Source organism: Ursus maritimus, unplaced genomic scaffold (assembly GCF_017311325.1).
Source record: "Ursus maritimus isolate PB19 unplaced genomic scaffold, ASM1731132v1 scaffold_22, whole genome shotgun sequence".
Taxonomy (NCBI): domain Eukaryota; kingdom Metazoa; phylum Chordata; class Mammalia; order Carnivora; family Ursidae; genus Ursus; species Ursus maritimus.
In genome coordinates this window covers 4,764,760-4,908,938 of record NW_024424675.1, presented here as the reverse complement: position 1 = coordinate 4,908,938, position 144,179 = coordinate 4,764,760, and the positions used below count along the sequence as shown (strand labels likewise).

At 44.0% G+C, this 144,179-nt stretch overlaps 1 protein-coding gene across 3 annotated transcripts; it reads left to right on the top strand.

The window, feature by feature from the left end:
• Positions 1-25,838: 25,838 nt before the first annotated feature.
• Positions 25,839-137,506, top strand: RIN2 (Ras and Rab interactor 2). Of its 3 annotated transcripts, XM_040637937.1 has the most exons (12): positions 25,839-25,939; positions 75,294-75,394; positions 94,741-94,933; positions 98,810-98,921; positions 102,794-102,866; positions 108,175-108,266; positions 111,678-112,817; positions 125,925-126,230; positions 128,048-128,179; positions 132,373-132,536; positions 135,020-135,134; positions 135,669-135,921. In XM_040637937.1, the coding sequence occupies exons 1-12, from the start codon at positions 25,883-25,885 to the stop codon at positions 135,773-135,775; spliced, it is 2,592 nt and encodes an 863-aa protein (XP_040493871.1). In that variant the 5' UTR covers positions 25,839-25,882; the 3' UTR covers positions 135,776-135,921. The 3 variants fall into 3 exon arrangements, with proteins under 3 accessions (XP_040493871.1, XP_040493870.1, XP_040493872.1); XM_040637936.1 differs by lacking the exon at positions 135,020-135,134 and having other exon boundaries at positions 25,844-25,939; positions 135,669-137,506; XM_040637938.1 differs by lacking the exons at positions 25,839-25,939; positions 135,020-135,134 and having other exon boundaries at positions 75,152-75,796; positions 135,669-137,506.
• Positions 137,507-144,179: the final 6,673 nt, after the last annotated feature.

The window sequence follows — 144,179 nt, the reverse complement described above, 5'->3', positions numbered from 1 at the left end:
GGTGTGAGTAGAGAGAGGGGTAAAGAACTGCAGGTGAATTACATGATCAAATCAATTTTTTTCCAGCTCGTGTACTTTTTTTTTTAAGACTTTATTTTTAAGTAATCTCTCCACCCAGCGTGGGGTTTGAACTCATGACCCTGAGATCAAGAGTCACACACTCTGCCAACTGAGCCAACCAGGCACCATCACTGCTCAGGATGGATTCCGTGAACTAAACTCACACAGCTTGTGATTAAGTCAGAATGCCAATTTATTGATTTGTGATGAGAAACCTAAATATGCTGTGGACTAAGTAACTCCTGTCATCCACTCAGTGTACTCTTCTTGTAGGAAAGCTACTTAGAGCATTAAATCATACTCCAGTTTTGCTTATAAACATGGAAACAGAGCAAGGGGCATTGGTTGGGGAGCTTAATGTCTTGAGTTATCCAGGTCTGCTCTCCAGTGGAGACCTCCATCTCCACAACAGGAAGATTCCTGCCAAAGGGGTACTTGGGCAGGTCACCCCCCTTTAGATGGAGATGTGCCAACTTACTTTTTTGCACTACTTTTTCTAACCTCTTCTCTGATCATTAATAACCTACATTCTTTCTTAGGTACAACGTAACTGACTCAACCATAGCTTTAGAGATAATAATGAAATTATTCGTCAGTGACTATCAGCTGATACCACATTGAGAATTAGGGCATTCGTCAAGACTCCCCAGCCACCCAAGCACTGATTATTGCTTAGGACAAGGTGCTTTACATATTCATTAATAACTCTGAAATTGCAATGGGCATCTTAGCATCTTTGTTGGCCACATGGTCGTGAGAGAGTTCTCATTTCCTGTGTGTGTAACTTGCTTGTTATTCTCGGGGGCCTCACTGGATAGTGGTGGCCTCAACATTTCAGTCAACAAAGTATTTAAGGACCACTTGAGGAAAAAATAAGAGTCTAGGTTGTCATCTAAAAATCTTCCATTGACCCCTATGCAAGATCAAGGAAATACCAGTATTAGACTTGCACATTTGATGTGGGAGAAACTAGAGAGAAAATCCAAGATACAGTAACAGAGCACTCTTAAGAGATTGTGCACAAAAATGCTCTTGAGAGATTAGGCTCTGAATACGAAGTAGTTTTAGGATGATATTAATCAACCTATCTGCTTATTTTTTCTTTTTAATTTATGCAGAAAATGACATATGATAGCACTGTGTGCCTAAATAAGGTTTCTATCTTTTAAAGGCTCTTTCAATAAGATTAAAATAAATCCAAAAGAATTAGAAAGCATCATGTCATGGTTTAATTATCAATGTCTGTTCTATAGATGGTATGTAAAATAATCGTGGTCTTAACTCAATGGTGATTTAGATGCTGTCAAATTGGTATTTTTCCGCTGGAGTATTCTATTGACCAGCCATCAAAAATGGAACTAGAACCATGAATGGAGTAACTCCAGACCTGCAGGGTGGCTAATAATGAAGAAACAGGAAGAGAAACCACTCTTTGGCTTTTTATAGCCTTTATGTATACTGGGGTATTTTAGCACTATCCGCCCTCATTTTTTAAAATTATTTATTAGGATATAATTTTCACACAGTAAAAGTAAAATCTTAGATGTACAGCTCAGTAAACTTTTTGCAGACAGAGCTCTGTAGCATACCACCACTGTAGCTACCACTCAGATTAAGGTGTAGAGCAACTGTATCACTCTGGGTAGTTTGTCAATAACATTCCCAAATGAGAATGGCCATTTTTCAGATATTTGTCATCATAGATTCATTTTAGCTAATCTGTGACATAAAATACATACACTTTTGTGACTGGCCCCTCTTGCTCAACATGTTTTTGAGATTCACCCATCTTATGATATATATCAATATCAATAATTTGTTGCTTTTAAGTCCTACATTATATGAATGTACCACAGTTTATTTATCCATTTTCCTATTAATGGATATTTAAGTTGTTTCTAGTTTGAGCTACTATGGAATGAAGTTGCCATGAATATTCTTGTACATATGTCTTTTTGTAGACACATGCACTGACTTATGCTGAAGTAGCATTCCTGTGACAGATTGGGCATAGATATCAGTAGACATTCCAGTTTTCCAAAGTAGTTGGACCAAATTTTACTCCTACCAGCAGTGTGTGAGAGTTCCAGTTGCTCCACATCCTTGCCAACACTTGATGTAACAGTCTTTTATCTATTCAGCTGGTGACATGGGTGTATCTCATTATGGTTTTAGTTGAGATTTTCCTGATGAAAAACAATATTGAACACCTTTTTATATGCTTTAGACTTGTATTCTCTTTAGTGAAGGGCCCATTCATGTCTTTGCTCCTTTTAAAAATTTCTCTTCTTTTCCTAATTGGTTTTCAAGTTAAAAAAATATCTTTGTTAGATATATGTACTTAGAATATCTTTTTTTAAATTTTATTTATTTATTTGATATATAGAGAGAAACAGCCAGCGAGAGAGGGAACACAAGCAGGGGGAGTGGGAGAGGAAGAAGCAGGCTCCCAGCGGAGGAGCCTGATGTGGGGCTTGATCCCAGGACTCTGGGATCATGCCCTGAGCTGAAGGCAGACGCTTAATGACTGAGCCACCCAGGCGCCCCTGTACTTAGAATATCTTTTCCCATCCTATGAGTTGTCCATTCACTTTTTAATGATGTGTTTTGAGAACAGTGTTTCTAATTTTAATGAAATCTAATTTATCTTTTCTGCATTGTATATCCTTTTAAAATGTTGTTGTTATTGTTGTTGTTGAGATAGTTCTTGCTTTTTATGTCCTGGTTAAGAAATCTTTGCCTACCCCTTACTTCCCTGGTCTGATAACCTATTTCCCATGCCAGTTCAGTTGCATGCCAAAATCAATGTATTTTCTTGAGAATAGAAATCAAGTCAGGCTAAATCTGGGTGAAGCAGGAAATTCCAGAGTTCAAGTTAGGAAGGTGAAATCAGCAGATGTGCAGAATAGATTGAAGCAGAAAGAGGCCCAACACAGTTAGGTTTTTGGTCCAAGGAAAGATGAATTCTAGAGGCTTTGTGGTTGGGTGAGCAGATAATTAACTGCATTGCTGTCCAGCCCACATTGTATCTCTTTGAGTATTTTGAGTGTCTTGTCAGACTCCTTCGTAAAATTAAACTCTTCAATGTTCACAGCTTCTGATTTATTGCTTAGAAACATTAAAGGTTGACAAATTTTATGTTTTAGGGACATGATGTTAATGTCTAGTGGCCATCATTTTTCTTCTAAGTGCTCAAAACCCATTATCTTAATAATCCTTTCTTGACCATATTCAGGAAATAAAACCTCCACTTAGAATAACATTTATCCATCCCAAATCCTCTCACTCTTCCCCCATTTTTTATAAGTTTTCCTAAAAAAGATCCATGTCAATAATTCCATGATCTCATCTGTTTTCCTACAGTCCTGGGTAAATGTTTGGGTTTGCTTGTCATAATGAGACCCTGGCAGGTCCTGGACAGAACTGCCCAGGCAAAGGGGATGAGTGCCAAGTGGGAGTCAGTAGGAAGCACAGGACATGGTAGGAAGAAGGCAGGGCAGCTGTAAACTCTGTGTGGGACAGAAACTTATGTCCCAAAGCAGGGTTAAGATCAGGTAGCAGCAGCTGAGCTGAGACACCACCGCTCAGGAGATGATCTCTGGAGGCCATGGTTCTGTGAGACTTTCCTGGGAAGGGAGAGTAGCTGTGCAGTGAGAACATATCTCCCTGCCAGCCTATTCCAACAGTTTCAGCCTTAGAATGTTGGGACAACAGAAATGGAGCTGAGTTTCTTAAGTGGTAGTAATTGGCAGGAACAAGATGGGAGTGGCCACTTAACATCTAAGAAGGTGAACTGGATGAGGCTGCAGAGATGTCCTTGGCAGTCCACTCTCAAGATAGGGTAGATGAGCATGGTGTAGTAGAGAGGACTGTTGGGAGTTGAACATACCTGGTTCTAATACTGGCTCTACTACCTGTTAATTGTAGGACACTAGGCAGGATGATACTTCCATCCTAAGATTAACAAGAGGACCAAATAGGGTAGTATATATAAAATGGTAATTTTCCGGGGTGCCTGGGTGGCTCAGTTGTTAAGCATCTGCCTTTGCCTCGGGTCATGTTCCCAGCATTCTGGAATCGAGCCCTGCATCGGGCTCCCTTCTCTGCAGGAAGCCTGCTTCTCCCTCTCCCACTCCCCCTGCTTGTGTTCCCTCTCTAGCTGCCTCTCTCTCTCTGTCAAATAAATAAATAAATAAATAAATAAATAAATAAATAATTAAATCTTTACCAAAAAAATGCTAACTTCCCCAGTTTCCTCCTACTTTTTCCCTATGCTCCACCCAATGGATAGCTGTCAGTCATTATCTTTCTTGCCCACTTTGCAGCACTGGCTCAATTGAACAGTCATAACATTTTGAAATAAAACCTTCCCTTGGCTCCCAAGTAGATCCTTCTGTTCCATGATGACAGCCACCATGTTGTATACATCTTCTAGGGCTGCCATAACAAGATACCACAGATTTAGGTGGTTTAAACAACATAATTCATCTTCTCACATTTCTGGAGGCTGGAAGTCCAAGTTCAAGGTGCTCGCAGGATAGGATTCTTCTGAAGCGTCTCTCCTGAGTTTGCAAATGGCTGTCTTCTTGCTGCCTCTTCATGGTGTTTCTTCTGTGTGAGTGCATCCCTGGTGTCTCTCTGTGTATGCCTTCTTTTCTTATAAGATCAGATGGATTAGGGCCCAGCTTAAGAACTTCATTTTAACTCATTTGCCTCTTTGAAGGCCCTATCTCCAAATATAGTTACCTTCTGAGGTATGGGCTTTAGAGCCTCAATATACAAATTTTAAAAGACAAAATTTAGTCCATAGCACATATGTGTGCTGACAAATCCCACACTTGTTTTTCCAGCATGTACCCCTCTCTCTTTAAAAGCTAGATCCATTGATGTACCTGCCTCCAGATCTTTCCTCCTAGATGTCCTTCTGTCAACTCAAACCCAACAATTCCAAAATCCAATGCATTATCTTTTCCCTAAGTCCTTCCCTTTCTTGCTAATTTATGGATTCATATAGGGAGCACTTCTTATATGAGTCTTATCAATTTGTTGGATCTATTTGAATAGGAAAAACCAAGAAGACCAACATGTATGTACAAGGAGAGGGGTAGTATAAAATGCAGCATGGTTTAAGCATGTAACCTCTGGGGTCCTCACTTATCTCTACCACTTACTCCCTATTGACTTGGAGAATGTTATTTCACATTTTTATGCCCCATTTCAGGCTGATTACTATGCCAACCTCTCTTGGATGTTGTGAGAATTATATGAGTCTGTGTACCCACTCTGGTACCTTAGGCCTTATCTGTTCCATTCATACCAGCCTGACTTCTGGCTCCCAGCATTTGTATATCTCTGCCAAAAGAGAATAGGAGCAGCCCTCAACCAATGACTGATGAGTGTTGGTGTATAAATACCCCAGCTCCCTCACCCTTTCAGATGGGAATCACTCAAAGGCTTGTGTTTCATGCTGTTTGCTAGAGTTCTGTGAAATTAAACTCCAGTGAAATTGGCTTGAAAAGTATCCTCTCCTTCTGTGTCTCACTCTCCATTCACCTACAGGTATTTTCTGGGATTATCTGCTCTAGGAATTGCTTGCCCTTGAATCCCTGTCTCAGGATTTGCTTCTGAGAGATCCCAAACCATGACAGTATGCTATGGGCTGAATGTGTCCCCTCAAAAATTGTATATTTGAAATCCTGATGCCCAGGTGGTGGTATTAGGAGTTGGGGCCTTTGGAAATTGCTGAGGTCATGGGAGTGGAGCCCTCATAAATGGGATTAGTGCTCTTATAAAAGAGACCTGGTAGAGCTCCCCAACCCCTTCTTCTATGTGAGGATACAACAAGAAATTTGCAACCAGGAGAGGGCCCTCACCCAAACCATGCTGGCAGCCTGATCTAGCACTTTCAGCCTCCAGAGCTGTGAGCAATAAATTTTTGTTGTTTGTAATAACTGTGATACAGTAAGTAAAAGCTTGGCTCAGTCCCTAGCATCTAGCAAGTGCTCAGAAATGTTGTTTCTGCCATTATCTAGTTGTTGTTCATCAGTAGAAAGCAAAGATGCCCCTGGGTGGGAAAGCAATCTTCTCCATGTTGCAGAAAGAAGTCCTGTGTGGCCATCATGAGGCTGTGAGAGCCCAGCTAATAATGGCCAGTTTATAACCTGTGTTCGTTCTCAGTGGGGGCTCTACTGGCCCCACTGAGCCAAATGTTGTTTGGGGGTGGGTGGGTAACAACAACGAATCTTAGTCTTTCTATGTATAAATCACAGATACCTATGACATATAAACAAATATACAGTATATTTGTAAAATTAAAATTGAATGAGAGGGTCATTAGGAGAAAAATGTCAAAAGAAGCCCTCGAGAGGGGAGCAAGGACAATAAGGACAAGAACCCCACTGGTTTATAACAGGCAAAAAAGTTCCTACTGACGTTACCCTGGCTTTGGACCATCCTGGGTGGCACTGTTTAGTTTGCAGGGTTCATGTCCTCTTTTCTGGAGTGGGGAGTTAACAGTTGACTTGCATAAAGTTGTTTAGTTAGGTTTGCCTAGGGAGGCACCAGGCTCTTGGCAAAACGTCCATCTGTTTGTGGTTAAGATTGTCCTTGTTCTTATTACAACCAGACTTGGTTACATTTCGAGAACCATGAGGCTTGGCTCTGAGGAGCAAGACGACCGGTTCATCCAACATGGTGTGCTTTGAATCTTTCCTTCTGACTTCTCCAAAACTTCTCCTCTTGGCTGACAGCACTGAATTTGGCAAGAAGAAAAAAGGACTGAATTCCTTCGTTCCAACCCACATTACTTTTGCCAAAGTATGATTATTAAAAAGGTTTAAAAATATAGCTCTCCTACAGACATATAATGAGCCTGGCTTAAAGATTTATTTCACTCATTAGGAAGGCATCAGCAGGATGGTCAGGCTAGTTCAAAGTAGGATATAGAAGATGGATATCTATATATGATTCAGTTCAAAGCAAGACAGCTGAAATATGCTCACCTAACTTAGGTACAAAACTAACTACTGTTGTACAGGGCAATCAGACCATAATCTCTGGGGTTGTTCTCTACTAGACAAATGTAATTTGTGAATTATGTTTCCATGATTTTATCTGGACGTTTGGGGCAGTTTTTCTTAAATTACCATCCAGATTCACCTTGACATTTTCTATACCAGTCTCTATGGCCTACAAAATCTTAACAAGCTTAAGTCTTCTATTTTCCTTTTGAGTATCTGAAAGGCCACCTGAAAATCTTGAATTAACTTGTCCCTTTTACATCAAAGGCACCTGGGAGCCAAGTGCATTCAGTGGTTTGCTGTGTTTACAACGCCTTTATATGCCTAGGCATCTGCCTATTTCCATGGTGTAAATACTCCAGCCATGGGGAATTTCCATCTACAAATGTGATGACATTGAAGGCAGAGTTGAGAAGAAATGTATACAATCACTTTTGTGAACCAGTATTTTCTAGTTCCAGCACGTCACTGAGTGTGTGCTCTGACATACGTTTCATGGATTGTGGTCATGGTATTCAAATTACTTCCCAATGATGTAGCATTATGGTCACTCAGTAAGTATTTCTGAAGAGCCTGAAAGTACATCTCATCTGATGGTCCTCAAACTATAATCTCTGGAACCCTAATGATATTCCTTGGGGATGTTTCACAGGTTACACGAACTTTAATTCGAATTTTCTTTTCAAAGTTATATTTTTAAAAATACAATAAAAGGACACATGCATAGACATGTAGCAAACATATAAAGAAGTATGTGGGACTGGTGAACACCAATTGTAGAATTTTTGTAATGTCCTGAAATAGAAAAGAGAGTATGATGGTAAGGAATTCATAGGGATTGTGAGTACAGAGGTGTTGATACTATCTTTAAACATTGTCATATATCTTTTTTTTAAAGATTTATTTATTTACTTGAGAGAGAGAGAGCACACACAGGAGCCTGCGGCGGTGGGGGCAGGGAGAGGGAGTCGGGGAGAGAAACTCTGCACTGAGTATGGAGCCTGATGTGGCGCTCGATCTCACGACCCTGAGATTACAACCTGAGCTGAAACCAAGAGTCGAATGCTTAACCAACTTCATCACCCAGGCACCCCAAACTTTGTTGTCTATCTTACATACCATGTAACAAATTCACAAGACATGTACCCACAAATATATTTTATATCAAATTTCAAACCTCTAAAAAACACTGTCAAATTTGCTACCAGACTAAACTTATTTTGTACAAGTGGTGGGATAAAGCTTTCTCTTGCCTTCTCTGTTTAATTACACATTTTCAAATGTTGCCTGGGGACAGGCATGAGACTTTAAATTAAGATCTATCTATAGATAATTTTTTTTTTACTCTGACTCTTTTACTAGCTTTAATGGTCAAAACATTAAATTGTCACTGAGACTCTTGTTATATTTTATTTTGTATAAAGAGACAGTGGAATGTATTTTTAAATTTTGAAACAATTTCATACTTTTAAAAAAATATTTATTTATTTATTTATTTAAAGAGAGCGGGAGAGAGTACACATGTGCCAGGACACTGAGTCTGGGCTACTGGAGTGCCAGGAGCAGAGGGCGAGGGAGAGAATATTAAGTAGACTCTGCGCTGAGCAGGGCGCCTGATGCAGGGCTCGATCCCATGACCCCAAGATCATGACCTGAGCCGAAATCAAGAGTCGGTTGCTTAACCAACTGAATAAATGTTGGAAATAGTACAAAGAAACAAGTATGCCATTTATTTATCCAGCTTAGTAAATTGTTAACACATTACCACATTTGCTTTATCATTCTCTGTCTCTCTCCCCTACACATACACACACACACACACACACACACACACACACACACACACCTTTTTCTAAATGACTTAAGAGGAAGTTTCCTCCATCATGTCTCAATACTACTTCATACTACAGTTTTTACTTCCTAAGAACAGGGACATATTCTTATGTCACCATAGTACAGTTGTCAAATTGAGGACATTTAACACTGATGTAATACTCTTATCTAATCTATGGTCCATATTCCAGTTTCCCCAGTTATCTCAATAATGCCATTTATAGCAATTTTATCTTTTACTTTTTAGACTCAGGATCCAATCCAGGATCATGCATTGCATTTAGTTGTCATTTCTTTTTAGAGCTTTTCGATCTGAAATGGATCCTTAGCCTTTCTTTGTCTTTTTTGTTTTTTAAAGATTTTATTTCTTTGAGAGAGAGAGAGTGAGCGAGAGAGCCCAAGCAGGGAGTGCTGCAGAGGGAGAGGGAGAAGCAGGCTCCCACTGAGCAAGGAGCCCAATGCAGGGCTCCATACCAGGACCTTGAGCTCATGACCTGAGCCGAAGGCAGACACTCAACCAACTGAGCCACCCAGACGCCCTAGCGTTTCTCTGTCTTTTGCAACCTTGACATTTTTTGAGTTCAGGACTGTTGTTTTTGTCGAGTGACCCTCAGTCTGGCACATCCGCTGTTCTTCACAGGTAGATTCAGGTCATGTACTTTTGGTGGGAATGTGACGAAAGTAATGCTGCATCCTCCCCAGTGCCCGATATCAGGAGGCACATGTAGCAGGAAGCTCTGCTGGCTGGGTAAGGTGGTGTCCTCCAGGTTTCTCTTCACTGGGAGATTTTTGAGAGCCACGATTTGAGTACAAATGAGGGATGAATCCAGGGGGGCTTATTTAGACTTTCCTGGACCAGGCTCCACAGTTGCTCTGAAAATGTCAGCCAGCTGGGTGAGCCAGCCTGCTTTCTAAGCTGTGCGGCATTTTTGTGGCGCCGGGAAAGGGCAGCATCAGCAGCCTGCTGTGGCTGGGACTGCAAAAGCCGTCAGTGTCTGCATGTCTGGCTTGCGGCACCCTGGTGCTCAAAGAGCTGAACTAAGTTCCACGACAGGAGCCTACACCAAGCGGGGCCTCCAGGATGGTTGCTGAGTGTGGTTGTTCCCCTGTTTGGTGATGTCATATGTGTGCAGTGTGGCTTTTCTGAGGTTTCCCTACTTTCCCATGCACAATAAAGACGGTCTTTTCTCTGAGCCAGGGCTACTGAAGTGCCAGGCCGCAAACTGTGCATGGCCTGACCCAGGCTGGGACAGTGGCCGCTCACAGAAAAACAGGAAATTAGAACTTAGGCACTTTCCACATATTGGCTAAATTATGAGTTTCTCAGTGGTTCCATGTGGCTTGAATAACAGGGTCATTTTTTTTCACAGAGGAAAATACTCTAACTAATTAAGATGTATTTTATTGAATAACATTTTATTTTAGTGAATTATTTCGTGTCCAGCACCGTTTTAAGTTCTAGCACAGATTCACTCAGGAATTCATTCCACAGATTTTCACTGGGCCAAGGGAGCATGACGGTGTGGGCAGGGCAGACATGACGAGCTCATCCATGTTTTATAGGTATGCCCGGCACCCTCTAAATGTTAGGGAACACGCAGGGCGTGTGGGTGATAAGTAGAAACATGGAATTATAATGTCATGGGAGGCTGTTTGAGGGGCTGTGATTCCCAGAGAAGGGAAGGCATTGTGGTGGGGGCCCCAGGGAAGGTTTTCCAGAGGAGGCGATCCTTGGGCTGGGTCTTGAGAGGTAGAGAGCAGTTACCAGGTGGTGAAGGGGGCATTTTAAACAGAGAGATTTTCAGTGATTCAAAGGTGTGGCAGATGAGGGTGGCCTCATGGGAGGGGTCAGGAATGGGAATAAAGGTTTGAGTCAGGTTGGGCAAGACCCTGTGGTGTAGGCTACATCAAAGAGCTTGGACTTCGTGTCAGGGTTGGTGTCTCATCTGGATTATTAGATTTTGTGTTTCAGAGCAAGCAGGGTTTCTCAAACTTGAGGGAAGGGTTTCTGGGGAAGAAGACCCTCACTCACCCTTCTGAGGGACATGACCTCCCTCTGGATGTGTAGATGTGGGGCTGTGAAGATGGGAGCTGCTACTGTCTTGTCACCGTGGGCCACACTGAGCACTGCCAGCCCTGGCCCCAGGAAGGCAGACAGGGAGACAGAAGAAAGCCAGGGAAACAGGGCCTCGTGGAAATCGTGGAGCCACTGGACTGGCCCACACCTCAGGACACGTAGACTTCAGTACGTCCCTTAATCACTTGTACTGCTTAGTGAGTTTTAAGTTTTTATTTTGAAATGATGCCAAAGTTCCCAAAAAAGTTGTAAGAAAAGTTCAGAGAACTCCAGTTTACTATTTATGCAGATCCTCTGATCTGTACCTGTTCGCCACTTTGGCTGTACCAGTTGAGAGCAGGTTGTAGACTTCACATCCCATTACCACTTACTATGTTCCATATGCCGTTTTTAATAACAGGGGTGTTCTCTTCATCCTCCCAGTCCTATCGTCCAAGACTGAAGCTTAGTCATTGATCGGAACTACAGATACTAATTTTTAAATGTTGCCAATAACATCCTCTTTAGCATGTTTATTTCTCCAGTTAAGGATCACGTGTTTTTCAGAGGTTTGGGTCTTTTTAATCTGGAATGATTTTTCGGCCTTTCTTTGTCTTTCATGACATTGATCTTTGTGTAGAATGTGGGTTTTTAATCTAATGTCCCTCAGTCAGGGGTGTATATGCTGTTTCCTTAAGACTGGACTCAGGTTCCACACCTCCTGTTGGAATATAACTGAGGTTGTATTCTTGGGGTGTCATATCAGGAGGAATGTAGCATCTGTCCACCCTTACTGGGGATCTTAACTTTGGTCACCTGGTCGAGGTCTTATGTAGTTTCTCCGCTCTAGTTACTATCATTTCTTATGTAATTAATGAGTAGTCTGTAAGGAGACATTACTGTTTATTTTTAAGCCAATTTGAATTGGATTTTCTGTTACTGACAACATAAAAGCTCCTCGCTGATTCAAGGGCCTATTTATGTCGTGGGATTAATTGCTGATGACCATGGGGAAACAAGCAAGGGATTATGATGAGAAGAATAGGAGTTTCTTAAAAGCTTTAATTGTGGGTCAGGTGGGAACAGAGCTGGACCAAAGTGCATGAGTATTTTGTGAGGATGAATGAAAGTCTTTGAAATTATTTGGGAAAAAAAAAGATTTTGTATTGATAAAAATCACCATCCTCTGTAACAAATCTTTCAACTGTGGGAAACTGGCAACAATTTGAAAATAAGTCTTTCATTTCATTTTTTTCAATACTTTTAACTGGATGATGTTAGTAATACTCACAAAGGCTAGTGGTTATTTACAGGGACACACAAACTTTATTAAAAATGTGTGTACATATTTTTTTCTGGATTTCATATTGGCAAAAATGTTTCCATCAATTGTAAATTCAGTACCAATTGAGCAGGATTCCTGAGAGAAGAAGTGAACCGGACTCTGAAGTAAAAATTTCTGCGTAGGCCATTTCCTGGGAGGCAATCTCAGGGAATGCCAATAGAAAAGTAGGGACAGGAGTGGCAGGAAGGGAAGCAGTCATTTAATTGTGTTATTAAACAAGTGTGTGTTGTGTATATGTGCACGTGTGTGTGTGTGTTGTGTGCATGTGTGTTCAAATCCATTCATGATTGTCCGTGATTGTCTTGAAACAGACCCTGAGATAAGCTTAAATGAGTATTTTTTTGGGATTTGGAGGGGATGCTGTTGGCAAGTTTGGAAGTGAGAAGAAAAGGCAGCCACTAACTGGTTTGTTACCAAGCCAGCACCCACTGGGGCGCCTGAAGCCCAAGTTCACGAGATCCCCCTGGGAAAGAGTGTAGGGCATGCACGTTGCAGCACTCCCACCTGAGATGAGGAAGCTGGGTCAAGGTGAGCAGCAGTGCACCAGGCACGGTGTGGCTTCAGCATCTTACCCTCCCGGAATTGCCAACTTAGGCCACTTTCACCTCGCTGGTCTAGGTGGGACAGTGTGACCGGGAGTGACAGCATGCAAATGTCACCTGGAAAAATACTCAACCAGGATAGGCCGATGCTAGTCAGGAATGTTTCCTGTCTCCACGCATGTGGTATCTCAGAGATCTCTCTTATGGAGGGGACAGTGCCAATCCACACACACGTCACTGCCGAGATTAGAAAATTGGGCTGGACACAGATCAAAAAGGGACCCTGAATACCTAACCAGGGAATATGGATATTCAATTCTAAAGACTGGCTTGCGAGCAGGGAAGCAGGATGCTGGGAAAGGACGGTCCCTTTGGTGTGGAATGTTCCGGTGGCTCAGAGTGGAGCAGACGCAGACAGCGGGGGTGCACAGACATTAGGGAGCTGCTGAAACCATTAAGGTTGCTGCGGCCCAAAGTCTGAGTGGTTGTGGAGAAGGGGAAGGAAGATGGCAGCCGTTTCAAGAAGATTGCAGAACTGGGCCATGATTGATGTGCGGAGTCAAGCGAGGTTTCAAGCCTGGTGTCCTCGTTAGCAGAAGGGCGCGGGGACTTGAGAAGAACGGAATGTTAAGTGGAAAGTCAGCATTCAACATTCAGAGCTGCGTTTTGGAGAAAGAAACCAAAAATGAGTTCTTCTTTTTGTGCTTTTTTGTAGACAGGTATTTCTGAGTTCAGAAAAGCAGGTAGGAAAGCAGGAAGGGGACTCGGCCAAGACTGGGTTTTGTTTCGCTTTGCTTTCTTTCTAAATTGGAACCAGACAAAATACATAGTTGCAATATAGAAATTATGCACACGTCTGCCAACTGAATGATTTGACTTCTGTCTGCTCTCTTTGTACACCTCGATGAGCTAATACAGGCAATAGAAAATAATCAGAAACGGGGAGCAGGAAGGAGAAGGAAACACTCAAACTCTAACTGAGAAAAGAAAGCCTTTGGTTTGTGGGAAAAGCCTTGGTTAAAATAGAAGCTTCTGGTTGGGGGGGAGCCTCACGTTTGTACACAGAAGTGCCATGTAACGTGCGATGTCACAACAGGCAGGAAACGGAGATATATGGGTAAGAGCCCTTTGTAAATCAAAGTGCCATGTGCCGCTGGGTCACTGTTCCCACAGTCGTGGGCGTTAGCTCTGTTATATCCGGTCCCCACCATTTGGGTGAGGCCAGTGGAGACTGTGAGTGGGGATAGTTTGGCCGAGCATAGAAGCAGACATAAACTACCTTTCCTGGCTTTCACAAAAACACTTTCAGCCTTCTAGAGAAGAGCAAGAGGGTAAGGTCTTCAGGGAGATAAAAAGCATTAACCTCTAGTCTTCCTTTTGGCTGGAGACCTATTATAGCCACCCAAAGGGAGGGAGGTCTTGTTTTACAAAGATAATCAGCTTTGGGGTGATTCTCCGGCATGTTATTCAGTTTCCTATTATCTGCAGTAAGTCAAGGTCAGTAGAAGCTGATTGTCGAAGGTCGTAATATATCCCCAGGCCCAAACAAATGTGCCTTTGGGGGCTTGATCTCAGACACAGGGCTGAAGAATTTTTCAATGCTTACTGAGTGTGTTTTGACCGCCAAGGTGACGATGCTGGCAGGGTAGAGGCAGCTGGTTTAGGACTGAGACAGGATTGGAGGAGGACTCCATATGGTAGACCTATAGTGAGGGGCTGCAGTGTTCTAGAATAGCCAAAGGAGAGAGAGGGTGGACGAAGGAGTATCATAGCCAGGATGCTTTTAAGGAGAGAGCATGACCTCTTAAAGTGGAATTAGAGCTAGAGAGTAATTAGGAAGCCTTAGGGCCATTGAATGCAAGCCTGTCCCTCTTCCCCAAGTGCCACCAGGGTGTAACTAGGGCCATGTGGGACTTAAACTTACACTTCTGCAAACCAAGATCAGGTGAGCATGGGGGAAGATCAAACCAGTAATGGAACCTGTGTCTGTTGTGGGAATCTGTTGGGCCCTAACATGATCCAATGTGCCCTGAGACCTGAGCAAGAGAGGCCTCTGTCCTGAGCTATGCACTTTGTTTCACCAGCTTCATCACTCCCCGTGGGAGGAGAAGTCCACAGCATCAAGGCTTATGCCAGCCTGGAGCCTACATTTCCCTTCCCTTCTTGCTCCAGAGGCGCGGCACTCTGGGATCCCTGCTCACACGCTCCAAGCCTGGTGGCACAGCCTGCATGGGCTGGAAGTTTGGGGAAGCGAATTCAAGATGGACGGGAAGGCTGGGGTGTCCACAGAGCTGTCAGAAGAGAAGGATGACAAACCATGGGGTAGGTTCAGGATTGCACCTATGTTCCCACATTCAGCACAGAACCCTGAAGAGTCTGAAAATTTTAAATTGAAGCCCAACTTTCCAGGTCCTCATAAAGTTTCATTTGCCTTGGTCGGCATTTTAGTTAACAGTTTGTGATCTTGATTTATAATGTTAAAAAATTCAGACATAAAGTATGTGAGCCTCCATTTGTGTTCTTGCCCCAGGCCCTGCAAATATTCATGCCCACCTAGCATCCCCTTGGGAGGCATGAGAGCCCAGACAAGGCCAATGGCTCAGTGCCTCCACTATCCACAAAGGCCATCCATCCATGGGCTTGTTTGACCCTGCATCCTTTGCTCTTCTTTTTCCAGAAGTCTGACTCCAAGATCATCACGATGACCCAAAGCAGTCTCTCCCAGGTGTGAGTTTGTGCTCACCTTCAAATACTCCTGATGGGGCAATCCGGCTGCTCCCCCACCCCTTGGCCTCCGTCCTAACCGTGCCCACTGTAATCATGGGTCAGACACCTGCACAAAAGGATAGGATTTAGGTAAACCATAGTGAGGAAAACCCTGTGCTTTAAAGAGAACATGTAGAGCCTAGCAGAAACTACTTGGTAGTTTGGTAGTAATATGAGATTGGATTTGTGAAATGCCTCAATCATATGGATTTGTCTCTCTCAGCAAAAGACATGAATGCCATTGGTCAGCCAAGAGAGACTAAAACAGGCCTGAGCTGCCAAGGCACAATTTTAGACACAAAACCACCTCCTTGGTGATGGCAGAAGATCTCATCGAGAGCCTTACTATGAGAGCTTATGCGAGTTTCCATGACTCTTTTGTAGACACATTAAATATTATTTTGGAAAGCAGCTGTTTCTTTATGCATTATCCCTGATAATTCCTGGATTCTGCCTGTGACGTGGTATTAATCGATGGCAGTAGGGCATTTACTATGGATAGAGTGTATCGTGGTATTTTGTTATTTTGATATTGGATGACCATCCCACATGGGATCTGCAGGCTCAGAAGGAGGGTAGTCTTCAGAGGAGACTCTTCTATTCTCCAGCCCACTTGAGAGCAAGGATGGGAATTTAAGGCTCTCATCCCCATAACACATGGGTGCAGGTACACGCACAAACACACAGAGAAGTCTATTTGCTCAGCCAGTTATATTTCATCGGGAGTTTTGCATCTGTTCTGGTGGATTTTTTGTTTTGTGGTTTCCAATGAAGATGCAATGGTGTGGACACATACCTGGAGACTGCAGAATTCTGATTTGTGCACAAATGAAAGAGCCGAGAAACATGATTGGATAGGGAATTACAGAGAACAAATTGGGTCTGTATGTGATAGAAAGGAAAGGCCTCCAGATCACAGACTCTGTAGGAACAATCCAGCAACAGACAGAACACGTGGATTGCCTAAACCAAAATCCTGTGTTTCAAAGTAGTATAAAGAAGGACTTTTCCAGCATGGTATGTGGGTTGACAGCATGGTATTTGAGCTTATCTTGTAATTCTTGAAGTTATAGTTCTTCCTATCATCTTATGCTCTTCACAGAGCCATTCCTTAAAAACCCTTCCTTTCAGCCTCAATGACTTCTTCGTAAAATCTCATGCACTTTCTTATCCAAGAAACATTTATCGATCATATATATGCCAGCCACTGAGTCAAGTACTAAAGATACTACTGAATAAGGCAGATGGGATTCCCAATGTCTGCTTGGCTAAAGGAAGATCTTTTCTTCCCCTCTTGTTCAACTTATAAAGAAAGAGAACCCACTGAGTCTAAAATAAGAGACTAAACATATGGCTTCCTTCAGGTTTTGCTGATGTGATCACTCAACTTGGTTGAGATGATACGCAGACATAATTCACGTCTTGCTAGGAACAAATAATGTGGTTTCATTCCAGTCTAGAGATCTAGTTTCTTACTTTGCTCTCTTTTATTACCTCAGTGTACAAAGAATCAGATAAAAGCAACCTCTTCGGAGATCCTGGGGTTTAGAATGGGCGAGTCACTTCTCCCTGCTAGTTGTTAGATTCTCATGAATTTTGGAAGTTTGCTGATGTCCCATTGGTTGCTTGAAATTGGCCATGATGAGAGTATTTACCCCACAGAATTGGCGAATGCTAAAATTGGGGGCTTTTATTCCCCCAGAAAGCCCGTTTTTAAGCATTTTCCAGCACATCCCCTGATTAAAGGGGCAGGTAGGCATCCTAATGGTGAAGTGGAAAGTTTGGAAAGACATTAACATGTACAGGATCCAAATGAAGGAAAAAGAAGCAAATCAGTACATGAAATTCTAGGCAATATGTGCCCCAGGGGCTAGTTTAATCTATAGGGATGATGTCCTTCTTTTTGTCATTCAGAGGTGGTTGTCATGACATTTTAATGTAGGACTATTTTATTTTATGGTGGCAAGAACACTTAACATAAGACCTACTTTCTTAAAGAGAACATTTTGATGTAACCGTTTAGACTGTGTGTCTGTTCTTTACTCTTCGGTCCCCTAATGGCAGAGGCTGTTAATAAACAAAACAAATTAGAAGAATAAAGAACACTGAGTTTGGAATTACAATAGTCTATTGCTGAGCGACAGAGTATTCCACGAGTTCTTAGGAGAATTGCTTCTACTTTTCTCACTGATTATCTAAGAAATACAAAATATCTAATACTGTAGCCAATTCATAATGAAATAGGTGAAGCTGCACCTGACATCATTTGTGATAGATCCAAACCTGACTGATGAATGCATTTGTTTGGAATTTTTGAAAATGAAATAAACTTTGGTCTGAGAGATATTACATTGGTAGAAGAAAATCTTACAAGAGTTCAAACTATGCAATGCATATTTGTTATTTTCTAAAAATGTATAAATTCATTGAATAATATTGCAAAATATATATTCAAAATTTAACCCACGAAAATTGGAACTTGATAGAAAAAATGAAAACAATTACCACCACCTTACGGGGCAGGGATATTAAGTAGTAGAGTTTCATGAAGACAAAATTCTGTTTGCTCAATTGCATCTTTGATGTAAAGTTTACAAAGAAGAGAATTCAACCCTAAAAATCATTTTCCTTAAAATTAAAATTAAATGGGTATCTGTGTGGAAAAGTAAGGACTCCCACCCCCCTACCTCACACCATACACAAAAATTAATTTGAGGTGGGTCATAGATCTATGCATAAAAATTAAGACTAGAATACTTAGTAGCTTTAAATTCTTATATTAGAAAAGAAGAAAGGTACAAAATTAAAAAGAACTGAAGAAAGCTTTAAACAGTTTAACAGCACTGTGTAAGAAACTGACCAAGGCCTTAAATGCCTTAATGGAGTGTGCTCCAGAAAATATTTTCTCCGTGAAAATGATCAATATTGGTACAATTCCAATGGAAATATTTGTGCTTGTTAGCATTGAGTTAAAATTTCCTTGATGACACAAAACTGGATTAAAATAACAGGATAAAAACATCTTTACAACAATCCACAACTCAGTCTCATGATTAGAAAAGCTGAATCCATTCCATTTCCTTCAACTCAGGAACTTTAATTTAAAAAAAGAGAGAGGTAGGGGCACCTGGGTGGCTCAGTTGGTTAAGCGTCCAACTCTTGATTTCAACTCAGGTTATGATCTCAGGGTCTTGAGATCAAGCCCCACATTGGGCTCTGCTCTAGGCATGAAGCCTGCTTGAGATTCTCTCTCCCTCGGTCCCCACCCCTAAAAATAAAGAAATAGATAGGTAGGTAGGTAGGTCGGTAGGTAGGTAGATAGATAGATAAAAATAAAAATAAAAATAAAAAGAGAGGCGAAGCCTCCATTCAACTTTGGGGTATTGATATAAGAAATAGAAATGTGCCTTCTGCTTGTTCTTTTCACCCCGAAATTGAAGCATCTTCCTTAGATAGCTCAAAGGCTTCCATGTCCTGTGTTCATCTAAAATATCCCCACCAGAGGTGACACCAACAAGTTCTGCTCTGGTTTGACAGGACTTTTTCTTTATCAGGGTGTGCTTTACTTTATTCCAAGATCTTTGAATTAAATATTTGATAAGATGATAAAAAACATTTTAAAGTTATACCTGCTTCTGAGAACTCATGGTTATCTTTCTGAAAGCTATTCTGGTCAAAGCATATTTGATGGAAAGGAATATAAATCCACCCAAACTACTCAAGAAAAGGGAACATTTATTGTCAAGATACAAGATGTGTTGAACCTTGGTACTGCCAGGCCTGGTGGGACCTATAAGGCCAATGGCCTGAGGTCAAGACTCAGTTGCACATGTGCATTCTCCCTTCCTGGCCCACGGGGACCAGTAGCCCTTGTATCTGCTCACTCAGGATATATGCTCCCTATAAATTGAGCTGGCATATGGCTCCAAATCCAACTTTCAAGCATAAGCACCTACCCTGTGACTCTCGGCTCAAAATCTTGAACAGAAGATTCTACTTCATCTGAGAACAGCCAATGAAATACTAGCCTGGGTCAGTTGTAACATAGCTGGTCCGATCAGCTGAGGGAATGGAGTGAGCAGAATCACTCACATTGTTTATCAGGCAAACATGGGCAGGGCAGGTGCTCTATAAGGGGTGTGGTTGGGTCAGTCAGGGCATCTGAGTGAGGCAGGCAGAGGCACTGGTGAACCCAAAGAGCTTATATCCCATCTAAAGAGAACACTCAAGAGTCCACCAGTTGTGGCCGTGCTGGAATGACAACGTAGTGTGACCAGAAAAGCTACATATCTACATTTTATGCAAAATGTATGCAAATGTCCTGATTTTTAAAAAGTGGACAGTTGAGGCAGCCACTGCCAAGCCCTTCCCATATCCCTTGGGTACTTAACATTTCCATGCATGCTGGCCTGCTTTCCAACTGCCAACTTTGCCTAAGGGCTCTCTTTGGCCACTAGAGCCCATTCTGCCTACACTAGGGGCATGGTGGAAATGCTGGTGAATTAGAGCTTTCTGGGGGCAGCTTTCAACCAGCGACTGGGGGCAGTTGGACATTTCCTCATCTCCCTTGTCCCTCAGTTGACACTACTCTGAGGCATGGTCTATACTGGCTTGCAGAGTTCTCCAGAAGGGTTGAAGTCCAGTGGCCCAGTGGCTACGTGCTTGGTCATGCACTTTGTGTTGACCTCCCCTCCTCAATTACATGAATTGTTGATTCAGGGTCTCTGGAGTCCATTAATTCAAACTTTTTTTAAGGTGTATTACTTAGGGTGCCTGGGTGGCTCAGATGGTTAGGTGTCTGCCTTCAGTTCAGGTCATGATCTCTGGGTCTTGGGATCAAGCCCCATGCTGGGCTTGTATTATTAAAGTGTATCTGTTGTGGGGCGCCTGGGTGGCGCAGTTGTTAAGTGTCTGACTTCGGCTCAGGGCGTGATCCTGGAGTCCTGGGATCAAGCCCCACATCAGGCTCCTCCGCTGGGAGCCTGCTTCTCCCTCTCCCACTCCCCCTGCTTGTGCTCCCTCTCTCACTGGCTGTCTCTGTCTCTCTGTCAAATAAATAAAATCTTTTAAAAAAATTAAAAAATAAAGTGTATCTGTTGTATCTGCAGTGTAGACTCAGTTCAAGAGCTGCTAGGTTATAAACCTCCAATGAAGAGTAACCACCTACACAAAATTAACCACCATACAGTTCTTCCCATCATGGCCAGAGAGCCTTAGAAAAGAAAGTTCTAAAATCAGGTGCTCACAGGTTAACAGGTCAACCCTGAGGAAGACCTGGAGTATGTGGCTCCCTGTCCATGGCCTCCTTCGGGTTAAGAGCCAATGTGGCTTAGGAGGCTTCCCCATTGTATACACGAAGTCACTGCACATTTGTGGTTACCACTTACCACGTGGAGCTTTTCAAGTGAGGAGGTTGAAAAGTCACATACTTTTGAAATGCCAGAAGAAAATCACCTGGGGGTAGGCACCCCCTCTCCCTTCTCAGCCCTGTTCCCGGTGGGCAGAGTACAACAGCCTTGAGGACTGAGCTGTGCTCTAGAGAAGCACTCACTCCAGGGAGGAATAGGAATGTCTGCAGGGGTATGGAAGAGGGGGAAGCAGGAAGCTAATTCTTGAATGGTCCAAGAGATAAAAGGAGGGCATTGGGTGGGAGGTGAGAGAGGCAATTTCCCATCCAAGAGAAGAAGGAATTTCTTGCCAGTTGAGTTGCCTACCTGTTGCCCCAGGTGGCATGCATTGCCATTGGTGGAAGTGTTCCACACCTTGGCCACGTGGACACCAGCAAAGCTAATGCAGCATGGATATGGCGAGAGTCTCTGTGAGGCACCAGTTTTTCAAGGATGGAAGGGATAGGCCTCTATCGGAATTAGCCCCATTGTCAGGCCAGTCTTACAAGTGGCAGAAATGCACCTTGCTAAAAAAAAGAAAAAATTATTTTATGATCCTTGGTTACTTTTGGGAAAAATGAAGTACTGAACAGTGTTCCCAATTCTATTTAAAAACACAGCTATTAGAGGCGCCTGGGTGGTTCAGTCAGTTAAGCATCCGACTCTTGATTTTGGCTCGGGTCATGATCTCAGGGTCGTGAGATTGAGCGCCGCATCAGCCTCCACACTCAGAGGGCAGTCTGAAATTCTCTCCGTCCTTCTCCCTGTGCCTCTCCCCACCCCCCCACACTTGTGCTCTCTCTCTCAACTAAATAAATAAATCTTTTAAAAAAATGAAATCAAGAATAAAAACACAGTTATTAGTAAGAGGAATGGGAGTACAGTTTTTCGCTTCTGATTTCTTCCCACAAATTAGTTTCTCTTTTCAATGAAAAAATTTCATAATCTTAAACTGTTTTAAAAAAAAGTTTGACTATCAACTGAGGGAAAATCAGCCGGACAGTGATACAAAATGCTTAAAGAAAAACATTTTTTTAAAATTCACATAATTTGAAAAAAAATTCGCATAATTTGAATTTTCAACCCAGAGCCTGGAATAGAGTTTTTCTGTCCAGCTTGTTAAATCCCTGGTAATACAAAGATAATTATGGAAATATTCAGAGACCTTCCCTGGATCCAGACGCAGAGCCGCCCCACTGGCTTTTCCTCTTAGTAATGGGATGAAAAGCATTCAAAAGACAGACCTGCCGTCATCAGAGCCACTTAAGACTGGGCAAAAAGGTGATTGCATTTCTCGGGATTGGCCTTGACCTGACAGATGCCCAGGGGTGAGTCACTTTCTCCTTCAGTCAGTTTGGCTGTAAAGTAATTATAATAACGAGATCTTGTTTACTAAGAGCGAAGTCCACTTTGCCTCGTCTCATTCAGCTGCTAGGAAGGAGAAGAAGAAAGGTAGTGATTAGAAGGCTTTTGTGGCCAACTGTCAGAGCAGCTCGGCGTTGAGAACCCATGCCTTGAAGAGGTGAAGTCTCTTGCAAATTGGACTTGTGAGTAGCGGATGCCTGTGTAAGTGTCCCTCTGCTTCTCCTGTGGGTCTGCACTTGTGACCTGACGCAAATAAGTAGGAAGGGTAGGTTGACTAAATAAATGGAGGGGGGAGGGGAAACTAGAGGGGGGAAGGAGTCTACACCATGGACCCTCCTGTCTTGCCAAGATCTGGCCCATGACCAAGAACAGCAAAAGCTGCAAGAGTGCCAGTGGCTCAACCCAGCCTCGCTGATCAGTGAACTGGAAGCTAGGCACTCAGTGTCCCTCTCCCTGCACCTAGCCTGCAGCCAGGGTCTGGGCGGCGGTGCCTCCGTGCCTGTCCTCAGTGGTTCGCAGTAGAATGCACCGGATAGCCAGCCCAGAGCCCGCCAGACCACTCGGTGAGTCCTTTATGCTGAAAAGTCAGGACAGACCTTCACCTCAGCAGTGGCTTTTGGGGCCACATGAAAAGCCACAGCTAGGTTTACTCTCCAGTGGCAGAGGCTGGGGTATCTGGGAGAGAAGAATATTCACTTCCTGCCTTTGTCCTTTAGCTGACTGGAGTAACCCGCTTCGTTTACATTCCTTCAGTGGTGTTATTGAAAAGGCTTGGCAGCTCCAAAATATTTGCAGTGTCCCATTAGGGCTTTTTTTCCTCCTGCTATTTTTTTTTTTTTTTTTTTTTTTTTTTTTTTTTTTTTTTTTTTTGCTAGCTTTTAGCTAGCATCTGAAAAGATCCACTGGATGGAAGTGATGGGCTCATTTTTCAAGGATCCACTTTACCCTTCAGGGAATCCAGGAAAGGAGCAACCTCCCAACGTATAAATCTGGAGGGATTTTACAACCTCTCAAACTGCTGCACCTTTTTTTGTTTCTCTGTCTAGCCTGTTACTGGGGTGGTTTTCCGACCAAACTGCTGGTGTAACCCCTCGGGGTAGGGAGGGGTGAGGAACCATGAATGGAAAGAAGTTATCCTTTTAAGTTAGATTAAATTTCTGTCCATATTGAGTTTAGGTGTTAGAGGTTATGGTTTGGGAAGGAAACTATTGCTACAACAGGAAGGGCCTTAAGCCAGAACTTCTTTTGGGCCCTTAAGAACTTTAATTTTTTAAAATGAGGATAATCAATGATGTGCTGTCCACTTGGATTTTATTCAATGGGAAGGACCGCTATTGCTCTTGGCCACCTGCTCTTATCACCTGCTGTCATCTTCCTCCTGGAATAGCCTTTAGAAGAAGGAGGAGGTGACCTGCATTTTCTTGGACAAATGTGATAAGTCTGTCCGTCCCACACGCACAGAATCAAGACTGGCTGTTTCACCGAGGACCACTGGAGTTTGAAGTGCATGCATGCAATTTTCAGGCAGCTAATTAAACTGGTAAACTTCTGGAATCCAAACTGCTCCCTTGCTATAGGCAAAATTCCCTGCCTGTCATGGCTCATCAGAAGGGGTTTGTCTGTGGAAATCTTCTGAACAGAACAAAGAGACTTAGGTCTGGATGAGGAATGAAGTCTTGGCTCTCTCCAGGCAGTTCCTTAACTGCTGTACGATGTCAACTCGCTGAGAAAACGTCTGAAAGGAAAATAATTTTAGGCTTGGTTTCAAGAAACTTTTTTTTTAAATGTGTGTGCTTCTGCATTGAAACAGTTAATCATTTGCTCCCCAAGGTGACGGTGTGGCTCCCATGCCCCTCTTGGTTCTGAACGCAGCACTGTGTTTTCATTCTGGAGTTGCTCCAATCTGTGGATTTTGCTAATAAGTGATGAACTTCAAAGGCCTTGGAGCTGGGGCTCCATTCAGCTGCTGAGTCCGAGAACCCTAAGCTCTGGAGTCAGCACAATTGCAAAGGAAAGCTCACCAGTCTTCTCAGGAGGTTTTGGAGCATTGGCCTTCGGCCCAGCGGGATTGCAAGTGGAAAGAAACACAGGGAAGGCATCTCCAAGCCTTTAAAGTGACCGAGCCGTGGAGAAAGGACTAAAATAGGTGAAGTTTCCGGAAAGAGGGGTGGGTGTGCACTGCATTACTATCTTCCTAGATGGGATTCCACAGATCAGTGGAGCCCACTATGAATGTGAACACTGAAGCTAATCTTGGGGCCAAAATGAGCCCCTTTCCAAAGAGCGTTACTCGCTAATGCACATGTAGTTCTCTGCTAAGTAATTACGCTTTTCCACTTGTTGAAAAGTCCCTTTGGAGCTGCTGGCTCTCTGTCCCCCAGCTAATAATGAAACAGCTTTAGCAAACTGGCAGCAGCTACTGTGGCTTTGGTGTCTCCTCCCCCTCCCCCGCAGTTGAACCCTTTTTAATATTCCTTAATGTGGTGTGACATGTTTTCACTTTATTGTCCTTATACCGACCGTGTTGGTCATGGTCAGGACGAGCTTTATCTTGGGCAGGTTATGGTGAGTGGGAGAACAGTTTTATATTTGCTCCTGGTCCTACCTCCTTGGGTAAGGAAGGTTTGGGGATGCGCCCCCAAGTCTTCGATGCCTGCTTGCTGGGATGAGGCTGGCTGCTTGGGTGTGTATGTATTTTACTTAGAAGTGGCCACTGCAGGCTTTGTAGCTGAGAGGGAGGCTTATCGGGTTTTAATGCTCAAGTGAGGGAAATTCCAAGCTGAAATGGCCACAGTTATGATTCAGAATCATATCATGCCTTTAAATTTTTCTCTACATTCCAAAGTGCCCCGCCCCCCTCCCCTTGGGTTATCATGGAGCTGTTTCCGGGCTGTTTCTTATATAAACTAATCTCTGTAAACAGGGACACAGGATTTCATCCCTATCTTTGATTTCTAAGGAGAAAATGAAGGGATTTATTGCCAGTGCCCTTGTGTTGACCTTGCCTGGGGGAGAGGGCTAGCAGAGCTGATGATGACCTCATCCCATTCCAGCAGGATTTCCTGGGACATGCAGGGCCTCATTCTTCTGCTGTCGGTCTGTGTTCAGCCACATTAAGTCCATAAGCTTCAGGGCAGATTACGGTGACATCTAATATTGATCCCTTTAGGACTCGAGCGTGAGGTCAAGCAAACACACAAAGCAATCATTATACTTTCCGCAGTGCCAGAGTCCTTCTGCGTCAGCTGGAGGAGCCGGCGGTGGGGCAGTGAGGTGGGGCACAGACTAGGAACTGTGCTGTCTGGGGCAGGAAATCAGCCTGAAAGGGGATGGAAGGGCTTTGGTGGGAAATAAATGGCACTGTGTTGTTGACGGAAAAAGATCTTGGCAGGACCGTTGTTGTGAGTGTTCTGTGGCTTAGAAAGGAATTTCCTACAGGCTGGACTAACCATTAAAAATGTCTCTACCTTCAGGAGTCCCGGGCGTGCAGTAGAGTGTCGCCGGGGGAGATGTCAGCTTGGACCATGGGCGCCCGCGGTCTGGACAAGCGAGGAAGTTTCTTTAAGGTAAAAGGAAGCCTCGATTAGGATTGCTAATGGGCCGGCTCACTCACTTTGCCCGGCTGCGTGGGGACCTGTGGAGGGAAGGCTGCTCTGAGCCAGCTCTGGTGGGGGGGGGGGGGGGGCAGCTCGCCTGAACCCAGCTGCGAACTGTTACCGGGTTTACAGTAGGTTGGAGTTTTGGTGACTTAGTGCTTCCAAGGCAGGCTCAGGATCCAGGAGCTGTGAGATGCCACCTTGTGTAAAACAGTGGAGGCAATCTTTGTCAACTGCTCAGCTGTTCCTTTTGCAGCTGGATGGTTTTATGATAGAAGCTGGAATTTGCATTCCAGTGAATCGATGCTGTAGGCAAGTGTGTTTCACACTTTGCTTGATTGTATGAGTTACTTAAGTCCTCATTAAAAAACAGCAACAAAGAACAGTTTCCTAGGTCTCACCCTAGACTGATTGAATGTTACTTGCTGGTGTATTTATCAAATACCTAGAGGCCTCTTGTGATCAGGCAAGAGAGAACCAAAGCAGCATGATTAAAACCATACCACTTTCCTATTTGGATATTGATGTTAATGGATGAAAGTTATCTTGCAAGCTTAATAAATGATACAAGAGTCCAAATGGGTGTTTGATCTACTCCGTGTGTGTATGTTGTAAATTAAGACTTGGAGGTCATTTCAAGTTTGCACTTGGGAATTCATTTCCTCTTTATGGCTTTTACTTTGTATCCTTTCACTCACCCTCAAAATAATGCCTCCTCACTGTAGAAAATTTGGAAAACACAGAATCATGTAAGCCAGTAGAAAAACGGAGGTAAAATGTACATTTGAAATCTGTCCTAGGCAGGTGTTCAAACACCAGATCTTTTCCCCCAAAGGAAGAGTGATAATAGGGGCCTCTTAATTACCGAGGAAAACTGACAATGTTTACTAATTATCCCATCCTGATGGGCTATAAGTATGTATTAACTTACATTTATATGCTTCCCACTTGCAAAAGATAAAACCTGATTTATTGTATCAGTTTTGGATTCCAAAAAAATCCATCTGAAGAGCCTGGTGATACAGCAAAGCTAAATTCAATAAGCTGACCACGGTAAGGACAGACATCACCTGGACACAGTTCCACTGGTGTGCAGGTGGGAAGGCAAGAGTCATCTTTAATAGGTTTACAGGTCTGGGTGCTTGCCCTTTGAGCTGCATTTTTCAAGGCAGAGAATTGATCGGGTTTCAGCAGAGTATGTGACATCATAGTTCAGGGTTGCTGGATTCAGCAAGACAATGGTCTTGAATAGAATCTTGGCGAGTTAACTGTTGTTTGATAAGCAAGCTTTTCCCAGGTGAGCAAACTTTGCCAGGACAAATTGTTTTGTAGGAATTTCCTGCTGCAAACAGTAAAGTGATTTATTGGTTTAAAGCCTCAACATCCTGGGCAAGAATATCCTGGAAGAAATAGTTGTGTTGACACAGATGGTCTCCATTCTCCGTCCTCATAGTTCTGTGCTGTGGACTTAGTAGTCTCCGTTCTTTATCCGTTTACCCAAGTTTGATTCAAACCGGTACAGCATCCACCCACGAGAGCCAGACAAGGGGCTCTTCAAGTCCCCTGTAGGCCAGGCACTAAACCCGCCAGGCTCCTGACTCATCCAGTTCCTCCATCCTGTCTTAGGCAGAGATACTTATTTCATCCTGGTAGAAGGGACGAGCCCACCCCGCTCCTTAACCCAAGGCACTGCCTACATCATCCTAACTACTGGCTAGTCCGTAACTACCACCTTACACTCAGGAAGCGTGGTGGGCTTGAATCTGACATGGTAGTTGGATTTTAAAGCCAAAACAAAAGGAGAAAATCAAGTATGGTCAAAATTGCCTTTGAAATTCCCGAAGAGGGTCCATATTGGACTCACTCAATACTACCTGTTAAGTCCATGGTAGTCAGTGTGTCCTGCAGTTCTGGGGAAAATCTTTTTTTTTTTTTTTTTTTTTTTTTTTTACTGTTTTTTTCAGTTGGACGGCAGGTAAAGCAGTTAGTTTGTATTTCTGGTCTGTGTCCTATGGAAGAATCAGTCAGGCAAGAGGTGAGAGGCCTGCCTGACCCCGTTGAGGGCAAGTCCTCCTTCATCTTCCCTGAGTCAGATGCCCTTGAGGAAATTGTTGGCCAAGTAGTTTGTACTATTTAACTTGGTGTTCTTTCTTTCTTCCTTTTTTTTCCCCCAGAGCTTAAATAGTTTAAGTTACATATGTCAAGTAAATGATATAGTTACTTTATGCTTCTTTCTTTTCTCTTCTTTATAGACATTGTTATTCTTTACTATGGCTATTCCATAATTAATGATGGAATACTATTATTAGTTATTATAGTAAATCAATATTATTGATGACTTCAAAATTCAGGCATGTAGTTAGCTGTAAAGAAGAAGTCAGCTGCCCTTTGAACATTTAATGCTGACTCTTTGGGGGTTCGTCTTTAAAATGCCAAGATAGAGTTTGGTTTGCTGGGATGTTTTGTCATTTAGCACCTTCTGGGACCCATTGGCTTCTTCATGCTTTATTGCAATTCACATTTATCAAGCACGTGTGATCATCCAGGCTCTGTACTAGTCACTAGGGAGAGAAAAACCAGAAGCTATCCCTGACTCCATGGAGCTTTCAGTCTGGTGGCAAATAAATGTATTGATCAAATAATCACAATGCTAAACACATAATAATATCAAAAGAGAAAACAGTGCTTCATGTGAGAAGTAAAAGGGGCTCTGATAATGTATAACTCTGAGAATATTCCAGAGAAATCTTCCCTCAGGAAGTGTCCTTTGATTTGAGAGTTGAGGTTGACTCCATATTATCTAGGAAGGTGGGGTAAGGCACCCTTGTGTCTTGCAACTTATCTGAGTCATTTCCGTGAGCCAGGACAGATAGGAAACCACAAATCAAAGCTTGCCACCAGTGGTTAGTGATTCTGGTTTAAAAACACAAGTTGGATAGGGGAAGATAATGATGAAAAAGAGGTTTGGTGATTGTCTTTCAGTTGTCTACACTTCACACAAAATCACATGAGCCCTAATAACCAAGAAATGGACAATATGCATGTGGAATTCCACTGTGACCCCAGAATGTAACCAAGTATTCTCACGCTTCATGAAATTCTCCTGTCCGGTTATAGGGCATTACTAGTATATGTGAAGACCAGCATGGCAGGAAATAAGAGAGTCATTCCAAAATTTAGACGTACCCCACCTCTCTACGTAATATGGAATCAACGTCAGCTTGCAAATCAAAGGCCACTTTCTCAGGAAAGATTTCTCTGGAATGCCACATTGGGTTACATATTCTCAGAGTCCCGTTTACTTCTCACATGGAGCCTTGTTTTGCTTATGATTCATTATATGTTTAGTATTGGGATTATTTGACTGGCCACCAAAGATGGTCTGAGCATTCTGGGATGGTTGACAATGCCCCGTGGTTATTGTTCATGTGGAATCACATCCCAGAAGTCTGGCCACAAAAGTCCTATGCTGGACAAATACATTTTCCACAGTCCTTCCTAGTGCCATTGTGAATTTTCCTTACTCACTGGTGAGAAATTCATCTTCCTGCTCTATAAGGTGTCTGTGAAAATCTATAGGGGGAGATGGGTGATGCCCTGGACAAGGCAGCCAAAGGTATCTGCCCCTCACTATAGAAGTTGACGCCTGTTGCTATAGGAATCCCAGGGTGTGTTGCATGAACGAGGAAGTCATCATCTAGGCTGGCAAAGCTGTAGATGGTCCTGCGCTAGCAGAGACACTCATAATCAGATTTGATCTCTCCTTTTCCTGAATTCCACAGCTTCCCCTGAGCCACGCCCCCCCAGCCCATCCGGATGCCTAGTGCTGGCAGATTCCTCTCAAGTCACCCAAATCCTCACTCTCCTCCCTCTCCTACATCCACCTCCCCACTTCCCTTCTCATTCTTTCATTCCGGGGCACTATGGAGGATGCTCGTAACCTGTCTGCAGCCCCACCGAGTGTGTTTGGTTTTTTCCAAACCATTCCATTCATCCACATTGCCTGCTTGGAGACGCTGGCCCCCACTGGGCCGGACCGGGTCTGCACTCTTCACCTTGACATTCAAGATCTTCCGGTTATGCTTCCCCATTCTACCTCCACTGGTCCTGCCACGGTGCCATCCTGGGTCTGCTCCTGTTGTCCAAACATGCCGAGGCCCAGACTCCAGGCTTTGTCCATCCCTCCTCATCCTCTCTCCTTCTACCCCTCCGCCACACTCCCAACTGCCCTTCCGGACTAATGTAGACGCCCTCTATCCACTGACGAAGGAACTCAGATGGTCTGAACTGACATCTACCTTTATTTTTGTCTGAAGATAAAATTGTGGTAGAAGGCCTAGCGGTGGCCCCAGCATAGGACCAGGAAGTAAACTTCCATTCATAACTTGACCTCTGCCCTGAGCGATTTGTTCTGTCCATTTGTCACTGTGTCCCTGACCCCGATGGGGAGCCTCTACAGCAGAGACCAATTCCGGAAGAGGACCAGTGTGTATTGCCCACTCGACAGTCTGATTTCTTCCAGAAATGCCTGGGCGAGCCTGCCCTGCGTCAACTACAAGTTAGTAGAGTTCTCTGTTTCTCAGTGCCTGCTTCCCAGCCTCTCTTTGCCTCTGGGACAGGGGAACAGTTGGTCTTAATTGACCAGGAAGAAAATGTGTTTTGACAACAGGGATCCTACCGTCCTGTGCCTCCCCACTGCTCATTCTGTAGGGAGATTCCCTGAGCCTGGGCTTGCAAACCAGCTGCGGGGTGTGAGGGCCCACCTCAGCAGTGGGGGTGAAGTCTGAGAAATCCTCTTTTGGTCATTTGGAAGGGTTTGGATAACAGGTGCATCATGTGTGTCTTTCAGATGGTCCAGAGAAGCCTCTGGCACCATAAAGAATAGAGTGTGACTAGTTTTGAAGAGACCTAATTGCTAAAATCAGACTCTATGAAACAGATAAACCAGGGGTGATGATTCCCCTCACCCCAACTCCCTTCCCTTCACTATCAGTCCCTCCTCAGAATTGGAAAAGTTACTCTTTTTTCAAAAATTCTGGCTGCAGGAAGATTTTCAATCATCCAGAACTGGCACAGCCTCACACCTTGGGTGTCAGTGATTGCCAGCATTCAAGTCTCCAGACTGCTATTGGTGTGAGAGTCATTTCTTTGCATGTGCAGCCCAGGACCGCAATTCACTGTTGTGTGACGGGGACAGAGAGAGCAAGGGCTTGCAGAAGAATGAATGGAACCCAAATCACATTTTAGTCAGTAATTTCACGGAATAAATCCTCACATGGATCTGTGGACACTCAAAAGCCAAAGGTATGAGTGCCATGCCCTTGATCTCTTGACTGCGCCCTGGGCAGTGAATAGACATCACCTCACATGCCAGGCATCCAGGGAGGTACCGTGCAACAGTCTGCAATCAGGAAAGGACTAAGTGCTGCAGTGAAAATGAAATAGAGATTAGAGATTTGGTCAGAGCAGATGACGTACTGATAATTATTCATAATAATATTGCAAAGCAGAGCTGACGTTGGTATTTGGTGTATCTTTTGTTTTCCACAAATAAATTCTTCCTGGACACTTACACTTGGAGAGGCAGCAGGGCTGTCCCATAGAAATACAAAGCCAGCTACAGGGGTTGTTCTAAATGTTCTAGTAGCCACATTAAAAAGAAAAAGAAAGTGAAATTGATTTTAATAATATATTTTATTTAAATTAGCATATCTAAAATATTATCATGTAAGCTTGTAATCAATATAAAAGTATTAATCAGATATTTTACATTCTCTCTCTCTTTTTTTTTTTTTTGGTACCATGCCTTTGAAACCCAGTATATATTTTACACTGAGCACATCTCGATTCAGACTAGCCACATTTCAAGTGCTCAGTCACCACATATGGCTGGTGGTTGCCATATTGGACAGTGGAGAGTTACATTTTATCTTGTCTAAAGTGCTTCCTGGTACAGATGGGTAAACTGAGGCCCACGGAGGTTGAAGTGTGGCGGGTTAGTCTATATGAGGGATGGGAATTGGACCTGGCCTGACTTTCTCCTGTGGCACTCCACCCTCTGGAGCCCCCCTGAGGGGTCCACTGTGATCCCTTTCCCCCTGTTCCAGTGAGATTTCCCAAGAAACTCCTTCTGGAGAGGTCATGGGGACAGTGACCTCTCTCTCTGGAAGAGTGGTTGGCTTTTTTTGGATTCACATGCATGTCTCACCCTCTGCTCCAGATTCCTCCAGGACACACATACGTCCCTCAGGGTGTGACTTTCCAGGAATGTCACGAACTAACAGTTCCCATTTGTGTTTTCAAAAAGCAATGGATTTCATGGTTTTATGGGGTAGTTTTTCCAGCACATTTTGGCATTCATTTCTGATATTACATATTGCCTTTGGGCTGCAATGCATTCTCACCTGCTTCAAGGAACTTTGTTTGTTTGTTTGTTTGTTTGTTTAAATCAGGAGTAAAATAGATTTCACTGGTTCTCCTCAACCATATATTTTTCTAGGCTTACTTGTAACTCTGAGTTTTCATTATTAGGAGGATACTGAAGAGGGAGATGTAGATTTGAAGGACTGTTATGTCTGTGTATAATTTTCAAAACGTTAAAACAGGACTCTCATACAATATAGGATAAACATCTGTCAACGCTTTACTCATCCCATGCATGAAACCAGGAAACCAGCACCAAGCTGGTTCAAAGAACACTTAGACACGTGATATATCTGTAGTTGACTTTAAAAGTCCTTCTGTAATAAGTTTACTTAGGTAAAATCAAAAGTGGTTAAAGTTCTACAAGCAATAAAACTCTAACCATTCGTATAATCTCTCTCTCTTTTTCCCCCTGAACAGAAATTCCCAGGCTGACACATAGCCACCCAGTGCCAGAGCCCCTCATTAGTTACACATAGCAAATTCAAACACAGGTACACCCTCCCCCCAGATAACTAAATAATCTTTAGGACACTTTGTCAAATAATACCCAAGCGTAATGCTCAAAAACAAAAGGGTTCTTCCACCTGGAAATTTTAAAACTCCCTAATAAAAAACTCTTGGGTGGAAGGGGAAATACAAAATGGAACTACAGAATTTCTAAAAAAATATCAGAACACTACCTGTCAGAATCAATGGCATACACTTAAAGCAGAGGACAGAGGAAAATTCATAGCATTAAACACTTGATCAAAAAAGATAGGTCTCACCCACTTTTTGGACTTATTTTCAAGTTTTAAATAGTGTTTCTTATTCAATGCTGAAAGGCTTATTCCCTACCTCTTCTACAACCCTCCCCTTTCCTTGTCCCCGGCTTTCTCCAACCAGGAATTGTGCCTTAAAGAGTGAATTTCTTCAGTGAGGTTGTAGAACTATGGGAAAGCTTGTTCTGAGTTGATTGACTTAAATACCTAGAGGAGAAACTTCCTGTTCCCTGTGGAATCATGGGTATATTAATAGCATTAATTTCTAGGCTCTTTTTCATAATGTAAAAGCCTCGCAATGCTATTTTGGATATTGCTCTGACACCTAAAGTCAAATCCTAGAGACTGACAAAATCCTTGCACGTGGGCCTTTCACCAGTAAGTTCACCAGACAGGTGAAACGTATGGAGTCTAATTTCCCAGGATAATAGTCTTTCCAACATCTTTACATGGTAAGCAGAAAACCACTTTCACAACAACACTGGAAGCTGTATTATCTATCACTATGCAACTAATTGCCCCAAACCTTAGTGACTTAAAACAACAAATATCTATACCTCACTGTTTCTGCAGGTCAGAAATCTAGGTTTAACTGAGTGCCTCTGGTGGTAGGTCGCTAGGAGATTGCGGTCAAGTTGTTGGCTGGGCTGCATTCTCATCAGACTGTTTGAATGGTGGGGAGCCTACTTCAAACTCCCTTGGCAGGTCTCCATCCCTTTCCACAGGGCTGGCCTCAGGACGAGGCCACTAGCTTCTCCCAAGGCCAGCGATACGAGAAAATAAGAGAGATGAAAGCTAGAGTCTGTTTACCACCTAATCTTGAGAATGATACACCATCACTTCTGCCATGTTCTGTTCATTGGAAGCCAGTCAGGTAGTCCAGCCTTCCCTCAAGATGTCACTCAAAGGTGTGAATACCAAAATGCAGGGTTCACTGGCCATCTTAGAGACAAAAACGCAGAAAAACTGTTAAGTCACAAAGTAAAAAACCTATAGGGCCAGAAAGAATGACAAGAATGGTGTGAATGGGTGGGTCTTTCTGGTGTTGGGCAGGTAGTTTTGGTGGGAACACAACCAGCTAAAAAGCACCAGACTGTGCCGGGAGGGGGATGCTGCTGACTCAGTTCCCACCAGATGTTGACACACAAGAGTGAATGTGGGTCCTCTGATATTTTTCAAGAGAGGCCAGAAATCCAGATTTTTACATAAGAGAACCTCAATTTAAGAAGTATAGTGAAGATGGAAGAGAATACCTTCCAGGGCAGGCTTTGGCCTGGGGGCTGTCAGTTTGAACTCCTACTTAGTTAGCTGGGAGAGGGATCAGCCAGGTGGAAAATTCAGTCTCCTAACACTGCTGACCCCCTGGGAGGCTCTGGGGGGTGTGCAAGGGAGACGGATGCCACAGCTGCTGTTTCTCTTGGGGGCCTCACATGCAGCGGTGACAGAGCCTATGAATTCTAGCTGAGCTCTGAGAGGCAGGATCATCCATAGATGGACTGAGGGATACGTAGGGAAAGGAGCAGCATGTTTCTCCAGGCCTTAAGACAGTGCCTTGGGTCAGCCCATGGTCACCAAGTATGTAGGGACCTTAAGTTGTCAGAGACTCCCCCTCCCACTTTTAGGAGCAGCTTCACAGGTTTAGCTGATGGGGTACTGAGAGCCCACTGTCCCAGATGTTATAGGTATCAAGAGAGGAACTAAACTGGGATACAGAGTCTTCTTTCTCCTTTGTCTTATCTTCTAAAAAGGAGAATGGCTTGCCAAAAATATCCCTCCCACCTTCTTGTAATTCCAACTGGAAACTCATTTTCAGTTAATAAGTAGCACTTAACTGGAAGAATGTCAGATGATTCATTAGTCATTCACAACCCAGTATAAACTAGGACTTTATACTAGATGCAGTCAGCCTAGAGAAGAAATTTGAGTTCATGTGTACTGAGGAGAAAGGGATAGAATAAGGCAAATTGGGATTTCTGGGGGGAAGGTGGACCTCAGGGACCCACTGCAGGTGTGGGTCAGTCAGCATAGGCACCGGTCACCCAGAGTGGAGAGGGTGTCAGGATGTAGTAGGTGAAGATACAGATGATCATATCTTCTGGATAGTCTCCCAACACCATTGCCCTGAACCTGGAGGCTGAGTGGTACCACGTGGACCCTTTATTTAGGACGTATCTTTTACCACCAAAAGCAAACTCTTTCTGTATGCACAACACTCTGACACCAAATGTGTGGGCTTTTCCCACCCCAGCCCATTCTCCAATTCTCAGTGGACACCAGCTGGGTAGTCTGACACTAACTACCCCAGGTTAGCACAGAACTCATAGGTTAAAGGCTCATCCCCACAAGACTGCCTCCACTTCAGACACCAGTCACGAGCAGTGGATTTCCAGATTATCCAAACTTCTGTCCAACTTGGCCAGAAATCAGTGGTTCCCACAACCCCTCTTCAGGTTCAGAAATTCACTAGATTGTCTCACAGAACTCAGGGAAACACTTTATTTACTGTTATCTATGTATTATAAAGGATACAGCTGAACAACTAGATGAGATGCATAGGGCAAGATCTGGAAGGGTTCTGAGCATGGGAGCTTATAACCCTGTGGAGTTTGGGATGCACCACTCTCAGCTTCACCAGTCAGAAGCTCTCCAAACCCCTGCATTTAGAGTTTTGATGGAGAGTCATTATGTAGGCATGGTTGATTAAATCATTGGCCATTAGTGATTAGCTCAATCCCCAGTCCCACTTTTTCTTCCCCAGGGATGGGATAAGGGGTGGGGCCAAAAATTCCAATACTCTAATCATAGGGTTGGGTCACCTGTCCCCCCACCCTGAAGCTATCCAGGGGGGCTACCTGCCACCAATCATCTCATTAACAAAAACTCAGGCAGGATTCAAAGGCCCTTGCAAGTGAATAATGAAAGACACTCCTAACACTTCTATCACTTAGGAAATTCCAAGCTTTTTCAGGTTCTGTGTCTGGAGGCCCAAGGGGAATGAAACCATCACAGACAAAGACAAACCCTATAGGCACAAATCATTCCCCTTAAGGTGGCCCTGTTAATGGACAGATAGGAGTGTTTGATGACAAATCCAGCAGTGTGAAAGGCAGAGTTGAACCCCCTTAACAATGTTAAGACTGGGAGATTCAGATGCTGACATTATCTTTTCAGGTCAGTGTCAGAGTAAAGGAAAGAAAGTGAAGAAGAAGGGGGTTTATGTTTAGTTAAAATATGAAGTCTTGATCTTGGGAGGACACAGTCTACCTCCATGTCAGCTGCTTCTCTTCCTTGCCAATTTGATTTGGAGGTTTGCATCATCTGTGCAGGACCAGATGTCAGGTGGAGCCTTCTTTAGCTGTGAGATGCCTATCCAAGTCCCTGAAATTTGGCTGCTGAGTTATGAGGAGGACCTGGTTTAGTTCCTTGTAAGGAGATTCAAGGGCAGTCTGTTTTTACTGATTCTAAATCAGAAGGGTGGGAGAAAGTTGGAAACATTAGTTTGGAGAGTTGTAACCAGATTTTCAAGGAAACTAGAAGAATTCAGGGTAGGTCCACACCAGAACCTCCAAGAAAATTAACAAAATCTGAATCAAATGTAGACAATGATGTAAACATAATTTCTTTTCTCCCCAATTATCCTCATTTTTTGGTAGTAAAACTAACTTGTTGTATTCAGCTTTACCTGATTATTCCTTTAAGTGTAGCAAGATCAATGATTGAGAAAGTTTTTTTAAAGACTGCTTTGCTGGAATCTTGTAAACAAGTTAGCAGGTGGACTTTTACATCTGTCTCAAATGTGACAAGCCAGTCAAAGCCTTAGTAATATATATACAGCCAGTATTTCCAGCTGTGTCCTGTTCCAAGGAGAACATTCTTATTGAACTTATGTAAATAATTATTTTGTCATGAAAAGAATACTCAAGAGTTTTTGAATTCTGGAGGCATCAGGTAGGAGAAAAAATAAATGTTTCATCTTTGGTCAAAAAGGTATATCTTAACAAATTGTTAATAGCTTCAGAGAAAAGAGGAAGGGATTTCCTAAAATCTGGAAAAGCAAAACAATAGAAAACCAACGATGTTTTAAAGAAGGAGTCATAAAATATTATAATCCTCTCCCTCAGTTTATTTCTTGTTCTGCTTGAATTCAATATTTCCACCAGGTCTGGAAATTCTTACCCAGTTTAATTGTATGATCTGAAAGTTATCAGAAACCTGTATTCTAGAGTACTTGTCAGATTCCTTTCCACAAATATCTCTGAAGATGAAACACAGTTGCAGGAAGTTTTGTAAAACCTCTGAGTACAGCAAGAATTGTAAATGACAATGGATTTCAATACGCCCATTTTTACAGATCTAATGAGAATTCATCATAATGGAATTGACAAGGAAATTTGATTATTTCTATGACATTCCACATCTTGAAATAATAACTAAAATAATGAGTGATAGCATACAAGGACTTATCAGATTTTTGGAACACTTATATTAATAACATTTACCCATGCAATGTGATCTAAGAAGGTTTATCATCACTTATTTGACATCCTTCCCATATAATTTAACACATCAAATAAACCTAATTTGTTTAACATCCCTTTCTGTAAGGAGAGAGAACAAATCCTTTGAAATATTCCAGTGACCCTCTGCAAAATTTCAAAGTTAGTTCAAGGTCAAAAAGACTTCACTTTGAATTTAATTTTTGGAGAAGTTTGTCTAAAATATTAAAAGGCTTGGACACTTGGCCAAATAAGATCATAGGTCACTGTGAAACAATACTTAGTTATCCATTTAACCTAAGTGAGAATTAAAAATTTCACAAGCAAATATAGAAAGTTAAATAGTCATAAAAAGCCTTAGCTTTTGTTGGCCCAAATTTGAGTGGAGGGCAAAGTGCTATGCTCGTCTCGTCCCGTGTGTGGATTGGCCCAGGACAAATGAAAAGAGCAGGTCTCCTTTCATAAACCCGGGAGACACAGGTTCTTCCTCCACCATCGCAGGGACCAACCAAGTTTGTCTGTCCCCCTCTAACTTTTCAGTGTCCCTCCACACTCAGGAAACTTCCATGGCTCACTATTGCCTATAAAAGAGCTTTGAGTGAAATGCAAGTCTCTACGTAATTTATCCATAGAGTGTCTTTCTAACTCTAACATGGATATTCCCCTTCATGACTTCAGATTTTTCCAGCACAATGCCAAATAGTAGGGGATGCCTGTGTGGCTCAGTCAGTTGAGCATCTATTGGTTTTGGCTCAGGTCATGATCTCAGGGTCATGGGATCCAGCTCCGTGCTGGGCTCTGCGCTCAGCCTGGAGTCTGCTTGAGATTCTCTCCCTTCCCTTCTCCCTCCCCCGCTGCCCCTCTCCCTGCATATATGTGCACTCTCTCTCTCTCTAAAATAAATAAATAAAATCTTCTTTAAAAAATGAAAAAAAAAAAAGCCTTAGCTTTTTTTAGGGGTGCTGGGGTGGCTCCGTTGGTTGAGGGACTGACTCTTGGTTTCAGCCTAGGTCATGATCTCAGGGTCTGGAAATTGAGCCCCAGTCAGGCTCCTGCTCAGCAGGGAGTCTGTTTTCCCTCTCCCTCCATCCTGTCTCACCCACCCCCAGTGCACGCTCTTTTTCTCTCTCTGAAATAAATAAATAAATCTTAGAAAAAAAAAGTTTACAAAAAAAGCCTTGGGCACTTGGGTGGCTGAGTTGGTTAAGTATCTGCTGTCCACTTGGGTCACGATCTTGGGGTCCTGGGATTGAGTCCCTCAGCTGTTCCCTGCTCAACAGGGAGCCTGATTCTCCCTCTGCTCCTCTCCCTCTGATGCCCTCTCTGCTCATGCTCTCTCTGTCTCTCTAATAAATAAATACAATCTTCAAAAAAAAAAAAGCCTTAGCTTTTTTTTAATATTGAAAAGACTCATTTTTTTCCAAGTAATCAAAGACCTGATAAAGACAAAACAGAATCTTTGTTTTTCTAACAGATTATTTTAAAGGTGAAGAAAACCTTTGTTTACAATTCCTTATTAAAAGCAGGACAGGGGCACTTGGGTTAAGCATCTGTCTTCAGCTCAGGTCATGATCTTAGGGTCCTGGAATTGAATCCTGCATTACATCAGGCTTCCTGCTTAGCAGGGAGTTTTCTTCTCCCTCTCCCTCTGTCCCCCTGCAACCCCCCCCCCACCATGCTCTCTGTCTCTGTCTCTCTCTCAAATAAATAAAATCTTAAAAAAAAAAAAAGCAGATCAACAATCTAAGAGAACAGCCCTTTTAACAGAGAGAAAAACCAAATTCTAATTTGTGTACTTTTGATATTAAAACTCATTCTTAGATATATTTTAATCTTAGCCAACTTGACCACACATTAAAATTCCTTTTCAAAGATTCCTTTACCACAAAACTTCTATGACTTTTTTTCTATATTCAGATGTTATCCTAAGTTTTCCCTCTGTAAATAACAAGCCTCACTTTAGGACAAAATTTCTTTTTTTTTTTTCTTCAACAAAAATGTATCTCCATTCCTCATACCTTCTTCTTCTTTTTTTAAAAGATAAATTTATTTATTTGAGAGAGAGTGTGTGTTAGTGCAGGGGGGAGGGAAGGGTGAGGGAAAGAATCTCAAGCAGACTCCCCAGTGAGCACAGAGCCTGTCCTGAGGCTCAGTCTCACCACCCTGAGATCATGATCTGAACTGAAATCAAGAGTCAGATGCTTAACTGACTGAGCCACCTAGTAACCCCTTATATTTTTTTACTTTAGCCCTGCTCCCTCTGGCAACCATCAGTTTGTCCTTTGTATTTATGGATTTGTTTCTGCTTTTTGTTTGTTTGTTTTGTTTTTTACATTCCACACATAAGTGAAATCAAACAGCATTTGTCTTTTCTGGCTGACTTATTTCACTTAGCATAATACCCTCTAGGTCCATCCATGTTGCTGCAAATGGTGAGATCTCATTCTTTTTTATGACTAAATAATATTCCTGTGCATGTGTATACACCACATTTTCTTTATTCATTTATGGATGGACACTTGGGTTACTTCCATATCTTGGCTATTATAAATAATGCTGCAGTAAACATAGGGGTACATTTATATTTTTAAATTAGTATTTTGATTTTTGGGGGGTAAATACCCAGTAGTGGAATTACTGGATCCTATGGTATTTCTATTTTTCATATTTTGAAGAACCTCCATACTGTTTTCCACAGTGGTTGTACCAATTTGCATTCCCACCAGCAGTGCACAGGGGTTCTCTTTTTTTCCCACATCCTCACCAACCCTTGTTATTTCTAGTCTTTTTGATTCTAGCTATTCTAATGTGTGTGAGGTGGTATCTCACTGTAGTGCTGATTTGCATTTCCCTGCTGATGAATGATGCTGAGCATCTTTTCCTGTGTCCACTGGCCATCTGTAGGTCTTCTTTGGAGAACCGTCCTCTGCCCGTTTTCAAGCAGATTGTCTATTTTTTCCTCATACTTTCTTTTACTGAAAGCACACATCCTACTTTTCTGCATATGGAGATGTTTCCCTTATTTTTAGTAGATTTAACCACATATATTAATTAGAATTCTAAACTATTAGCAGCCTTAACTAAAAAGTAAATGATTGTGAACTGTATTTTATGTTAGCATTCTATGAATTGGCAAACTAATCAATACTTCTTATGATTTTTAGAAATATGTGTTTTTTATAGTATAATTTTTTTTAAAAAGCATAAAACATGTTTACTAAAAGACCTAAATTTATCTTTAGTTTCTGTATATTAAGGAAGTCAAAAGTAAATAAATGTTTCATAATTTCTTCATAAATTAATGTTTCAGTAAATAATGTTTCATAATTTTGTCTTATTGGAAATTATCTAAATATTCAGTGAATTTAACTTAACTCATCACAATGTAGCAAAACTAAGATTTCAGGTTTCCCCAGAATGATTTGGGGAAACTATTTTTTTTTAAAGATTTTATTTATTTATTTGCCAGGGAGAGAGAGAGAAAGCACAAATATTTATTTATTTGTGCCTGTCCCACAAGCAGGGGGAGGGCAGGCAAAGGGAGAAGTAGGCTCCCCACTGAGCAAGGAGCCCGATGCGGGATTTGATCCCAGGACCCCAAGATCATGACCTGAGCCGAAGGCAGACGCTTAACCAATTGAACCACCTAGGCGTCCCTTGGGCAAACTATTTTAAAAGTTTACCTCAAAACTTTATCTTATTTACATCTATTCAGTTTACTTGTTCTTAACAATTATGTTTAGATTACCCACAAGAACTTTTATAAAACATTAGACAAAGTCATTATTTCAAGTTATTGTCTACTGACAACTTTGATAACAGGGATAACAGGAACTTATTTGATTAGGAAACCTAGATAGGATAAAAGCTGTATGTCTAATTTACCGAAAACTATCCTAGATCACATGAACCTGAAAAACATTTGTATTAGTTTCTGTTCTATTGCTGAGATTTAGAAATGCTTTATTTATAAGTGTTTATTTTTAAGTCAATTAAATAGAGCTGTTTACAAAATAATTTTAACAATGCCATTCAGAGGTAGAAAATGTCACATATCTATAAAAGACACACATAAACATACAAACAGAGACCTTTTAGTGATTGTTTTAAAATTTTTAGATGGGAAACAGGTATGATAATAAAAGCTCACTAGTTTATAAGAGAACAGTTGGATCCAAACTGTTTCCTGGTCAGTGGAATAAGCTAAGGTTACCTGATTGGAAGGCTAAATTTTTTTTTTGCTAGTATTGTGGAGAAGACACAGGGTTTTTCATTAGTCTAAATTTTGAATGACCTTTTCCCCCTTTTGTTTCACTTCTGATAAGAATTACTTCACGGAGGTTTATGCTTTTAATATTTTTATCTCAAAGTCAGGGGGAAAATGCAGGTTCCTCCAAGAAGGAGCTTGGTTTCCTAAGGCTAATAATTTACAAGCCTTTTGAGAGTTTTGGAATTGGTAAAAGGAATAGGTGGACTTTTTTTTTTTAAAGATTTTTTATTTATTTATTCGACAGAGATAGAGACAGCCAGTGATAGAGGGAACACAAGCAGGGGGAGTGGGAGAGGAAGAAGCAGGCTCATAGTGGAGGAGCCTGATGTGGGGCTCGATCCCATAACGCCGGGATCACGCCCTGAGCCAAAGGCAGACGCTTAACCGCCGTGCCACCCAGGCACCCCGGAATAGGTGGACTTTGAATGGCCTCCAAAGCTGCATTTCTGGTTTTGTAAAGATTTGTAAGAGAAAGACAGTTGCTTTAAATTCCTTAGAGGACTGGTTTGTAGCTTGGGTGCTAAGGTCAGCCATACCCATCCATCTTTGTTAGAATGCATTATTGTTTTGGTTTTGGTTTTGGTTTTCCCTTGATTATTATTTTTTTAAATTTTTTATTATATTATGTTAGTCACTGATTATTAAGGGGAAAATGTAGCACTTTATCAGTAAATCTCTGAGTCTCATTGATGCTGGGAGGGGCTCACAAAGGGCCCTCCTTCAAAGGTAGATATGGAGGTGTCTATAACATCATTACCTTGGTGGACTTTTGTTTATGATCCTGTAAAGCAATTCAGACAGAGGATAACTAGAATGAGTAGTCAAATCAAGGAGGGTATAAGGAAGCAGTAAGAATTAGGTCAATCTTTTTCTTTCCCTCCTGTTTTTTTTTTTATTATTATGATATATTAGTCACCATACAGTACATTATTAGCTTTTGATGTAGTGTTCCATGATTCATTGTTTGCGTATAACAGCCGGTGCTCCATGCAATACATGCCCTCCTTAATACCCATCACTGGGCTAGACCATCCCCCGACCCCCTTGCCTCTAAAACCCTCAGTTTGTTTCCTGGAGTCCATAGTCTTTCATGGTTCATCTCCCGCTCTGATTTCCCTCCCTTCATTTTCCCCTTCCTTCTCCTAATGTCCTCCATGCTATTCCTTATGTTCCACATATAAGTGAAACCATATGATAATTGTCTTTTTCTGCTTGACTTATTTCACTTAGCATAATCTCCTCCAGTTCCAACCATGTTGATGCAAATGTTGTGTAATCATCCTTTCTGATGGCTGAGTAATATTCCATTGTATATATGGACCACATCTTCTTAATCCAGTCATCTGTTGAGGGGCATCTCGGCTCCTTCCACAGTTTGGCTATTGTGGACATTGCTGCTATGAACATTGGAGTGCACGTGGCCCTTCTTTTCACTACATCTGTATCTTTGGGGTAAGTACCCAGTAGTGTAATTGCTGGGTCATAGGGTAGCTCTATTTTTAACTTTTTGAGGAACCTCCACACTGTTTTCCAAAGTGGCTATACCAACTTGCATTCCCACCAACAGTGTAAGAGTTTCCCCTTTCTCCACATCTTCTTCAACATTTGTTGTTTCTTGCCTTGTCAATTTTTGCCATTCTAATTGGTGTAAGGTGGTATCTCAAGGTGGTTTTGATTTGAATTTCCCTGATGGCCAATGATGTTGAATACTTTTTCATGTGTTTGTTAGCCATTTATATGTCTTCCTTGGAAAAGTGTCTGTTCATATCTTCTGCCCATTTTTTTTATTTGACAGAGATAGCCAGGGAGAGAGGGAATAAACAGGGGGAGTGGGAGAGGAAGAAGCAGGCTCATGGCAGAGGAGCCTGATGTGGGGCTCGATCCCAGAACACTGAGATCACGCCCTGAGCTGAAGGCAGACACTTAACGACTGAGCCACCCAGGCGCCCCTGCCCATTTTTTGATTTGATTATTTGTTTCTCGTGTATTGAGTTTGAGAAGTTCTTTATAGATCTTGGATACCAGCCTTTTATCTGTAGTGTCATTTGCAAATATCTTCTCCTATTCCGTGGGTTGCCTCTTTGTTTTGTTGACTGTTTCCTTTGCTGTGCAGAAGCTTTTCATCTTGATGAAGTCCCAAAAGTTCATTTTTGCTTTTGTTTCCCTTGCCTTTGGAGACGTGTCATGAAAGAGGTTGCTGTGGCCAATGTCGAAGAGGTTACTGCCTATGTTCTCCTCTATGATTTTGATGGATTCCTGACTCACATCAAGGTCTTTCATCCATTTAGAGTTATCTTTGTGTATGGTGTGAGAGAGTGGTCGAGTTTCATTCTTCTGTATATAGCTGTCCAATTTTCCCAGCACCATTTATTGAAGACACTCTTTTTTCCATAGGATGTTTTTTCCTGCTTTGTCAAAGATTAGTTGACCATAGAGTTGAGGGTCCATTTCTGGAGTCTCTGTTCTGTTCCATTGATCTATGTGTCTGTTTTTGTGCCTGTACCATGGTGTCTTGATCACAGCTTTGTAGTATAGCTTGAAAACATTCCATGCTCATGGATTGGAAGAATAAACATAGTTAAAATGTCTATGCTACCCAGAGCAATCTATACTCTCAACACCATCCCGATCAAAATACCAATGCCATTTTTCAAAGTGCTGGAACAAACAATCCTAAAATTCATGTGGAACCAGAAAAGACCCCAAATCGCCAAGGAAATGTTGAAAAAGAAAAACAAACCTGGGGGCATCACGTTGCCTGATTTCAAGAATTAGGTTGTCTTATAGTCCTTTGCGTTAGGTCCCTCTTGGGTCTTTTTAATTCTTTATCGGCTTTTTGCAATGAAGCTTTCGATGAAGCTAGTTTGGGAATTTTGAAGCTTTTGCTTTAAGTGCACTTCTTAAATGATCTTGTCTAACTGGAATGTTTCCCATTAAGGCCACTGTAATTCTAGGCTGTAATTCCCCTGAGGACTGGCAGCAGTTTGGTAGGACCCTAGCCACAAATGGAGTTTAATCCACATTTCTGTCCAGTCAAATCTAGCCTCAAATGGGGTGCAACTCACATTTCTGTCCAGCTTATTTTGGGGTTCCCAACCCGATAGTTACCTAGCCAAGTTCATGAGGACACAAAACAAGCCTAGGAAGATTTTGCCATTTTTGTAGATATGTATAGCTTCCAGTGTTATAGTGCTTAGATATAAGATATAAGCAGGTGTGCTGGAAGGTGATACATTTCAGTCTTTGGATTTAAAGGATTTCACCTAAACAAATTTTATTCAACTGAGGCCTTCTACTGGACCCAGTCCAGCTCAATTTGGATCCAGTCCAAGTCCTGCTAGTAACCACCACCAGTTCTCAAAGTGTCAAGGGTTGGGGTTTTCCATTCAAAAACCTGGGGATGGTGGTCTGAAAAACTAAGGGCTTGGCTGGGCAGCACCTTCTGCCCGCTCAAAGTGACCTACCCTGTATGGGAAAGCCAATCAGATCGAGAGGATCTCAGAACCCGGAGGAGCTTACCCAAGGTCTTTGGAAGCTATAAGAGAGAGAGTGGACTCAAAGGTCACAGGGTACCACACCTGTGTTTATCATTGTCCCTGAATGCCACAGGGAGTTCCCTTGAGATCCCGTTGCTGCCACCAAATCTGTTAAGCAACAGAATTCAGCTGAGTATCTAAAAGATCAAATTGGTGGTATTGAATGATTCATGAATCAGGTAGCATCCCATCTAGCAAATAGAAAGGAGCCCTGTAGAGCTGCAGCAAAGGAAATGTTTTTAAACATAGAAGGAGCAGAAAGGAAGTTATTAGCCAAGAAGCCATTGTTTTAGGCAAGGTTGCCCTCCTAAGGGGAACACAAGGGACCTCTCAGTAAATTTCTGAGTGCTGACCAGGAAAAATTCCCTGTTGTCTGGCTGAAGGTTACATTCCACCAGGAGCGGGGAGGAGGTGGGAGGGTGCTGAAACAAAGTTAGGTTAGGTATCAAGTCTTGGTTTGCTGATGCGGGGCCCTTAACATAAATGACTCCATTTTGGACCTGTGGTTTCCTTTTTAATAGCATGCGTATTAGGAAGCAGTTGATCCTTGAAATGTGGTCCCTGGATGGGCAGCACTGGCATGCCTAGAGTTTGTTAGCAAGGCAATCTCGACTGCTGGTTCTCAAGGTGTGGTGTCAGCTTCCAGCATCAGCTTTGGCTGGAAGCTTCAGAAATGCAGATTGTTGGATTCCACCCCAGACCTAGTGAATCAGACACTGGGGGTGGCGTCCAGCCGTCTGTGTTTTAACAAGCCCGCCAGGGGATTCAAGGTTGAGAACTGCTATACCCTATATTTGAATGAGTAGCCAGGACGATACAAAAAGCATGGAAATGTCTGCCTTCCAGAGCTGATTTCATGTTCCTGTCTGGAAAAATGGAGTTTATCATCTTCCCAGCTGGGCTGTGAGCATCAATCAGCTCAGACGTAGTGTTTTCATGATGTCAGTCATTCCCCCTTTGTAGGTGTTGGTGTGATTGCCACTGCCCGCTAGGGGTCCTGATGTGGGCTTTCTTTTCTGTCTGCTTCCCCATGATACGTCCACATTTTATTTGCTCTCTCAGAAGTAGCTGCACACAGACACACTAGAGAAGACCGTCAGAGGCAGGATGACGCAGCCGTTCAGAGCTCTGTAACAGACAGAAGCAAAATTGCCCCACCAGGCCCCCAACACCTGATGTTGCCGTTTACCCGTAGGTGCTCGAAATTTCTCTGGGCTCAGATTCACAGATGTGGACTCCTCCTCAGCGAAAGCTTGGGGAAATGAACTCAAACTCTTGTTGGTATATGCACTGCCATTTGCCAGAGGAACAGAAGGACATGCAGAAGCAACATGTCCTTTACTAAATGGCTGGCCTTTCAGGGAAAACAGCTTTGGGGCTACTCCATAGGCAGAGCCCAGCCTTCCTCTTTATTCAACGGCTTTTTAAAAGTTATGTTTAATTTCAGAAACAGTATTCCAGGCATTGTTCTGAGCACTTTAAACCCATGTACTTACTTAATCCTCACACTGTTGTTATGCCCATTTTACAGATAGGAGATTGAGACGTGGACAGGTTATGATACCTGTCCAGGGTCACATAATTTGTGTTTTTTGTAGTGGTTCCATGGTGATGGTGCTTCAACCTGGAAGGAATTTCATAGAGATGAGACCCAGCACCCTTGGGGCTTTAAAATGCTGACTCTGTGCCTCAGCCAGCTCTGAAATGAGAAATGAGCCCCCCCCCTTTTCATGTCATGGTCCCTGTGTTGGACGCTTATTCATTGAGATGCGAGCCTGACTCTGCTTTCCCTACTGGGCACCCACAGCTGTCCCTTTCAGTTAGCCACCACTCAGAGTTTCCTGCCTCAGAAAGTGGACATTGTTCTTCTCAAAGACCACCCCAAATACATCCTTCATCAGAATTGGGTTTACTAAGTTGCTACAGCAGGGAGAACACACCAGAAGAAGCGTGGGGTGGGTGATCTCAGTAAGAGGGACTTGGAAGGGGCTTGTTATAGGATTTGGGCTTGTGCTGGCTAATTCTTTTTTTTTTAACTTTTTTTTATTTTGAGAGAGAGAGAGAGCATGAGCTGGGGGCAGAGGGAGAGGGAGAAGCAGACTCCCCGCAGAGCAGGGAGCCCAACATGGGACTCTATCCCAGGACCCCAATCTCATGACCTGAGCGGAAGACAGACGCTTAACTGACTGAGCCACCCGGGCACCCCATGTGCTGGCTAATTCTAAGGAAGGAAAGGTTACAGATTACAGGATGCCCAGATGAATTTGAATTTCAGATGTAGCATATATATAGACAATGCATTCTATGCTATATTGGGGACATACTAATATTAAAAAATTATTCATTGTTGATCTAAAATTGAAATTTAACTGGACACTCTGTATTTTATCTGGCAACCCAGAAGGAGGATTTGAGTGTTTTCTGGAAGCTAGGACAATTTGGGTCATGAGGTAGCTTAATTGTTTTTCTGTAGAAGGCAGGAGGAATAAAGGGAGCCCGAGGTAGCTACAGTAAAGCAGCCAACACTCAGTGTCAGAAGAGGGGGCCGTTTAGTCATTTTTGTGGTTTGGGCGTCCTGTTCTGTCTTATTTCAGACCTGGTGGCTAGTGGCCTTGTTGACTCCATGTGTTGACATTCTGTGTGCATTAGTAATGTTCACTTGGGAACAAGCCAGAAGCATTGCTTACTTTTGCATTTAACTTCCAGATTCTGGGCTTGTTTCAGAGTCTCCCCAGATGCTAATGTCTCAAAGACGCAGGTCACTTGAGGTTCTGGTCCAGGACAGCCAGTTCAGTCCAGGCCACTGGCTCTCCGGAAATATGTTTTGTTGTTACACCATGGGTGGAGGTGTGCCTGGCCGTCTCCCTACGATGCACAGGCTGCCCCCCACAACAAATTATCTGGCCCCAAGTTTCCATCATGCTGAGGCCGAGAAATCCTGGTCTGGATTAGGAAATTAGGATATTTGGAAATTAGGAAATACCTCATTTCTGAGGTCTCTCTTGCTATCTCTGGGGCATGCCTTCCAGAACTAAAGGAAATGAAAGCAAGAAAAGTGTGCACGCATGTTTAGGACCAACTGTCCTGAATTGGCAACATGTGGGACTAGCTCAGTGCCTGGCCTTTAACAGTAGGTGTTCAGTAAATATGCTGAACGCATGAAAAAATATATATGTGCATATTGTATATGCATCATTCATTTATTCAGCACCTAGAGAGGCAGGGCCAGTCCTGGGTACTGAGTGTGCAGTAATGGGGGAAATAGATAACAGAGAAACCTGTGTGGATGATTGGGGAGGGCTGGCATGCCGGCTGGGTGAGAAGTTGGCAGTTAGTGCAGTCAGAAGCCATGAAGGGTTTTGAGGAAGGGAGCACCGTGATCCAACATACGTGCAACCCTCAGAAAGCTCACTTGGCGTTAGTGCCCTGTCTACATTCCATGAACCAAGAAAGTGGAAGTGCAGCTCAGATCTTGCCTGGGGTCCCTCAAACAACCCAGAGCCTCCTCTCACCCAACCCACTTGCATCCGGCTTCCTAGACATTCCCTGCACCTTGTCCACATGCCCAGGAGCTCCCTCCCTTCTCACTCTTTCAAAACTCCTCCCTGAGTTTCCTGGTCCCCTCTAGTTTTCTTTGCCTCACCCCCACCTTCTCATCTTTATCATGCACAGGGTCTTGGCCTGTCTGGAGTCCTGAGCTTTACGTGTTCCTTCTCTGTCCCTTTGAAACCGCACAGCAAACACGGAGCCAGAGCTGACACCCCACTTAGAAGACAAGAGAGGGAGGAAGATCTCAAACTCTTACTCATCTGTTGTTAAGCCCGTCCCATACTTTTGGAAATCACCCCGTACCTGAAAGATGCGATGAGGGCTGGAGAGGAACAGCAGAGGGAAGACAACAATCAGGACAAAGTCAGCAAACTGTGACCCAGCAGACACCTGTTTTTGTAATTGCAACACAGTCACACCCGTCCATCTGTGTATTCTCTACTGCTGCTTCCGTCCATAACTGGGGAGCTGAGTTGCTATAGAGACTATTGCCTGCAAATCCTAAAATATTTACTTTCTGGTTCTTTATAGAAAAAGTTTGCTGACCGCTGACTTGGGAGATAATTGCATTTTTGTCACAGAATTCTCAAAGTCAATATCTTGCACATGGTTAGTCATGTCACCACCTTACAGATGAACAGATACATGCTGCTGCCAATGAGAGGTTGGTCTCTGAGGGCTGGGCCCCTTCTCTTCCCTGAACCACACTGCCTGCCTCATATGGGTCATCAGAAACAGCTAGAATGAATACATCAGAGGTCTCAACCTCAGATGCCTACAGGGGCCAGGTGGATCATGTAAATCAGTAAAGCCAAGCCAGGCGAAAGTTGATAAATAGCAACGACATTTGGCTGCATTACTGGGGACAATAGAGAATGGTGGGGACTGTAGCAAACTGAAGAGCAGATGTCCCACATCAAGAGGGTGATATCACCAGGATAGCACTGTGTTTCTAATTTTCAAAAAGCTGAAAACCTTTGAACTTTTAAACCTGGGCTTTTGTGTAAATCTCCTGATTTTTGTATGAAATACGCTTCATGTTTCAATGTTGGAACTATTTTAACCATAAAAGATAGGACAGGCCCATGTGAGGCAAGCTGGACAAAACATAGCTGAGTGTGTCCAGAGGTCACCAGGGACATTGGAAAGACCATCAGAATTTCTCACTGCTCTAGATAAGACAGCAGGGAGTTTGCCTAGGCTCTCACCAGGAAAAGTTCCATATCAACCATTAGCCCTGGCTTCCGGTCAAGCCTTCAGCTGGACACTAAGAACAGGCTCAGACTCCACTTATCTGCAGAGGGAAGGAAGTGCCCAGGAGCCAAAGAGGATAGGGAAATGCAGAAAGGCTGAGCTCCCAGAGAGGAGGGTGGGTTCCAGGAGAGCCCCAGGATCTGAGAGGAAGCTGCTAAATTCATCCTGGGCACGGCCAACAGGGGTGTCCCAGGGATGCACATGTCAACCTTTTGAAATGTAATAAAGCCCAATTTTACCTTTAGCTCATCAAAGGTAGGTGTCGCTGAATGCAAGTCAGAATTGCAATGAAGGGGCGCCTGGGTGGCACAGCGGTTAAGCGTCTGCCTTCGGCTCAGGGCGTGATCCCGGCGTTACGGGATCGAGCCCCACATCAGGCTCCTCCGCTATGAGACTGCTTCTTCCTCTCCCACTCCCCCTGCTTGTGTTCCCTCTCTCGCTGACTGTCTCTATCTCTGTCGAATAAATAAATAAAATCTTAAAAAAAAAAAGAATTGCAATGAAATATCATGACACACCTGTCAGAAAGCTAAAATCAAACACACAGGAAACAGCAGGTGTTGGTGAGGATGTGGAGGAAAAAGAACCCTCTTACACTGTTGGTGGGAATGCAAACTGGTGCAACCACTGCAGAAAACAGTATGGAGGTTCCTTTAAAAGTTAAAAATAGAACTACCTTTTGATCCAGCAATCGCACTACTGAGTATTTACCCAAGGAATACAAGAACACTAAGTCAAAGGGATACATGCACCCCAATGTTTATAGCAACATTACTTACAATAGTCAAGATATGGCAGCGGCCCAAGTATCCATTGATTTATGAACAGATAAAGAAGATGTGGTGTAGGAGCGCCTGGGTGGCTCAGTCAGTTAAGCGTCTGCCTTTGGCTCAGGTCATGATCCCAGGATCCTGGGATCAAGCCCCACCTCGGGCTCCCTGCTCAGTGGGGAGTCTGCTTCTCCCTCTCCCTCTGCTGCTCCCCCTGCTTGTGCTCTCTCCCTCTCTCTATCAAATACATAAATGAAATCTTTTAAAAAAAAGATGTGAGGGGCGCCTGGGTGGCTCAGTCGTTGGGCGTCTTCCTTTGGCTCAGGGTGTGATCCCAGCATTCTGGGATCGAGCCCCACATCAGGCTCCTCTAATGGGAGCCTGCTTCTTCCACTCCCACTCCCCCTGCTTGTGTTCCCTCTCTTGCTGGCTGTCTCTGTCTGTCAAATAAATAAATAAAATCTTTAAAAAAATAAAATAAAAATAAAAAAAGATGTGGTGTATATTAAAAAATGGAATATTACTCAGCTACAAAAAAAGAATAAGACAAATACTATATGATCTCATTCATATGTGGAATTTAAGAAACAAAACAAATGAACACGTGGGGAAAAAGAGAGAGAGAAAGAAAGAACGACAAACCAAGAAACAGACTCTTGGGGCACCTTGTGGCTCAGTCAGTAGAGCATGTCGCTCTTGATCTCTGGGTCTTCAGTTTGAGTCCCCTGTTGGGCGTACAGCTTACGTTTTAACTAAAGAAAGAAAGAAACAAAAAAACAGAGAAAACAGCCTGATGGTTACCAGAGAGGAGGCAGGTGGGGGGATGAGTTAATAGGTGATGGGGGTTAAAGAGTGCTCTTGTTGAGATGAGCACTGTGCGATTGAAATAAGAACTTAAAAAAGAGTCGGGGAAATTCTGTGGAAAGGTCATGGGTTTGCAAGTTTGAGAATCCTGGCTACTAATCCCTCTTACAACCATCACCAGCTGCTTGCCATAGGAAAAACTCTCAGAGCCTCAGTTTCCTCATCTGTGAAATGGGACCAAAAATCCCTGCCTGTTGCACCAGAACGATGTGAGGATTAAATGATATGATGCCTAGTATAGTACCTGCCGCAGCGAAGGCCACTTGTTAAGTGGTAGCTATAATTGACTAAAGCTAACAGAGTGATATCTTTACCTTTCCTGTGACATGTGATACGGACTTCCTGGGGCTTCCCCAAAGTTAGGACAGCCTCAGCTTCTCCGCCATCACATCCATGGTGTGATCTTTTCAAGACCTGACAAGGATCCTGTAAGAAGTGTTACATTAGGTTCTGTACGTAGGAAATTTAGAAAGACTTTGGACAGCAAAGGGGGGTGGGGACATAACCCACCGGAAACTAGAATAACGCTGTGGAATGAATCTCTCATTCCCAGCATGCAAGGGAATGAGGGCTGGGAACAATTGGAGTAACCCAAAGACATCATTTATGACTAAGTACAAAGCTTTCCAGAATCAAACTCAAGAGGCAGAAATTACTCCCAGGCAAAAGAGGTGAATACTCTGCCTCAGAAACTAACAATGCATTATATGTTAATTAATTGAATTATTAATTGAATTAATTGAATATTTTTTAAAATAAAAAAAATTTTTTTTGAAGAGCTGAACACTCCACCTTCCCTTCCGTTTGGAGAGATCGTAGTCATTGGTCGAGTACCTACTACATTTGATGCTCGAACAACTCAGGTTTGAACTGCATGGGTCCACTTATGCGTGGAAATTTTTTGATAAATGTCGTACAGTGCTGTAAATGTATTTGCTTTTACTTATGATTTTCTTAATAACATTTTTTCCTCTAGCTTACTGTCTTGTAAGGATACAGTATATAATACAAAATGTGCTAATTGATGTTTATGTTAAGGCTTCTGGTCAACAGCAGGCTATTAATCAAGTTTTGGGGGAGTCCAAAGTTATACTTGGGTTTTCAACTGTGAGGGGGTCAGTCCATCAACCATGTTGTTCATGGGTCAGCTATATTTGAAGGAGCCGGACTTAGAGTGTGGGCAACAGAAAAAAATACAGGGAACACCATGCTTGCTGTCATGTTTTTGTTAGAATCTATCAAGGGACATAAAACAAATACACCTGTCACCAGAGCTGTCTGTTCTGTAATCTCTGGGCTCCCTTCACTGTCTCCTTCACCACTGCCACTCACCCACAGCCCTTCTTGCTCTACCCCTAAGACCATATTACATGCATTTAGAGTTTCCCAGACACTGGAAAAATTTTGATCCACCACCCTTTATATATGATTAAATACAAATTTTTATTTTTCCCAAGCGACACAAAAGTTAACTCTGATGAAATTTAAATTGTTTCCTTTCTGGAAATGTGACAGCCAAGTGCTGGGTGACTCCATCAAAGATGTACATTGTTTTGAAATTTATTTATTTATAATGTCTACACCAGTGTGGGGCTCAAATCCATGACCCTGAGATCAAGAGTCGCACGCTTGACCAACTGAGCTGGCCAGGCGCCCCAAAGATGAGCATTTTTGTGTATGTGTGTGCTGCCAGGTGTCCCATGCTGCTGGCATGGGCTGATTGTGGTTGGGGCTCTTAAGCCTACTGATGTGCTGGGGACCTTCCTTACACTATTTCCCTGCTATCCTCCCACCAAGTTTCCCCTGCCCCTTTCCCAGATGAGGATTTTCAGATGGCCCCATAGGTCGGTCCTACAGGTGGGAAGACCCCAGCTGGCCCTCCCAACTGGCATGTGTGGTTGGAGGGCTCATCAGTAAGCAGCAGGCCTGCCTGGTGGCCACTGAGTGTTGACTCCACTGGGGGCTCTCCGCTGGGTGTGGCTGGCATGCTCAGGGGCCATGGCTCTGCCAGGTGTTGGGGTTCAGCAGCCTTGGGCAGGAAGAGGTGCAGTCTTCCTCGGCTAACACTTCCTCTGGCTTGGGTTCCGAGGGCACATTGACGCAAATTTTGAGGACAAGGAACATAGCTTACTGACCTTTCCAAAGGACAGATTTCCCAACAATAAGAATATGATAGTAAGCTTTGGAGTTGTGCTAGCAGAAATTAGGGAAGTGGTTTCTGGCAGCTGGGTTTTCATTCTTGTGTGGATCATTTTAATTCCCCCCCCCCCGGGGCTGGAGGCAGAGGAAGGAGGTTATTGGTATAATTTACAGAAAAATTGCAAGAATAGCATGAGGGGTTCCTTGTATTACATACTTTCATGTGTGTTTGTATGTATAATTTCATGTATATACGTACTATATAATTTCAAATTTCCATAGAAGTTGCAAGAATAATACCAGTGACTTCTCTATACCCATTACCCTAGTTCCAGATTCCCTAGTTGTGTACATTTTGCCCCATTTGCTTGATCACTCTCTTTCTCTCTTTCTCTCTCTCTCTCTCTCTTTTTTTTTTTTTTTTTGAGTAGACTTTTTGCCCAACGTGGGGCTTGAACTCACGAACCTGAGATCAAGAGTTGCATGCTTTACCGACTGGGCCAGCCAGGCACCCGCTCTTTCTCTCTTTCTACGTATACACATGCACAAGCAGTTGTATAACTATGTAACTATTCCATAAATATATAAATTTTGCCTCTATATGTAGTCATATATGTGATATATTTTCTGAGCCATTTGAGAATACAGTGGAGACATCACACCCATTTAAACCCTTCTGCGTGTATTTCCTGGGAGCGAGGACATTGTCTTACATATATACGCATAGTAAATGATCAAACCCAAGAAATTAAATGTGACTACACCACTGCTCTAGCCCACAGTTCATTTTCAGTTTGGTGACTGCCCCTGTTATGTCCTATGGAATTTCTTCTTCCCTCATTCTGGTTCCACCCCAGGCTCACTTATGCATTTAGGGGTCATGATTCTTGAATCTTCAAATGACACCATTGTATTCACTTTATTATTATACGTTGAACTTGTTAAAGTGTAACATACATACAGAAAGTGCTCACATCAGTATCCAGCTTGATGAATTCTCACAAAGTCAACCTACCTGGTACTGGTTCTAAGTGGTGTTTTATATATGATGTCAAAAACATCAGTCCCAGGGCACCTGGGCGGCTCAGTCGGTTAAGCATCTGCCTTCCGCTCAGATCATGATCCCGTGGTCCTGGAATTGAGCCCCGTGTCCAGCTCCCTGCTCATCAGGGAGCCTGCCAGTGCCCCCTTTTTCCCCCCACTTGTGCTCTGTCTCACACGTGCTCTCTCTCTCTCTCAAATAAATAAATGAAATCTTTAAAAACAACCAAAAAACCACATCAGTCCCTTGGTTATCAGAATAGACAATTCTCAGGACATGAGCCCAGCACATGGATGTGCAGCCATTGCTTATAGACACAAAAGAGAGACACATGGGGTTCCACCCAACTCTCCAGCTCTGGGACCAGTCTCGGGTCTCCTGCTCCAGGCTGATGCTTCTACTGGTGGGCCAGGTCTAACCCCTTGGATCATCTCAGCCCAGCCATCTGATTCCAGGAGGCTGGTCCAACATTAGAAAGATTCCCAGCATCCTTTGCTAGGATGATAATTCCTAATCTTTGTGTGTGAACAGCAGGCCTTTCTTCTCCATCCTGAGTGTCTGATGTCATCAGGAAACAGGAGACCCCAAGATGTGGAAGAGGCACGGCAGAGGGGGCTTCATTTTGTCCCTCCCCCCGCCCCATTGAGGCACCATCTGAGTGTGCCTGCCCAGGGTTGGCCCTCAATCCATACCTATATGGACTCCGTGAAAGCGCTGTCAAGAGGGTTACTCTTCTTTACATTTCACACTTATCTTGGGCATTGCTTTAGGTGATTGTTACCTTCTTAGGGGAACCCAGAGTTTAAAGGGTGCTGCTGGGTTATTAAGAGATCATTTCCTCTGAAGATGATCTCTACAACATACATTTGTAAAAACACAAAACAATAACTCTGACACACTGTTTTCTGACTTTTCTGGGTTCTGAGTTTTTAAAATATGGTAAAACATACACAACATAAAATATACTATTTTAACTATTTTTAATTTATTTTTATTTTTTTATTTTTATTTTTTAAGATTTTATTTATTTATTTGACAGAGAGAGAGGCAGCCGGCAAGAGAGGGAACACAAGCAGGGGGAGTGGGAGAGGAAGAAGCAGGCTCCCAGCAGAGCAGGGAGCCCTATGCGGGGCTCAATCCCAGAACCCTGGAATCATGCTCTGGGCTGAAGGAAGACGCTTAATGACTGAGCCACCCAGACGCCCCTAAATATTTTTAAAAGATTTTATTTATTTATTTATTTGTCGGGGGAGAGAGAGCACAAACAGGGGGAGTGGCAGCCAGAGGGAAAGGGAGAAGCAGGCTTCCCACTGAGCAGAGAGCCCAAGGCGGGGCTCGATTCCAGGACCCCAGATCATGACCTGAGCTGAACGTAGACGCTTAACCAACTGAGCCACCCAGGCGCCCCCAATTTTAACTATTTTTTAAACGAACAGTTTGTGACATGGAACGACTTACAGTGTTGCATTTACATTGTTGTGCAAAAATGACCACCATCGAGATCCAGAACTTTTTCATCTTTCTGAATTGAAACTGACCCCGTTAAACACCAATTCCACATTCCCTCCTCCTAGCGCCTGGTAACCACATTCTGCTTTCTGTCTCTGTGCATTTGACTATTCCGGATACCTCATATAAGTGGATTCATACACTATTCGTCTTTTTGTGACTGGGTCATTTCATTTATTGAAATTTTCATGCAGTTGTGGCAAGTGTCAGAGTTTCTTTCCTTTTTAAGGCACAAACATAGTCCATTGTCTATATATACCACGTTTTGTTTATCCATTCATCTGGACATTCGGGTTGCTTCCCCCTTTTTAGCTCTTGTGAGTAATGCTGCTACGAACATGGGTCAGATTCTGTTTTTGAAGAACATGTTCTTAGTTCTCTTGCCCTGACTCAGAATATTAAAACTTCTCTGGGGCACACCACCCACAAGGGGTGTGTGTGTCCGTGTGTCTGTGTGTGTGTCTGTGTGTGTGTCTGTGTGTTGTGATGAGTACAGGCTAGGGATGAAGTGACACCCAAGTCTGTCTTGCACAACGCAGCTCCCTGTGTTTGCCGGCTGGAAGGGGCCAAGGGCTTTAGTAACAGTGCACCCTATTTAGTGATCCGAAGGGCTATACTGGGAGTAAGGTGAGTTACGTCAAGTAAATGCAAGATGTCGGTATTACTAGCATCTATGACCACTCACCAGACGTGTTCCTGTTCCTTATTTCTGTCTTACCTTCCTGATCACACTGTAAGCCTTTTCCAGGACAGGGAAAATGTCTTACACCTCTTTTGGTGTCCAGTTAGCCCATTACCCTGAAAGCAGCAGGTTTCCAGTAAATTAGTTGATAGTGACACATTTTTTCAATTTTATTTAAATCCAAGTTAGTTAACATATAGTGTGCTATTAGTTTCAGGGGTAGAATTTAGTGGTTCATCAGTTGCATATGATACCCAGTGCTCATTACATCAAGTGCCCTCCTTAATGTCCATCACCCAGTTACCCCATCATCCCACCTCCTCTCCAGCAACCCTCAGTTTGTTTCCTAGAGTTAAGAATCTCTTATGGTTTGCCTCCCTCTCTGTTTTTATATTATTTTATTTTTCATTCCCTTCCCCTATGTTCATCTGTTTTGTTTCTTTTATTCCATATATGAGTTAGATCATAAGGTATTTGTCTTACTCTGACTTATTTCCCTTAGCATAATACCCTCTAGTTCCATCCACATCGTTGCTAATGGTAGGATTTCTTCTTTTCGTGGCTGAGTAATACTCCATTATATATATAACACATCTTCTTTATCCATTCATCCATCAATGGACATGTGCGCTTTTTCCATATTTTGGCTATTGTGGACATGGCTACTATAAACGTTGGGTTCATGTGCCCCTTCAGATCAGTATGTTTGTATCCTTTGGATAAATACCTAGTGGTGCAATTGCTGGGTCATAGGGTAGCTCTATTTTTAACCCTTTGAGGAACATCCAGACTGTTTTCCAGAGTGGCTGCACCAGCTTGCATTCCCACCAACAGTGTAAGAGGGTTCCCCTTTCTCTGCATCCTCGCCAACATCTTTCATTTCCTGACTTGTTAATTTTAGCCATTCTGACCGGTGTGAGGTGGTATGTCATTGTGGTTTTGATCTGTATTTCCCCGATGCTGAGTGATGTTGAACATTTTTTCATGTGTCTGTTAGCCATCTCTATCTCTTCTTTGGAGAAGTGTCTGTTCATGGACAGTGACTCTCATGTCAGATTTACCTATCTACCCATGCTGTGCGTTGACATCACCAGTGTCCCAGTAGGTACTTTCCCACCATCAGAAAGTTTTTTCTTTGCGAATTTGCATTAAACAGTTGCTGCTGTCTTGTCTGCAACTGGGCAGCTGACTTAAATTAGTGGACTAAATTATTAATAAAACAATTGCAAGAATTGATTTCACCAGTATATATTAGACATCCATTATGTGGCCAGTTGGACAAGATGCTGAATATACTGACATCAAAAGCCTTGGTCTTGTCCTCTGGGCTCCCATTAGAACCTTGTTCCACATGTGGGCTATCAATCAGCCAAGGATTTTGTTAGAAGAACAGAATCTTAGGCCCTACCCCAGACCCAGGAGTTGGAACCTACATTTTAATGAGACCCCAGGTGATGTATGTGTACATTCCAGTTTAAGAAACGCTGGTCTGGTGGATATTATTCTGTTAGTTTTATTCATAGTGATAATAAGAGAGTTACCAACCTCTTTATCACAGTTTATATGTGTATGTGTATGTGTGTATGTAGAAGAGATGAGACCAGGTTAGCACTGGAGCACTGTGCCCAATTCTAGTCACATAACTTAAATCAAAGCAGGATTGTAAGAATACTCCAAGGCATCCCCATATACTCATTACCTGGGAACACTGGGGAGGCGTAAAGGCCCTGAGGGCCAGTGAAGGCACCTGGATATCCAAGATGGAGGAAATAGCCTGAGACATCTTCTCTGAATTTATAGCAAAAAGAAAAACATTGGTTGGGTTTTCCAGTAGCAGATTCAGAGACAGGTTGTGAATGCTAGTAGTCAGTCTGGGAGGAGATCACTGGGGGCTCAGGCAGGAGAGTAGGGGAATGGGACAAAGAAGGGCTTGGTCTTGGGAACCTGTGTAATGAGTATCAACACTGTCCCTCCAAGGGTGAGGAAGCTGGGGTATTTATGTACCAGGTGTCAGTCACCCTGCTCTGAGCTCTTCTGGCCAGAGCATCTGCAAGCCTTCAGGAGAGACTTCTAGGTGTTTGCACTAGAAAACCATCACAGCCTGCGGGAGCGGTAGCCTCCGAGGGGTATGGGCAAGGAACTAACCATACCTGTGAGCATACCCCATCTGAAATCATGAGGCCAGGGTGTCTCCGCAGACCTGTGCATCAAAGCTCCAGTTCCTGATGAGGAACAAACCAACCGTTTGTATTTTAACAAGTTTCAAAGCCTCAGTGATTCATCCCCTCAGAGTTACTAATCATCTTCACAAGACCGAAATGACCGATCTTCACATTTTCTTAAAGTCCAAATTCCCTTTTCATAATCCCTCTGCCGTCTTCCTTCCCTAAACTGTATATATGTGCTCAGAGGGCATTATCATACTCAACTTACAGAAAATAGGTTTTTAATGGTCTATTTCAAAATTTTCACTTTAGTGTTGCAAGTTGTAGATTCATGCTTCCTCTTCAGTTCCTGTGCCTTTGAATCTTTACTCCATGCATTCCTGGTGGGGTTTTTTGTGGTTTTACTTTTGTTTCAGTTGAAACTGGAATTCTGCATACAGCACGTAATGCCCCCAGTGGCCATGTCAGCATCCCGGTAAGTCAGCATTTCTTTAAGAGTTTCTGCAGAACACTGCTTTGCTGAAATAGACATCGGCAAACAGTCCTCGGGCAGCAGGTCTGTGGAATTCCGCACGCCGTTGCCTTCCTGGTGACCCACACTGCACACTAGCATCTTAAAGCTCCTGAGGAGCCCACCGCGACCTTGTCTGAGTGAATGCTTAGCCTGGCTTCATTGGATGCTGCCAGCGTTATCGTTACCGAGGCAGTCACCCTGTTTGGAAATCTCTCCTGCCCACATCTTACACTGCTGGTGTTGAGCAAAAAAGCATCCGGGGAATTGCTAATTAGAACAAATCCCCGGACTCTCTCGTGCATCTGAACTTGGTAGGTGCTTGTAATGGGTTGAGTCAGAAGCAGTGGGGCACAAGAACATTATAGCTCAGAGCTTACTCCCTTCTTTGTAACTAGAAGAAAAAAAAAAGAGAGAGAGAGAGGGAGAGAGAATACTTCCCTGTATGTAAACTGATGTTTTGGTATGAGGAGGGCCTTCTATTCCATACTGAGATCAACCCCTGGCAGGCAGCTGAGTAGATTTGTCAAAAAAGGTGCACTGCATGTGTGAGGCTCCACTCTGCTTGGCAAAGCCCTGGCCTCAGGGAGTGAGGAACATAATTCCACCCTTTGGCCATGGCAGGATGTCTTATTTGCTTTGTTTTATCAAGGCCTGCACCAACCAGCTGATGTATCGCTGGCACTAGGTTCGGCAAATAAGTCCCTATCGGCAGAGTAGTAGATCACAGGGCCCCTGTGCTCTCAAGAAAACTTGTCTAATTGCTGTGCTGTTAACTCCAGGCTCTATATATGAATCGCACCCATCGTACTGCTCTTTTATTTCTGTTTTCCCCAAAATGAAGATAGCTATTTTTCCTACGGGAAAAAATATGCTTATTGCAGAAAAACTGAAAAACATAAAGAGAGAGAAGATTACCTATATTTTACCACCATTAATTGCTCCATCCGGAAATAAGCCCTGTATCTACATGCTAAGGCATCCAGAATCGGGCTCTATCTGTTGTATTACATAAATCCATTGATAAAGATATCACATAAATGGGCTCAGAGAATACATGCTGTTTTGCATCTTTTCTTCCACTTAATAATTTATCACTATATTGATATATATTATATATAACAATAAATATATAACAGAATCACCATTTTAAAATGTATTTTTAAGATAGAGTTGGCATATAATGCTATGTTAGTTTCAGGTATACAACATACTGATTCGACAATTCTATACAAGACTCAGTGCTCACCACGATGAGGGTACTTATCATCTGTCCTTATACCACATTATCATAATATTATTGACTTTATTTCCTATGTTGTACTTTTATCTTCAGGACCTTTTTATTTTACAACTGGAAGTTTGTACCTCTTAACCCTCTTCACCTGTCCCACCCGTCGGCCCACCCATCTCTCTGCTGACCACCATCAGTTTGTTTTCTGCATTCAAGAGCAGCGGAATCACTATTTCAATGACTGTGCAGTATTCTAGTATATTGCCGTACCATGATTTTAACCAGTCAACTGCTGGTAGCCATTTAGTCCTGGTTCACTATTATGAATGGTGCTGCCAAGAACATTCTTTGCTATATATCTGATTATTTCTTTGGGTCAATTCCTAGAACTAGAAATGCTGAATTCAACAGTTTTCATACATAAATTGATGATGTATACATTCAGATGGACTTCCAGAAAGGGTGAGTCATTATTTCTCCTCCAGGGCTGTAGAAAGCCCAGTGAAGCTCAGTAGGAAGCTGGAGGTGGTAAAAGGGAAGTGAATGTAACAATATTCATGCCACTGCACGCTGAGAGGCACAGGAGGACAGCTGGCTATCAACAAGAGTGAGCCAGAAGAAGCGTTAGAAATTCATCGATCTCTTTATTTTTTTTAAAGTTTTTATTTAAATCCCAGTTAGTTAACATACAGTGTAATATTAGTTTCAGCTGTACAATTTAGCGATTTAGCACTTCCATACAACACACTGTGCTCATCACAAGGGCACTCCTTAATCCCCATCACCCATCTAGCCCATCCTCCTGACCACCTCCCCTCTAGTAACCATCCATTTGTTCTCTGTATATAGTTAAGAGTCTGTTTCTTGGTCTGCCTCTCCTTCTCTCTTCCCCCCCCCCCCATGCTCATTTATCTTGTTTCTTAAGTTCCACATATGAGTGAAATCATATGGTGTTTTTCTTTCTCTGACTGACTTATTTCACCTAGCATTATACTGTCTAGCTCCATCCATGTTGTTGCAAATGGCAAGATACCATTCTTTTTGATGGTTGAGTAATATTCCTGTGTGTGTGTGTGTGTGTGTGTGTGTGTGTGTGTCTATCTGCGTATACCTACATCTATTTAATGCTTGAGGAAACTGAAGTCCAGAGAGGTTAAGGAACACCCCTCCCCTCATGCACACACAAGGCCTATGACCCGTAGTTGGCAAGTGTCTTAGAATGGATGGCCCTCAAAGATAGAGATAATAAAAACTTCAGAGATAATTTTCAAAGGTGAAAACCATAATTCTCATACAAATACTTAGGGACTGTGTGTCAAAGATCAATTTAACTCATTAAAGGAAAAACCAACAGGATGTTAAAGCAGATTCCAGATGGCAGAGACTGGTCAATAGTCACGGGACAAGAGAATCCCATGTTGAACCAGCTCTAACATCTGCCATTAGCCAGCTTTGTGTGTCTAACTTTGCAAGGTTAGATGTAAGCTTGATACGGCTAATATTCAACAATATTTTGACTTTCAAACAATTGCAATTTCATATGGCTCAACCTGATACAAAAGCGGTTAAAGATGTCCAGGGCAATAAAATTAAAACCTTTTTTTATCTTTTCTGGCAAACAAATATCATTTGCAACTTACCAATATTCCACATGTTCTACATCTGACTGTACGGAGGCTGGGCTTTAATCAAAAGAAAAGAGTCAAACAAAATGACATTCCAGGTGACCATTAGGTAAGGTTTTTTTATAAAGATTTTATTTATTTATTTGACAGAGAGAGACAGCAAGAGAGGGAACACATGCCAGGGGAGTGTGAGAGGGAGAAGCAGGCTTCCCGCCGAGAAGGGAGCCCGATGCGGGGCTCGATCCCAGGACCCTGGGATCATGACCCAAGCTGAAGGCAGACGCTTAATGGCTGAGCCACCTAGGCACCCCTAGGTAGGTTTATTATACAGTGTCCAAGTATGACTTTGAAAGGGAACCTTTTTTGCATCAAGTTTTGCACAGTTTTGTTAACTGTAGGAACAAACCCTTTGTGTCTGAACTGACTTATGAATGGACAAGGTTGATCTCAGTGGTAAATCCAGCCAAAGCTCCATTGGCCTTGTTCCTCTGAATTCTTGAAGGCCAAAGGGGCACCACACTCAGGTTTTAGTGCATGTTTCCCATGGCAATGGGCTTCAAGCTTCACATTTCCCAGGGACCTGGGGTAGAAGTACCGGCTCAGGGTGAGGGAATCTGCTCTTGCCAGGGTTCCAGCCATGGTCAAGGTAGAATGCCTTCCATGAGAGCCCTGTCACACCTGGAGAGAATGCTAGGTGGAGCCCAGGAGGCCTGAATGCCTGCTGGTCATCTTGCCAGACCCCATTTTGTAAACTCCAAGATGCTAGTCCCCATGCACCAGGTTTGTCACTGACAGGACAGTAAAACAAACCACTTACAACCTCAGGCTTCTTGACCAACACAACCTCAGGCCTCTCCAACTTGAGCTCCACAAAAACGTAGATCAGCACATTTCAGTCAAGATTTACTGATTTCCAAAATGTAACCTCTCTGAAATCACTTGTATGCTACAGTCAATGGTGTGTCATAGTTATAATTGGCAGCTCTTTTTTTTTTCTTGATGGCATATAAAATAAGAGTGTGCCTTATAATTAGTAGTATCTTTAATTTGATTTGATGGAGCACACTATATTTTGTTTTTCTTCCCTATTTCAGACCCAGAGCCTGATGCTTAATACTTACTCTATAAACATTTCATAAAAACATAAAGAAACAAATGCAAAATCAGATTTAAAACACAAATGCTGAAACTAACCAGGGCTGCAGAAGACATCAGTGCCAACTCTTAGAAAGAACCCTGTCCTTTGTGGTCCTTCTACCATTTAGCTTGTTACTTAACCTTAAAATTCAAAGCCGCGAGTGGTGATATGGTGATAATCTGTGACTTCCAAGTCATTGCAGAATATAACACAATACCAGCCTCAGACAACTAACCAAGTAAATTAGGACCTCAGCAGAATGACTGCTCAAGATGCAGCCATATAAGTTGCTTCCATGTTTCATATATTGAACTACAGACACTGTGTGTCTCTTAAAACTTCCCCCTTCCAAGGATACACTAAATTTAAAGTTATATCAGTGTTTGAAGAATCATTTCAAATATGTTGAAAAACAAAACTCAAAAAACTCTGGGCTCAGCCTCTGGAAGTTGCACAGAATGAGTAGCATCTATGCCAACGCGGTCCTCCCGGGCCCTCATGGCCTGGGTGTACTTGGTGTTGATGGTCTGGTGAGTCAGAGCCAATTTGGCCCTCTCTTACAGGTCAGTGGAAGAGGTTTACACCTTAGTCATTAGAGGGACTGTGTTTTAAAGCAGAGGCTTTTGCTCTGTGAGAGCTTAACAGTGGATTGGAAGAGAGTGTACTCCAGTGTGCAGCCACATACATGGTTGTTGGTGGTAAATAGTTGAAAAATCTTGAGCACTGCCCTTCAGTGGCTACCACCATGTCAGTGACTTCCCCACCATGTCCAGATGAGCCTCTCATGGACTGGCTGGAGCTCCGCCCACTCTGCGTCCTGATTTAGCCCTGATCTAGGAGGAAAATGAACAGGGAAGTTACCAAGAGGAAGGCAGAGGAGGAAGAGCACTCATTCATTCAACAACTCGTGTGTGCCAGGGACTGGCCTGAGCTCCAAACTTATAGCAGGGAGCAAAAAGACATGGTTCCTACTCTGGGAGTTACATCCAGGTAGGGGCATGTGAGTGAGCCTCTGGCTCTAGGAATAACCCACAGGCAGGACCATCCACCTCAAACAGTGAAAGAGGAGAGCCATGAGTGAAGGTTGGGGGCTGTCTTAAGTCAGGTTCCCCAGAAATAGGTGCAGAGCTAAAGATTTTTATGAAAGTGGCTTATCAGGAAGGGCTCCCAAGAGAAACCCATAGTGGAGTGGGGCAGGGAAGGAGGGCAGACAAGGGTCCAACTTCAAGCAAAGTCCCCTTGAAGATAACTTTGGCTCCATCTTAAAGGGATCTTGGGGACAGTATAGGTCTTCTCAGCTGTCTCCACCAGAGGAGAGGGAACTGGGGCATTTATACCTCAGCACCCATCTGTTACTGGTCAAGGACTGACTTTGAGGGTCCTTCTTGGTCTCTGTACACCAGACAAAGCAGGTTCTGGCTACCTGAAAGCTGTGCTTTGACCAGGGCCTTGGGACTGGCTGTATAGGGCCAGGTTTTCTTCTCCTGACCACTCTTGGGAAGCATTAGGGGCCCTCTCTGGTGGAAACACTGGTCTTGGGAGAGGCCACTGTGCTGCCTGATGTTTGCAGGGGTTTTCAGATCTGAGGAAGCTCCAAGAGGCTAAAAGCTATGAAAACCTGGTCCATCAACATCTTGAGGTGTACCCAGAAGTTACCAATGCACACAAAGGACACCAGGTCCTGAATTTTCTGGAAATCTCCTAATTTCAAATGTTTCTATTGGCTTTAAGAATATTCATGCATATTGGGCCCCAAAAAGCCCTATCGAATTGATGTGCCTCTAGGGACATAGCATGTGGAGATCTTTCTCATGGGCATTGTACAAGGACCTGTGTCCCCCAACAGATACAATCAGCCAACACATCCTGCTACCTTAATCCCACCCTGTATTTCTAGTACCCTCTGAACCAGACCTCTGATTTTTATGTTATGGGTGGGCAATGTAACTTGGTAAGCCCACTCCCCGCCAGCAAATATTAAAAATGCACATCTGCTGTGGACTTTGTCTGCATCATCTCAATGCACTCTTAAACAGGCCTGAGAAGCAGCCCTCAGTATGTTCTCAGTTCACAGATGAGGAAATTTAAGGAGTCAAATGATTTATTCCAGGACACACTACTTGAAGCTACAGAGCCGAAGGAATTCCAAGCCAGTCATTTAGCCACATTCTGCTTTTAAATATTAGATTTGTTCACTTGTGTTTGTTTCCTCTAAATACTGATGTTTAGGAAACACAATTCACCTGAGTAAACTTGAAGGTCTAATTGGCCAATAGTTTCTGAATGGGGCAGTGCCTTGTCCGGCAAATAAAAAGGAGTTCTAGGGAGCAGTACAAAATGGAAGACGTGCATAGGCAGAAGGGAGTAGGGACAAGGAAGTCATAAACAAAAGAAAGGTTTGTTTCAGGCTGGTCACCTTCCTCTGGGGGAAGGACCAGGGTCTGTCCTTCCATTTACGTTACCTGTATTGATTAGGAAATTGCAGACTGGTTTAAAATACCACTCCTGGGAGAGGCTGGAACTGCAGGTAGGTTAGGCATTAAGTCCTGGTTTGCGACATGGGGCTTTGCACAAGTGACTCCATTTGGGGCCTAGTATTTCTATTTTTAACACTACTCTTTTCTGCTTTGAGCTAAAAACAGAAAGTTATTCACAACAAGCCATTTGTTTCACTTTACTCAGAGGAGGGTACAGGGTGGGTTGCGTATTAACTTTTTCTCTGTGTAAGTATGTGGAGGTACTTTTTTTTCTTAACTCCAAAGTAGAAAATGGAATAAAAAGATAGTGAATGTTGTTTTTAGTAAATAGGAAGGTTCTGACTGTGATTAGGGGATGCTTTGAATCAGCAGGGCTAAGATGGACTATTGCAAAAAAGCTGTTGGGTTCACTTGCTCTCCATTTGGAAAAAAAAATCAAGGGCAGAGTTCAATCTCCTGCCTCACAGGCCATCCCCAGCCTTTGGGCATGTTTGAAAGTGGTGGCCCTCTGGCACATTCCTTGGCCTGCAGAAGACACCTTGAGACAGATTTGGCATCTCAGAGTGCAGGGTTTAGGGTTTTGGGGAACCTAGTGTGGGCATTATTAGAGTTATCCCTCCCCTCCTTGTCCTGACTTCATACCACACATAAAATTATACTCCAGATGAATGAAAGGCCTACTTATAAATAAATACGTTATATGTAAATAGGCAAAACTATATGTAAGTCTCAGCAGAAAAGGGAGGAAACTTTATAATTTCAAGATAAGAAATGTCTTCCTAGGGGCACCTGGGTGGCTTAGTCAGTTAAGCTTCCAACTCTTGATTTCAGCTCAGGTCATGATCTTGGGGTCCTGGGATTGAGCACCACATCGGGCTCCATACTCAGTGTGTAGTCTACATGGGATTCTCTCTCTCCCTCTCCCTCTCTTTACCCCTTCCCCTGCTCTCTCTCTCTCTCTCTCAAATAAATAAATAAATCTTAAAAAAAATAAAGGAAAGGTCTTCCTAGATAAGGCTCAATAAACAAGAGCCATAATGAAAAATTTTGATTCTATCAACATTAAAAGCTTAAGGAAATTAAAAAACAAACAAAAAACAGTATGAGAGAAAATCTTTTAAATATTTGAGACAAGAGATGCATATCCACAACTCGTGCAGTTTAATGAGAAAAACCAAGAAACCCCAAAATGGGCATCAGATAAATGAACAGGCAATTCCTCAAAGGAAGAAATACGAATGAACAACAAAAATATAATCTGAGCAAAGCACAGTAAAACAATAAGAAGCCACATATACTCATCAGATTGGCCAAAGCTTAAAAGTTTGATAAAATCAAACACTGACAAGTGAGAGGACACTTTAAAGATGGTGGAGGCAGTAGAGTTTGGCACAGCCACCTGGAGAGCCACGTAGCACCACCTCATAACCTCTTAAGTAAATGGAGCTCAGCATTTTCTGCGAGGTTTCACACGGTACACAAGGGAGTTTAACACAGTACTGCTTGTGACAGCAAAACAATGAAAATGACCTAAGTGTCTGTCAAAATAGAATGGATACATGGTATATCCCTGTGTATATCCCCATGTGGTATATCCCTAGGGTGGAAAACCATTCCCACTTAAAATGAATGAACTAGGCAGAACGGCTAAAATGAACAAGTCAGGAAATGACAGATGTTGGCGAGGATGCAGAGAAAGGGGATCCCTCTTACACTGTTGGTGGGAATGCAAGTTGGTGCAGGCACTCTGGAAAACAGTATGGAGGTTCCTCAAAAAGTTGAAAATAGAGCTACCCTATGACCCAGCAATTGCACTATTAGGTATTTACCCCAAAGATACAGATGTAATGACCCGAAGGGGCACCTGCACCCTGATGATTATAGCAGCAATATCCACAATAGCCAAACTATGGAAAGAGCCCAGATAACCATTGACAGATGAATGGATAAAGATGTGGTGTATATATACATATACACACACACACACACACACACACACACACACACACACAATGGAATACTACTCAGCCATCAAAAACATGAAGTCTTGTCATTTGCAATGACGTGAATGGAACTAGAGGGTATTATGCTAAGCGAAATAGGTCAATCAGAGAAAGACAAATACCATATGATTTCACTGATATGTGGAATTTAAGAAACAAAACAGAGGAGGATAGGGGAAGGGAGGGAAAAATAAAACAAGACAAAATCAGAGAGGGAGACAAATCATAAGAGACTCTTAATCATAGGAAACAAACTGAGGGTTGCTGGAGGGGAGGTGGGTAGGGGGATGGGGTAACTGGGTGATGGACATTAAGGAGGGCATGTGATGTAATGAGCACTGGATGTTACATGCAACTGATGAATCACCTAACTCTACATCTGAAACTAATATACTATATGTTAATTGAATTTAAATAAATTTTTTTAAATGTTAAAAAAATGAATGAGCTAGGGCTTCATGTATCAATGTGAACAAATCCCACATTTCATTGAGTAAAAGAAGGGAACCACAGGACAATACATCAGTACAATTCCATTGGGTAGAAAAAGCACAGGACGATACCGTTCGAGAATGGTGTGCACAAAACTGTTAATAGTGGTTACCTCTGGGTAGGTGAAAAGGATTATGGGTGATGGCCAAGGGAGATTAGATTTAACGACAATTTATGTTTTTCAATGAGGATGTATTCATGTTTTTTGTTTGCAATTAAAATTTCAAAAATATAAATGCAAACACCCTCGGGGGATGTGGCACACAAAGTTTAGAAAGCCAAAAAATTACAGGGTTTTGGGATGCCCCACCATCATTTTCTAGACCCTCTTCTGCAAGTGGAAGGAAGAAGCCTTCATTATTTTGTTTGTTTCCATGCTGACAGTTCCTGGGGGCAAAGATCGTCTGAAGGTGGATGAGAAACCCCTTTTTTTCCAGACTACTTTAGAAGAGCCCCAAACATGGGATGTACCCACCAGATCATAAGGCTCCCCCAGCTCAACAGAAGCAGACAGAAGAGGGATTGTTTGGGTGATGTGGTTTTTCGTGACCTGGAGGTAGGTCTAATCCCACGGGGCTGATGGGGCTGTAAAGGCCCATCACACCCCAAGGCCAAGATGATGCACCAGGAAAATAGGAATTCCAGTGCTGAGAGCTAAACACTTGACTTTTCCCACACCCTAGGTTTCAAGGCTTCCCCATATCAGCAACACATCCCCTTTTCAAACCAAGATAACATTCCTGAGTTCGACTTGCCATTTGAAGAGTGCTGTATCAGAACTTGCTCTGTAAACACTTTCTCCTTTTAATTCCACTTGGCCTTCAAGAGATTTTTTTTCTCCTTTATCTAACCCTAAAAGAAAGAACACAAGATTTAGAGTCCCTCCCTTTTCCCTCCCTCCAGCCTCCCATGCGAGCAGGGATGGCATCAAGACCTCTGTCCCCGGTCAGGGAAAAGGGGCGTCTAGTGGGCAGATGTTGAGATTAGAGACTTCTAGGCAGCAAAGGAAGATTGGATGCCACAAACACTGGTCTGCCCAGGTAGACCAGGTTTGCCCCGAGTAATGAAATGGCCTCTTTCCAGGCTGGGAGGTGTCTGCGTCTATTTGAAGTGTTTTCTAGTATCATTCTTTTTCATGGCAAGGCTCACAATTAATAACAAGGTTCAGGACACAACCAACGGTGGGCGGGGATCCGGTGGGATTTGAAGGCAGGTCTTTCTGAGCCCAAAGCTGGTGCCCTCTCCACTGGTCCATGCTGCCAAACCACCAGGCAGTTGCTGCGACCAGACATTCTTGAAAGTGTACAAAGCTGCTGCTGGCTGTGTGGCCCCTCAAAGGAGGTTCCCGCCTATGGGGAGATTACCAGAATGATTGCAAAGTGGTACAAATTAGTGTAGACTCCGGCTCTAGCCTGGGACGCTGCAGGCCCAGCCTTGCCCAGGCCGTGCGCTGGGTGTGATCTCAGAGGGAAAGAACCTAGGCCTTCCTGAACGCTGCTCCTGCCCTTGGCCTGGATGCCAGCTGGCATGAAAATCACCCAGGTGAACAGTTCAGGCTCCCTGCGCTTTGTCATGCACAAATGCTCATAGATGAGGGAGGAGGGTGAACAGAGGTTTCTGAGTAGAATGAGGAAGGGGCCCAGAGACCCAACACAGGGCTTGCCTTCCTCTTTCCTGTTGCGCACAGCAGCCTGCTCTGTCCCTGCATGGGAAGGTCAGCACACCACCTCTGTTTGCCTGCGGGAGGTAGCAAACACAGACGATGCCCTGGCTTTATCAGAGCGGACTCTGTGATGCCCAGTGCTTGTCCGTGTCTGTTTCCTGGTTTGGGGCCTTCCTCATGACTTGTACTTTTCTGGAAATGATACAGACACTGTGTTTTTGGTAGAACCACTGTCTCACTAATTTGGTGCCCTGCACCCTGGTGTCCTGTCTTGCTCTGATTGCACTGAATAATTGCACTTGGCCCCGTGACCATCTTCCCAACTGTCCACACACATCCTGGGAAGACAAATAAGGTAGACAAAATAGGCAGATGCTTAAGGAGTCCCTTCCCTGTTTTGTAGGAATTCTGGACAGCTACAGGGATATGGTGGGGTCTTCAGCTGTGTAAGTGGATTTGGCGAAATTTCGATTGCGACTTTGATAAAGCACTTAGTTGAAACTGCTATTGTCTTTAACATGAGAAAGCTTAGCTTAAAACTACCCCCCCCCTGTGGATGGCAGATTATCTCTGTTTATCCTCAAAGATAAAGAGCATTAAGAGCATAAAAGTTCCATCAAACATCTACAGGTATCAAAAACACAAACACAAGTGTATCTGGGAGAATTTGAGAAACATCTCAAATCCAATCATTGACACCAGGGCAGACCTCAGGGAGGAGTAGATGTTTGGGGATGACTTTTGCGGGTGGAGGGGCCTGGTGGGTGGAACAACCAATTATTCAGAGAGTCTGTGCCGTCAGGTGGGCAAGCAGGGGCAGAACGGAGGGGAGAGGTGGGAGAGGTGGAGGGGTGGCAAGACCCTCAGCCGGCTGGGAAGGGTCTCAGTCATGCAGCCAGGTGGGCCCTCTGTCCTCATCCACCTCTGTGTCTTAGGCGTCACTGCACTACCCTTCTGCATTACAGATAAATGGTGTTGTTCATGATTTGCCATCCAAGTGCTCCTGCGTAAGAACCACAACTTCTAGGTTCTTTGTGTTAGGTTAGGTACAGAAGGAAGCAGGTGTGGCATGTGGAGGTCTTGAGATACTACTGAAGGTGTCAGCAAGACCAGTGTGAGGAGAAACACTCTGGCCAGAGAAGATCAAAGGCATCTCCTGGGGAAGGCTATGTTTACGTTCACATTAATAATGGTGGCTGTCAAGGTGACTGAGGGTGTGGAGAGGCTGATTGTGCCTCATGACCTGTCTCCTTGCTGGGGATGGGAACTTTTTCTCCTAGGTTTGCCCGAGGCTGTGGGTGACGCTCCTGTGTGTGGCTCTCCTGCCCAGGACCATAGCTGTGGCCCAGAATGGGCGTGTGACCCAGCCCAGATTGGGAGGCCTTCAGCACAGACACTCAGACTGCCTTCCCTCACCCCACTTGCTCCCCCCTTCTCAGTCCTTCCACCTCCTTCCATTTTCAGACATAGCACCCCTTTTATTTTCCTAATAATCTTGATTAGGAATAAACATACAGAAAATCACACATACTACTAAACACATGTCATGGAACTCTGTCAAATCATCATTTTGCCATTTCATTTTAAGAAATAAAGTCTCATGGGTGGTTGAGCCCCTTGACCTGTGAACATCTTCATCCATTCTCCTCCAGGGGTAACCACTATCCTGGATTAAGATTATAACCCCCATAAAGATATACTGTATGGTGACTAACATAACATAATAAGAAATTATTAAAAAAAGAAAAAGATTATAACCCCCATATCACACATTGGAGTTGTCTATCTATGTGTATATTTGTAAACACTATAGTATTGTACAGATTTGAATGGTTTTAAACCTTATATACTGGATATAACCCTTTTCAAGCTTTTTTTTTTTTTTTTGCTTTTGTGAGAAGTTTTTGAGCATTTCTGTTTATATGTGTGTTGATACCGATAGCTCTGGTTCATTAATTTTAACTGCTACATACCTCAGTTTACCCATTCTATTATTGATGGACATTTAAGTGCTTATAATTTGGTTTTCTTACAAATAATGATGCAGCAAATATTCTTATAAAGGTCTCCTTGCACCCATGTGCCTGGATTTCTCTAGAGTGCATATCTAGGAGGTCTGTGTGTCTCTAACTCTATAAGACATTACCAAATTGCTCTTCAAAGTGGGCTCTACAAATAATACTCCTCTAGCAGCATTTGGGGGTGTTTTCCCACATTTTCAAATATTGTCAGACTTGTACATATTTGCCAGCGGGCTATGTATAAAAGGGATCTCCTGGTCATTTTCTCTTCCAAGTCCCCAGTGCTTCTAGAATGTTTGCCTACAGCTTGCATCCCACGCACACACAACAGAGATGGATCAAGCATGGAGGACTTGGCTGGCCTCCCTTCTTCTGACCTCTGAGCATTGGGAGCATGCAAAGCTATTTTCAGGGACCCCTTCTCCATCTCCACTTTCCCCTCAGTTAATCTCTCCCTTTCACAGGGCTTTGGAATGCCAGCACATATGCCAGTGACTTCCAAATGTATAAATATCTCCATACTAAATGTCAAAAACCACTTCCCAAATTTATTTGATGGCCAATAAGAAAATCAAGACATAATGACCCAATATCCAACTCGATTTCTTCCTCAAACCTAACCCTCCCCATGTCAGTCAAGGACACGGCCATCTATCTATCTGATAATCAAGTCAAGAACTTAGGAGTTGTGCTTGATCCTTCTCTTCCTACCACTCCTACATCAAGTCCATCAACTTCTATCAATTTCTGTGTAAATTGTTCTTATATTTCTCCCCTTCTTTCTAATTCCTCTGCTACCATCTTGGTCCAAGCCACCTGGACCACTCTTGCCTACATCCTTGCAGTTGCCTCCAGACTGGTCTTGCTGCTTCTCCTCTTGCCCTTACAAACCATCTCTAACCAGCAGCCAAAGTGATCTTTTTAGAACATAAAACAAAGAAAATGTCTTCCCCTCCTAAAGCCCTTTGATGGTTCTTAATGTAGAAAACTCAACTGTACGGGTACTGTGATCTAGAATGCCAATGAGCTCTGGTGTCTGCCTGCCTCTCCTGCCACGTGCCTCCCCAGCCTCTGGGACTTTCTCTGTATGGAGGGATCTTCCCTTGATCTTTTCATGGCCCCCCCTTGTCATTCAGAGCTCCATCACTTCCTCAAAGATCCACCCTCACCATCCCATCCTACCTAGAGTGGTGGCCGCTTAACTGCCCCCTACAGCATCACCCTGTTCTGTTCTCATCCTGGCTCTTCTCAGTGCTCAAGGCTGTGGTCTGTGCTCCACTGGAATATCATCTCCATGAGAACTGTCCACCTCACTCCATGCTTGTAGCACCTGACATGAAGTGGGTGCCCGAAAAGGTTTGTTGAATTAATGAATGAATAGATGGGGTCAACAGTTTAGAACAGCCTGTAAGCTCAGATGAAGTTTCTGCCAGCGCTTGGGTGGGATAAATCTGCTTGAGACAAGACAACACTTATCTTTAGCTAGAATAGTGATTATCAAACTTTATAGCCCTAGGATCCCTTTATCCTATTAAAAATTATGGAGGACCCCAAAGAGCTTATGTTCATGTGGGTTATAGCTACAGATGCTTGCTGTATTAGGAAATAAAATGGAGAAATTTTTAAAAAATACTTATTTTGAAACAATAATAAATCTATTACACAATGACATAAGTAACACTTATGTAAAAAATAACTATATATATTTTTTAGAATTAGTGAGCAATGACACACTTTGAGAACAAGGGCTCTACACATAGAGTGCCTAGTTAGCTCCAGGAAGGATTCTGTTGGCTGAGTGATTAGGTGGGTTCAAGAGTTTAGACCAGCCTTCAGGGGCAGATGTAGCCTCTTCCCAGGTGTGTGGGTAGAGGATACAAGCACGCATGAGCCTTCTGCAAGATGAGGGTACATCTCCCTCTGCATTCCCCTCTGGTTCACCCACTCCCCACCCCATGTAGCCCTCTCTCTTCCCTTTCCCTAAGCAGTCTTCTTTATAAAAAAAATAAATAAATAAAAAGCAAAGAATAGGATGAGTAAGCTTAATGTCTGGAAATTGATTGTAAGCTATGTGTGTCTTTTAAATATTCTTATTTCTGGAGCATCTGGGTGGCTCAGATGGCTAAGCATCTGCCTTCGGCTCAGGTCATGACCTCAGGGTCCTGGGATTGAGCCCTTATCAGGCTCCCTGCTCAGTGGGGAGTCTGCTTCTCTCTCTCCCTCTGTACGTCTCCACCCACCCCGCCCCCACTCGTGCTCTCCCTCTCTCTCAAATAAATAAAATCTTTAAAAAAACAAAAACAAGTATGCTTATTTCTGAGCCAGAACAATGATTGTATAAACTTTAATTCAGGGAATTCCTCTTGAGTTTTGACTTTGACAAAATGAATGTGGAGGCCTGGTTTTACCAGGATTTGTTTATTCCTCTTTGTATTCATGTTGAGAAACCAAACTGGGTGTCATATCCTTTTTCTTAGGGCAGTACCGAAACCTAAGTTCTTCCTCTTTTTTTTTTTTTAGAAAAATATGCTCCCACCCTCATTTTTTTCCTCTGGGTAGAGGAAATTCACACAGCCGGGATTAAAAAAAAAAAAAAGGTGGTCTTCTCTGTGCTCCTATTGAAGCCGCTGAAGCTCTCTGGGCTCTGGGCACGCCTCTTCCACTGCCTGACGTCACACTATTTTTGTCTTTGAATAGCTCATTGACACAATCGTCTCGGAGATCGGAGAACTGAAACAGGAGATGGTGCAGACAGATGTCAGCCTGAAGAATGGATTGGAACCCAGCGAAGCCCACAGGTGACAGAGACAATCAGGTGCCGGGCGTCAGATGGGGGCTAAGTGGACCCTAGCAGCTACGAGGACTGCCATCTCGGTGGCTTCTCAGAAGTTTGGGAACTGGGAGTGTGGTGGCCTCTCCCAATGAAGCTGTCTGTAGGAGGTGGGAGTGGCCTAGGAACCAGTTGCCTGTTTATTTTAATCACTTTGAAGGCACTTGAACTTTACACCCTCTCAATACCTCCTGGCACCAGAACCCGGAAACCTAAAGTTCTATCTGTCGTATCCACCTACTCACAGTGATGGAAACAATAACGCAGCAGGATCCTCCGCGTGCAAAATAGAATTCAGTGTAGCCCGTGTCAGTCTCCAGAAGGTTTAAAGGGGCGCCCTAAAGAGGATGGACTCATTTTGCGTTCTCAGGTCAGAAAAAAAAAAACCCAGCGCTTACCATAGCCATTAGCCTAAAATGTGAGCCAGTGTGTTGGAGTTTGGATGTGGTTGTAAATAACTGAGAAAAGTGGGGGACAATATACAATAGACAATGCTTGTTAAGCATTGAAGTGTTGTGTTTGTATCGCACTAAGTTGTAAGGGACTGGTCTTTATTGGGAGAATGGGAGTGCGGAGGTCAGCGTGGGGGTGGTAGGCTGGGGGAGGTCACTCCAACCTCATCTTAGCTCGTGGAGGCTGCAATTCTTTACTAGCAAAGGCAATAGAATATAATCACTACAAAAATGACACTGATGCCTGGCACCTTGGAGGCCAGGCTCATTATTAGCTTTCCCCTCTTTCCCAGGAAATGGGTTGAGGCAGCCTGGTGCAGTGTGAGGGTGAGATTCATGGACTGGGTTTTGCTTGCAAGTCATGAGACAGGCAGGAATCCTGCAAGGGCAGGTGAACCAGGTGGTGCTGGTTGCCCAGGCAAGTTTCAAACCAGCCCAACTTGTTTCCTGTCCTAGACTGCAAGGAGAGCAAGCAATAGCAAGGAGGCATTTTGCAGCTGGAAGGTGGTGCTTTAACTCTCCTGCGTCTCTGGAGAAACTGTATTCCCCCTTAGCTGTGGAAATGCCACATGCCCTCCACTTCTTTTCCTTCTCAACAACAACAACAAAAAAGCCAGGGGGTAGACCAGATGGGCCCCAAGCTTCTTGCAGCAGCACCCTGGCATTCTCTCTGATTTCCCTGGACCTCAATGGCTAATTTTTTCTCCATACACTAAACAAATGCACAATGATTTTTGATTAAAGACTGTCCACCTCACATTCAGAATAGTGCCAAACTCCATGGAAGTGGAACTTTAGCCAGGGGATTTCCCTTTCCCCTTTGCATTGTTGAACTAAAATTAAAGTGGGAATCCGGGTTGGTGCCAAAGGGAAAAGAAGAGAGCTTTAGTGGCTGCTTTCTCCCACATCCAGGGAACATAACACAGCAAGGTAGTCCCCAAGCTCTGCAGAAGACAGACACCAGTGGCAGTACCCCCTCCACCTCCACCCCCGTGTGTAAGGCCCAGGGATGTTAGGTTTGCTGGAAGACGTGATGGTACATCAGGGGCCATCACATCACGATCTTGATGTCTGACTGCAGTAGATACTGGGCTGGGAGAGCTGGGCTGCCATCTTGTCGTTAACATCTCTTTTTCTTTTCAAATTTAAGAATGACTGTAAGCATTCCGTAATACTATGTTTTTCAGATTAATGTCACTTATTCTCGAATGCTATGTTGGTTAACAATGAATTTGTGAAATTTCAGACACATTTTACTTGGTGCTTTTTTTAGTGGGGAAGAAAGAGAAAGGGCAAGCGTGTCTTTATTGAACAATGCATACGGTGTTTACCATGTGCCCGCCGCTGTTCTCAGTGCGTCACAGCAGCCAGCTCGTTGACTCTCCTAACTACCCTATGAGCTAAAGCTCCAGGATGGTCTTCATTTTACTGATGCAGGAGCTGTCTGACTAATTTGGCTGTGGTTTCTGTGCTAGGGTCTCTCCCTGATTTTGCCGAAGCAGGGAGTCGTGACTTTGCTGTTAGTTCCTCTGTTTTGCCCGATAATGTCCGGGTGGCCAGATATTGGAAGGGTAGGGTAAAGAGGACTTTCTGTTGTTTCCAAAATGAAAGCAGAGCAGAGCTCTGGCCACAGGGAAACAGTAGGTCAGCCTGGCGTAGAGCAGCCCAAAGGGCAGACGAAAGGAAAGGAAAGGGGGTGTGAGCAGTGGAGCCACCTCAAGTGAAACCACTATAGAGCGAAGAAGGATTGCTCCCCTCCCTCAGGACCTTGGCTGGGCACGCTCCGGTGGCCGCACAGATGCATGGACGTCACCTTCCTTTGTGGCATCCTTGGCGAGTGTGAGCTGTGATAACAGCCTCACCTACCCCAGCCACAGTCACCACAAAGTGTCTGTGGTCCCTTCGTTTGTTGAACGCCGGGCTAAGTGCCGCACTGGTGCCCTAGGTTAGGAATGCTGTTCCTCCACCCGCTTTGGCTTTTGGTCACTCCTTTGTGGTTAATATTGAGATAATCTTTAACCTTTTCATGTTGCATGGCCCCCCTTCTCAGATTAATATTTTAAATGCTTAAAATAAAATATGTAGGAGGACAGAAGGAAAACAATTCTATTGCAGTAGAATGATCAGAATTATTAAAATGCATGATTTCATAGCATAGGTACTTCTTTATTAACACATTAAATAACAAGGTCTAGGAACTACTGTCATCTGGAAGCAAAGATGGCCAGAAACAGTACTTCCTCACCAACAATGAAAACGTTGGGGTTTCTGTTGGTGACAGTCTCAGCTACTGCGCAAACTACTGGGATTTGTTGCCTGCATTCAAAATGGGAGGAGGTTAATTTCAAAACCAGGTTAGTGAAAGTAAAGATGTCACTTTTCTATCCAATGATCAGTTCTCACCTCCTGACCTGTCAGCGTCTGATCTGTCTTCTGTTCCAGGGACACTCAATTGGCTTGGCTTTGGGGACACCATACTTCCTGGTTTCCTCTCTCCTCGCCTGCTGCTGCTTGTAGTCTCCAGCTGGTTCCTCCTCATCTCCCTCACCTCCTAACCCGAGAGCACCCAGAGCTTAAGCCTATAACCTCTCTTCTCCCCAGCCCCACTGCTGTCTCCCACTAACCTTGAGCAAGATACTTAAAAGTCTCTGTGCCTCTGTGTGCATATCAGTTAAATGAGGATAATAATAGAGCTTGACTTGAGGGCGGTGAGAAAGATTAAGTGAGTTAATAACTGTAAAGAACTTTGCACAATGCTGGCAGTGAGTAAATACAGTATGTTGTTTATTAAAAGAGACCTCTAGAGTAATTTCATAGTTAATCCCATCCAGTCTTGTGGCTTTGATACCCTGTGTATATTGGTGATTCCCAGCTTATATCCCTAGGTTGGTCCTCTTTTGAATCCAGATGCTTGCATCTAGCTGTCCATTCAGCCCGTCTGGCATCTCAAACTTACAAGGCCAAGACCGGGCCCTTGGCTTCCTTTCACAACCCTGCTTCCTCCCTGGTCTTCCCCATCCCAGTGACCATGGCTGCAGGTTCTTGGGCCTCACAGCCATCCCTCTTGCCTTTCTGTCTCTCATACCTGTGCTCCCATCTCCAGACCCTGGCAGCTCTACCTGTAAGGTTCCCCCATCAGCACCAGTGCCTCTGCTTTCACCCATCCTGCCTTCTCTGGGCTGTTATTTAAGCAGCATAGAGAAGGATCTGACTTTCATTAACCCAAATCCAAGTCATGTCACTTCTGTTCAAAGCCCTTCAGTATTTCTCATTCATTAAAACCAAAATCATCGCCATGGCTTTTGAGATGCTCCAGGCTCTAACTCCTCACATCCCCTCGCCCTCCTCTCTTACAGCCTCTCCCCTCTCTATCGGTCTGCTCCAGACCCACCAGCTCCTTGTCCAGAAGGCTCCTACCTCCTGAACTTTGTACTTACTGTTGCCTCTGCCTGGAATGCCCTTCCTCCAGGAAGTATTCACCTTAGGACCCTCATTTCTTCTGTCACCTTAGCTGACTTGATTTTTCTTCATAGAACTTGTACAGATCTGACATATATGGTCACTTGCTTAAATTGTGCATTTTCTGTCTCCCAGCACTAGGAGGGAAGCGAACTGAGAGCGTGGGTTTGGTCTTAGAATAGTGCCTGGTGTGTAGCATACATTCAGTATTTGAATGGACAAATGAAAGATGCCAGCCCTTTGGAGATTCTAAACGTATTAAAGCATCAGAAGCCTCTTGCAGAAACAAAACATTACCCTGTAAAGCAATTAGGGGACCCCAGCCGGTGCATAAAAAAATCAAAAGTTGAAAATGTGCGATGGGCCCTAAGGTGGCTCTCTAGCAAAGAAGAGGGACCAGGGCACCTTTCCGCTATGTGCCAGCCATGCTTCCTCCATCACTTCTGGGTTCTGGGCTGTTGTAAATGTCTGCCAGTAAAGGAGCATCTGATTTAAATCAACTCCATGCCCTCTGCTAGCGTTTTACCGAAAAGAAGCTAGGAAGCCAGGAGAGAGATCCAGGATTTCTTGTTCCTGCTCTAAATGCTATTTCTTATTTCCTCCTTCTCGCCATTCGTTGCCCCAAGACTAGAGTGTGGGGAAATAAAGGCTTTGTGCTTTCCTCTCCCTCCCCCATGATTTCACAGTCTGCTTTCTGTTGGGGCTGGTACAGTAGGCCAGACATAGGCAGTGCTCCACTGTCATTGCCATCTGGACCCATCACCTCTAGGCTAAAAGAAGTCTCTGAAGTTCCCTTTGTCCTCAGGTGGAACAAAGGGATTGAACAAAGCAACTTCATGAGATGAGGCTCAGGCTGGCTTTGCAGGATGGGGGGGGAGGGTGCCTGGCTGGACTGGGTCATCAAATTGTTACCTTTGTTTGCCCTCTTCCTCACTTCCCTCACTCCTCTTGTCACCTTGCTAGTGCACTCCAGCCTGAGCAGACTGCTGGCGGGGATGCCCAGGGTCTTAAAACTCTACACCCAACCCCGGAATCAGATGCACAGAATTCAAAAATTCTTTGGCCAGCTCTGTCCCATACTGTAGTTGGTGTGTAGCAGTTGGTCACCACCACTGACTTCTTCTGGAAGGGACTGTGTGCCCCAGGAAGTTCTCAGCTTCCCAGCAGCTATGCAATGGCATTGATACCCAAACCACAAGAAGCTCAGATTGCTGGTCCCTGGTACAACCCTTCACTTTTTCCACTTGAACGATGTTAGAACACAAGGTCAGAAGAGAAGATCAGTGGCTTACAGTCTGGGGAAGAGATGCTCAGTGTTCTACTCCAGTAAGTCTCCTGAAGTACCACGGTGACCATAATAATTGCTCTGTGACCTTCTGGAGAAACCCATCCTCACTTAGTGCTGCTTTATTAAAAAAAAAAAAAACAACTTTCCACTGAAGTAAAACATGATTAAGAAAAAGCCATCAATAAGTATACAGCTAGATGAATCTTCAACGGTAAACATACCACATAGCAGCACCCAGATCAAGAGACAGATCATTCTCAGCAACCCGCCAACAACTCTCTGACTTCTATTGCCACAGATTCGTTTTGCCTGTTTTTGAACTTCATATCACTGGAATCATGCAGCATGTGCTCTTTTAACTCTGACTTCTTTCCATGTTTTGTGTAGTATTCCATTGTGTGAACCCAAAACAATTGGTTTATCCATTCTACTGTTAATGGGTATTTGAATTGTTTCCACTTTGGTGCTATTTTGAATAATGCTGCTATGTACATTCTTGTGCATGTTTTTTGGTGACACACCTCAGTAAGGAATATAGGAGTGGAACTGTTGGGTTGTAGGATGGTTAAATATTCAACAGTCAGTAAATGGTGCCCAAAAATTTTCCAATCATTATAGTCATTCACACTTCCACCAACAGCATATGGGAGTTCTGAATGCTGTGTTCTCCCGGTCTACACTTGGTATTGGCTGCTTTTTCATTTTGGCTATTTGGATGGATGTATGGATTTAGAGCTTCTAGAAGCATGATGGTTGAAGACAGGTAAGAGTACCTGTATGTACTCAGTACCTCAGTGCTGTGGGAGCCAGGAATGGGAGCTCTTTGGAGCATCATTTTATAATTCTTGCATGTTTAAGTTCAAGGCTAAAGTCATGAGTCATGTTCACAGCCGGTTCATTAGGTGATATTTATGGAAAGTGTGAAGTTATGGAAAGGATTATTTGGGGGGAGGAGATAAAAAGAGAAGACAATACAGAAATTATGAGTGTAAATACCTGTGTACCTTTTATTGTTTATATTTCTGCTTATGAATCTTAGATCATAAACTTGTAACAGAAGAAAAAGCCAATGAAATTCTCCCCGTGTCTTGGATTCTTTTGCTTTATGCTTTACTTTGTTCAGTACTTACATGCAGAAATATTCAGCATCTCATGAATTAATTTGGCCAAGGCCATTAGCTGCATCATAACTAAGAAATGCATGTGCATAAATCCAGTAGAGCTATAGTGTGAGTTTTAATTCTTCTCTGAAACTCAATATATCTGCATCCAATGCAATTTCCTGTATTTAAAAAAAATATATGTTCTTTAAAATATATATTCTCAACTGCAGTGACTTCAGACACAGAGTTTAATGTCACTCATCATTATTCCTTTCCAGCTTTTCCTCTTGAAAAGTCAGATACAAAGTGATCATTCTTCGTTAATCTATACCTGCTTTCTTTGGAAGATTTTGGAGAGTGTCTCCATGAGGTCATTGGGAAGCAAGGTTAAGTCATCAGATGCAGAAGTCAGTTTGCATTTTGTCTTCTCACAGTGTCTGTGTCATGGGTACTGTTAGCCAGCAAAACAAATATTTCCTCTTTTGCCTTTTAGCTGCATGTGCCACAGGCCATTGGTTCAGGGCTGGGAGCTCATCCTCAGGGCCTACAGCATCTGAGTGTGGGCCACTGCCCTAGAATCAGTCATATCTGTCACAAAGGTTGGTTTTCCTCCTTTCCTGGGAGCTCCTGTCTGGTTCAGCNNNNTGGGAAGCTTACGATAATCACTGGCTACAGAGTATTGGGTATATCTTGCAGTATCTTAAGTCTCTTGAAAAGGGTGTTCGGTGTTATCAAAATGTATAGTTTCTTTGGGGCACCTGGCTGGCTCAGTCTTGATCTTGGGGTCGTGAATTCAAGCCCCATGTTGGCTGTAGAGATTATTTAAATTTTCCTGTCATGCCCATTGAGGATATTCTGCTATAACTAGCTTGATTCATCCCCAACCCCCCAAACCCTTAAACTGTTTCTTGATTTGAAGCCACTGGTGGGTGTTTGGGATATGGTTTCAAGGAATTCTATGAGGATTGAACCAACTCTTTGCTTATATTGTTACCAATGTAGCAACAATTAAGTTCAACTTCAAAAAAATATGTGTTAGGTAGGTGCTGTTTGTTAAAATACCTGGACAGTGGAGCTGGCAGGGAGACAGGATTATAAACAAGTATCATGTAATGGAATGAGGATATAATAGTGGAGTATACTAGATGTTCTGGGAACCTGACGGAGGAAGCTGGTAATTCCAAGTGAGAGGTGTTTTAGGAAAGATGAGCTCCCACATTAACCTTAAGTAAAGAATGAGGTAAGCCTCCAGATAAAATATGCCCAAACATCTATTTAGTCTGTTTTGATTGGTGGTATCTATGATATTGGGGAAGACTTTTATTTTATTTTAAAGATTTTATTTATTTATTTGACAGAGAGACAGCTAGCGAGAGAGGGAACACAAGCAGGGGGAGTGGGAGAGGAAGAAGCAGGCCCTCAGTGGAAGAGCCTGATGCGGGGCTCGATCCCATAACACCAGGATCACGCCCTGAGCCGAAGGCAGACGCTTAATGACTGAGCCACCCAGGCGCCCCATGGGGAAGACTTTTAAAAAGAACATTTAAGAGTCATCTTTTTGATGACCAAGTAGAACATGTGCATTGTAGAAAAAGCATCATATAAAAAATAAAAAGATTACCATGAATCCCTGAGACAAAACCACTCTTGATTGTTTTTTGACTATCGTATTTCTTTTCCTTTGTGTGTATCTGTCCAATATTTGTATGTGCATTTAGATGGCAGATCATGCATGATTTTCACAGATTTAACCAGGGTGTTTCTGATCATCCTGAAAATGCAGTGTGTCCTAGAAATTGATTGCATTTTTGTCGAGGGATAGCACCTCCCAGTTGAGTAGCTGGCTTCCCTGTCCGCAGTACCCTTGGGCACACAGTTTTAATGATGGCCTACTCTAGATTAGGTACGTTTTACCCTTTACAGATCTTGCCTTGCTATTATATTGGTAGTTGATTCTGCCACAAAATATTTGCTTGGTTAGAAGGCAGTGGTGATTTAGTCCAGCTGTGAAATAACACTAGTATAACCAAAAGCACGTAAACACTAAGAACTGCAAATCCATGAAATGCTTGCCTTACCATGAAGCCTCGTGCATGCCATTGCTCAGGGTCAAAGGTCAGCGGGCCAATACTTAAAGCCTGCCTGGCTCCTTCTCCTGTTTTCAGCTCCAAGGGTAGCCAGGACAACATGTTCTTTGTTTCTATTTCTTAGTTTTACAGGAACCAATGAAGGCCCCTGCCAGCATTGGCTCCATATCCGCCCTTTTCATCTCTAGCTGGAGACTCAATGACAGGAAGTTCATAAGCCATAAAAGTCCAGATCTTTCTCCTCTCTGAAAATGGCAGTGCCTCCTCCTGCCTGGAGGCGGGCATGTAATTTTTCTATTGACCAAGAAATTAGCCAGGGCCCCACATATGGCCAGAATGAATTTGAGTCTCCCTTCCTCTCCAGACTTAAATGTTTCAGAGTAGGGGTTGAATTCAGCTTCACAAATTCTAAAGAAGTGTTTTCATGATTAAAAGTAAGATGTCATTGGACAGTGACTAGTAGGTATTTTTTTTATAAAAGATTTTATTTATTTATTTGAGAGAGAGAGAGAAAACAAGCAGGGGGAGTGGCAGGCAGGGGCAGAGGGAGAAGCAGGCTTCCCACTGAGCAGGGAGCCCAATGCAGGACTCCATCCCAGGACCCTGGGATCATGACCTGAACCAAAGGCAGATGCTTAACGGACTGAGCCACCCAGGCGCCCACTAGTAGGTATTTTTGAAATGGCAGGTTTTCTGGGAATTTTTCATTGGCTCCATGTGCATATATATATATGTATGTAACAGAAATTGGAACTGGTCCTTGTACAAGCAACTTTTATCAGATGGATCTCTTCTGTGTGAGCTGTTGTTTTCTTGTCTTTCTGCATAAGGGGCCTCTTCAACTCCTATTTTTTTCAGAAACCATCAATGGCAGACCCCTCACTTCTCTCCCCCAAAAGATCAAGGAAGCCCTTGATTCATCTCCCACCAAGCCTGCCATGTTGGCCACTGCTTGATATTTGGAGTGTACTTGCTTTCGTATTGATACATAGACAAGGATCTACTGCTCCACGAGCAAGGCCATGGCAGACACAAGATGCCAACTTCTGTCTGGTGCTTAATTCTTAGGATGACTCCTGCATTGGTCTCTTGTAGCTGGAAGCCTGAGCCCTTGGGCAGTGCCATGCCCCAGGTTGTACCTTTCTTGCCTTTGAGGCCCGTTGAAGTAACATCTTCACATGGGCAGAATGAGGAAGGGAGGCCTCCATTACAGAAATATCAAGAGAGGAAGCTTTTCATCCTTTCTTTTTCCCATCTGTAAGTTGAGGATGGCAAGCACTAGAGTCTAGGTTGGGAATAGACCCTAATGGCAGACGGAGACCATTCCAGCTGCAAGGACCACCAGGGGCAATCCTCAGGAAGGTTCACGTTAAATGCTGACCAAACAAGCTCCGGAACTGTGTTTATGGAATAGTCTTTGTGTATCCTAGAATGGAAACATGTTGCTTTGTGTTCTTTTTTGAGTTTCTGGAAATTAGGGGACAGTAAAAGAGACATCCTGGAAACTTTGCTGAACACAGTCTTTTACTCATAGCTCCCAGGACAGTCCAGACTCTTAGAGTCTGTTCTTTTCAGGCTTTGTCCGTTTTACTAACAGATTCCTTTTTCCAATAAGACTCCATCTTTAGAGATGGGGAAACTGAGTCTGAGTGACCTGTAATAACAGGCCAAGGCCTCACAGTTATGAAGAGACAACTGAGGCTTTAATCCCAGCTGACTGCAAGTGCTCTTTCTACCAAACCACTGGAGATTATGAAACTGAGGGGAGGCCAGGATCGGACTTGACCAGATTAAACCATGCATGTCTTACAAAACTTGGCATGTTGACGTTGATTCACACGCGCAGGAAATTCTCATGTTGATGCATTCTGACTCCAGGTAAATGAGAACTTTGTTGAGATCCGAATGCTAAAGCCCCCGTAGGTGTGTGCATGGGGTTCCCGCTGTGGATTTTTCAACAGAAGGTAGCTTTCCTGCCAATACTCTTCTACTCCTATCTTCTCTGTGCTCAACCAGCTGGTACATGTCAACCTCCTTTGTTGGAATTAAATCTTATTCCCAGTGTTGGGATGAGGCGTTCTGTATTTGGGAACCTTGAATGGAGCATATATCACTAATGCCTGTGTTAGTGGGTGTCAGCTAAAACTCAGTGTTGACTTTTATATCCAAAGCGCACCCCCGGCCGGCTGGTGGGAGGTGGAGGGGCTGTCCACGAAGGAAATTCATGAAAAGTGAGGAAGAAGCTGCAAACACTTCGGATTTGTTGTTCTGGAAGGATTCGGACTGCTTCCTTTTCTTGACCCAGGCCTTCAGATGGCCAAAGGCCAGGGGGATCTTGGTAGTTGTGGTGATTTTTGCCAATCATTTCCTGATAAACACAGAGACAAGAACCTTTTGTCTCCTGAGGCTGGAGCTGAGGAGCCGGATTCTATTGTTGGGCCTGGCTGAGGGAAGGCCTGAATCAGAGGTTATGCATGGGGGACCCAGGAAGAAGCTGATGGAGAGACCTAGCGCCCATGATGTTTCTCGTTGCCCACTGAGCTTCTCCCCTTCCTCACTCACAAGGAATAAACCTGTTGTTTGCAGATGACCTCCTACCTAGTTCCCCATCATGCATAGAGCAGGCATATGATCGATGCCTGCCTGGGGGTGAAGCTAGGCTAGTGAAAGAAATAAGTGGAATGCAGAGCAAAATGGGGTAAGTGCCCCAGAGGTGCATACACAGTGGGTGAAGGAAGTCAGTGTGCCCAAAGATTGGTTGCAGCTGCAGGAGATGGCGAGGGAACAGGATCAACCTTCGTTTTGACAAGGGGGCTAGAGCCAGTGTCCAGTGGGCACTCCAGAATAGCTTGACCCCAGTCAAGGATGGAGCTGAGCAATGGCAAATAGATGCTTTTTGGGGGATCCTTTCCCCCTTGAGTCCAAGAGCAAGGTTTATAAACATTAATATAGGGGAAATATTCTTGTGTTTTAATCCAGATTGTCTCAGCCCAAATTCCACCCACTGTGACACAATTTTTCTCTTATTCTTGCACCATCTTGCCTATTATTATGCACCTAACATTTGTCATTAAATTGACTCACCTTTGACATATATTTTAAAAAGTAAATTTGGTAAACCAGTCATAAAAAGACAGTGTATGATCCCACCTATATGAAGTACTTGGGTTAAAATCATAGAGACCTAAAATAGAGCAGTGGTTTCCCAAAGTAGGGGGAGTTACTTTTTAATTAGGCATAGATTTCAATTTCGCAAAAGGGAAAGAATTCTGGAGGTGGATGGTAGTGATGGTTGTACAGCAATATGGATATACATAACCCTCCTGAATTGTACATTTAAAAATGGTTAAGATGGTAAATTTTATGCTGTGTATATTTTACCACAATAAAAAAAATTAGGGAAAAAGAAGTAAATTTAATATCTCTGCCATAATTGGGAACTACACTAAATACAACAGCAATTTAAATAAGTACTAGACATTAAAATAAAAACTGTGCCTCCATGTGTGACCTTGGTGTAGCCAATGTTCTTTGGGAAATATTGTCAATTTTAATAAACCATAGAGAATTTATAGCATATCAAAATTTTTCCCACCAAATATGGTTTGGTTTTGTTTTTGAGCTCCTCACTTTGTCGCAGGACCGGGCCTCTTTGTTAGGGAGGCAGGCAGTGTGATGAATCTTAAGCCACAATGAAGTCCTGGACAAAAGCACCTTGGAAGCCAAGGCTCTGCTTTTGTTGTTGATTTTTGTTTTGTTGTGTTTTATTGATGGGCTCAGCATCCTATTGATTATAATTAACCCCATCAATTTGCCATGATACATTCTATGACTATTTATTAGACGCTTACTATGTAAACAAGGAAAAACTGTTAGTTTTCTTAAAAGTTGGGAGGGTCCATTGGAGTCCTTCAGGGACCTAGCACTCAGGCTGCAGGAAGAGCACCAAGTCTTCCTAAAGATTGAGCTATCAGGGAGCATTTTGCTGGAAATGCAGGTAAGACCAGGGTGGAGCCTGCTATTCACCACTTCAGATCCAAATCCGAGGTGGCCTTTTTGGGTTATTCAGTCCCAAGTGCATCGCCAGGATTGGTCTGGAAGGAGCCAGCAAAGCAAGCAGGGAATCCCCTTCCAAGAGAGAATCACCTTCCACACCTTGCTAAAGCCTGATACGCCTTGCTAAAGCCTGATACGGGAGACCAGGGAAGGAGTGTGGGGCCAGGAATTGGATAGTAGAGAAGAAGACAAAAGTCAAAAGCCAAGCTATATTTTAGGAGGTCATGATAGTCCTTCCTTCAACCTATCCTGCTCACTTGGTCATCTAAATATCTCCAGATGTCCCAATTGACAAGGTCATTAGTTCTGTAAGTGGAAGCAAAACAGAATACCTAGATAAAACATAGCAGTGGCTTTTCCATGAAGGCAGACCGCATTTAGTAGTACCAGATTCCAAGGCAGGCAGGAGGATGTTTGTGGGGAGACACACATACGCACATGTGCAGACATGCCTGTGCATGAGCCAGGGAACCGTAAGAAGTGGGTTAGGGAAGGATTACTTTGATTAGAGTCACCGCCGGCCTTATTTAATTCCAGAGGACTTGCCACTGATCTAACAGTCTGCTTTAGAAAGACAAATTCATAGTACATTTTAAGTATTTAATTGAAATGGCTTTTGTCTTTAAAAAATAATCAAGGATATCCTATCATGGAGGTTGATGTAAATTGTCCATTTAAAAAATACAGTTGTTCAGGGGCACCTGGGTGGCTCAGTCGGTTAAGTGGCTGCTTTCAGCTCAGGTCCTCAGGTCGTGATCCCGGGCTCCTGAGATGAGACCACAAGTGGGGCCTCCTGCTCAGCGGAGAGTCTGCTTCTCCCTCTCCCTCTGCCCCTCCCCCTGCTCATGTGCTCTCTCTCTCACACACACACTCATAAACAAACAAAATCTTAAAAAAAATAAAAAGAAAAAATATAATTGTTCAGCTTAATGAACAATTAAGGTGTGCTTTTAATGTGCACAGGGAAGGTTTGGCTTTTTGTTTTTTGTGTATACTTGTTTGTCCCCTTGCCTGAGCATAGAACCATCCATAGTGCTGCACCTGCGCTGAGAACCATTAGTGAAATGGAAGGTGCCACCTTGTTGATGGTAAAAACTTGGCATTATGCCTTGTATCTAGTCCCCTAAAGCTTCATTTTTGCTATTCAATGGCTGAATGATGTATAGAAGGTTGCTAGCTGTATTTACTGCACCAGTGTTTTTTCCTACAGAGACAAACTACATCTAAGTTTTTGTACTTTATATATTTCTTGGTTCTTGGTGTCATTTGTTTGAAAAAAGACTGGATTGTAATGTCAAAGTATAGTCCTCCTGTGTGATGTTTGGGACCCTGGTCATTTTTAGCTGCTTTGATAGGTCATGCCATCCTCTGGAGTTGTGGATTAGGGCAAGAAAGAGCATCATTTGAAAAGTCTGCTGCAAATTATTTTTCTCTGAGATGAATTTGATTCTGTAAAATTTAATAAAAATAGAACTCGTGCCTTTCTGCCCGTCCTGTATTAGAACACGTTTTCTGCAGTTTCTTGCTCCTGTCTAGGCTACTAACATGTGGCCCTGGGAATGAAGGGAATAAAGCCAAGTGGAAAGCCTGCTCTCCTCCCACATTCAAAAGATCCTTAAATTAGGTGTGACCAGAATGTAGGTGTTGCGGGAGAGCCTTGTCCCCCAGGCTAGGTGTAATATCCACGGGGCTGCTTCAGAGCCACAAGGCCTCGGTCTGTTGGCATGAGGGCAGATAACAGTATCTGAGTTGCCCAGAGAATGCTCTCTGCTCCTAGAGGCACATTGGTGGGACATTCTGTGGTTTGCCCAGTATTTTCACATGTGGGTGTGGGTCTCACTGAATCCATACCTGAGCTTTATCTCCCCATAAAAGCAGGGCTAGATGCTTGGAAATAGTAATAACAGTTGAATAAATAAATGAATTTTATACTCGTAAACCCAGGGAGATGGTAGACATTTTCCCCAACCTATTATTTTGAGACATATCAAACATTATAGGATAGTTAAGAATAGTACTGTTCACCCAAATTTACCAGTTGTTGAATTTTGCCACGTTTCCTTTACCTCCGAGACTCCCCCCCACACACACTTTTTTGGAGGGGAATGGGAGGCTGACCATTTGACACTTACTTTCCAACATTTTCACACTTTGACCCTAAATTCTTCAGTTTGCATCTTTTAAGAACAAGAGCATTTTCCTGCATAAATAACAGTATCACACTCAGGAAATTAAACATTAATACAGTATATCTGTTATACACCCTTATTCAAATATCCCCAATTGTCCTTTATAGCTATTTTTTATTCTGATGCCATATGTGATCAATTCTGTGTACTCAATAGAGTTATCTCTCTTATGTCTCTTTATTCTCCTTTTATCTATAATAATCCCACAGCCTTTTAAAAATTTTTCATGACATTGATAATTTGAAGAGTTCAGGCCAGTGGTTTTGCAGGAAGTCCCTGAATTTGGATTTATCTGGTTGTTTTTTCTTGTATAGATTCAGGTTAAACATGTTTTGGGTCAGGAAGATGACCTAGATGTTATTATAACCTTCTCTGAGCATATATTGGGGGGGGGGGATGCATGATGTCAAGTGCCTGTTCATTGAAGGGTTAATGCTGATGGCTTGATTCAGATAGTGTCTCACAGGGGCGACTGGGTGGTTCAGTCTGTTACATGTCTGCCTTTAGCTCAGGTCATGATCCCAGGGTCCTGGGATTGAGTCCCATGGCAGGCTCCCCGCTCAGCGGGCATCTGCTTCTTCCTCTACCGTGTCTCTAGCTCACTCTCTCTCAAATAAATAAATAAATTTTTTTTTTTTTTAAAGATGGTGTCTCACAGATTTCAGCATTGTCAGGGTACCTTTCCTCTTCATGATCAGTGATCTGTGGGCAGATATTTGAAGACTGTGAATGTTCTGTTCCCTAATAATCTTTCACCAACTGATGTTGCACCCATTCTTTCTTGTATCAGTTCTACACCACGTGGAGGCATTATTTACCACTTGCTGATTAGAAAGACGAAGTTCAGAAGGGGAGGTGGGTCTCACCAGCCGGCCAACCATGACCATGTCATCATTAGAATCTCCTGAATTATATCACAATGATTTTTAAACTGCTCATTCTTTGCACCCCCTTCATATGTGCAGGCAGGCATCTGTTTTCAGAATCACTGGTTTCTATGAATCTCATCAACTTCTGTTTTAGGTTGAATTCCCTAGAAGCAGAGCCCAAGGTGTAGCTTCTTGTGCCATGATTTACTGAGATAGGGTCTCTTCACACGCAGCCCGTGAAGGAGTGAGCAGTGCAGTCTGGGATGAGTAGGAAACCAGGCGGAGATCTGAGGGCAGTTGGAGGGTAACTGCAGCCAGATCCCACAGGGAGCTCTGCCGCATAAACAGCACCCGGGGTTGCCTCACCTTCAGGCAGGAAGGCCGTTCCTCTAGGCCCTGTTTCAGTATGTTATTAGCAGTGCATCCGCTCCCAGGGGAGCATGGAACTTTCCAGGTATGACCAGGACGAGGGGGCAGCCAGCACCCACGGCAGCGGGGGCTTGGGTCCCCAGTCTGGTAAAGGGGAACTGGGCAGGGCATCAACAGCGTCCAATACAGATTTATTTCCCTTATTAGTTCTTTGCTGAAGGTTGCCTCTGAGAAATGCCAATCTGTCTTTTTTGTTCTTTCTTTCAATCTCTCTTATAATAATATACTATAAACCTCAAATGTCTGACTGGTAAAGAAAGGTGTTAGCTTAGTCATTTGCAAAGACAAGACCTAATTTATGGTTGCTCCTTGATGAAGCCTCATGAATCTTATTTACTGTCTTCCTGTCTGGGCCCGGGTTTTTTAGGCTGAGGTTTGTTGTTAGGACAAAGACTTTATCTCTTGAACAACTGAGGTGTCACAGGATGTGCCCTTCTAAGGAAGGAAGAAGTATCCACATACTTACTCACCGCACACAGGAGTGTTAGGATTGCCGCGTTAGAGATGGTAGAATTTGCTCTTGGTAAAATATCAACAGGCTGAGACGGCAGGGATGGAGGGTTTACTTAGGTTTGGAGAATTCTTTCAGGGGCATGTTACCACTGCACCCCTCCCCCTGCAAAAAACCACCCCACCTCATTGGTTCTGAGTTCAAGTGTGCATTTCGCTCTTAGACCTCAAGCAAATGTTTCTCAGACTGCAGCATCAGCATCTCTGGGGCTTGTTAGAAATGCAGAGCCTGGGGCGCCTGGGTGGCACAGCGGTTAAGCGCCTGCCTTCGGCTCAGGGCGTGATCCTGGCGTTCCGGGATCGAGCCCCACATCAGGCTCCTCCGCTATGAGCCTGCTTCTTCCTCTCCCACTCCCCCTGCTTGTGTTCCCTCTCTCACTGGCTGTCTCTATCTCTGTCAAATAAATAAATAAAATCTTAAAAAAAAAAAAAAAAGAAATGCAGAGCCTCCCCCACCCCCACCCAGGGCTGCGGAATCAGACCTTCTGGGGCTGAAACCAGGAATCTGTAGCTCAACAAGCCCCAGGAGATTTCTCTCTTAGGCTCAAGCACCAGTCCAATGCAGTGGTTGTAAACTTGCCTGCAAGCTGGAATTGCCTAGGGAAATTTTTAAAATTCTGATGCCTTTGTCCCACCCCAGATGTCTGATTTATTTGATCTGAGGTGCAGTCTGGCCATCAAAACATGTTTAAGCTCCAGGCGATTTTTATAGGCAGTCAGCGTTGAGAATCACTGCTCTACAGTTGCCTCGTTTACTTCATGTGAAAGGAATTTTAACACCAACTCATTTTGAAGAGTGTGCTCTTACAGCTGTAAAGATTCACTTCAAAATACCTGGAGGCCCTGGAATGGCATTTGCAGAATGAGAAACTGCTCTTTTTTGGCACAGATTCTCCCATCTGGAAAGTTGTAGCAAAGGTAAAGGGAAACTTTAAGGGGAAACCAAGTGTAAATCATGAGTGGAAGCATGAGATTCTTCAGATATGTAGAAAGTCAAGAACGTGCAGGGAAGACATTAGGATGGGGGTCTCTGGCTAGCCCGTGCACTGTCCTTGTGGGTATTGATCCTGAGCCTGCTTACCCAAAAATGATCGCCTTAGGTTGGCTTCTTCTATATTCAGTCCCTCCTCTTAGGGGTGGAGTGGTCCACATGGGAAGAGCACACTTTTTTTTTTTAACTTTTTCCCACTCTTGCCTACCATTTGGCTTTATCACCATCATTCTCAATGTTGACAACTTCATTCAGGCCACACATTTGCGTTTCTTTGGGTTTAGATGTTTGAAGACCATTTGAACCCTAACCTGAGCTTGCCCCTTCCAATGTGAATGATCAGGTCTGATCTTTTTCACTGGCCACTCCAGGGCCGGTGTTGATGTCCAGCTCATTGAGAGCCAGGGTGTGGTAGAGGGAAAGAGATGCCAGAGCCAAACGCTCTTAGATTGGAATTCGCACCTGCTCACTCTCACCAGAGGCGTATCCTTGCCTTGCGCAAGTGACTCAAGCAGTCTGGGCTTCCCTGACCCCCCTCTTCATTTTTTAACACTGGATTCCCGGTACCTGCCTTTGGGGGCTGTCTTAAAGGAAATGAGAGAATGTTTGCAAAGGGCCTGGCACACAATAGACACCACATAGATACAAGCTCTCCTGTGTTCATGATCTTACTTGTTACCTGCAAAGTTGGAAGAACACCAGACCTCTTGAATTTCTAGCTCTGCCATTTCATGGGTGTTTATAATTCTGGACAGCCCAATATCTTCTTGGGCTCCAGTTTTCTCATTCATAAAAGGGGGATTACGTACTCAGTCACAGGGTTAGTGTTGGCACCAAAGGCAACTATGGAAATCAATATATTTTTTTTATTGAGATTTCATTCACGATTAGACCTTAAAGTGCATAATTCCCTGGTTTTTAGCACATTCACAGAGTTGTACAGCCATCAGCACATCCCAGTCCAGAACATTTTCTTTACCTCAAAAAGGAATTCCATACTGATTAGCAACCACTACCCATCCCACCCCCACCCCCAGTCCCAAGCCACAACTAAACTTGCTGTTTCTCTATTTGTGTCTAGTCTAGATATTTTGTGTAAGTGGAATCACAAGATATTGGTCTCTAGCTGCTTCCACTTAGCATGAAGTCCATGGTTCATCCCGTTTTGGAGCATGGCTCAGTACTCCATTCATAAAAAGAAAGAATGAATATTATGACTGAATAAAATTCCATTGTATGGATAGACCACATTTCATTTATCCATTCATTAGGTGTTGGAAATTTGGGCTGTTTCCACTTTATGGCAATTATGAACTTATGTTAGCATAATTTTATAAATAGCACAGCATTACTCAACTGTGAGGTTTTATTACAAATAATATTAGTAATAAAAATGCCTAGATGTGTGAAAAGAAACAAGATCCAGTTCATTTGGGTACGAAATGAGTGTGCATGAGTGAGTGTGAATGTTTTGTTTTTGCTTTAAGAGCATGCCATGGTTGTGCTTATGATATATGCTTTTGAGCCACAGGACCACGTGCTACCATATGGGACATAGCATTTAGGGTTCTGCGCTAAATGGTTTATGCCAGAGACAGACTCAACAGCATTCAGGATGTTTAGAACCTTTGGAAACTGGGTTAGAAATAGAAGGTCTGTCCGGTCTGTCCAGTATTCTGTTTAATAGTATAGATAGGGAGTGAGAGCTAATATGGCATCAGACCCCAGAAAGCTTTCAGGCTGGAGGGGAAGACAAGTGAGGTGGAGATGAAAGATGGAGTATGTGCGAGGACAGGTCTAGCCTAAAGACTGGAGGATGGTCTCCTCCTCAGAGAAATGGGGCTGTGGCCATTTAACTCCTGCCAATTCTCTTTATCCTAGCATGGTAAGACACAAGGATGATGGCTATTCCGAAGAAAAGGATGTGAAGACCTGTCCACGGGACTCTGGCTATGACAGCCTCTCCAACAGGCTCAGCATTTTGGACCGGCTTCTCCACACCCACCCGATATGGCTCCAGCTGAGTCTGAGTGAGGAGGAGGCAGCGGAAGTCCTCCAGTCCCAGCCTCCAGGGGTAAGACTCAGAATCTCAGGGAAACATGTTGAGACAGGCAGGGGTGCTGCTTTGTTAAAGAGAAAGACTTGGAGTTCCAGAAAGTTCTTCCTAGGTTGTAGGGAGCATAGCTTCCAATGTGCACCTGGGTTGCAGTGCAGGGGGGTTGTGGGATGTATGGAGGCAGCTCCAAGGGAAAAAGCCCTTCACAGTTTGTCTTTCTGTCTTCATTGGCTAAGTTACCGAGGGAGGTCCAGGACTGGGCAGGGTGACCGGGCATCTGAGTAATGAGGAAGGCCCCTGGCTGAAGGGCCTGGGCTGACTTCTTGGGCCTCAACACTGAAGGTGAGCCTGGTTGTGGGGTCCTCAGTTGCCCCTGATATTTTTATTCTGAGCCTGGGAACCCTGCCAGGGCTCAGCCATGCAACTTGGGACTTCAAAAGTTCCAAAGTTCTGTGTCCATAGGCTTGTCTGCTCTCGCTGCTGATGTAAACCTGTTTCTCTTGGGCTTCCTCAGTGGCTTCCCACAGGGCTCAGTGCCCAATTATGTTTCTTCAGCTACTGTCTACCCAACACCAGTCAACACCAGTCTCCTAATCAAGACTACTCCACGACTCTAGAGGTTCCTCAAAAAATGTCACTCAGTGATTGGTGTATCCTGTGCTGTTCAGTATGGTAGGCACTTGCCCCATGTGGCTATTTAAATTTGCAGTAATTAAAGTAAAATAAAAATTCATTTCCTGAGTTGCACTATAGCCACATTTGAAGTGCTTACTAGCCACGGATGGCTGGAGGCTACCATATAGGATGGTGCCGAACATAGCATGTTTCCAGCACAGAAAGTTGTATTGGACAGCGCCTTTGTACCGTATCTGCTTCCCAAAAAAGGATGAATACAATAAGTCATAGATAAAGTAAGACTCGGAACAACTCATGACAAGAGATAGAAACTAAGAAATAGATGGCGAAGCAAGGGAAAAAAAGGGAAAAAAAACAAACTCCATCGTAGCTTGCTGAGAATGTTGTTGCATTTGGGCACAAAAATAAACTTTTGAGTTTCCTATCAGCCAGAGCCTCACTGTTATCACTTTTTGACTCATAACTGAGTCTTTGTTTCTCATCTGACAGAAACAGACAAGACTGAGACTTCTGTTGGAACAGGCTCAGGGTGACGAGGTGCAATATTTGATCATCTTTGTGGAATATTCCTTGGCCAGCATGCCAGGTCGTTGCCTCTAGTCTGGGTCTGTACGATCAGGAGCCATGTCTGTGGGGCCCCTTCTTTTTGGAGGTTGAGTTGTCTGCTCCTGCATTTCTGCTTGCAAGTTCTGAAGGGGGAGGTTGCCCTGTTGCTAGGCAACAACTCCCTTCGCTGCATGGCTTCCCTCCCAGCACAGGGCACGTCCATTCCTGCTGAGACCACGGGGAACAAGTCAGGTGGAAAGTTCTGTCTGTCTACCTACTTGATCCCTGGACAGGACCTGCCTGACGAGATAGAGCAAGATGAGGGCAGGCTGAGGGCAGGTGGAGGACAGGAGCAGCATGGATCTAGAGAGGCCAGAGGGCACCACAAGCAAGAAGGCTGAAGAGAAGGAAAAGCAGGTGTGAGACGAAGGAAGATTTTTTTTTTAATTTTGTACTATGTTATGTTATTCACCATACAGTACATCATTAGTTTTTGATGTAATGTTCCATGATTCATTGTTTGCATATAACACCCAGTGCTCCATGCAATACGTGCCGTCCTTAATACCCATCACCGGCCTAGACCAATCCCCCACCCCCTCCCCTCTGAAGCCCTCAGTTTGTTTCCCAGAGTCCATAGTCTCTCATGGTTCATTCCCCCTTCTGTTTATCCCCCCTTCATTCTTCCCTTCCTCCTCCTACCGATCTTCCTGCTATTCCTTATGTTCCACAAATGAGTGAAACCATACGATAATTGTCTTTCTCTGCTTGACTTATTTCACTTAGCATAATCTCCTCCACACCCATCCATGTTGTTGCAAATGTTGGGTAATCGTTCTTTCTGATGGCTGAGTAATATTCCATTGTATATATGAACCACATCTTCTTTGTCCTTGAGACAAAGGAAGATTTGAAAGTCCAGCCATGGTATCATGGGTCCTTGGGGTGCCACCATCCTTAATTCATCTACATCCTAGGACAGGAATCAGCAAACTTTCTGTAAAAGGCCAAAGTGTAAATATTTTTGGCTTTGTGGGCCATACAGTCTGTCAGAGCCTCTCAGCTCCACCTTAGACAGCATGTAAATGAATGGGTATGGCTTTGTTTCAATAAAGCTTTATTTATAAAAACAGGCAGCAGGATAGATTTGGTCTGCAGGCCCAACTTTACCAACCCCTGTTCTAAAGCTGCAGACATTCAGGAAATAAGGTTGTACTCTCTCTGATCCCCAAGGTTCAAGTAGATCCCCACCTGTGCAAGGGAATAATACTTCTACTCCGCCAACCAACAGCTGGTTCCCAGCAGTGCTTTGGGCTTTTGTACCCACTGGGATAGGGTTTAGGAAACATCTGCTTCAGTTTTCGGGTGTCCCAGAAACACTAACTCCCAGATGTATTCTATTCCATGGCTGCCTCCCTGTGGGTGCTGGGAGAGAATAGAGAACTCAGCGGTCTTCCTGATTTTCCCTCCAAGCAGACACCCAATCCCCATAACCACACTCCCACCCTCCACCCAGAAGTTTCTTAGAAGCTATTGACTGGACATATGGAGGAAAGTGAAGATTAGGTGAAATAATAAGAGTTAAGAGAGTGGAGAGCATGGTGTCTAAATGCAGAGGGAAGAGAAGTGGTTAGAGAAACAATACAGGATAGGATCCTTGGAGAAGGACCATGTACTCCATCCAGAAGGGAACCAGAACTCAGCCAGGCTGTCCCACTGCACACTGTAGGAGGCACCATTTGATTTGTGGCCTAGGTAATTGGTGCCTCCCTGGAGTTGTGCAGTGCCTAGGGGTACAGGGCATACTTGGCTTTGCAGTGTTGGAGGCCAGAATGGTGGCCTGAAATGGACAGTGAGAATTGGGTTGGTTTAAAGCACATGTCTGAAAACAGTATCAGAACCTGGAGGGAGATTGTCACAAGTTGGGGCAAGTCAGGTGTAAATGGACCTGTAGTTCCAGTGTTGGCTGCGGTGAACCTCAGAGCATACCTCCCCACCTCCCTAAGAGGGCAGCCAGTTTTAGCTCCAGCAGTTGTCACCGTACCTGGTGTTGCCATATCATCCTGTTTTCCAAGAGAAGCTAGAAACTCAGATTTTTAAAACCTGCTTTTTCACTCTTGGAACAAACTTAATTCTCTTTTCTTTTCTTTTTTTTTTTTTTTTAAGATTTCTCTATTTATTTGAGAGAGAGAGATCATGTGCAGGGAGGGGCAGAAGGAGAGGGAGAGAAACTGCCTGAACCATCCAGGTGCCCCACAGATTTAATTTTCTCTCATAAATACACTCATCAGCCAAATTAGCCAGTGAACTCAACAACTCACCTCCTATGGTTTAACCATGTTACCCATGATTAGAATCGGGGTTTCATCAACCATGATGCCCATTTAGACACGGACTAGAGAGCACGTAACATGAGCTATAAAACAATCACCAAACTGAAAATGCTACTGCAGTCTAAGGAAGCATTAGTGTTATGGAGAAGATTCCATCAAAGGGAAAGTAGGATTCTGTGGAAGCCAGTTGTCAAAGGAAGGCAGCTGTGGCTTGTTTGTTGAGAGTCCCTTTTGCTGGCAGGGGAGAGTCCCGGGTTGAGCCTTGTGGTTTAGTTATGAAGGGCATTCTAGTCATGGACATCAGGTGTGCAGGAAATCATATGCCCAGCTTCTCACCTTCTAGATATTTCCTAAGCTTGAATTTTTTTCCCTCTGCTAGATCTTCCTGGTTCGTAAATCCACCAAAATGCAGAAGAAAGTTCTCTCCCTTCGCCTGCCCTGTGAATTTGGAGTCCCACTCAAGGAATTTGCCATAAAGGAAAGCACGTACAGTAAGTGGTCACGGGATGGCGAAGTCCTGGTTGACGGGAGGGCCTCTGGTCATCTGAGCAAGTGGAAGTGGACAGAGCTTGTGCTCTGAGACAGACAGACATGAGTCTGAGTCCTGGCACTGTTACTTCTTCACTCAGTGACTGGGCAGGTAGCCTACCCTAGGAGCCTTGGTTTGCTTATCAGAACAATGGGGAGATCACAACACTAGGGAGCTGTTAACAGTTTAATTAAACAGCCTGCCTGCAAAGCGTGCAGCCCACTACTTGGCACATGGCAGGATGGCTTTCTTGCTACCTTCCCAGTTAAGAAGAGCATGGATTTGTTTCCTAGGTTTGCTGATGACTAACCCACAGAATAAGCCACAGCGATTGGGCCTTTTTATGGGATGTCATGCGAAAGCATGTGTCTGCCCGTCTTTGTGAATTACCCTTGAATGGACGTGTTCCCTCCAGACAATCACTGTTCAGTCATCTATGAAATGCAGCTAATCAAAGGCAGAATCCAGCCCTCTGAAAAAATCAACCAGCAGAGGTTTTGAAGGGAGAGTGGTGGCTTTGGTTTTCTTCTGCTATTCCGCAATCACTGAAAATGTGAAGTCTTGGGAGGCCACTTTTTTTTTTTTTAAGATTTTATTTATTTATTCGACAGAGATAGATACAGCCAGCAAGAGAGGCAACACAAGCAGGGGGAGTGGGAGAGGAAGAAGCAGGCTCATAGCGGAGGAGCCTGATGTGGGGCTCGATCCCATAACGCCGGGATCACGCCCTGAGCCGAAGGCAGAAGCTTAACCGCTGTGCCACCCAGGCGCCCCGGGAGGCCACGTTTTAAATATAAAAGGGAACACACAATGCTGGTGTATGCCAGCCTCCAGGAAAGGATCCATAGAGACTCTGTGCCCCAGAGGGGAAAGCTTCATTGAAAGCACAGGTTAGCAAGCTGAGGAGGGAAGGCCAGGAGAGGTGAGTTTGGAAGCCTGGCAACTCTCTCAGTAGCAAGACTGAGACCAGGACGTTCGGTTGCTTTCCGATTTCCACCTAAGCAAGACTCAGTCCCTGTGTTTGAAGAAACCGAAGGTACTGAGGTCAGTTTAAGGGTAGGCAAGGTATTGTATTCAGCCCAGAGTTCATAGTCTCACTGAACCAAATGGCCTTCATGGAGTCTAGAGGGGACATTTCCAGCAAAAGTGAAACCTGCGGCCTCTTTGTGGTCAGCCTCAGGTTCAGCTGTCAACCTGGGCCTTGTGATGTGTTTCCTCCAGGCTCTGCAGGTCACTGATGCCCAGGGAAACCTCCACGAGTGACCCTGGTGCAGGGCTTATACCGGTTTACTTGCATGGGGTGATCACAAGACAGACTGCAAACCCTCCATTCTAAAGACAGTGGATCAAATTTTAAGTGAGGGAAGCAGTGCTGACGTGGCTCTTGGAAGTTGGCTAGCCAAGAAGTGATAGATCTACCTGAGTTTTACATCCCTTCTAATATCTAAAGTGAAGCATGATAAGTTAGCCTGGAAGTCCCCTCTTTGCCCCCTACGGTAAATACAGTTAGTGTTTGAACTTTAAAGCTTTCTTGGCATTCATCTTGGATTCCTCCTGACTAAAGATTTTTCCTCCCTATTGTGTCAAGATTTGAATCAATTCCCTCTTCCTATCTGGGGACTTACAGTGGTTGAAAAAGTCTGAGGAAGCATTCCCTTGTAACTAGTTACCACAGGTCTTGGTGCAGCCATGATGGCCCCTTCCTGGCCAGGGCCTGGCTTTTCTGTGAACGGAGGTGGACTGAGAAAGGAAGGACTTGCTAGGAAAACAGATACTTTGTCATAACATCTGGACAATATGGTTTAATAGTAAAGACCAGCTCATATTTGTATAGACTGCCTTCACAGGAATTACTCCATTTTTAAATTTAATTGTATTGTATTTTATTTTATTTTTTAAGATAATAAACAGACTTTACTTGCATAAATGGTATTATGACAATCGAAAGTGCCCCCACAAGTCTGTAAGACTAAAGGCACTTGAGTACTATACTGTAGTTATAAAAGCTGCTTCCCACAGGGGGACAGGTAATAATTCTGAAGCCATTATACATGTATACTGGACCTTACAATGAAGTAAGTGACGGCAGGTGGTGGGAGCCATGATTCTCACTGCTGGAGGGGGAGGTGACAGATAAATAAGAGCAGGAGACTAGAATGATCCATGTGGTAAGGATCAGTGCTGGAGATATCAGTAAGAACCCATGTTTCTCTTGATATAGATACAGGTGGTTACATACAGGGAATATTTGTAATTATGATGTATTTACACAGGTTAGTATACACTCATATATTTCTTTGGTCTGTCAGCTGAGAGATAACACCTAAAAGAAACAATACCCCAGTAGCAACCAGCACACCTAATGCCCAGATATTGGTGTGTGTTTGTTTACTTTTAACTTTTTTTTTTTTTTACTTAAATTTGACTTGGTTGACATACAGTGCAATATTGGTTTCTGGAGTAGAATCCGATTGATTCATCACTTACATACAATTACTCCATTTTTTAAAAAATTTCAGTTTCCTCTCCTACCCTTCTGGGAGAGAGGGAAAATACTGTTCTTGTCCATTGTACAGATGAGAAAACCAAGGCTCAGAGAGGTTAACCTCCCCCACACCGGCTCCCTCCTACTTAACTCATTAAATTGTGGTGCACATGTAAGTTTCTGTTTCTGTCTGTCTGTCATGGTGTATGTGCAGAGGCATAGGTGTGTCTGGGGATGCTATCGAGATACTAAATAAGCCAACTAAGACAACATACGCAAATCACAAGCAACACAAATGAGGATATGAAGTGTAATAAGAGGGAGAAACACTCATCTGATTGAGGAATAGAGGAAATCTTCACAAAGCCGAGGCTATTTGGAATGTTTTTGGAAGAATGACTGCCTGAGTGGCATTTTGGCCGACACGGCATGAGGAGTGGTTGGCAAATACAGAAGTATTTGAAGTCAAATCACTCACTGTCCTGCCATTTGGAAGATGTGCAAGATGGCTCAACATCTTGCCAGAACATGGTCGCTGGAAAGCTTGTGCCCTTGGTGGTGGCAGTGGTGGCAGGTGGGGTGCTCGAGGTCAGTGGGTTTTAGAATCTTCCCTACTGAATTTATCCAAAAGCCAGTTTACTGGAACCTTGTGTTTTCCTCCAAGCTTTGTACTCCTTTCGCCGGGTGTCTTAACCAGAGGTGGTTTGTTTTGGAAAAGAGGAATGTGGTCCAGTAGATCCACCCAAGGAGGGTCAGTGGCAGTGGGGACTTTGGTGTTTCCCCAACACCGCTGTATGCTCATGGCCTCTCATGCTGACCTGAGTGGCCCCTTGTCCCCTGCTCAACTTTGTGTTTGAACTTTTTTTAAGATTTTATTTATTTATTTGACGGAGAAAGAGCGCGTGCACAAGCAGGGGGAGGGGCAGAGGGAGATGCAGACTCCCCGCTGAATAGCCCCAAGGCAGGGGCTCCATCCCAGGACCCTGGGATCATGACCTGAGCCAAAGGCAGACACTTGACCAACTGAGCCACCCAGGCACCCCATGTGTTTGAATTTTTTAAAAAGATAGTTGTGCAATTTGAGCCTGTGCTGGTCTGTTTACCAAGCACTGGAGCATGTGCTCCGAATGAGTCAGGGCCTGAACTTCTAGGCCATGGACTCTTTAATGGCCTCATTCTGGGTGACACACATCCTCCCCACAGCTGGTTCTGATAAGCCACACAGTAGTAGTTGGTTCGAGAGCACAGAGATGGTCCTACACATGCAGCAGACAACACCAGAGGGCCTTTTCTTTCCCAGAACAATGCTCCAGGACACTCAGCTGGTTTCTGAAATCTCTCTTTTGCAGCCTTTTCCCTGGAAGGCTCAGGAATCAGTTTCGCGGATTTATTCCGGCTCATTGCTTTCTACTGCATCAGCAGGTAAGACCTCCTCACCTGTTATGATTTCAAGCACCTGATTAATGCGTGCAGGATAAATGGGCCTGGGGTTTCTTGATGAAAGCTGGGCAGAGGGGTCTGGGAGGCTTACTGCCTATGAGATTTCCCTGGAAGGATTGGCTACGAAATTAAAACAGTCACCAAGTCCCCTCTGCCAGGCTTAAGATCAATATACTACCCTGGCCCCTCCAAATTAATACGTCCGTGTCTTCAAGCTATTCCCAGGGCTCCTTTCACCTAGACCCATCAAGCAGGGGAAACACACACACATGTACACATACACAAACACACAGAAAGGGACTCATGATGCAGACCTGTAACATAAAGGTCCCTGATAATGTTTCTGAAAACTCTCCAAGGGATGCAGTTCATGCTAGAAATACAGGCTCCGTAAACCAGCCCATAAATCTTGCATCCCTGTCCTGCGGGCCCACTTGGTGCTCATGCCCTTTTTGTAACTAAAGCAACTGTGTTAGACTACAAGTAGGTCAGCCCCAAATCACCATGTTAGTGTGGGGAGGCTATGAATTGTTGAAGGCTCTCCTCTTTTCTTTCCTTGCTAGCCATCATAGTTTTTCAAATGGAATGTTCTTTTGGTGCTTCAGAATCCAACTTTGCAGAGACTGATGTTGTTTCCACATAGGGCCGCAGGGCTCTTCCTCTGCAGAGACTGATGTTGCTTCCACATAGGGCTGCAGGGCTCAGTTGGCCCCCTTGGCTTCTGTGTGTGCCTGTTACAGACGATAGAGCGCAGACAGGCATGCATTCCTGGGTTGTTTCCAAAGATCATGTCTCACAGCCATCCCAGTGTGAAACAAAGAAGCTTGTTTGGGGTTCCTTTCCTTTATGTCAATTTAAGGATCAAGCCTGGCTCAAAGACGGAGTTAGACGTTTGTTGTACCTATTGGGTTAGACCCTCCCAGGGGCAGGCACTGAGCTGTTGATCCCTAGACATCCCCAGGCCGGCAAAGCCACACAGCCAATGCCCTGAGGGTGGGGAGGCACTTTCAGTGGGGGCATCCAGGGCTGATAACCCGGAGGAAGAAACCAAGGGGCTTCATCTAGAGTTGGATCCCGTGGGCAAGAGCCCTTGGCCTGTGTAAGGAAGAATATCTGCTGCCCAGATAGAAGAAGAAGCCAGTGCAGTGCAGAAGCCCTCACCAGCCCCAGGAATCCACACCTGGTCTGGTTTGAGGCCAACCAGTTCCCGAAAGTGAATTTCAACACTCACATGTTGATCGGAGGTGAAGTTGGCCAATGCTTACTCTTCAGAGTTGGCTTGTTGACTGTCCTGTTGTTGTGAATAATTGTTACACCTATAAAACAGTATTTGGCAGTAGCACACAAAAGATACCATCTCTCCCCTCAGTATTCATAATAGGCTGGTATACCTGCTGTCCAGGGCTGTTTGATAGTTGAGGGAGATAAAGCACATGAAAGCCTTCTCTACACTACAAAACAAGATACCAATATAAGGTGCTGATGGGAAAATCCCCACATTGACATTCTGTGATCAGAGACCCCTGAGACTCATTAGCCTGTTTTGTCCCTCAAAATGCAAAGGTTCTTCATGTTTTTGTTTCTCCTCTAATGCTTTATGCTACTCGTTTACCCAAATCGATGTTCTTAGTCATCAGTACTTGATTTGACCCGGTCTGACCACAATATTTTTGAAATGTTCTAGTTGGTTACTGGTATGTAAATGTATCCACATAGGGAAGTGGTTGGGTTGTCAGCCCCGGTGTTCCCCTGGAATGCGTATGCACAGGTGCACTAGGTTAGGGAATTCCTGAATCAGTCAGCATGTGGCTTGCTACATCAGGAACGTCCATGAAGAGTCAGGCTGAGAACACAAATAAGACACAAACCTTGGCCATGAAGGCCTGGTCGCTCCCTGTCAGTTCGGCATCCTCAGTGTCTTGGAGCATGCTAAAATCACCTGGAATCTTGTTAGAACGCAGATTCCGATTCAGGTGGTCTGGGGCAGTGTCTGAGAGTTTGCGTTTCCAACAGCCTCCCTGGTCATGAGGCCAATGCTGCTGGTCCTACAGTTTACACTTTGAGTAGAAAAGGGCTAGACGAAATAATAATTCTTAATTATTATTGACTAAGTATAATTATAATTTCAGGGGCTTTCTATAAATGTGCTAGGTACCATACATACATAATTTCTCATCCTCATGGCAACTCTGAAATTAGGATTGTGAAGACACCATGGCTCAGAGAGTGAGACACTTGCCCACAATCATTCAATTAATATGTGGCAGATACTGGATTTAAATCCAGACCTGCCTCAGTGCCAGAGCCCATATCTTGCTACTGTACAGCACCCCTCCATGGACCTTGGGGTCCAAAGGACCTGGGTTCCCAGCCCCACTTAATTCCACATGAGCTCTGTGAGTGGGTGCCAGGACCTCCGCATCTATGCTATCCTGTGCTCCTGATCCACAGGATGGAGGACATCAGAGCCTCTTCCCAGCGGCCCGTGTGGGTCCCTTGTGAGTTACAGTGCTTGGTGCAATAGTAAGTGCTCACTAGTTAGTCTCTTTAGAAACGTGACATATAGAGCAAAGGTTAAAAAGTAGATTATGTGTGTCCTAAACCTCTTGAGTGAAACATTTATACCTAAGCTGGCTTTATTTTGTCTGTTATGTAGGTTTTAGAATCAGGGCTCCTTTCCTTAACAGGATAAAATGAGAGGGAAGCAACCGTGTGTGTGTGCTATGTTATACCCTTAGCTGGTGCAGTGGAAAAGGACTCATGTGCAACATCTAATTTTCCAGTAGATCAAAGCCGAAAACCAGCCATTAGTGAGATACAGGTGTGCTTTCCTGCCATACGTGCCCTTTAGAAAAACCCAAACCAGCCATGTGATGTTTAGGCTCCAGGTACGGCATTAGGCAAGGTAAAAGCTTAAAATAAACAGGTTGGTTTTGTCATATGTGGCTTTCCCCCAAATCATCTAAAGAAAGAAGATTTTAATTAAGTTTGTACAGCCGTAGAAACATATATTTATATGATGCTTTGGTGTTACAAAGTTCTGCTTCCCATTAATCTTCTTTAAGATTATAATCTGAGTCATTGCCTCTCCCGAGTTAGGCAGCAGCTATTACAAACGCTGCCGTCCCCTGAGGCTCCACCTGCTTCATCCAGAACAGAAGCAAGTGGACAAGAAGGGGGTGCTCACAACATTTGGAGGCAGACGAAAGGGTCCCTGGAAACAACTCGGAAAAGAGCCGCCTCCTGACCTCCCCACCCCTAGTATTTATGTGAGCAGTATATTCGAGGCCATGAGACAAATTACATTGTATTCATGTTTTGCTCTTTTCATTGACCTTACTAATTTGTTACTCATTGTCAACAGCTTCAGGGGTTCCAGAATTCTCCAGTCATCCAGATTTAATCTGATTCAATTTAGAATGTTGCCTAATCTTACTGTAAACAAGGAGTTGTTTGGGATAGTCATTCTCTTCAATGGAAATTTTCACAGCATCTTGTGTAGACAAAATATAGGCAGAAGCTCTAGGTTTTGTCTCTCAGTTACTCCACCTCAGCCATGATGGCCTCCTTGCTGTTCTTCATATATGCCAGACCCTCTCGCACTGCAGGGCCTTTGCACCTGCTGCTCCCTCTGCCTAGAATGTTCTTTCTTTCATGATTTACGCCTTGGCCCCCTTTAGATCTTCAGTCAAATGCTACCTGCTCACGGGGCCTTCTCTGGCCAACTCTCACTCTTGAATACTCTTTGTTATTCCCCTTTTGCATGTTTTTTTAAATCTGTCACACACATCCCCTTCTCATGTATTCTATAAGTAGCATATTTGTTCTTTGTCTTTCGGTGTCCACTGGAGTGAAACTCCATGCAGGCAGGCAGGGTCTTTTGTCTGTTTGTTCTCAGCACCTGGAACAGTGTCTGGCACATCATAGATGATCATAAACATTTGTCAAATGAATGAATGAATTCCTTTTTTTAAAAAAGATTTATTTATTTATTTGAGAGAGAGAGTATGAGCGGGGGAGGGGCAAAAAGAGGGGGAGAGGCAGAGAGAGCCTTCACATAGACTCCCTACTGAGCTCTGCGCTCAGCCTGAAGCAGGGCTCAATCCCAGGATTCTGAGATCATGACCTGAGCCGAAACCAAGAGTCTGCCGCTTAACCGACTGAGCCACCCAGGTGCCCCCAAGGTCTTTTTTTGTAAGACCAGTACCACCACTGAAAAAAATAATTTCTTTTTGGATAAGTCACTATTGTTATTGTATATTCATTCATTCATTTACTCAAAACACGCTTTCTCACTGTCTGTATCAGGCAAGGCGTTGTGAGAGCCCTGGGGGGTGGGGAATCACCAATGCTTATCCCACATATATGAAAATGAACAGCTGTTTGCTAGGTCTGCTTTTGTTCTTTTGGAGAAAGCAGGAGGCCATGGTCCATGCATTTACTAGTGGTGACACTGTATATTGGCCATGGAAGGACCCTTGTGTCTTCCTGTTGGTCCTGTCGGTCTGTGATGTTGGGTGCATGTGTTTGCTGGTCCACCCATGGTGCCATGCTGCTTGGGGGCAGGCTGTTGCATGAAGTCCTTTCCATTTGCCCCCCTACTCAGCATGGTGCAGGGGTAGCAGCAGCAACATCGCCTGAGAGCATGGCAGAAATGCCAAATTTTCAGCCTCACCCAGACCTCCTGAATCAGAGTGTGCAGTAAAACAAGACTCCCAGGGATTTGTGTGCACATAACAGATAGAGAAGCCCTACCTTAATACCAGAGGGAGTTCTTGTCTCCAGCACACAAAGCACAATGCATGGGCTCTAGCTGGAAGATGTCAAAGTAAAACCAACAGATGGTGGAGAACCTGCCGTGTGTAAGGAAGTGAGATATAAATCTTGGTTTAGGATTATGCATTCCTGCTCAGTGAGTTGGGGCCCAATGTACAGAACATGTGGCAAATTAGTACGTAATGTTTTATGTGTGTATATGTAAGATCCACCAACATAGGGATTCTGATACTAACACTAGGTACATGTCAGCTACCCCAGGAAGGAAATTTCATCCTTGTTACAGATAACCAAAACCAGTCAGCCTATCTCTCAGGCTGTCCGAGTGTGTTACTAGAGGCAAAAATAGTAATCCTGCGGTCCTATCTCCAGTAAACACAAGGTCTGGTTAGGTATGATGTAGTGTCTCCTTAGGACATTTCAGTTGAAGCTAAAACATCTCTAGGGTGGAAATGCAAAGAAGAGATAGAAACAAGACACATAATTACAAATATTCTCTTTTTTGAAAAATCAGGGATGTTCTGCCGTTTACCTTGAAGTTGCCTTATGCCATTTCAACAGCCAAGACTGAGGCTCGGCTTGAAGAACTAGCCCAGCTGGGACTAAGTAAGTGGGTGCCCCTGCCCAGGTCTCTCCTGAAATGAATCTATGGAGCAGAGTCAGTGTTAGGCTGGCTGGTGATACACTGTCCCATCGAGAAACAATCCCCATCTCCATGGCAAAACTTGGCCTCTAGGTCCATGAGGCCCCTGAATCACACCTGCCAAGAGTCTTTTTTCTAAGTCAAACACTGAACTGACTCTCAGAGGCAAGTCCTCCGTTTGCCTGGGTAACCCCCACATCTCCCCAGCGTCTCCCATGAATGGGTTTAGCTACCTTAAATATCTGAGTCCTAATGGAATACAAACTTCTCTAGTGGGTCCTGTCTTTCCTTTCTGTGGCGTCTTACTGGAGAAAGACCTTCCATGGCCAGCAAATAGTACATCTCATGTGCACTACTTTTGTTCTGGAAGAACACACGGGCATTGACAGCACTTCTGTGCTTTGGGGAATTTGACCGTGCAGGCATCTCGAGTAACATCTGTCTCACTTCCTCTCTTGTTGTTCAGTTTCAGTGCTGGTGTCCTGGGCCATGTCCCCTGTTCTGCCATGCATCCTCGCTCTGGCCAGCTGGGCACTGGGTTCCCCTCCCGCCCCTTTGCCACCACCCCTAAATGCAACATCATGCTTCTGGACCGTGGTTGACAATGGATCAGGACATACAGTTCACCCAATTTCACTTCCTTGTCCCATTGCCCTCAGGAATTATGTGGGTTTAACTTTTGGAGGCGGGGGGAGCTTTCCCCCTAGATTGAAAGGGGAGATTCTCTTAAGAATTTTAGGGCTTCAGTCTTACAAAAGATTAATAACCAGGCCATTGTATTGGAATGGAAATTTGAGATGCTGAAATGCAAGTACCAGGGCTCCTAGGACCTCTGAGAAGCCTGGAGATAGATTCAGACTCCCTTCTCAAACTTAGATTGCTTCAAAAGAATTGCTACATATGTCTGAAGCCTGTCTGATGGGCAATTAGGTAGTGGGATTGGGAAACTAATTCCTGGTAAAAATACCAGGGTAGGATAAATGTCTCTGCTGAAAAGTTACGCCATCTCTTGCAGTGGAGTTTCAGACACCTTTGGAGAGAGTTTAAGACATTTCTTGAATTTAAGTGAATGTAACTAACTGGATCGCAGGCCTCCTGAAGACTTGCACCAGGTCTGTTTTCGCTGCTGACCTACATCCGCAAAACTCCTGGTTCCGTGGTCAATGTGCAGTGCCTACTTCATGCTGGGGATGAAGGACTGAACTGTCATGGTCAGCATTTATGTCCTGCAAAGCTAAATGCAAAAATACCTTGTTCTAGTGGCCACTGACCGGAAGCAAATGAGGTCTAATTAATACATACTCAATTTATAATTGTCAGTGTACACACTGTTCATTTTGTGAAGACACAGCACTTTCTACAACTCTACTTCATTTATTTGTCCTTCCAACAAATGTTTCTGGAGGATCTGCTATGTGACAGGCTCCACACCAAGGGGTCAAAAGTTAATAGTGTCCGTCCCTCCCCTCCCCCACCACCCAGGTCTATAGTCCATATGGGAGAATACACATACGTGGGAGCTAAATGTACTAAACCTTATAAAGTCTGGGAGTGGTGGCAGTAGAAGCCTAAGATGGACCCAAACGTGGTGGGAGCCATTCCACCCAGACCTACACTTGGGCAAGAGAAATGCATATATGGCGAGCCAGTGTGTAATCTCAAATTTTCTGGTAGCCCCATTAAAGAAAATTAAAAAGACACAGGTGAAATTAATTTTCAGAATTTATTTTATTTAATGTAATAGATCTGAAATATTTTGACATAGAAGCAATATTTTTAAAAGTATTAATGCAATAAAAGCAATATTTTAAAGGCATTCATGAGATATTTTCCATTCTTTTTTTTTTTTTAAGATTTTATTTATTTATTTAACAGAGATAGAGACAGCCAGCGAGAGAGGGAACACAAGCAGGGGGAGTGGGAGAGGAAGAAGCAGGCTCATAGCAGAGGAGCCTGATGTGGGGCTCGATCCCATAACGCCAGGATCACGCCCTGAGCCGAAGGCAGACGCTTAACCGCTGTGCCACCCAGGCGCCCCTCCATTCTTTTTATTTTTTATACCAAGTGTTTGAATCCAGTATGTATTTTATCCTTACAACACATCTCTCTACTGGCATTAAATTTTCATCAGAAACACGTGACCTGTATTTAGATTTCATTAAATTTACAGTTGAAAAACTACATTCACATAACATACCCTAGTTTCAAAACTACTTAAAAGTTTGCCAGTAATCGAATTGCCCATCTATTTTTAAATTTAATTGACATGAAACGAAATTTAAAATCAAATGCTTCTGTTGCAATGCCTGGATTTTAAGCGCTCAATGGCTCTCGTCGATTTGGACAGCACAGAGCCAGAGAGAAGGAAAGGAAGGGCAAGAGGAAGCAGGTGACACTATCTGTAATGTTTAGGACACACAGAGGACGGGACAATGGCTCCCAATGCCAGCCTCCCCATTGTCCCCCATGATCAACCATTCTGGGCCCATAGAAAAGAAACGCATTTTAGGCAAACGCAACAAGGCAAAGCTATAGAGAGAGAATAAACCTAATCCAAATGGAAATCACAACAGACATCACCATCACCATCTCCCACAATTTGCGTGGAAACCCAAGCCCTGTGTGTAGGTAACATAGGGCCTTTAGCTGCAGTAAGCAATGTGCACTGCTCCAAAGAGTATTGAGTGCATGTGGCCATAGTAAGGAGGGCTTGGATTTAGGGAGTATGGGCAGCTAACCACTAAGATAAATGGTTGAACTTGCACTTAGCATTTGCATAGGTCTGCTGTCCTTTTTTTCTGCTGATGGGTTCCATGAGTGTATTTTTCCTCCTTTGGGGTTTTAATGCTGAACGCGCGTAAAACCCCAAGTGGATTGTGTAACATCCCCCAAGCCCAGCTGCTGGTCCGGCCCATTAAAGGGGAACTGCCAGGTCCTCTGGAGGGCACCTCCAGGAGAAGTGGCTTGGAAAGGGTGGCTTGCTTTGCGAGTAAGCTCAGTTTTTGTAAAGCAAGTCTGGGAGCCCCATGGCCTTTTCCAGGCTTATCCTGTAACAATTCCAGTCCTTTCCTCACCTGTGCAAAGGCTGGGCTGGCTTTGTATGTTGGCCAAGCCACTTCTCAGAGGCTTTGAAGGTGAAAAGCCCCTGGAGCCTTCCTGTGAGCCCACAGTTGGGCCTGGCAGCACTTCTACCCTTTCCAGTAAGGGAATGCAGTTAAAGCAAAAAAGAAAAAGAAAAAAAAAAAACACCCAAGTGTGGCGCCTCCCCCTTCAAAGACGTGTGTTGTCATGCAAGTGTGCTCTTTTTAATTTGTGAAGGAATGGCCCGAGAGTACTGTATTTACATTCTTGTGTTCACTGATAATGACTTTCAGATTTTTGGAGCTCTCCAGCTGACAACAAACCCCCAAACCCTCCACCTCCCCATAGGCCTCTCTCCTCAGACGGTGTTTGTCCTGCCTCTCGTCAGCTCTGCCTTATAAATGGAGTGCATTCTATAAAAACCAGGACGCCTTCGGAGCTGGAGTGCAGCCAGACCAACGGAGCCCTGTGTTTTATTAATCCTCTTTTCTTGAAAGTGCACAGCCAGGACCTCAGTGGAGGCCTGAAACGGCCCTGCACAAGGACTCCCAACGCGAATGGCACCGAGAGGCCTCGGTCCCCCCCACCCAGGCCCCCGCCACCCGCTATTAATAGTCTCCACACAAGCCCTCAGCTGTCCAGGACTGAAACCCGGGCGAGCATGCCAGAAACAGTCAACCATAACAAACATGGGAACGTAGCTCTGCTTGGAACGAAACCAACCCCCATCCCTCCACCCCGGCTGAAGAAGCAGGCTTCTTTTCTCGAGGCGGAAGGCAGCGCAAAGACCTTGACCGGCGGCCGGCCTCGTCCCGGCCAGGAGCCGGAGCCGGAGGAGCCGGAGCCGGGCACAGCTGGCAGGCCAGGTGGGGCCCCGCCTGCGGAGGCCCCGCGGGATTGCACAAGGAGCGCCGGCCCTGAATCACGGCCCCCGTGGCATGGAGGCAGACAGAGGCTGAGCGACATGAGCATTTCCACTTCCTCCTCCGACTCGCTGGAGTTCGACCGCAGCATGCCCCTGTTTGGCTACGAGGCGGACACCAACAGCAGCCTGGAGGACTGCGAAGAAGAGAGTGACCAGGAGACCATGGCCCCCCCCATCAAGTCCAAAAAGAAGAGGAACAGCTCCTTCGTGCTGCCCAAGCTCGTCAAGTCCCAGCTGCGCAAGATGAGTGGGGTGTTCAGCTCCTTCATGACCCCCGAGAAGCGCATGGTCAGGAGGATCGCGGAGCTATCCCGGGACAAGTGCACCTATTTCGGCTGCCTGGTGCAGGACTACGTGAGCTTTCTGCAGGAGAACAAGGAGTGCCACGTGTCCAGCACCGACATGCTGCAGACCATCCGGCAGTTCATGACCCAGGTGAAGAACTATTTGGCTCAGAGCTCAGAGCTGGACCCCCCCATCGAGTCACTGATCCCCGAAGACCAAATCGGTAAGTCCCCACTTGGCCTTTTTTTTCCTTTTAAACACAAAGAGTCCCATAACCTTGTAGAACAGTGCATCATCCCGTGGCAGTTCTCTTGGCTGAAGTTTTCTCTGGAGTTCAAAACAACAGCACACTCCATGCCCTCCACCCATTGGAATGGCACCGTAGCTTCTCAAAGCAGCCCTCACCTTAGACCTGACTCCCCTTGCAAGTGTTTTGGGGAGCCACGGATGGGAACCCCAGAGTGGTACTGTGAAGGGGTAAAGTTTGCCTTCTGAGGGTCCGGGGGCCCACCTGATTTTGGGCTGTGTGTGTGACATAGCTGTAGCCTGTTTCCCCGCAGTGCGTCTCTGCAGGCGGTGCATGAATAGAAAGGTATTTGTGCTGTCTTCTGGGAGGGTGTTTTCCTCTGCTTCGTTTGGGAAGGACACCTTTCACTGAGGGACGGTGTGCTTCGCAAGAGTGCAGCCATCACGGGTGTGCAGCTGGATTTCGTTTCCATAGTGACCACACCTGTGTGACAAGTGACAGCTCAGTAACCACAACAGACCCACATCCAGAAGCTCCCTGGGACCACCACCCTGTCCCCCTTCTACCAAAAGGGTAACCGCCCTGCTGGCTTCTGATGCCACAGAATTCCTTAAGCAACATGGTTTTGGAGTAAGCAAAAAGAAAAAAAAAAAGAAAAGACAAGTTTATTTTGTGTACCTTTCAAATAAGTAACATATTTGGAGGTCACATGAAAGGTGTTTTCTCCAAAGTCAGGGGAAATATTTTCTTTATAACCTCATTGAAGGGCTGAATTGTTAATAGTTTCTTTGGCCAAGGAAAATTTGAATTTGGCAGGGCATCTTTTTTTCCAGGGCAAGAGTGTTGCAAGGATTTTTTTTTTCTTTAAATTTCAGAAGGTTGACTCTAAAAGGCTAATTTCAGGGACCTCATTCACTGGGCAGCCACAGCTGAAAGAGCTACCAAATATTTCCAGGCAGTTCATAAAGCTAAACCCAGATTTCTTCTTTCTGATTGGGTCTGTTTGTTGAAAGTAGTAAACACTATGTGGTAGAGAGTTGTCTCTCTCTCTTCTTCTCTCCCACCCTCCCTCCCTTCCTCTCTCTCTCTCTCTCTGTCTCCTTCTCCTTTAAGTAAGTTTCAGCAGCTCTTTGATTTTCTCACAAAGGAATCAAAGCCTTGTTTGTTTTCTCGTGGTTTAAGCCTGGTTGACGGGGCGGGGTTAGAGCCGGGTGTTGCTGAGGAGAGAAACTGGAAGGAATGTGCCCTTGTGGTGTGCTTGGAACTGAAAAAGGTTTCTAGGGGAAGGCGGAATAGCCACCCAGGCTATCCTGTCCTCTGTCCCGCCACAGCCTGCCCCTCAGGGGAGACCAGCTCACTTGCCATATGCACAGGGGTGCTGAACGGTGGAAGAAGCTTCCTCTGGGGGAGCCCAATGCGGGGAGCCAGGCGCGCGCTGATGTCAGCACCAAGCTATGTGGCCACAGCGCCAACCAGCCCACAGAGACAAGGGTCCCGAGGGAACAAGAGCCTTCCCTGCCTTCCCTGCTGAGACCAGAGTGCTGTTCCCTGGGAGGCTCTTCTGCCAGCTACTTTTGAAGTGAAGTTCAGATATGCTATTCGTACTCAGCACAAGGGCTCATTTTCTCCAAAAACAAACATACACTTTGCTGCACTGGAGAGATGCGGCTTTTAATCTAAGGTCATGACAAGAAGGGACGTTGACATTTCTGGAGCCTCTCCTGTGAGCCAGGGTTCTGTCCAAGTGATGTCAGCGGGGCCTGGCCTCACCCCTGTGAAGCAGGCACGGCCATCCCCTGTGGGGTGCAGAACGCAGGGCTTGGCCAGGTGAAGCCCTCTGTCCCCAGGCCACACCAGCTAGGAACTAGCAGGTGCAGCATTTGGAAGAATAGCTCACCCTTTGTTGAGGCTGCTCAAGCTATAATTCTGTATGGAGGTGTGGGTGTGGCCAACTAAGTGTTGCCCCACTTTTTTATTGGCTTGTTTGTTTTGGTTTTTTAAACTTTTGCATGAGAACAGGCACCTCATCACATGTTCCTTCCCGCATGAAAGCATCATTCTGTGTTGGAAGTACAATGAATGCGCTGGACTTTTGAAATTAAGAGGAAGGTGAACCAGAGCTGAGGTCACCTGAGAAACTCAACACTTGCCCAAATGGAAAGAAAGAGGTGACCCTAATGATCAGAAAACTGATCCCCTTCAATGTGTAAGTCACTCAGTAGGACTCTGACAAAAAATTGGACTTAGTCTAATTGTCTGTGTTTTCCATATTCATGAGTGAAGTGCTCACTAGTTTACTACAGACTGGTTAATACAGTCACTCCTTTGAGCCTCATAACCAACTGAAGGTTGGTACATTTATGTAGATATTGCTCATGTTTTGCAAATTCAAGAACAGAGGCCAAGACATAAAAAGTGACTTGCAGAGGGTTTCACTGCTGATAAGTAGGGGAGCTTGGATTCAACCCAGATCTTTTCTCAGTTGTTTGCATATTCCTACCATATCTCACTTCCTGGGAGGAAGTAATTCACTTTTAATGAGTTCACTTTGAATGCCATCTCCGGAATACCAAGCCTCAAGTTTGTTCTGAACAGGTGTCTGCTAATGCTCCTAAGGCTTTTCAAGAATGCCAGTCTAGTCCTGTCCTTTCCCACAACTTCTGAAGGTGATAGCTCTGAACCAGGAGGTGGGAATTTACATTTAAAGCCTGCATTTACAGATGTCCATCCTGAAATCCAGGAAGATGGAGGAGGCATTTCACTAGCTTAACCATGTAGAATTAGAGCTGTCATTCAAATGTGAAAAATGACCGTATGAACACATACATGTCTACATTTAGTATCTGGAGATGGTGCTGATCTGTCTTCTTCAGAGAGTGGTTCTTCAGGTGTCTAGAGAAAAGCCAATGAAAGCACCAAGCAGCTCTCACTCACTGCCACTTTATCTTCATACTCTTGTCATAGCCCTTTCGGTCAGCACTTTCTAGGTGAGTGTAAAATGATAAATAGCCAATCTCAAAAATAAATTAAAAAATTAAAAAATATAAAATAAATATAAAAAATATTAAAAATAAAAAAATATATTAAAAAAAAAAAAACTTCCACTCTAAATGGTTGTATCCTAGTATGGAGAATTTACATTCTGTTTAGACTACCCTTTAAAGCACTGTCACCCAAAAGCCCTGCCATTTCAAGGGTCTTGAATAAATATTAGTTGACTGACATCAGCTTCACTCTCTGGTTGAAGAATGAAGCCAGTGGGGATAAGACATGGTGAGTTCCCAGGTGAGTCAAGCCCCCTATTCCTTCCAGGGCCACATATTGTTTCCCTTCTGGAGAGCTCTCCATGTACATGGACAAACAGATGCTTTAACAAAACCTGTACACACTTTCAGGTCCTAGGAGAAAGTCCTGGGATCAGTAGCTTTATCAGCAGTGAGGTATACCCATGACTGGTGTGTCCTACCCTGTAAAGTAGGGACAGGGTGTGACATTACTCATTATTCTATCATGTGTTCCTCTTTGGTGAGCTTGCCCAGCATACCAGTCTTTCTCCAGTCTTTTTCAACCAATGGGAGAGATTAGTTAGAAATTTCTGATGGTGAAATCTCCACTCTGCAGAACTCGTTGCTTTTTTGTGGTCGATGTTTTGATTTTATTCAAGCAAAAGAATTTTTATTTCTGATCTGACGTTAATCTTGGGAAATCCCTCTGTTTCCAAGGTTTGTTTCAAGAAAAACAAAATTTCTCCAACTCCAAAAATCTTAGTCATCCTAAATTTTCTATTTCGTTCAAACAGCCCACCAGACTGTCGGCAACAGTAGAAGAAAGCCAAGTGTTTGTATCCCTAAAAGTTGATAGTAAAAAAAGCAGGACAGTAGTGTTCTGCTTTATTTAATTGGTGTATGCTAAAATATGTATTTTCTCTGAAGAACATTTTAATTATGTAAAGAAAAGGTATCTTTAAACTCAATTCCTATTCATGTGATTTTTTTTTTTAATAGAGAAACAATACTGAAAAGTGGTTAGACACCAGAGAGCATACATAGCACGAATAAGAAAGGGGGTTTGAAGTGACTCCCTAGGAGTTAAACAAGTACAACTACTTTACTTCCTTAAGCTTCAATATCTAGTGTGACTTGTGTTTTAATTTTTATTTCAAGTTTGGTTCAAGCCCTTGAGTAATTATCTGTTCTTTTTTAGATTAAGGGTCATTCTGAGAGATGTGACCAGAGCAGCATATTGGTGCCAAAATGAGGTTAGAACCTCAAATCTGACTTCTGATCTAGACCGTGTGATCATAACACCTGCAAGGAGGGAATGTTCTTGTACAGTTAGCAAAGGGTAGAGATAAAGAAGAAAGATTGACCTCTTGCAAGATATAAAGAGAATGCTTATATTAGTTTTGAAAATTAGTTTAAATAGAAGACCCCAGCAGGAAGCATCTCTTTTTTTTCCCATGGGACATCATTTGTTGTACAGTTTTGCCTTGGGACATCAAAAATTGGGTTAATTATATCAACTAAAAGAAGGGTCACAACCCTGGAGTTTAGGATCTCTGTTAAGAGTCCCCAACTCCATGATACTCTGTGCAAGGAAATGGGTAGCTCAGTAATTCAGAGAAAGAGAGCCCTTGCTAACAAGGTGGGAACTGGGATGGCATCACAAAATAAGGCTCATGGAGATGTCTGTGCTAGTGTTCTCTGACTATATCCTGAGAATCTTCTATCTCAAGAGAGAGATCAGCACCTGCTGGGCAGGAAACATCACCAGGCAAAAGAGGAATCTTAACAGCAATTGAGAGCATGAGCAGGGAGACATTTGAAAGTCAATGTTGATTGAAATGGAGGCATCAGAATCTTTTTAAGAGTTGGACACGTCTTCCTCTACTCTACTTCCGCCAGTAGAATGGCCCCGATTGGCTGTCTTACCTGTAGATGAAGCCCTCACCATCCAGAGACCCACCCCTAGGCTTGCCTTGCTCCCTCAGTCTGTCTACAGGCCAGGGCAGGAACACCCCCACCTTACCTCTCAAGGACAATGTCCACTTTGGAGACCCTCACTTACTGGCCAGAGTCGGGGGCTTCTTTTAGAAACCAGAAGTCTTAGCCCGCCCATCTGTCAAATCCAAGAGTATGTGTTAAATGCATACTGTGTTTTTAATAGAAGCAAGTCAAAGTCCCCATAATCCCTTACTGGTGTGTGGTTCTTGATGGTTTACAGAGCAATTTTATGCATAGAAGCCCCTTAAATCCCCTTAATGCCTTGGGGGGGGGTCCCCTTATCCTTATTTTTAGAGATGAGGAAACAAAAGCTTAGTGAAGTCAAGCCCGGGTGCAAATGGGACTGAACCAAATCATGTAGTGGGCTTTTCACACTACCCAGAGCGGCTATACTGTCTTTCTGGGCCATTTTATGAGGAGAAAGACTGCAATGGCGAAGTCATTGTACCAGAGGGGCCTGCTTCTCATTGATGTTGTTACCCTGACTCTCCAAGTTCTGCTCTGTAAAATGCTGGCTCTTCCCTCCACCCCCTCAGTACTCTGCAGAAGCAGGACTCTGAGCACTGCCCACAACCAGGAGATGAGGCTAGACTTCAGCTCCGCCTCCCCGAGGCCAGAGGAGCTGCAGAAATTAATTAGAATTTTTCTGTAAGGAAGATTGGGCTCTTTTCCACTGCATTGTTGTTGTTGTTGTTAATATTTATTTATTTATTTATTTGAGAGAGAGAGAGAGCCGGGGTAGAGGGAGACAGAAAGGGAGAGAGAATCTCCAGCACACGCCCCACTGTGCACAGAGCCCAATGCGGGGCTGGATCCCAGGACCCTGACATCATGACCTGAGCCCAAACCAAGAGTTGGATGCTTAACCGACTGAGCCACCCAAGTGCCCCCTCCACTGCTTTGGTTTTTACCAGCCTTTACTAGAAGGTCCTGAAATCAGTCTGACAGATCCTGTACATAAACTATGATGAGAATATAACCTATACTTTCCATAATGCCTTTCCTCGAAGCCCAGCAAAATGAACAAAAATACGCGTGAGTCATCCCCTAGTGCTTGCCATCTTTATTTTGGGATCTTCCTCTAAATGATGAAGTGCCCTGTGTTATTTATGGGCCAAAGCATGCATTGCTTACAAAACATAAAGCAAACCCGGTTACAGGACATCCCTGCGGTGACAGGAGACTTCAGGGATGGGGTGACTGCCCCACACCTGGGGGATGGCTTCATTGCCAGAGTCTCGCTTCCTGTATTCTGCAGGGGTAAGGAGAAGAAACGTAATTTTCATGTAGCCACCCAAAGGAAGCGTTTTCAGTTCAATTCAGAAGTCACTTTTGGAGCCCATGCTACCTGTGGGCCTCTAGCTGGGGACTGCAGCTGGCTCAGGTGAGCACCCCCAGGTCTGGTGTTCTGAGGAGAGAAGTCTAGTTTGCTCTATGCTACGGCAGAGGTCACAGAGAACACCAGGCACCCAGGGAGTGGGGAGGAGGCGGGCAGGTAAGGCTGCATGGGAATCCATGTTGGGAAAAGCAAGGAGCCCACCAGCCACAGGGAACAGCATGTGGAAAGGTGCAGAGGCACAGAGGGGCCACAGTACTGTTGCCTTCAGTGAGAACATGGGTTGCTTCTTCATGAGGATATGGAGCAAAGAAGGGAGAGCAAAGCAGGGGGGCACCCCCAGAAGCTGTCTTTAGGGTGCTGGGAAGCATTTTAGAAAAATCACTCCAGGCAGAGTAAGAGTCAAACTCTTTAACAATCTCTGTAGCCTAGGTGCCAACCAATCAAATCAGACACTGGCCATAAACACCTGCAGGCCAATGTGACAAGCCCAGAGGCCAGGGGCGTGGGGTAGAGAGACACAGAGCAGGGACAGCAGTGTGACCCCAGCCTTCCTAATCAGTAGACCAAAAATTGTCAGCGATGAACCGAATCCACCTTTCATCTCTCACACTTTCTCATCCCAAGTGGGGCTGGGGTCTCCACCTCTCAGATGGAGAGAAAGACACACCACTGCCCAAGTGCTCAGCTCATCTGGGCGTCTGAGCTGTTAGACGGGGACAGAATGGGGCTGTGACAAAACCGTGGCAAGTTCGGGGCAGGAAAACCAGAGGGCCAGACTGCAGATCTGCTGTCTTTGTACCTGTGGGTGGGAGGGGCTGAGGAGAGTAAGAGGGCGCAAGGGAGAAAGATGTACAGGAAGCCAGGCGGCTTTTCAATTAATTTATCAAAGCACTTTCAGTTCCCATTTCCAACCAAGTAAACCACAGTTAACACAGAAGAAAACAAAACCAAGCAGGTCTGAATCATTAAACCTGGAGTCCCTATCCCGAGGTATGCACCCGGCATTCGAAAGGAACAGGGGAGCCAGTGATTCTTGCCCGTTGACTAGGCGACAGGTGCATAGAAAGTGCTCACCACGTGGGATCTCACCTGATGTTCCCAACAATCCCACTGGGAAGCTGTGAATGATCCCATTTTATAGATGAGGAAGCTGAAGCCTAGAAAGGTCATCTTCTTCCCTCAAGGTCGCAAAGTAGAAAATGGCTCATGTGGACTTCACATGTAACCTGAGACCTGCTTGAACACCAGGCGGTCCGCTTTTTAGGGGTAGTTGGTACAGAGGATTAGCAAAGTTCTGCTGTGGCTGCCTGGGTGTCCCATCCCAGCTCTGCTAAGATGGGATGGATAAATTTCTGAGCTGGAAGGCAGGAGCGTGTGGTGGTTCAGAGTACATGCTCAGGCGGTACCGTTGGGTTTGAAATCCCAGCTCTGCTACTGATGAGCTGTGTGTGCTTGGTCATGTGTCTTAACATCTCTGTGCCTCCGTTTCTTCATATGTTACATGAACTAGACGCCATTGTGTCTGCCCCACTGATACTCACCTGTTTGATTCCCAACTGCTGGTGCCTAAGACATTTTGCCTGACGTTTCACGTGCCACCAGAGGTCTTGTCCTGGGCAGATGGAATGGCTGGGAAACGAATGCCCTCTCTTCTCTCCTGGAACCTTAAGGGAGCAGGTGTATAAATACCCCTTGAGGCATGCTGTACACTGTGTGTTGGACTTCCCACAGGGTTGAGCTGGTTGAGCTCCAGCTGCCTCCAGTAATAACTGGCTTTGTAGAGCACACAATGTTGCCTGCCTTCTCTCCCATCTCACTCCCTCGTCTGCTACCGGTGCTTCCTGGGCTCACCTTCCAAATGAACTACTCACACCTGAGTCCTCGTCTCAAGGTTGGCTTCTGGAAGAACCCAGGCTAAAACAAATAGGGATTATGTACTCGTTTCGGTCAAGGGTGGTGTAAATTCTAAATCTGTGTGAAGTGCGTAGCAGTGCTTGGAACACACCGGCACCCAGTCAGTGTCAGTTCCAATCCTTAATCCAATTAAGCAGTCAAAGGAAGAGAGGTTAGCGCATAAAGAAAACACCCAGCTCGTTTCGCTGTTCTCGTCCAGAGGGAGGCCCTTGTGCTGTCTGACTTGGCAGCAGCAGCGATAGGCTTGCAGCGCATCTGCGCCACCTGGGAGAGTCATTGGACTTCTAAGCTGCGTGTGCCCCTGCACAACGAGGATGGCCCTAGTGCCCGCTTCCCACCGCTGAAATGAGGGTTAACATACAGGGGCGGGGGTCATTTGTAGAATCCCCTTGGGATAAGAACTGCTCAGAGGAAGCCCAACAGATTGTAGCGATTACCCAGGTGTAACTTCACCATTTGAAATTTCAAACATTAGCTTTGATTTCTGTCGCTTTCCTTTAAAAAAACAAAACAAAACAAAAAAAAACAAAAAGACAAAAAAAAAACCCAAAAAAAACACAGAATGCCAGAACTCAAATAAACCGAGAGGCCATGCGACCTCATCTTTTATGTTTGTCAACTAACTTTAGGTTGCAGCCTGTACATTTTGGACATTATGTCGCTGAGATTCTGGGTACTGTTAGACTCTCCCGGAGAATGGCCATTATTATTCTGTTTTGTTTTGGCCATCACTCAGGGTGCTAGTTCCACCTTGCCTTCCTTGGGCAATGAGGCGGATGGCAGTTCAGAAGTTCGAGGCAATGACAGAGAGGTGAAGCGACTTGGCCAAAGCCACTTAGAAAGACAGAGCCGGGCTGGCTGCCAGGCTGCCTGTTCCTAATGTTCTTTCAAAGACACGCGCCTTCTCTGGACTTCACCTTAACCTTCCAGGCTCTCACTTCCCCCTAGGCAGCAGTGGATAAGCAGAAAATACTCCAGCTGATTGCATGAGCCAGTCTTGTGATGGTTCCCTGTCTGAACTCGGACTTTCTCTGGTATCTGTGCTGTCGGTCAGAGTGAAGCAACAGAGACGGGGCTTCTGTCTTCCATTCCTGATAAGGAGTGACTGCTTCACAGCACCAGAGGCCAGCACATTGGACGTTTCTATACATCACTACATCAGGTCTCAGTAAGGCAAGGAGCACCTAAGCCTTTGCCATGCCCTTCACCATTTCCCCCTTGCACATGAGCCTTGGGAACAATGGGTAGGATCTATCTAAATATTTTCAGAAAATTTGCTTCCAGGTTTCGTCATTCAGCTAACATTTGGTTTCGAAAATTTAAAACATTGTAGTTTAAACAGTTCTCTAGTATTTTCATGTCCTTTGTATGTTTGTTTGTTTGTGGATAAGTGCAATTGACACGACCAGATTCCTTGGGTTGGGATCCTGGCTCGCCTTCTTGCTAGCTCTGTGGCATTGATCTCCTTGGGTTTGTTTCCTCATCTAGAAAATGAAAAACATAATAATCCTCCCCCCATGGGGTTTGTTTGAGTATTTGAAGAGTCGGTGTATATAAGGTGTCTAGAATAGTATCATTGTTCTTACAGTTTAGAAGATTTTGTTTTCTTGGACTTTGAGCAACCACAGATAGTAGAAAACAGCAGGTAGTAGTAATTTATAAGAAATGTGACCCATCTGTTCTTTCTTTTTTTTTTCTTTTCTGGGCTAGTCCACATTCTGAAAGATCTTCTGTTCCTTTTGTTTCCCCAAATCATTTTTCCCTCTTGCTTTGTGAGCAGAATCTGTTTTTCCTATTGGGAAGAACCAAATGGGTTCCAAATCCCTGTTATTTGAGCTTTATTTTTTTTTCTATTCTTATGCTTATTAAGGATTTCAGGAGGGCAGAGTTTAGGAGCAAAGTTCTAGAAAATAATGCAAAGAGAACAGTCTTATTTCTAAATTATGACTTTTAAAAAGTATACTTAAAAAAAAATCTAACACTGGTCTTTTGTTTTGTTTTCATTTTGGATTTTAAGAGAATGGGCAGTTGGCAATGGATCTCAGGTTTTAACCATCCTAACAAAAGATTTCTGCAGCACCATTGCTGAGGGTGCGAATCTGTGGCACAAAGACCAGCGTCCCTTCCCTGGTGGCAAAGATGAGTTACATGAGGGTCCCTGGCTCACTGGTAATGGGCTTTCTACCCTTGCGCCCCAGGAACAGCACAAAACCTTATGTTGATGGTTTGTGCTACGTTCTGGCTCAGAGATGACCGGGCTCACCTGAGGTTAAAAGTTGCTCTTGGGGTTCAAGGTGAAAATCTCAAACTGGTCTCGAGTTGTTTTCCGTTGGTTTGATTTATGCAGAATTATTGTAACTTATATTCATAAAGTGTGCAAATCTTAACTGCTCAGCTTGACAGATGTTCACATATGAGCACACACAGGGAGCCCCCACTCAGATCCACATATAGAACATCTCCATCTCCCCAGAAGGGTCCTCCCACAGCCTCATTTATTCCTAGGGGTGACTGCTGTCCTGACTTCTGTCATCACAGATTCAATTGTGCCTGCTTTTGAACTTTATATAAATGAAGTGCTAAAGGAGATACTCTTCTATGTCTGGCTTTTTTCACGCAGCGTTGTATCTATGAGATTCATCCCATTGCGTCTGGAGCAGCAGGGTGCTCTTTTTCAGGGAATAAATCTTCCATCGTCTAATTCCATTTTCTGAATTCCATTCTACGAATATATTCTTGTCTCCATTCTATTGGGATGGGCCTTTGGATGGTTTCCAGTTTGGGGCAATTATGAATCACACCGCTATTCATGTTCATGTACAGTCCTAATTAATGATTCGCATGACTTCTGCCCCCCTTGGTGACCGCATTCTAACAGGGTAGTGGTCACTTATAACCATGAATGGGGCTTGTGTGACCTTTAGATAGAGAGGAATAAACCAGCGAATGTTTGTAAAGCGCCTTGAACTAGAGAATTAAGAGATCATTTATTTCGGAAAGCAGTGTGCTTGTGTAAAATAGTTGTGCAGCCTCAAGCAAGCCATTAGACATCTCCCAATCTCTGCCTCCTCTTTTGTAAAATGACATTAGTATTTTGCAAAAATAAGAGAGTTGTAAGAATTAGATGAGCTAATAAATAATAAAATAAAGCACTTGGAGCCTAGTCCAGCTGAAAGCTCAGTGTTAATCGCTATCATTGGTTTTTCAATGTAATGATCATTTAGGGTAAAGTCAAAGATGCTATAACATCACACAGGTTTATTAACACAACAGAACCAATATAGACCAAGTATTTTGTTTCAATGCCAGATGTCAAGTGAAAATGTTGTTCTGTTTTTCTTCTTACTTTATAACCTCTTTTGCTTAAACCTTGACTTCTATAGCTATATAAAGCTCTAAATTTAAGCAAAGATCTCCTGGATATAGAGGCAGAGGAAAAAAAACAAAACAAAACAAAACTTGGGCTGGAGAAGCAGATCATTGTGGGGTCAGCATTAACTTTGGCATGAGTTTTAATTCTCGGTTATGGGAAAACTGTTTTTGGTGTTTGTGCATCCAGCTTAGATTTCTCTTTGTTCCTGCCTTTTAATAATAGGTGGCAATTTGGATGCATTATGATATGATCCAACGTCAGGAATTCCCAAGGCCAGAGAGATAACTCAACTTTTTCCAGTTTTATAAGGAAGCAGATCCATGGGCTTCCAAAATGGAATCACATTAAAGTCTCATAGATGAGGTCTGGCTACCCGGGTAGTCTTGATTGAGAACAGGCAAACATTGGAAAGCTGATGTTGAAAAAGCAGAGAGATTATGATTATATAAGGCATCTTCAATCTGGATCTCCAGATTTATGGTCACTTTACTGTCAGCCAAGAAAGCTACTTCATTGGGCAACTATTCAAAGAAAGAGGGAAAAATAACGCCTTCCACACCTAAAGGTATTTCTAAACTCTGGCCAGAAACACATTTCAAATTTTAAAATTTTTATTTTGAAATCATTTCAGACATACAGAAAAGTTGCAATCATGTTTACCCGTTATCCTGATTCCCTGAACATTAGCCCTTCGTCATGTTTCATTTTCCTCCTTTCTCTTTGCTTACATGCACACGCATGCACACGCACATGCACACACACATGCACACACACACACACACCCTTCTTTTTTCTGAACATTTCAGAGTTAGTTGCAGACATTGTGTCCCTTTATCCCTAAATGCTCCGTGTGTATTTCCTAAAAACAGAGACATACCTAACCTGCAGACTATATTCACATTGCATCCAGTGTCCCACTAAAATGCTCTTTATAGCAAATGAAATAAAGAATTTGGGGTCCAGAATTCAATCTAAGATAACGTGTGTATTTAGGTGAGCTTATTTTCTCTGGAAATATTTGAAGGAATCTTGAATCTTCTCTTAGCCAGTCTTTCCTTTAAAAAAAAAAACAAAAACATATTTACTTACCTGTCAACCAGATGGTCAGTGGAGGGACTGCGTCAAAAGAATGAATGTCTTCTAGAATAGTCACCTGTGCTCATGGGGGAGGGGTCATAAAAGTAGTTAAAACAAATCTATTTCATTGTATTGACTGTCTGCAAAAAGAACTGTAAGAATTTATTACGGAAGATTCACTTTCCCCGGCTTTCCAGAAAATGTGCTGGAGAGTGAGGAGCGATGGTGCTGCTATGTTGTTGGTTGGGTGGATGTGAAGTGATAACCCGTCTGCCCTGTAGCCCATGCAGAGTTGCAGATGTCCATTCTGAGAAAGCAGACCTTGCATTTCTTCTTCCTTCAGAGAATGGTCACAGTAGCTGCACTTTCTTTGGCAGATGTGGTGCTGGAAAAAGCCATGCACAAGTGCATCTTAAAGCCCCTCAAGGGACACGTGGAGGCCATGCTGAGGGACTTCCACATGGCCGATGGCTCGTGGAAACAACTCAAGGAGAACCTGCAGCTTGTGCGGCAGAGGAACCCCCAGGAGCTGGGGGTCTTCGCGCCAACCCCTGATATTGTGGATGTGGAGAAGATCAAAGTCAAATTCATGACCATGCAGAAGATGTATTCGCCGGAGAAGAAGGTCATGCTGCTGCTGAGGGTCTGCAAGCTTATTTACACTGTCATGGAGAACAACTCAGGTGAGTCGTCCAGGCTCCTTGCACTTCCCACCAGGGCCAGGGATGTGGCCGGCATGGCCGGGGACATGTCAGGCTCTCCAGTTCCCAGTTCTTCTTTGTTTTCATCTCTTGATTTCGCCAAGCAGCTCACAAAAAATTCAAGTGTCATGCTGGTGTCTGGCAGATGGGTTACTTGCAGCAGATGGGTAACACCAAGAAAAGTAAGTGGTCGAAGCAACGAGATTCTTGTATGATACCAATTTTTTAAAGATTTAGTTCAGGAAAGTGGATGCAGCTTCAGTCTCTGGAGACTGAAGTCAAATCCTTGCTCTGTGAATGAGTTCATTAAGTATGGGGCTTTGGCTACCTTAATCTACTTCTAAACTGAAGTTTCTATACCTGACATTGAATCTGACCCTGTCCTCCGTAAGGCGGGGATTAGATGAGGCAATGCAGGCATAGCCCCAACCATGATGGGAATATTAGCAATTGTCATTACTACATTTTGGCAAATGAGTGTTTGTGTCCACGATCTACGTCCGGCATGGGTCAAACAAGGAGCATTCAATAATGATATGGCTTCAGTACAACCATTTCATTGGTTCTCCCTTATTTGCTGAAGCAGTGTAATTGAATTCACAAAAGAATTACGTGGTTTTGAAAGTAAGTCCTCGGATTACCTCAGTTCTGCTTCTTATAGACTCAGGAGTAACCATGATTCGTGGCTAGTGATTGGGCCCTGCGTAGTATCAGGGCTTCGGTGAGCCCGTGATCCACTTTTCCTCTAAGTAAAATTGCTTCATGGAGAAGCAACAGACAGCAAACACAGGCTGTATTAACCACCGCTTATGCAGATGGGAATGTGTGTGCACTTTGCACGTTGTTGGGCAAAGACATTAAAATGTAAGCTCTTGAGCCGGTCGTGATAGCATCACCTCTGAAATTTGCAAACATATTTCACGTACAGGAAGTATATTTTCTGTGGTTCAGACAAACAAACATTTATGTAAGTTCTAAAATGGTGTCTGCACAGGATTATGTTCTTCCGATGCACAGTTTCTCGGCCTTAGAATTGATGACATTTCAAATGGACAATTCTTTATTGTGGGGGCTGCTTCCTGTTTGGAGTTTATTGGCATTCCAGATGTCATTTGCACCCCACCCTCTAATCATGACAAAGAAAAATGTCTCCAGACAATGCCAAATTCCCCTCGGAGGGGGGGCACAGTCACCCCGAGTTGAGACTCACTTATGTAATGAAAAGTAGCAATAAAGACTAAAAAAATTGTTTTGCCATGTATTAATCGTATGTATCTATTTGACATAGAGTGAATTTGCACATTTAAATAAATTAACTGTGTGCTCACATTGAGCAGAGCAAAGTTTTTTTGCTGGTCAGAGTTTGGTTCTGTCATTATGTTGATGATTAATTTCTGCAGAAAGCAGTAAGGAACACAGTAGAATTCACAGAGGATTAACCTAATAAGTGATACTTAGTAAATGTTTTATAATACTACTTGCTGAAAGGTAAACTATTTGCAAGTACTCTGTTCTGTTGCATAACTTGATGCATATCATGAAAGCATGGAGAAAATCTTTCATGTGTCCATTGACTCGCAGACATTTCATTCTGAAATTGTATGTTAGGGCTGGTGTCTGGCATGAGCAGCCAGGAGGGTCACAGGCTGCATAGGATTCCAGAAACACCCACCTCTGTTTATGAATAGCACATTTCCCCAGATGACTCCTAGCTACCTAATAAAAGCAGTATGCGTAGGATATGAAAGAAAGAAGTGTTGGTAAAAATATTCCCATCTTCCCCTTTCTTCCGATCCCAGGGAGGATGTATGGAGCTGACGATTTTTTACCAGTCCTGACCTACGTCATAGCTCAGTGTGACATGTTGGAACTGGACACTGAAATTGAGTACATGATGGAGCTCTTAGACCCGTCACTGTTACATGGAGAAGGTAACAATCGCTTGAAGATATGGGAAGAATGGGGGTGCCTTTTTTTGGTTTTGTTTCCTTTTTTTTTTCTTGAAATGAAATTCACATAGCATCAGATTAGCTATTTTAACATGAACTATTCAGTGACATTTGGTACCTTCAGAGTTTTGTGCGATCCACCATCTCTCTTTTGCCTCAAATAAATAATAGGTTTTCATCACGCCAAGGTAAAACCCCATGCCCATTCAGCAGTCATGTGGGTGCTTTTTTGACATTGTAAGGGTTAACTATGGTTTTAATTTCTTTTTTGACTTAAAAGAATGTGCTGACTTTTTTCTAATTATAAAAGTAATCCATATTCATTGTAGAAAATATAGAAAAGTCAGAAAACCACAAAAATAGAACCCAGCCATAAATATACTTCACTGAGATTGGTTAATTGTGATAAAAAAATTATTGAATGGAAAAAAAATGTCCTTTTTAAAAAGAAATGGTTTCCTTGAGGAATAAGAAGGGTATAAACTTTCATGAGAGAATATGTTCACTACCAGAAAAATATCCTGCTGTTCTATCAGTGAAACAGTGAAGGCTGGCCTTTTGTTTTCATCTGTTTAAAAAATTTGTTCTCAAGATGAAAACAGCATTGATTTTCTTTTCTATTTAAATAATTGTATCTGCTCACTGTTAAAATACAAATGCAGTGGAGTAAAATCTGGGCAGTTTGCTTTCAACTTACCTTGTCAGTTTAGTCTCCTTCTTGTGTCTGCCTGACCCCAACATGTCTTAGCAGAAATTCCTTCTCCTTACACATGGGTTAGGTATTTTATCCTGGAAATAATTGGGATGTTTGTCATTGTGGTGCACAGCCTTGAAAAGCAGAAATAACTGGGGCTCTTATGTGAGCTTGTCTTTTTAAAGAAGAACGAATCAGGGTCTTTGCATTGTGAATCCTGTTAATCCATTTTCATGAGCCCAGATGGCCCCTGAGTGGTGAATTGTTGCATAGAACTCTTTTTGTTTTTGTTTTTTCTTTTCTCCACTGAGTTTTAGTCTGGCCTTAAGTAAAAGAGGTCCATGTGCTGATTGGATTCTGCAGGGAATGTGTCATATCAGGATTTTCCCTGGAGAGAAACTGAAATGCATTGTCACCCCCAGAATGTGTCCCTTAATCCCCTAAGTCCTCAGTGCTTGGCCTTTTTATCAGAGGGTCTGTCCTCCCTGGAACCCTCGAGTTACAGGTATATGCTTCCCACCCCTTGAGGGACAGTGCTAACTCAGGATTAGGGATGAATATCTTTTCATCCTATTCCTCCCACCCCCAGAGAGTATGAATGAACCTCTTTGATCCTTTTAGCCTCCCCCTGTTTACCCCTCCCTTCACTAATATTCTTCACCCTGGAACCAGACATTCCATGATGATCCTTCAAGATCCTGCCTGGAGCTTTCCTGGCCCGCTGTGGGATTTAACAGGAGAGGGGAAAGCATGTGGTTTTGTCCAAGGACCAATAGAAGCATACCTTAGTCTCCATGCCCTGCTTTCCTTTCTTCTACTGCATTATTATTACAATTTCATATGTGTCTGGGCATTGTTTTCATTTCAGTTGTTTTCAGCTCTAATCATGCTTAATTCTGAGAATGAGTACATCAAACTCTTGGGACTTTGGGGAAAGGGCATGTCAGTTTCATTCAGAAAATTACCATTCTGTTGCTGGCAATGTATACTTAGGACAAACTTATGCTTACATCTTGTGGCCCGAGGACTGAGACAGCCACTTCCTGCCACCCTTCCCAGCATTTCCCCAGCATGAGGCACTGCCCTGGGCACCATGCTGGTGACAGTTGGGCAGGTGGCTGTCCTCACCTCCAGGAATCACATAGGAAAGAAAGACAAGGACCCGAAAGAGTGAAAGTATGGAGCAGCCAATGAGCTTGTACTTAAACTAGAGCCTGCCTCCACTTAACTGTCTCAGGCTTCCTGGCTTCTTTCCTTGGGAAAACAGGCTGGCCCAGCCGGGTTGGCTGTGGTTACAGACTAGGCCTGCACGTCAGGGACCTGAAGCTATGCAGACCAGGAGGAAGACACACATTACTAACCCAGCCCTCTGCGGCCTGCCTAAAGCCCTCTTTGGTTTTCGGGGCAGCAGCCCACATCTCTTTTCTGCAGTTTAAGCAGGTAGTTTCATTTACGGAAAAGGCGTCATAGAATTCCTCTTAAGTGCACAGCTCTTGTGGGAGGGTTACAGTTTTGCTGAAATGTAACCCTTCTTCTAATTGCATCCACATGTTTCGAAGTGTGGTCAACATTGGGCTTCCAGAATTTTGAGTTTTCTCCTTAGTGCCCTGGACGGATCAGAGCTATGGAGTCTAAAATTTGACATCCAAAGGGAACACCCTCCCTCCCAAACTTGATTGTAATGGTCCCTCCAAGCCCCAGCTCCAAAACTGGCACCTCCACACAGCCTTACTTGAATACTTAAGTCCCTGCTGATTGCTCTTGAAATCCTGTGTGTAGCATTTAAATTCTGTACCACAGGGGCGCCTGGGTGGCACAGCGGTTAAGCGTCTGCCTTCGGCTCAGGGCGTGATCCCGGTGTTATGGGATCGAGCCCCACATCAGGCTCCTCCGCTATGAGCCTGCTTCTCCTCTCCCACTCCCCCTGCCTGTGTTCCCTCTCTCGCTGGCTGTCTCTATCTCTGTTGAATAAATAAATAAAATCTTAAAAAAAAAAAATTCTGTACCACCAAGTTTCACACTCAGCTGTGTGCTGATTTGTTCTCAGGGCAAATATTTAGTAAAAATCAGCTACTCAGAACTCTGTACTAACATGTGGGAAGTTCCATAGGGAACTTGCACCCAGTTGGGGGGGGTGGGCATTGAGCTATTCAGGGAACTTGAAACAAGTATCCTGTTGTGTGCATGGGACCTGTATTGCCCAGAGTGGGCTAGGTGATGCTACACTGAAACAAAACCCCCCATATCTCTGTCAGTGACCCGAAAACCACAAAGGTGTGTTCCTTTCTAAGTTACATGTCCGGTACAGTTTGCTGGGGGCTGTGCTCATTTCTCGGATGGTAGACCAGTTGCCACTTCAAATGTTGTCACTTGTTGACAAGAGAGAGAGTTCTTGAGAGTCTTGCATTAGCAGCTAAACACTTTGGCCATGAACAAAACAACTAACTTGGAATCCGCATGAATAAACCCGCTATACCTGTTTTCTTTAATAAATTCATAAATTCTGTAAAGCTGGGACTCAGATTCTGTTTCTTACAAACCTACCCCCTGCTCTATACCCGGTTTGGGCTCACAATAGAAATTCAATAGATACTTTGAGAAAAGTGTCTCTCAAGTTAAAATATGCGGAGCTCAAGTAGGGAATTTTTCATAAGCATTAGGGGCGCCCCCTAGTGGTCCACTAGCATGGAGCTTACAAGTTCACCAAAGGCATCTAAATATAGTTTAGGACCAAGGTATGAACCCACTTATATGCATCTCACGGTGTTGCGAGTCTTTTAACACTCACTAAACACAAGAAATCATTCGTAAGTGCACATACTTGCCTTCACTTGTGAATTATTTTTTCCTAAATGTCACGTTACGTTAGCCCTCAAGTAAGGATAAGAAAGGGAATCAGGAAGGAAGTTTGGAGAATCCATGTTATGGCGAACACGCTTGTATACTGTGCAGTTCTCTCAAAGTGTATAGTTTACTTAAAATTTGGAAAATATTAATTCCTAAAAGAAAAGCCCCAAAGCAAGTATTGCCAAGAGATGCGTGGACTCCTGCTCAAGAAGTGAATGATTCTAAGCCCAGAGTGCTGGACCCCACTATCCTCATGTGTCTCCCCGCCTTCATCAGGCCCTGACCTTTCCCGACAAAGCACTTTCACAATTGCACTGAAATAATCTAGAGATTTTGTATGTCTCACCCATCAGAATGGAAATTCCGGTAGTGAAAACAGGGCGCTGTCAGCCTGGCCCGACGGCGCCGCCTAGCGCTGGCCCATGCCGGGGTCCTCCAGTACTTCCATAGGATGAATGAATGAATGGAGGGAGGAAGGTGGGAAGTACTCGCGCTCTTGGACACCAGCTTCTGGTCCCACAAGGAATGCATATGGAGACAATAGGAAGCATGACCTCTGCTTCTGTTGTCCGCACCGGCTACCACCAGAGTATAAATCACTGGATAACTAACTCATTCTTTCTGCCCTTCCCAGGAGGTTACTACTTGACAAGCGCCTATGGGGCACTTTCTCTGATAAAGAATTTCCAAGAAGAACAAGCCGCGCGACTGCTCAGCTCAGAGACCAGGGACACCCTGAGGCAGTGGCACAAACGGAGAACCACCAACCGGACCATCCCCTCGGTGGACGACTTTCAGGTACGTGGCTGGCTGTGGCGACGACCGGGGCCGAGTGCCACCCTGCTCTCCGGGGAGGCAGTCCTGGCTCACACAGCACACACAGCCCGGGCGCCTGAGGTCCCCCGTTGTCAGATCATCCGGTGGAAAAGGGATATTTTAAAGCACCCTCTGACCTTGTTGTTTCACTTCTCTGTTTTCTTTGAATTAAAAAAAAAAAATACATGTGGGTTTGGCCCAAGTTTTGCTACCCTTAAGAAAACAAAGCCAGATTAAGTCACGATTTCTCCCAGAATGTCCCGCATGGATGCGGAGCACCTGAGCAGACAAGAAATCAAAAAGAAGGAAGCCCTTGGCACAGGTGGTGGGTGTTTTATTTTATGAGATTGGCCAAGTGGAAGTAGCAGTGTTAGGCACTGCAGTTGACTTGGTCTCTCTGAGAAGAGGGAGAGGTGCGGTGATGTCTTCCCTGTTCTTTCTTTTTCTCTCCCCGCCCCCTCAAGACGGAAGACTCCAGAAGCTCATTGGCAGCCTCAGCTCTGGCAGCCAGTCGGGGCCAGAGTTTCAGAGTAAGCATCTGAGCCAAATCCTGCCTGGATCCCCATCCGGAGTTTTCATGGCCATGAGCTGGAAGTGTGGGATTCCCAAAGACCTGGTTTTTCAGGGAGGAAAGGCAGATTAAGGCTGTAGACTTCTTGTCCAACACAACTCTTGATTTGCTCGTAGTCAGTGACATTATGAATAAGTCCTCAAATGTCTTTGAATAGTATTTTCAAAGTTTCAAACTGAATTATAAAACCTGACGAGGTTTTGTTTCTGTGTGTCATGTGGTGAATTTCAAAGCAAGACAGATTAGTCTCTATGTTCAGAATCACCTTCCTTGCCTTTTTCTCTTCTTGATGCTCTGAAAATACTCGGAGGTTCAAAGTCAGCCCATTGTGGAAAGGCAAGATCAGCAAGTCTTTCTCCAAGAGAGCACCAGTCTCAGAAATACATTCCCAAGTGCATAAATCTAAAAAGAATGCCTACTGTACTCCCTTCCCCAACCCTCTTGAACGGATTGTTGAAGAACTGTCCATGTGTTCAATGATTTAGCATGTGCAGTCTCTTGGGATACTGTGATATTGGCTGGGTGTCAAGAGGATTCCTGAGGTCCTACAGCCTCTGAGGAGAAGCACAAAGGAAATGAGAAAAGCTCATGTTTCCATCTCCCTGCCTGCCACCAGCCCCTCACTCCATCTGTAGCTTCTAACCTGGAGCCCCCCAGATTCCGCAGAGCTCCTCCCCACTGGCCTCTCTCCCTTGGGATATACACACCTGCTTAGAATATAACCGAGACGACGCCTGGGTGGCTCAGTCGGTTAAGCATCTGCTCAGAGGGGCGCCTGGGTGGCACAGCGGTTAAGCGCCTGCCTTCGGCTCAGGGCATGATCCTGGCGTTATGGGATCGAGCCCCACATCAGGCTCCTCCGCTATGAGCCTGCTTCTTCCTCTCCCACTCCCCCTGCTTGTGTTCCCTCTCTCGCTGGCTGTCTCTATCTCTGTCAAATAAATAAATAAAATATTAAAAAACAAAAAAAAAGCATCGCTCAGAGTCATGATCCCAGGATCCTGGGATCAAGTCCCGCGTCAGGCTCCTTGCTTGGCAGGGAGCCTGCTTCTCCCTCTGCCTGCCCCTCCTCCTGCTTGTGCTGTCTCTCTCGCTGTCTCTCTCTGACAAATAAATAAATAAAATCTTAAAAAAAAAAAAAAAAAGAATATAACCCGAGAGAGGAATTGTCAGTGCTCAGCTTGGTTGTAAAAGTGAAAAGGCAGAGGCGAAGCTCCACTTGGAACTCCTAGATCAGGGTCATGGACATGCACAGTGGTCTCCTCACATTGGAGAGATGGCACACCACAGTGGTGAAGACTAGAACACTGGCTTTCCCGCTCACAAGCTGTGTGGCCTGAGGCAAGTTACTTAGTTCTTCTGTACTTCAGTTTCTTCTCTGGTCAAATGGGGATGGTGTAGACTTCCTTACAAAGTTCTCTTCAGGAGTCAGTGGGTTAATGCTACCCAGCGTGTGAGCTAAGTGTTGGGGGCAGTGGGATGGGAGAGGAGGGGGTTGGTAACATGGATCACGTGTGTTCTCTAGGGTGTTCACATTCAAGATCGTCAGAGCTCTCTTACACATGCATAGTTCACTGTCTTTTCCCAACGCTTTTCCTCCCATCCACCCAGTAGTAAACCCTCAAGGTAACCACGTGGGAATCTGGGCCGAGAGCACCATTTCCCTTCACTCCTGAGCTGGGGCACCAGATTTAGAAAAGGGAAACGTATTTGTTTTCTGTCTGGGCGTTTGCAGTTTTATCTGGTCACCTCATTCCTGACGAAGTGGAAAATGAGAACCGTCCCAGAGAGCCTGGTTTGAGCGTAGGGTTCTTTATAGCTCACCAGGGCTTTGCGCGTGCGAGGAGCAGGTTTACGGTATGTCTTGATAGCAGGTGCCTGGTGCTGTTTGCAGAGCCCAGCCCAAGAATTCCCAATCATTTCGCTTCAACAACACCCTGCCCTGAATCAGCGTCATCCCCCCGGAGCCTCGGATGAGGTTGAACCACATGAAATTGCCACTCGAGGAGGTAAAAAATGGTCAAACATCCGCAGTGTCTTGTGGTCCCGTGTAACATTCTTGCCTTTGTTTAGGCGTCATTAAAAGTGTCCAAAGTGAGCCCAGTACGTGCTCTTGTGTCCTCATGTTTTAAATGTGACTTCTGGTGTGGGCTCTTCTGCTGGTTGGTTTTCTTCTCAAGCTGGGGATAAATCCAGCATTGGAACCGGTTCCCACCCTTAGCCGGAGCTTTCTTAGTCAGGCTTTCTGAGGGACGCTAAGATCAGAGCAGGCCTGCTGGCCTTCCTGCTGCTTGTATTTATTTGCAGCACATCAGGATACAGCCACTCAGTCCGTATAGTTGTCCCCTCCATTGTCCAAATTCAGAGCAGCTGCTTTCCTCTCACCCGAGGCCTCGCGTCCTGACAGGTCGGTCCTGCCAGGCCAGAGCCTGGCCTGGCTCATGAGTTAGATCTCGCCCTTGCATTATCGTGCTGGCTTATTGGTCTGTCTTGTTTTCTCTTCTGATTGGTCTCCCACATCTCTTTTTTTTTTCCACCTGCAGAATTACCTCCGAGTTGCGTTCCAGGAGGTCAACAGTGGCTGCACGGGAAAGACCCTCCTCGTGAGACCTTACGTTACCACCGAGGACGTGTGCCAGCTCTGTGCTGAGAAGTTCAAGGTGGGGGACCCTGAGGAGTACAGCCTCTTTCTCTTTGTTGACGAAACGTGGCAGCAGCTGGCAGAGGACACTTACCCTCAGAAAATCAAGGCTGAGCTGCACAGCCGGCCACAACCCCACATCTTCCACTTTGTCTACAAGCGCATCAAGAACGATCCTTATGGTGTCATTTTCCAGAATGGGGAAGAAGATCTCACCACCTCATAGAAGAGACGAGACTCCCCCGTGGCACATCCAAAGGGGGGTTAGGAACCTTGCCTTCTGGCTTCCACGTGCTTGTGCTTGAAAAGCAGTCAGTCACCTCCTCGGGGACCCCTCGGTTCAGTGACTAAGCCGTCCATGGGCTGACTTGGCCAAGGGCATCCTTATCCATGTTGCCCAGGCAAGGTAGCTGAGGTTCATGAAATGATAGGATGCTCCTTCAAAGATGGAAGAATTGCATTCGATAGTTTAGTTGTCCCGAGATTGTTTGCTACCGACGCCCCGGCCAGGTTCTAGGTCGGCTCACATGTACGTGTATGTCCTGAATAAACATTTAAGGTGCGAGCTCTTCTCTTCAGTTCAACAGCAGGTGTTTGCCAAGCCTGTCCGATGCAGTGCATCAGGTATGTCTCAGTTCTGTGGATGGCTCTATCCTTCTTTCCTTCCTTCTTCCTTCTTTTCTTTCTGTTCTCTCTCTCTTTTTTTTTTTTTTACAAAGAGCCTTTGTGTTTTTATATATTTCATAGAAATTTTTATAGCAGTTGCAGGTAAACTGTCAGGATTGGTTTTTAAAATATTTTTGTAACTTTAAAATATTCTATAATTATGCATGTGATTTTAACATTTAATATTCAAAAAGAAATCTCTTGCTGGATTTGAGAGTATTGCATTTTTAAAATGTCTCTCTTCTGTAACTGGATGTTTTGTGGGGAAAGACTGCTGGATTTCTTAAAGCAATGTATTACTGACACTGGCCACAGAATGCCTTTGGAAATCTGATGTACTGTTACCTTGTTCGCGCTCAGTGGTATTGTGCTCTTTCGTGTTTTAACCAAGTGATGCTGAGGATCAGGAGAGAAATGAATGTAGAGAGAGGCTGAGAGAGAAAAATAGACTCTAACAGAGGACTAAGGATGTAGTCTGCTGGTTCAGACTCCTTGAAGGAAGTGGTAAAAGGAAATGGAAGGATCCACTTACGCTGAAAATACTGTAAATATGCATTGAGATTTGGCAAAATCTATCCAACGTTATTTGCTTTTGGAAACAATTTTGAAAACCCCAGGAGGAGGGGGAAAAAAATAAGGATAACACTTGCCCCACCTTTTCCACATAAATCAAAACTAACAGCATCAGATTATTTGGGGGCAGAAACCACGTGTGTATAATGTGACTTCCATTGAGTGAAGTAAGATGCTGTTTGGAAAAGAGTTCGCGATGCCACCCAAAAGCCAATCTGTGTTATAAGAATGTATGATGAAGTTAACTTCATGTTTTATGAGACCTGTTTGGGGGTGCACAGAGTATGAGGGTCCTGTTTCAACGTGACACAGGGAGTCACAAGAACATGTTATTGTACTGTGTAAAGATGCATCGTCATCTAATTTGGTGGGCTTTGTACTTTGTACCTTTGTTTTAGCTTTTGCTGTACATCTAGAACCCTCAGCACATACTGTGTTGTACTTCCTTTTGTAAATGATTTTTTAAATGGAATTTTGCACATAATACATTGTAATACTGTATGATAAGCATGTGTGAAGATTTTTGAAATACTGAGTTGTCCTTTTTTCTCCTTCAAGAAGCAGAGGATAATTACGCACCACCCAGTGTTATGCAAATCTGAAATGCACACCAGGGTTTGTGGTTCGATAAGAGGAAGTGGAAAAGTTTGCATTTTTGCAGGAGCCCAAAAATCCAGGAGGATAAGGAAAAGAATAGTGTTCCAATCTGAAAGGATTTCCGGTGTTATCTATGACAGTTCGTGGCTTAGTTGGACCTAGAGAAAAATCGCTGTTAATCAGAAGGGCCCCACAGACCACCGCCCACCATTCTTATGTGATCTCTGAAGTGTCCTGTCCAAGAATTGAGTGCTCTTTCAAAGTTCAACAGGGCAGGCGCTCCTTTTTGCCGCCATTTTCCTATGCTTGGAACTATCCTGGCAGATAGCCAGTGCTTGATAAGTCCTTGTTGACTGAACGAACTTTTCTAACCCCTCAGTAGGATGGATACTTAAAGATCAGAGCAACAGCTGAATGAACTGCCTGCTTTTTATATTTACAATGAATTAAAAATGGGGACAGTTGAATCCACATTGCTGTCCTCCCCACCCTCCAAATTCAGGTCATTTTTGTCCTCGTCCTTAGAAATCAGTGCACAGCAATTTAAAGCAAACCCCAACGTCTGAATGGGAGGCAGCCTTCAGGGAGATGAGAGAGAGATCAAATTAGGACAGATTCGTGTGAGCAGAAGAAAACATCACAAGACAGCCCCTGGTTTTGTCATTGGGCAATGCTTCCCTGCTAAAATTACAACATAACATGTGTCTTGATTTTTTTCCCCCACGCAGACATTTCTCACTTCTCAAATTGCCAGGAAACAGATTTTGGTGAAGTTTGGAAGAAATAAGAGGAGAGTAAAAATACACATGATGGGTGGAGGGAGAAGAGAATGTATTTCCAAATCTAAAATTATGTGATAAAAGTTGAACGCTAGCCAGAAGGAAAGATTTTTTTTTAATTTTTAAATTTTTTTATATTGTGGGCACTGTCAAAGATTCCCCCCTCAGGGACGCAGAATAGAAATAGAAACTTAATAAAGTAGTTCAGTATTATGTGGAAGTTACAACTTTAGGTCTATTGGAAAACAAAAGGCAGGAAACCCAACCATGAATGCGTTCATTCATAAATGTGACTTCGCTTCCATTGGGCAGCTCCTACCTTCATCTGGAAGAGACTAGAAATGAAAGCATGCTGGTTATTAACAGCACTGCCTGGTTACTCCCCAAAAGTCAGAGAGAAATGGCATAATACATGGGGCACACGTTTCTTAATCACCTGGCTGTATCTGATAGTAAAATCCTAAAAATCATCATTTTCCAGACCATGTTAATGATGGTGAATTTGAACCCAAACGTGTTGTTGGTTATTTAGTTCACCCAAACCAAATTGGAAATGTGAAAAATGTATATAACGTTGCAGATTAATGAGCAGACGGTAAGAACAAAAGGAGGAGGAGACTATCTGGTATTTGTGTCAGAGAACAGGTTTTTATTTGAGAAAGTTCTATTTTTCTCCAATATCAAAGGATGGGTGGCAGATGGCACCAGCTTTTCCCACGTGAACACCGACTTTGCCAGAAGAATAGTCACGGGAAGTTTTAAAAGTACTCAGAAAGATCTGGTGGAGGTTTAATAGAGTGGTCCCCACAGTCTGCCCTCAAACCCCCAACCCAGCGGGAAAATCTCCATTTTTTATTGAACCCAGGCAGTTGGGGATTGGGGGCAGCTTCTCATCTCGATTGGAAGATACTCTCCCACCATGGAAGATGCCTGAATTCTGAGACACTCCACACAACAGACATTTATAATTGCATTACAGAAATGAATCGGTATTTTCCTTGACCAAACACGGGACTCCTGTCTCTCACTGCCAGTCTGGAGGGGAAGGGGGCCCAGAGCCCACAAACCAGGGTGGTCCAGGCTGTGACTGACCTCTGTGCAGGGCTGCGGTGTTCCTCTGGAGTATGCGGTGGAGATGAGGAGCAGCTGCCCCTCTGTGAGCAGCCCTCGGTCTCCCGCAGGGAGTGTCACCTCCCAAGAGTGAAGACGATTGCCCCCATTTAGCTCTGTTCCTCCCCTTTCCTCCCATTTCTCCCCCATGGTTCCAGAGGGTGGGTTTTTCTCCTCCAGTAGACTACAGTGAGGGCCATCCCAAGACTTTGCCAACCAGGGGCTCTGGCTGGGCACGTCCTTTCCCCTCTTCTTGCCAGAGCCTCAGAGTGTGACCCAGGCCCCGCTGCAAATGTCATCCACCCACCCTGTCTGGCACCAGGACTTGGGGTCCACTGGTCCTATTGGAATCAGGTTCTCAGCTTCAGCTGCTTTTTTCAAAACACCTGAGGGCCTTTAAAACTCTTAATGCCTTGGCTACCCAGACCAGCAGAATCTCTGCAAGTGGGGCCCAGGCAGCCGTTCTTACTAGAACTTTCAAGGTGACTGTACCGTGAAGTCAGGCCTGAGAAACACCAGTTTAGATCAAGATGCAGGTCTGAAGATACAAACACACCTGGGAGAGGTAAGCCCTTGTCTATGGCCACGAACTCCTAATCGAGTGGAGGCTCTCGATCTTATTTGGTTGTCAGTAGACCATGAAATAGGTAGTTCTAGTATGGTGTCATCTAGAGAAATACGAAGCAAGCCACACAGGTAATTGTAAATTTTCTAGTAGCCACATTTAAAAAAAGGAAAAAGAGAGCACCGGGCTCAGTCGGTTAAGTATCTGCCTTCGGGTCAGGTCATGATCTCAGGGTCCTGGGATCGAGCCCTTCATCGGGCTCTCTGCTCAGGGGGGAGCCTGCTTCTCCCTCTCCCTCTGTCTGCCACTTTGCCTACTTGTGCTCTCTCTCTCTCTCTCTGTCAAATCAATAAAATCTTAAAAAAAAAAAAAAAGGAAAAAGAAATAGGTAAAATTAATAGTAATATATTACCAGGCTCCTAATAATTTATTTTAATAAGAAGGTAGTAATATATTTTATTTAACTCATGATATCCCAAAGATCATACTTCAACAATTAATTTAAATATTAAAGATGCATTTTCTTTTTACACTGCCTTCAAAATCTTGCGTATGTTTGACAGTCATTCCACAGCTCGTTTCACACCAGCCAATTTCGAATGCTCAAAAGCCACACGTGGCTAGTGGCTACCATGTTGGATAGTGCAGTTCTAGCATATTAATGAGGAAAAGTTTGAAAAGCTAAAAAATATGAGTGTATGTGTATATAAAATTTAAAAAGCATCCACCGCTTACCTCCATTAGAAAACACACGTGCATGCTATCAAACACATACTTCTTACTGGCTGAGGTCATCACAGCATCTTGGCTCCTCCAAGTGCCACCTATCAGCAAGAATTCATCCGTGCCATGTCAGAACAGTGCCTGGCACCCTGCATGCATATTAAATATTAGTTGCTATTATCATGATGTGATCGACATCTTCGAAATATTTCCACTACTGTTTTTTGTACCTACCCCCTTTGGTTATTACCTGCTGGTAAGTTTCTGGTGGAATAGAAGAAGGGCAGTAAGCAGGTCTCAAAAGCTTAAGCAAAATATATTGGGGTGAGATACCTAGCACTTAAGGGAAAAAAATGAAGCGAATGCCATCCTTTAACTCTGTTGGTGCTGATGAGAGTGGCGATGGTGATGGCGGCGTGTGTGTGTGCACGTGTGTGTGCACGTGTGTGAGAACTGGGAATATTTTCTCAGTATTCCCTACTGACTGAGAGTATCAACAGGGCCCATAGCCAGTGGGGATTTTTGCCAAGAAGGGCGAAGGCGAGGAAGGGAGGTTGCAAAGACAAAGTCTGTCCACTTCCCAGTCTGAGTGAGATGCCGAGAGGAAAACATCTCTGCCCCCACAGAGTCCACAGCAGCCCTTCCCAGAAAGGAATTATTACCTCAGTAGAAGTGTAACTCTGGTCAGTGATTATTTTGACAGCTTTTCCACTCTTTGTTTTATTTATTATTTTCACTTGTTTATTTAGATATTTATATGTAAATTAGGATTACACCTAATAGCATATGCTTTAGCATGTGAAGCTCTTTATCTCTGATGACCATCATTCCCATCTCTTGCCCATTCTACAAATCATGAGAAAATGGACTCACTTTATCAGATTGTACTTCCAGTTCATTTTCTCTTCCTCACTTGCTTTCACCTTTGCAGTCAACAGACATGCATCTACTCTGAACAGAAAGGACGAAAACCTGCAAAGAACAATAAACTGACAAAGACGCTTTAGCCAATCAAAAGTGAATATATGTGGACTGGCTAGGACATTGGAAGGCTTGGGTTTTTACCAGCCCAATACTTGGCAAATTGCAAAATCTCATTACACAGATAGCTTAACATTTTGCTGCAAAATATAGTCCATGGGCCAGGCATCACATCTCCCGGGCGCTGGTGTGAATCTTGGGTCCCTCCCAGACCTGCTGAAGCAGAGCCTGCATGTTAGCAAAATCCACAGATGGTGTGTGTGCACACTGTACTTTGATTGGGAAGTATTAGTTCCAGGTGTGTCTGGGGCAATGGCATTTGAGCAGCTAATATATTTAAGCAAATGTAGGCATGCTGCGGTTACCACACCAGAGGAAAGAAGGTAATGGCTGTGAGGCTTACTTATTTCTTTTTAAAGATTTATTTATTTATTTCAGAGAAAGTGCACACAGAGGGGAAGAGAGAGAGAGAGACACTCTCAAGCAGACTTCCCGATGAGTGCAAAGCCCAACTCGAGGCTCCATCACACAACCTTGAGATCACGACCTGAGCCAAAACCAAGAGTCAGACACTCAACCGACCGAGCCACCCAGGTGCCCCTGTGAGGCTCACTTTATAAAAAGGCATAGCCTCACTAAAATCACCTGCATTATTACAAAAGGTTTAAAATACAGCTGTCAGGAAGTAAATATTAACCTTAAGATTACTCGTTGTGCTCTTGCTTTTGTAGGAAGAGAGCTTAAGGGTCTGGGGAAAAAACAAAAATGAGATGGGTTGATGAAGTCAGATTTACTAGTTTTGCTGTTTTTGCTGGGTATTGTCTTCTTTTACCTCTGACTGTGTGAGGGCAAACAGAAACTTGGCAAGTTCTCTCTGGGCCAGCTGCTGGCACATGCATGTGGGCATGTGTGTGGGCATGCACGTGTGTGTGCAGGGACATCACCATGTAGTCCAGAGAATTTGGTCACACTGTCTGCACGTGATGTAGGAAGTTCACGAGTTTTTTAATTCTCCAAAAGGACGGCCATACTGCTGTTAAAGGCATTTCATCCCCTCAGGATGCATTCATTAAGAAGGACATTTTACACATCAATCTTGAAAAACATGGAAGATATATTTAGTTAAATGTATTTGGTGACCAAGGAGTGAATTGTTCAAAATGTCTTTGGAAGAGTGAGTTCCTTTGGCCTCACCAACCAACGATTGCAAAAGGAAAGGGTCAGAAGACTTGGAGGTGAAATGTTTGAGACCTTCCATATCCTTCGGATTCTTCTGATCTTCATTTCTCTAGGGCCATCATTCCCAACAATACTGAGCCCTCCTGCACTTTTCTCCATGAAGTTGGTTCACTCACATGATTTTGCCCTGGCTTTTCTGTGGGAAAGGGAGGGATTGTTTTAAAAAATAAACACAGGGGCGCCTGGGTAGCGCAGTCATTAAAGCGTCTGCCTTCGGCTCAGGGCGTGATCCCGGCGTTCCGGGATCGAGTCCCACATCGGGCTCCTCCGCTAGGAGCCTGCTGCTTCCTCTCCCACTCCCCCTGCTTGTGTTCCCTCTCTCGCTGGCTGTCTCTGTCAAATAAATAAATAAAAACTTTAAAAAAAATGTTTAAAAATAAATAAATAAAAAAATAAAAAATAAACACAACTCACAGTTTACAATGTCAAGTATTCACTGGTACATAACAAAGCAGCTCCCCACAACCCGTTTCTGATGCCTCCTCCCCTAAACAACTTCTCCAGCTGTGTCTTCCTTTCTTGGGCTCCATATTTCTAAAAGCACGGGGATGTGGATGTATATTGATTTATTTTCCAATATCAGACATTAATTACTCAGTCCCTATTATGGAAGGTGAGGATTTAATCTCCTTATACCATATTCTCATCCTTACCGCATATATATATACACGTGCACATTTTCTTCTCTATCTTCCCCAAATAATTACAAAACACTTTGGATATATTATTGTTTTTTATTATTATCACAATGTAAACATCGTTAAGAGCTAGCCTACAATGCATTTGTATTTCTTTTCTGTACAAGTTTTTGTTTTTCTTGGAGTTGTTTCCTTTTTCTCCCTCTGGCTTGCTTACTTTTCATGTACCTACCACTAACTCCTCCTTAAACTTCTACTCCAGAGCTTAGAAATTCCTTGCAATATGACCTAAGAATTTGGAATAATCCATTATTTGCTTGCTTATTTATTTATTTATTTATTTATTTATTTATTGCATGGAGCTATCTTCCTAGAGCTGAGCTCCTGTTCTAATATGGACCAGTCGGTCTCCAGGACTCGATAGAGCTGTCATCCTGGGAATTCTCCTTACCGTTCTATGGAGGAGTTAAACATCTTATTTTCTATATCTGGATCCCTTATTTTGTCTTTTCTCTTTCTTCCCTCACTTTTTTGTTTTTTGA

Coding starts and splice junctions, on each gene's coding strand:
- RIN2 (XM_040637936.1), top strand. CDS start 25,883: ATGTCAGCTTGGACCATGGGCGCCCGCGGTCTGGACAAGCGAGGAAGT. Junction 98,922..102,793: donor CATAAAGGAAAGCACGTACA/GTAAGTGGTCAC, acceptor TCTCTTTTGCAG/CCTTTTCCCTGGAAGGCTCA. Junction 112,818..125,924: donor GATCCCCGAAGACCAAATCG/GTAAGTCCCCAC, acceptor TTTCTTTGGCAG/ATGTGGTGCTGGAAAAAGCC.